At 42.3% G+C, this 121896-nt stretch overlaps 4 protein-coding genes across 4 annotated transcripts; all 4 read left to right on the plus strand.

The window, feature by feature from the left end:
- The first annotated feature begins 16037 nt into the window (after window positions 1-16037).
- Window positions 16038-37741, plus strand: pck2 (phosphoenolpyruvate carboxykinase 2 (mitochondrial)). The gene is made up of 10 exons (XM_060921001.1): window positions 16038-16784; window positions 22258-22470; window positions 23149-23333; window positions 23761-23967; window positions 29553-29740; window positions 30427-30589; window positions 30716-30931; window positions 35329-35466; window positions 35543-35638; window positions 35780-37741. Exons 1-10 carry the CDS (start codon window positions 16753-16755, stop codon window positions 36247-36249), a joined length of 1908 nt encoding a protein of 635 aa, XP_060776984.1. The 5' UTR covers window positions 16038-16752; the 3' UTR covers window positions 36250-37741.
- A 7452-nt stretch (window positions 37742-45193) lies between these two features.
- psme1 (proteasome activator subunit 1) lies at window positions 45194-54661 on the plus strand. The gene is made up of 11 exons (XM_060921002.1): window positions 45194-45467; window positions 45578-45610; window positions 45700-45762; window positions 47449-47550; window positions 49794-49842; window positions 49987-50087; window positions 51497-51565; window positions 51669-51736; window positions 52368-52422; window positions 54266-54352; window positions 54449-54661. Exons 1-11 carry the CDS (start codon window positions 45429-45431, stop codon window positions 54527-54529), a joined length of 747 nt encoding a protein of 248 aa, XP_060776985.1. The 5' UTR covers window positions 45194-45428; the 3' UTR covers window positions 54530-54661.
- An 8235-nt stretch (window positions 54662-62896) lies between these two features.
- pak1ip1 (PAK1 interacting protein 1) lies at window positions 62897-83331 on the plus strand. Its single transcript, XM_060921003.1, has 11 exons — window positions 62897-62950; window positions 63029-63134; window positions 67152-67314; window positions 67413-67533; window positions 67616-67690; window positions 67776-67828; window positions 69618-69763; window positions 73493-73590; window positions 74687-74783; window positions 82395-82515; window positions 83054-83331. The coding sequence occupies exons 2-11, from the start codon at window positions 63057-63059 to the stop codon at window positions 83179-83181; spliced, it is 1080 nt and encodes a 359-aa protein (XP_060776986.1). The 5' UTR covers window positions 62897-62950; window positions 63029-63056; the 3' UTR covers window positions 83182-83331.
- Window positions 83332-100149: 16818 nt separating this feature from the next.
- On the plus strand, window positions 100150-121421 carry tmem14cb (transmembrane protein 14Cb). The gene is made up of 4 exons (XM_060921005.1): window positions 100150-100400; window positions 112237-112338; window positions 120069-120156; window positions 120286-121421. Exons 1-4 carry the CDS (start codon window positions 100325-100327, stop codon window positions 120350-120352), a joined length of 333 nt encoding a protein of 110 aa, XP_060776988.1. The 5' UTR covers window positions 100150-100324; the 3' UTR covers window positions 120353-121421.
- The last annotated feature ends 475 nt before the right edge of the window (window positions 121422-121896 follow it).

The raw sequence follows: 121896 nt of genomic DNA on the forward strand, positions 1-121896 counted from the left end.
ACCCGACTCAGGCCGGGCGGCTGTCCGGCCTGCAGCCGACTCCCTCCCCCCCCTTGACGGGAGAGGAAGTCCGCCACGACCATCTGCGCCCCCGGCCTGTGGACCACCTTGAAATTAAAGGGTTGGAGCGCCAGATACCAACGGGTGATCCGCGTGTTGGCATCTTTCATGCGGTGGAGCCACTGGAGGGGCGCATGGTCCGAACCGAGGGTGAAAGGGCGCCCCAGCAGGTGGTACCGGAGGGCAAGAACCGCCCACTTGATGGCCAAACACTCTTTCTCTATGGTGCTGTAGCGCCCCTCACGCACCGACAGCTTCCTGCTGATATACAGGACAGGGCGGTCCTCCCCCTCCACCTCCAGGGACAAAACCGCCCTCAGCCCTCTGTCCGACGCATCGGTCTGTAACATAAAGGGGAGAGAAAAGTCAGGGGAGTGTAGAAGTGGCCCCCCACACAGTGCAGCCTTTACCTCCGAGAACGCCCGCTGGCACTGCTCCGTCCACTGGACCGGATCTGGTGCCCCCTTTTTAGTGAGATCAGTCAGCGGGCTGGTGACGTCCGAATAATTAGGTATAAACCTACGATAATAGCCAGCCAGCCCCAGGAACTGTCTCACCCCCTTTTTGGTCTTGGGCCTCGGGCAGGCCGCAATTGCTGCCGTCTTATTAATTTGGGGATGCACCTGCCCGTTGCCCAAGCGGAAGCCCAGATACCGTACTTCCACCCGCCCAATCGCACACTTCTTTGGGTTGGCTGTGAGCCCCGCTCGCCTCAGCGACCTAAGGACGGCCCTCAGATGTTCGAGGTGCCGCTGCCAGTCATTACTATAGATGATGATGTTGTCTAAATACGCGGCTGCGTAAGTGGCGTGAGGGCGGTGGACTCTGTCCATCAGCCGCTGAAACGTAGCGGGCGCCCCAAACAGCCCAAACGGAAGGGTGACGAATTGGTGTAAACCAAATGGTGTGGAAAAGGCCGTTTTTTCTCGGGATAGTGGAGTCAAGGGGATCTGCCAATATCCCTTCGTCAAATCGAGCGTCGAATAAAAGCGAGCAGTGCCGAGTCGATCGAGCAACTCATCAATACGAGGCATTGGGTACGCATCGAATTTAGACACCGCGTTGACTTTTCTATAGTCCACACAGAACCGGACCGACCCGTCAGCCTTGGGTACCAAGACCACCGGGCTGCTCCAGTCACTGTGGGACTCCTCGACGATGCCCATTTCGAGCATGGTCTGAAGTTCTTCCCGAACCACCTTTTTTTTATGTTCGGGTAGCCTGTAAGGGCGGCTACGCACTACCACCCCCGGGGGCGTCTCTATGTGGTGCTCTATGAGGTTAGTGCGACCGGGCAGGGGCGAGAACACATCCGAAAACTCGGTCTGCAACTGGGCGACCTCCGTGAGTTGGGTCGGGGAGAGGTGGTCTCCACAGGGGACCGGAGAGGTACGTGATGCCAATGTCCCTTTTTGAACCTCCGGCCCCAGCTCCGCCTTCTCCGGAACCACCGACACCAACTCCACGGGGACCTCCTCGTTCCAGAGTTTAAGCAGATTGAGGTGGTAATTCTGTAGCGCCCCACCCCTGTCCATTCGCCCCACCTCATAGTCGACGTCCCCGACTCGCCGTGTGACCTCAAAGGGTCCTTGCCACTTAGAGATCAATTTGGAGCTCGACGTGGGCAACAGTACGAGTACCTTATCTCCCGGTGTGAACTCTCTAAGGCGCGTACCCTTGTTGTACAGGCGGGCTTGCTGTTCCTGGGCCTGCCGCAAATTCTCCTGAGTTAGGTGGGTGAGCGTGTGGAGTTTTGTGCGCAGGTCCATAATGTACTGAATTTCATTCTTACTTTGTGAAGGTCCCTCCTCCCAATTTTCCCGCAGCACGTCCAGGATGCCGCGCGGCTTACGCCCATATAATAATTCGAACGGGGAGAACCCCGTGGAGGCTTGGGGGACCTCTCGCACTGAGAACAGCAAGGGTTCGAGCCACTTATCCCAATTATGTGCGTCCTCACTTACGAATTTCTTAATAATATTTTTGAGGGTGCGGTTGAACCGTTCCACTAAACCGTCCGTTTGTGGGTGATACACGCTGGTGCGGATCGGCTTAATCCCCAATAACCCATACAGTTCGCGCAGTGTTCGTGACATAAACGTAGTGCCTTGATCAGTCAGAATCTCTTTCGGGATTCCAACTCAGGAGATAATGCGGAAGAGTGCCTCTGCAATACTGCGTGCTGAGATATTGCGCAGAGGCACGGGTTCCGGGTATCGCGTTGCATAGTCCACCAGAACTAATATAAAGCGGTACCCTCGTGCTGACCGATCTAATGGCCCGACGAGATCCATCCCAATTCTCTCAAACGGGGTCTCGATTAACGGTAGAGGGCGCAAAGGCGCTTTTGGAATGGCCGCTGGATTTACTAACTGGCATTCGTGGCATGCCGTACACCACCTACGGACATCACCGCGAATCCCCGGCCAATAGAATCGGGCCATTATTCGGGCTAGTGTTTTATCCTGCCCCAAGTGTCCAGCCATGGGATTAAAGTGAGCCGCCTGGAATACCAATTCCCGGCGGCTCTTCGGAATTAAAAGCTGCGTGACTCGCTCCTTAGTTTGAGTGTCCTGCGTCACTCGGTATAATCTATCCTTCATAATCGCGAAGTAGGGGAAGGACGGGGTGGCGTTCGGCTGGAGCGTTTGACCATCGATTACTCTCACTTGGTCAAACGCATGCTGCAGAGTCTCGTCTCGCGACTGCTCTAATGGGAAATCCGCGAGGGATTCCCCGAGAGAGAGGAGGAGCCGGCGGCTCCTCACTCTGACGCGGAGATGACGTAGACGGCTCTGTGACAGCTGCTCCCGCCAAAGCGACACCGGGACTTCCCCCTGTCAAATGGCAGGACCCACTCTCTACTAGGCGTGTCATTAAACCCCGAAATCCCGGCCAATCAGTCCCCAAAATTAAAGAGTGGGTAAGGCGAGGATTAACCGCCGCCTTCACTATAAATTTTTCCCCTCTGAAAATAATGTGGACCGACACCAAAGGGTAGCTGTGAACATCCCCGTGCACACACAACACTTTCACCCCTTGTGTTCCCCCCAATGCTTCGTTTTGAACCAGGCTTTGGCGAATTGAGGTCTGATTACAACCAGAATCCACCAACGCCTGATATGTAGCCCCTTGGATACTCACCGGTATGCGATACGCTCCGGCCCGATTGAGGGCGGCCTCTGGCGCGTCGGGGATCCGAACCACCGCGCCCACTTCCATTGCTGTGCACTGCTGTTGAAGGTGGCCCGGCTCCCCGCAGCGCCAGCAAACCGGCCCGGGCTTTCCCTCTGCACTGGTGATCTGGGGCTCACTCACCTGAGGTGGGGGAGAGACAGACACAGAAGGGAGAAACGGGAGGGCACCGCGGGTGCGGCAGGCCGGCTGGGGTGGAGCCGGCCCCCGCCTCCGCGGTGGGGGAATGGGGCGAGGACGGGACACAGGAGGAGGGGGAGAGAGAGAGAGAGAAGAGGAGAAAGGAGATGATGCCATCTGCTGTCCTGCCGCCGGGACAGCCGCCAGATGATCCTCCGCCAGCTCGACTGCCTGATCCAGCGACGCCGGGCGGTGGCACTGGACCCACTCCGCGGTTCCTGCTGGTAAGCGGGCGATGAACTGTTCCAGTACCACCTGGTCGACGATTCCCTCGGCGTCGCGATCGTTGGCCCTCAACCACCGCCAGCAGGCGTCCCGGAGCTGCTGGCCGAACGCGAACGGCCGGCCGACTTCCTCCAACCGCAGCGCGCGGAAGCGCTGGCGCTGTTGATCCGGTGTGCGCCCCACGCGCTGGAGGACGGCCCGGCGGAGGTCCGTGTAGGCCAGCCGGCGGTCGGCGGGGAGCTGTAGCGCGGCCAGCTGTGCCTCTCCCGTTAGCAGGGGGAGAAGGCGCGCCGTGCGCTGCTCCATCGGCCACCCCGAGACTTCGGCGACTTGTTCAAATAACGTGAGGAATGTCTCGGGGTCGTCCTGCAGGCCCATCTTGGTGACAGTGAGGGGAAACGGGCCCGCAGTAGGAGCGCTGGTGGACCCTGCCGACGCGAGGAGGTGCCGGAACGCCTGTCGATCTTCTTGTTGGGCCAACACCAGGGCCTCGAACCGCTCTTCTTGCTCCTTTCGGAGGGTGAGTAGCGCCTGGTGCTGGCTTTGCTGGGCCGTGGCGAGGGCGTGGACCAGTTCAGCAAACGGGGAGGACTCCATGGGGCTGTGAGGCTGCTGTGCTCCAGATCCCGGGTTTCGGCAGCACTGTAGCGGTTCACTATTGGTGGGTGGAGCACAGAGGACGGCCGGACAGAGATCAGGTTCACAATAGCGTTTATTGCTCGACTTTTCAGGTTCGCAAACACACTCTCCAAGCCACACGCATACACACACACGCAAGTCATCTGGTGCGGGAGAGACTCCCCTCTGCTCTCGCTCTCCCTCCTCATATAGGGCGCGGTCACTGGGAAGACACACAAACACAGGTTAATTGCTCTCAGGTGTAGTGATTCTTGCCACTTACCTTCCCTGACTCCGCCCTCCTGTCACAGACCGGCGCTTGACCACGCCCCCGCTGCCACAACAGCAAAACAAAATGGCGGACGTATTCGGCATGTTCTCTAAAAATATTTACGTCAGAAATATACAGCAAAACAAAATGGCAGACGTATTCGGCCTGTTCTGTAAAAATATTTACGTCAGAAATATACAGCAAAACAAAATGGCGGACGTATTCGGCCTGTTCTGTAAAACATTTATTGTCAGAAATATACAGTAAAACAAAATGGCGGACGTATTCGGCCTGTTCTGTAAAAATATTTACGTCAGAAATATACAGCAAAACAAAATGGCGGACGTATTCGGCCTGTTATGTAAAAACATTTATTGTCAGAAATATACAGTAAAACAAAATGGCGGACGTATTCGGCCTGTTCTGTAAAAATATTTACGTCAGAAATATACAGCAAAACAAAATGGCGGACGTATTCGGCCTGTTCCGTAAAAACATTTATTGTCAGAAATATACAGTAAAACAAAATGGCGGACGTATTCGGCCTGTTCTGTAAAAATATTTACGTCAGAAATATACAGCAAAACAAAATGGCGGACGTATTCGGCCTGTTCCGTAAAAACATTTATTGTCAGAAATATACAGTAAAACAAAATGGCGGACGTATTCGGCCTGTTCCGTAAAAACATTTATTGTCAGAAAAATACAGTAAAACAAAATGGCGGACGTATTCGACCTGTTCCGTAAAAACATTTATTGTCAGAAATATACAGCAAAACAAAATGGCGGACGTATTCGGCCTGTTCTGTAAAAACATTTATTGTCAGAAATATACAGCAAAACAAAATGGCGGACGTATTCGGCCTGTTCTGTAAAAACATTTACATCAGAAATATACAGCAAAATAAAATGGCGGACGTATTTGGCCTGTTCTGTAAAAATATTTATTGTCAGAAATATACAGCAAAACAAAATGGCGGACGTATTCGGCCTGTTCTGTAAAAATATTTACGTCAGAAATATACAGCAAAACAAAATGGCGGACGTATTCGGCCTGTTCTGTAAAAACATTTACATCAGAAATATACAGCAAAATAAAATGGCGGACGTATTCGGCCTGTTCTGTAAAAATATTTACATCAGAAATATACAGCAAAACAAAATGGCGGACGTATTCGGCCTGTTCTGTAAAAACATTTACGTCAGAAATATACAGTAAAACAAAATGGCGGACGTATTCGGCCTGTTCTGTAAAAATGTTTACGTCAGAAATATACAGCAAATCAAAATGTTGGACGTATTCGGCCTGTTCTGTAAAAATATTTATTGTCAGAAATATACAGCAAAACAAAATGGCGGACGTATTCGGCCTGTTCTGTAAAAACATTTACGTCAGAAATATACAGTAAAACAAAATGGCGGACGTATTCGGCCTGTTCTGTAAAAATATTTATTGTCAGAAATATACAGCAAAACAAAATGGCGGACGTATTCGGCCTGTTCTGTAAAAACATTTACGTCAGAAATATACAGTAAAACAAAATGGCGGACGTATTCGGCCTGTTCTGTAAAAATATTTACTGTCAGAAATATACAGCAAAACAAAATGGCGGACGTATTCGGCCTGTTCTGTAAAAACATTTACGTCAGAAATATACAGTAAAACAAAATGGCGGACGTATTCGGCCTGTTCTGTAAAAATGTTTACGTCAGAAATATACAGCAAAACAAAATGGCGGACATATTCGGCCTGTTCTGTAGAAACATTTACGTCAGAAATATACAGTAAAACAAAATGGCGGACGTATTCGGCCTGTTCTGTAAAAATGTTTACGTCAGAAATATACAGCAAATCAAAATGGCGGACGTATTCGGCCTGTTCTGTAAAAATATTTATTGTCAGAAATATACAGCAAATCAAAATGGCGGCCGTATTTGGCCTGTTCTGTAAAAATATTTTCGTCAGAAATATGCAGCAAAACAAAATGGCGGACGTATTCGGCCTGTTCTGTAAAAACATTTATTGTCAGAAATATACAGTAAAACAAAATGGCGGACGTATTCGGCCTGTTCTGTAAAAATATTTACGTCAGAAATATGCAGCAAAACAAAATGGCGGACGTATTCGGCCTGTTCTGTAAAAATATTTACGTCAGAAATATACAGCAAATCAAAATGGCGGACGTATTCGGCCTGTTCTGTAAAAATATTTATTGTCAGAAATATACAGCAAATCAAAATGGCGGCCGTATTTGGCCTGTTCTGTAAAAATATTTACGTCAGAAATATGCAGCAAAACAAAATGGCGGACGTATTCGGCCTGTTCTGTAAAAATATTTACGTCAGAAATATACAGCAAATCAAAATGGCGGACGTATTCGGCCTGTTCTGTAAAAATACTTACGTCAGAAATATGCAGCAAAACAAAATGGCGGACGTATTCGGCCTGTTCTGTAAAAACATTTATTGTCAGAAATATACAGCAAAACAAAATGGCGGACGTATTCGGCCTGTTCTGTAAAAATATTTATTGTCAGAAATATACAGCAAAACAAAATGGCGGACGTATTCGGCCTGTTCTGTAAAAACATTTATTGTCAGAAATATACAGTAAAACAAAATGGCGGACGTATTCGGCCTGTTCTGTAAAAATATTTATTGTCAGAAATATACAGCAAAACAAAATGGCGGACGTATTCGGCCTGTTCTGTAAAAATATTTATTGTCAGAAATATACAGCAAAACAAAATGGCGGACGTATTCGGCCTGTTCTGTAAAAACATTTATTGTCAGAAATATACAGTAAAACAAAATGGCGGACGTATTCGGCCTGTTCTGTAAAAATATTTATTGTCAGAAATATACAGCAAAACAAAATGGCGGACGTATTCGGCCTGTTCTGTAAAAATCTTAATTGTCAGAAATATACAGCAAAACAAAATGGCGGACGTATTCGGCCTGTTCTGTAAAAATATTTATTGTCAGAAATATACAGCAAAACAAAATGGCGGACGTATTCGGCCTGTTCTGTAAAAATATTTATTGTCAGAAATATACAGCAAAACAAAATGGCGGACGTATTCGGCCTGTTCTGTAAAAATATTTATTGTCAGAAATATACAGCAAAACAAAATGGCGGACGTATTCGGCCTGTTCTGTAAAAATACTTATTGTCACAAATATACAGCAAAACAAAATGGCGGACGTATTCGGCCTGTTCTGTAAAAATCTTTATTGTCAGAAATATACAGCAAAACAAAATGATGGATGTATTCAGCCTGTTCTGTAAAAATATTTATTGTCAGAAATATACAGCAAAACAAAATGGCGGACGTATTCAGCCTGTTCTGTAAAAATATTTATTGTCAGAAATATACAGCAAAACAAAATGGCGGACGTATTCGGCCTGTTCTGTAAAAATATTTTCGTCAGAAATATGCAGCAAAACAAAATGGCGGACGTATTCGGCCTGTTCTGTAAAAACATTTATTGTCAGAAATATACAGTAAAACAAAATGGCGGACGTATTCGGCCTGTTCTGTAAAAATATTTACGTCAGAAATATGCAGCAAAACAAAATGGCGGACGTATTCGGCCTGTTCTGTAAAAATATTTACGTCAGAAATATACAGCAAATCAAAATGGCGGACGTATTCGGCCTGTTCTGTAAAAATATTTATTGTCAGAAATATACAGCAAATCAAAATGGCGGCCGTATTTGGCCTGTTCTGTAAAAATATTTACGTCAGAAATATGCAGCAAAACAAAATGGCGGACGTATTCGGCCTGTTCTGTAAAAATATTTACGTCAGAAATATACAGCAAATCAAAATGGCGGACGTATTCGGCCTGTTCTGTAAAAATACTTACGTCAGAAATATGCAGCAAAACAAAATGGCGGACGTATTCGGCCTGTTCTGTAAAAACATTTATTGTCAGAAATATACAGCAAAACAAAATGGCGGACGTATTCGGCCTGTTCTGTAAAAATATTTATTGTCAGAAATATACAGCAAAACAAAATGGCGGACGTATTCGGCCTGTTCTGTAAAAACATTTATTGTCAGAAATATACAGTAAAACAAAATGGCGGACGTATTCGGCCTGTTCTGTAAAAATATTTATTGTCAGAAATATACAGCAAAACAAAATGGCGGACGTATTCGGCCTGTTCTGTAAAAATATTTATTGTCAGAAATATACAGCAAAACAAAATGGCGGACGTATTCGGCCTGTTCTGTAAAAACATTTATTGTCAGAAATATACAGTAAAACAAAATGGCGGACGTATTCGGCCTGTTCTGTAAAAATATTTATTGTCAGAAATATACAGCAAAACAAAATGGCGGACGTATTCGGCCTGTTCTGTAAAAATCTTAATTGTCAGAAATATACAGCAAAACAAAATGGCGGACGTATTCGGCCTGTTCTGTAAAAATATTTATTGTCAGAAATATACAGCAAAACAAAATGGCGGACGTATTCGGCCTGTTCTGTAAAAATATTTATTGTCAGAAATATACAGCAAAACAAAATGGCGGACGTATTCAGCCTGTTCTGTAAAAATATTTATTGTCAGAAATATACAGCAAAACAAAATGGCGGACGTATTCGGCCTGTTCTGTAAAAATACTTATTGTCACAAATATACAGCAAAACAAAATGGCGGACGTATTCGGCCTGTTCTGTAAAAATCTTTATTGTCAGAAATATACAGCAAAACAAAATGATGGATGTATTCAGCCTGTTCTGTAAAAATATTTATTGTCAGAAATATACAGCAAAACAAAATGGCGGACGTATTCAGCCTGTTCTGTAAAAATATTTATTGTCAGAAATATACAGCAAAACAAAATGGCGGACGTATTCGGCCTGTTCTGTAAAAATGTTTACGTCAGAAATATACAGCAAAACAAAATGGCGGACGTATTCGGCCTGTTCCGTAAAAATATTTATTGTCAGAAATATACAGCAAAACAAAATGGCGGACGTATTCGGCCTGTTCTGTAAAAATCTTTATTGTCAGAAATATACAGCAAAACAAAATGGCGGACGTATTCGGCCTGTTCTGTAAAAACATTTATTGTCAGAAATATAGAGTAAAATAAAATGGCGGACGTATTCGGCCTGTTCTGTAAAAATATTTACGTCAGAAATATACAGCAAAACAAAATGGCGGACGTATTCGGCCTGTTGTGTAAAAATATTTATTGTCAGAAATATACAGCAAAACAAAATGGCGGACGTATTCGGCCTGTTCTGTAAAAATATTTATTGTCAGAAGTATACAGCAAAACAAAATGGGGGACGTATTCGGCCTGTTCTGTAAAAATATTTACGCCAGAAATATACAGCAAAACAAAATGGCGGACGTATTCGGCCTGTTCTGTAAAACATTTATTGTCAGAAATATACAGCAAAACAAAATGGCGGACGTATTCGGCCTGTTCCGTAAAAACATTTATTGTCAGAAATATACAGCAAAACAAAATGGCGGACGTATTCGGCCTGTTCCGTAAAAATATTTATTGTCAGAAATATACAGCAAAACAAAATGGCGGACGTATTCGGCCTGTTCCGTAAAAATATTTATTGTCAGAAATATACAGCAAAACAAAATGGCGGAGGTATTCGGCCTGTTGTGTAAAAATATTTATTGTCAGAAATATACAGTAAAACAAAATGGCGGACGTATTTGGCCTGTTCTGTAAAAATATTTATTGTCAGAAATATACAGCAAAACAAAATGGCGGACGTATTCGGCCTGTTCTGTAAAAATCTTAATTGTCAGAAATATACAGCAAAACAAAATGGCGGACGTATTCGGCCTGTTCTGTAAAAACATTTATTGTCAGAAATATACAGCAAATCAAAATGGCGGACGTATTTGGCCTGTTCTGTAAAAACATTTATTGTCAGAAATATACAGCAAAACAAAATGGCGGACGTATTCGGCCTGTTCTGTAAAAACATTTATTGTCAGAAATATACAGCAAAACAAAATGGCGGACGTATTTGGCCTGTTCTGTAAAAATATTTACGTCAGAAATATACAGCAAATCAAAATGGCGGACGTATTCGGCCTGTTCTGTAAAAATATTTACGTCAGAAATATACAGCAAAACAAAATGGCGGACATATTCGGCCTGTTCTGTAAAAATGTTTACGTCAGAAATATACAGCAAAACAAAATGGCGGACGTATTTGGCCTGTTCTGTAAAAATATTTATGTCAGAAATATACAGCAAATCAAAATGGCGGACGTATTCGGCCTGTTCTGTAAAAATATTTATTGTCAGAAATATACAGCAAATCAAAATGGCGGACGTATTCGGCCTGTTCTGTAAAAATACTTATTGTCAGAAATATACAGCAAAACAAAATGGCAGATGTATTCGGCCTGTTCTGTAAAAACATTTATTGTCAGAAATATACAGCAAAACAAAATGGCGGACGTATTCGGCCTGTTCTGTAAAAATATTTACGTCAGAAATATACAGCAAAACAAAATGGCGGACGTATTCGGCCTGTTTTGTAAAAATATTCACGTCAGAAATATACAGTAAAACAAAATGGCGGATGTATTCGGCCTGTTCTGTAAAAACATTTATTGTCAGAAATATACAGCAAAACAAAATGGCGGACGTATTCGGCCTGTTCTGTAAAAATATTTACGTCAGAAATATACAGCAAAACAAAATGGCGGACGTATTCGGCCTGTTTTATAAAAATATTCACGTCAGAAATATACAGTAAAACAAAATGGCGGACGGATTCGGCCTATTCTTTAAAAATATTCACGTCAGAAATATACAGTAAAACAAAATGGCGGATGTATTCGGCCTGTTCTGTAAAAACATTTATTGTCAGAAATATACAGCAAAACAAAATGGCGGACGTATTCGGCCTGTTCCGTAAAAATATTTATTGTCAGAAATATACAGCAAAACAAAATGGCGGACGTATTCGGCCTGTTCCGTAAAAATATTTACTGTCAGAAATATACAGCAAAACAAAATGGCGGACGTATTCGGCCTGTTCCGTAAAAATATTTATTGTCAGAAATATACAGCAAAACAAAATGGCGGACGTATTCGGCCTGTTCTGTAAAAATATTTATTGTCAGAAATATACAGCAAAACAAAATGGCGGACGTATTCGGCCTGTTCCGTAAAAATATTTATTGTCAGAAATATACAGCAAAACAAAATGGCGGACGTATTCGGCCTGTTCTGTAAAAATCTTTATTGTCAGAAATATACAGCAAAACAAAATGGCGGACATATTCGGCCTGTTCTGTAAAAACATTTATTGTCAGAAATATAGAGTAAAATAAAATGGCGGACGTATTCGGCCTGTTCTGTAAAAATATTTACGTCAGAAATATACAGCAAAACAAAATGGCGGACGTATTCGGCCTGTTGTGTAAAAATATTTATTGTCAGAAATATACAGCAAAACAAAATGGCGGACGTATTCGGCCTGTTCTGTAAAAATATTTATTGTCAGAAGTATACAGCAAAACAAAATGGCGGACGTATTCGGCCTGTTCTGTAAAAATATTTACGCCAGAAATATACAGCAAAACAAAATGGCGGACGTATTCGGCCTGTTCTGTAAAACATTTATTGTCAGAAATATACAGCAAAACAAAATGGCGGACGTATTCGGCCTGTTCCGTAAAAACATTTATTGTCAGAAATATACAGCAAAACAAAATGGCGGACGTATTCGGCCTGTTCCGTAAAAATATTTACGTCAGAAATATACAGCAAAACAAAATGGTGGACGTATTCGGCCTGTTCTGTAAAAATACTTATTGTCAGAAATATACAGTAAAACAAAATGGCGGATGTATTCAGCCTGTTCTGTAAAAATATTTATTGTCAGAAATATACAGCAAAACAAAATGGCGGACGTATTCGGCCTGTTCCGTAAAAATATTTACGTCAGAAATATACAGCAAAACAAAATGGCGGACGTATTCGGCCTGTTCCGTAAAAATATTTACGTCAGAAATATACAGCAAAACAAAATGGCGGACGTATTCGGCCTGTTCTGTAAAAACATTTATTGTCAGAAATATACAGCAAAACAAAATGGCGGACGTATTCGGCCTGTTCTGTAAAAACATTTATTGTCAGAAATATACAGCAAAACAAAATGGCGGACGTATTCGGCCTGTTCTGTAAAAACATTTATTGTCAGAAATATACAGCAAAACAAAATGGCGGACGTATTCGGCCTGTTCTGTAAAAACATTTATTGTCAGAAATATACAGCAAAACAAAATGGCGGACGTATTCGGCCTGTTCTGTAAAAATATTTACGTCAGAAATATACAGCAAAACAAAATGGCGGACGTATTCGGCCTGTTCTGTAAAAATACTTATTGTCAGAAATATACAGCAAAACAAAATGGCAGATGTATTCGGCCTGTCCTGTAGAAATACTTATTGTCAGAAATATACAGCAAAACAAAATGGCGGACGTATTCGGCCTGTTCTGTAAAAACATTTATTGTCAGAAATATACAGCAAAACAAAATGGCGGACGTATTCGGCCTGTTCTGTAAAAACATTTATTGTCAGAAATATACAGCAAAACAAAATGGCGGACGTATTCGGCCTGTTCTGTAAAAATATTTACGCCAGAAATATACAGCAAAACAAAATGGCGGACGTATTCGGCCTGTTCTGTAAAACATTTATTGTCAGAAATATACAGCAAAACAAAATGGCGGACGTATTCGGCCTGTTCCGTAAAAACATTTATTGTCAGAAATATACAGCAAAACAAAATGGCGAACGTATTTGGCCTGTTCCGTAAAAATATTTACGTCAGAAATATACAGCAAAACAAAATGGTGGACGTATTCGGCCTGTTCTGTAAAAATACTTATTGTCAGAAATATACAGTAAAACAAAATGGCGGATGTATTCAGCCTGTTCTGTAAAAATATTTATTGTCAGAAATATACAGCAAAACAAAATGGCGGACGTATTCGGCCTGTTCCGTAAAAATATTTACGTCAGAAATATACAGCAAAACAAAATGGCGGACGTATTCGGCCTGTTCCGTAAAAATATTTACGTCAGAAATATACAGCAAAACAAAATGGCGGACGTATTCGGCCTGTTCTGTAAAAACATTTATTGTCAGAAATATACAGCAAAACAAAATGGCGGACGTATTCGGCCTGTTCTGTAAAAACATTTATTGTCAGAAATATACAGCAAAACAAAATGGCGGACGTATTCGGCCTGTTCTGTAAAAACATTTATTGTCAGAAATATACAGCAAAACAAAATGGCGGACGTATTCGGCCTGTTCTGTAAAAACATTTATTGTCAGAAATATACAGCAAAACAAAATGGCGGATGTATTCGGCCTGTTCTGTAAAAATACTTATTGTCAGAAATATACAGCAAAACAAAATGGCGGACGTATTCGGCCTGTTCTGTAAAAATATTTACGTCAGAAATATACAGCAAAACAAAATGGCGGATGTATTCGGCCTGTTCTGTAAAAATACTTATTGTCAGAAATATACAGCAAAACAAAATGGCAGATGTATTCGGCCTGTCCTGTAGAAATACTTATTGTCAGAAATATACAGCAAAACAAAATGGCGGACGTATTCGGCCTGTTCTGTAAAAACATTTATTGTCAGAAATATACAGCAAAACAAAATGGCGGACGTATTCGGCCTGTTCTGTAAAAACATTTATTGTCAGAAATATACAGCAAAACAAAATGGCGGACGTATTCAGCCTGTTCTGTAAAAATATTTACATCAGAAATATACAGCAAAACAAAATGGCGGACGTATTCGGCCTGTTCTGTAAAAATATTTACATCAGAAATATACAGCAAAACAAAATGGCAGATGTATTCGGCCTGTCCTGTAGAAATACTTATTGTCAGAAATATACAGCAAAACAAAATGGCGGACGTATTCGGCCTGTTCTGTAAAAACATTTATTGTCAGAAATATACAGCAAAACAAAATGGCGGACGTATTCGGCCTGTTCTGTAAAAACATTTATTGTCAGAAATATACAGCAAAACAAAATGGCGGACGTATTCGGCCTGTTCTGTAAAAATATTTATTGTCAGAAATATACAGCAAAACAAAATGGCGGACGTATTCGGCCTGTTCTGTAAAAACATTTATTGTCAGAAATATACAGCAAAACAAAATGGCGGACGTATTCGGCCTGTTCTGTAAAAATATTTATTGTCAGAAATATACAGCAAAACAAAATGGCAGATGTATTCGGCCTGTCCTGTAGAAATACTTATTGTCAGAAATATACAGCAAAACAAAATGGCAGATGTATTCGGCCTGTCCTGTAGAAATACTTATTGTCAGAAATATACAGCAAAACAAAATGGCGGACGTATTCGGCCTGTTCTGTAAAAACATTTATTGTCAGAAATATACAGCAAAACAAAATGGCGGACGTATTCGGCCTGTTCTGTAAAAATATTTATTGTCAGAAATATACAGCAAAACAAAATGGCAGATGTATTCGGCCTGTCCTGTAGAAATACTTATTGTCAGAAATATACAGCAAAACAAAATGGCGGACGTATTCGGCCTGTTCTGTAAAAACATTTATTGTCAGAAATATACAGCAAAACAAAATGGCGGACGTATTCGGCCTGTTCTGTAAAAACATTTATTGTCAGAAATATACAGCAAAACAAAATGGCGGACGTATTCGGCCTGTTCTGTAAAAATATTTATTGTCAGAAATATACAGCAAAACAAAATGGCGGACGTATTCGGCCTGTTCTGTAAAAATATTTACATCAGAAATATACAGCAAAACAAAATGGCGGACGTATTCGGCCTGTTCTGTAAAAATATTTACATCAGAAATATACAGCAAAACAAAATGGCGGACGTATTCGGCCTGTTCTGTAAAAATATTTACATCAGAAATATACAGCAAAACAAAATGGCGGACGTATTCGGCCTGTTCTGTAAAAATATTTACATCAGAAATATACAGCAAAACAAAATGGCGGACGTATTCGGCCTGTTCTGTAAAAATATTTATTGTCAGAAATATACAGCAAAACAAAATGGCGGACGTATTCGGCCTGTTCCGTAAAAATATTTATTGTCAGAAATATACAGCAAAACAAAATGGCGGATGTATTCGGCCTGTTCCGTAAAAATACTTATTGTCAGAAATATACAGCAAAACAAAATGGCGGATGTATTTCAGTACAATGTTTTGTTTTGCGGTTTTATTTTCACAAAAACATATGATGATGATGATGATGATGTTCCACACAAATCAAAGACAGTAATTCTTTTAAAAGTGTCAGTGCTGAGTTGTTTCAGTGAGCGGTTTCCGGCTGCAGGGAGAAACAGAGCTCAGAGTGAAAGCACACGTCAGAATGAAATGCGAGATGAGCGACTCGGAGGGAAGATCAGCGCTTCGGGCGCCTCCTCCAGGAACTGCGGGATGGAGCGCTTGCGTCAGCCGGCGCGCTTCAGCCGGTTTGTCTGTGGAGGAGGAAGTGGATCCGGACTCCGCTCTGCCGCGCGCGCCTGCAGCCGCTCGCACGCGCCCGGAGAAGTGAGGAGGGAGCGCGAGCTTGTGAACTTTTGCCCGAGACCTGACAGCACGCGAGGAGGTAGTGAGTGAGTGAGGTAGTGAATCAGTGAGTGAGTGAGATAGTGAGGTAGTGAGTGAGTGAGGTAGTGAGTGAGGTAGTGAGGTAGTGAATCAGTGAGTGAGGTAGTGAGTGAGTGAGGTAGTTAGTGAGTGAGGTAGTGAATCAGTGAGTGAGTGAGATAGTGAGGTAGTGAGTGAGTGAGGTAGTGAGTGAGGTAGTGAGGTAGTGAATCAGTGAGTGAGGTAGTGAGTGAGTGAGGTAGTTAGTGAGTGAGTGAGTGAGGAAGGGGGGGAGGGAGGTAGTGAGTGAGGTAGTGAGTGAGTGGGTCAGATCCGGAGTGAGTGAGCAGCTTGGACTCGACTACGTGTGTTATTGCAGGTGTGCAGAGTGCAAGGGTCTCTCACCGTTTGGACTTGTGTCCCAGGGCACCACACACACACGCTCACACACACACACACGCTCACACACACATATGAGAGAGAAGATCAACTTCGGATCCACAGCTCGAGCTTCCAACTGTTGATGAGGTTGTGGTCGATGTGCTGGGAGAGTTTCACCCTCTGATCATGTCGTGTCTGCTGGTGGGGAGTCTGAGAAGGTGAGCTCTCACCCCAGAGTTGATCTCATTTACAGGATCTTATCAGATCATATTTCATTTCTCGAACATTGCTTTCATATTATTATTATTATTATTATTATTATTATTATATCTGAAATAAGTGTGAGACAGGATCCTAGTGGAAGTGTTGCTTCACGTCTCCGGTGTTTTCTGAGGAACTGAAGGAACAAACTGTCACATTTTTTAGAAGAAGAAACCTTTATTTGTCACATGCACACTTCAAGCACAGTGAAATTCATCCTCTGCATTTAACCCATCTGAAGCAGTGAACGCGCGCGCACACACACACACACACACACCCAGAGCAGTGGGCAGCCACACTCCAGCGCCCGGGGAGCAGTCAGGGGTTCGATACCTCGCTCAAGGGCACCTCAGCCTAACTGCATGTCTTTGGAGTTCGACATTTTGTTCGACAGTTAGACATTTTGTTTGAAGTTGACAGTTTAAATCTTTAAAATGCATTCCAGCAACATCACGATGACACCAGGGTGCATTCAAGAAAACACTTTGGAAAAAAATTTATTTTAAAAAAAGGTTTCTTCTTCTTGAAATTGCTTTAATTACTATATTTTAATGCGTCTCACAAAATGTGATTTTTTTTCTTTCAAAAAAAGTAACCTCTTTAAATGTCTATCAATTTACAAAAAACAGCTTTTCACTTTGATTTTGTTTGTTTGTTTGTTTGTTTGTTCATGAAAACATGCTTGCCTCTTTTTTTTTTGGTCAAATTTTTTTTCAAGCAATTTAAATTTGATTTCCAAAATATTTTGCATGAGGGTTGTTGTTGTTGTTGTTGTTTCAAATTAATTAATTCATATTTTTTTGGCCATTCAAAATGTATTATTTTATTTCAATGCAACAGACAGTTATTATATATATAAAAAAAACAAGCCCCATGATTTTGTGGTGGTGTTTTTTTTCTGGGTATTATTGCCCTTTTTTAATCTTGTTATTTATTTATTTATTTATTTATTTATGGGGGGGGGGGGCAATTTAAATTTGTTTCCAAAATATTTTGAGTGAGTTTTGTTAAAAATGAGTTAATTCATATTTTTTGCCCATTAAAAAAATATATATTTTATTTAAATGCAAAAGACAATCTGGAAAAATAAAATAAACCTCTCCCCATGAATGTGATCCTTTTTTGTTTGTTTTTTCCTGGGTATTTATTGTGTTGCTTTTCTGTCTTGTTTTTGTCCCTTTTTAAAAAAAAAATTATTCATTTATTGTATGGGCGGCACGGTAGTGTAGTGGTTAGCGCTGTCGCCTCACAGCAAGAAGGTCCGGGTTCGAGCCCCGTGGCCGGCGAGGGCCTTTCTGTGCGGAGTTTGCATGTTCTCCCCGTGGCCGCGTGGGTTTCCTCCGGGTGCTCCGGTTTCCCCCACAGTCCAAAGACATGCAGGTTAGGTTAATATGGGACAGCCTTGGGCTGAGGTGCCCTTGAGCAAGGCACCGAACTCCCAACTGCTCCCTGGGCACTGTTAGCATGGCTGCCCGCTGCTCTGGGTAACATGGGGCGGCCTTGGGCTGAGGTGCCCTTGAGCGAGGTACCGAACCCCTGACTGCTCCCCGGGCGCTGTAGTGTGGCTGCCCACTGCTCTGGGTGTGTGTGTGTGTGTGTGTGTGTGTGTGTGTGTTCACTGCTTCAGATGGGTTAAATGCAGAGAGGAAATTTCACAAGTGTGTGATGAATAAAGTTGTGCTTCCTTTCTTTATGAGCTTTGTTTTTTTTGTCATTTATTTACAAAATCAGTCGAGCCCTGTTAACTTTTTTTTCCTATTTTTTTTCTTCATCTGTTTATTTCAGTGTAATATACATTGATTTACAAAATCACCACCACCCCACACTCCGCTGGTTGGCTGGGGGACGAGGATTCCCCTGGCCCCTCGGAGCTCTGGGCCTCTTGGACCTGACCAATCACAGAGCTCCGTTTCTCCTTGCCTGTGTTGCATGTGAGCTTTTGCTAAGATGATGTTGTTGAGTGCTTAGGGATTGTTACACACTCCGTGTGTGTGCGTCTCCTCAAGGTTATGGTGGACTTATTCTTGCAAAATACTGTGGAAACATCATGATCATCACCACAGCAGTGTGTCAACATCCAGATATCACACACACGTACCATCCAGACATCTCAGGCATGAATCAAATAATGATTCGGTGATTCATTTTGTTGCTCGGTTGAGTCATGATACCTGATGGTGTTTATCACGGCTGGATGATAAAAAATAACTGACATTACGAGTCTCACAGGTCAGTGTGTTAAAGAGCTCCGAGTTTCAGCTCGTTCATTCAGCTGCTAAATCCTCGTCCACTTCCGTCAGTTCCTTTTATTCCACATTTTCTTGTCAGAAACAAAGTGTGCTTTCACGGTTCACCTTCACGCCTCGTTTCTCATGCTTTTGATCTTTTGCGTTAACATGTTTCGCATTTAATCTCTTCCTTTCTTCGTCCCTTTTCTATCTTTTTTTTTCCTCTGTCCTTCTTTTTTCCTCTTTCTTGATTGTTCTTGTTTTCTTTCTTGATATTTCTGTCCTTCCTTAAGTTGTTTCATTCATTCTTGATGTTTTCTTTCAAGCTTCCTTTATTTTTGTGATCTATTTTTGAAGACATATTGGATACTTTTGCGCGCGCGCGTGTGTGTGTGTGTGTGTGTGTGTGTGTTTTGTGTCTCATCCTGCCTTTGCTCTCAACAGGACAGGATAATCCATTACACATTAACTTAACCGTGTGTGTGTGAGAGAGAGAGAGAGAGACGTGCTCTCCAGACTGTTAACCTATGGAGAATGGGGCGGGGTGGGAGTCAGTGCAGTTCTGCTGACATGATTGGCTGATTCTGAAGGAGGTGTGGTTTTGGTTTCTCAGAAAGGAGAAGGAGCAAAGCTCAGGAGCTATCACTGAGAGTGAATGTGAGAGAGAGAGATAAGTAGATGAATGGATAGACAGACAGACAGAGAGAGAGACAGTGATAAAGCAGCATGATGACGGTCGTGACGCCTGCTCCCAGTGAAATCCTGGAACCTTCATGTCGTTCCACAGACTTTCAGAACGATGACTTTTGTGTCATCAGTGTGAGAAGCTTCTCTGTAAACCTTTATATCCGAAAAGCCAAAGATGATTTCATTTTCAGAGTCGACAAATAAATCCATCCGTGAGATTTTGTCGACGGTTTGTCACGTGTTTTCCCATCATCCGTCTCAGAAGTTCCACCACATCGATGCATGACTTGGCGAGGTTTACCATCATTTATCATCCGCTTTGAGTTCAGCATCCAGAACGACAAAACAAAAACGAGACTCTTTCATTCTGTCCTGCTTTCTTTCTTATTTGTGATGAATTACCCTCATACTCCGTTCTTTCTTTCTTCATTTTTGAAAAAAAAAGATGTATATAGTCCTATTTCTTTCTTTCATTCTTAATGATTTATTATTTTTCTTTACAAATTTTATTTTTGTTGGTTTTTCGCATATTAGTTCTTTCCTTTTTTCTTGTTGATTTTCTTTTTCCCCATCTACCATCTCTCTTTCTGTCTATTGATCTATCAGTCTATCTACTTGATTTGTTTTCTGGATTAATATTGCTCTTTCTTTCTTTCTTTCTTTCTTTCTTTCTTTCTTTCTTTCTTTCTTGTCATAGTTCTTTTCTTTTATCTATCTATCTATCTATCTATCTATCTATCTATCTATCTATCTATCTATCTATCTATCTATCTATCTATCTATCTATCTATCTATCTACTTGATTTGTTTTCTGGATAAACTCCTTTCTTTCTTTCTTTCTTTCTTTCTTTCTTTCTTTCTTTCTTTCTTTCTTTCTTTCTTGTCATAGTTCTTTTTTATTTTTCCCCATCAACCATCTCTCTCTCTCTTTCTCTGTCTACTTGATTTGTTTTGTTTTCTGGATTAATTCTTTCTTTCTTTCTTTCTTTCTTTCTTTCTTTCTTTCTTTCTTTCTTTCTTGTCATAGTTCTTTTCTTTTATCTATCTATCTATCTATCTATCTATCTATCTATCTATCTATCTATCTATCTATCTATCTATCTATCTATCTATCTATCTACTTGATTTGTTTTCTGGATAAACTCCTTTCTTTCTTTCTTTCTTTCTTTCTTTCTTTCTTTCTTTCTTTCTTTCTTTCTTTCTTTCTTTCTTTCTTTCTTTCTTGTCATAGTTCTTTTTTATTTTTCCCCATCAACCATCTCTCTCTCTCTCTCTCTCTGTCTACTTGATTTGTTTTGTTTTCTGGATTAATTCTTTCTTTCTTTCTTTCTTTCTTTCTTTCTTTCTTTCTTTCTTTCTTTCTTTCTTTCTTGTCATAGTTCTTTTCTTTTATTGTTTCTATCTATCTATCTATCTATCTATCTATCTATCTATCTATCTATCTATCTATCTATCTATTTGATTTGTTTTCTGGATAATCTTTCTTTCTTTCTTTCTTTCTTTCTTTCTTTCTTTCTTTCTTTCTTTCTTTCTTTCTTTCTTTCTTTCTTTCTTGTCATAGTTCTTTTCTTTTCTTGTTTCTTTTATTTTTCCCCATCGACCATCTCTCTCTCTCTGTCTCTCTGTCTACTTGATTTGTTTTGTTTTCTGGATTAATTCTTTCTTTCTTTCTTTCTTTCTTTCTTTCTTTCTTTCTTTCTTTCTTTCTTTCTTTCTTTTATTTTTCCCCATTGACCATCTCTCTCTCTCTCTCTCTCTCTCTCTCTCTCTCTCTCTCTCTCTTTCTCTCTGTCTACTTGATTTGTTTTGTTTTCTGTGTTTTCTGGATTAATTATTTCTTTCTTTCTTTTATTTTTCCCCATTGACCATCTCTCTCTCTCTCTCTCTCTGTCTACTTGATTTGTTTTGTTTTCTGTGTTTTCTGGATTAATTCTTTCTTTCTTTCTTTCTTTCTTTCTTTTTTCTTGCTGTGTCAGCCTTTCCCATGGACTGGATGTACATTTTGAACAGAAGTTGAGCAACATGGCTGTCTAAATATTTCTAGGTGTTGGGTAAGAAATGTTCTTGGAACTGAGCCAAGAAATGTCTTAAGTAAGTAAGTGTGTGTGTGTGTGTGTGTGTGTGTGTGTGTGAAAATGTGAATCCATGCTTGCATTAGCGACTGTAGTTTGACTCTTCTATGAATGCCTTGGTGTGTTGATGGTATTCCGTTAAAGGCATGCGGTTTCCTGTCAATTTTTAACTTTTACATTGATTTCAGATTATTTCTTGTGAATTAATTTGGCTTGGGTGTGTATATGTTCGTGTTTATCTCACACACACACACACACACACACACACACACACACACACACACACACACACACATTGTTGGACCCCTGATACTACGACCTTAAACCTTAAAGGTACACAAAGTGCCTATAAAACGTTAGTCGTTGACGTTGTCATGTCGTGATGCTGTGCCGATGCCGCTGCACGATTCCGCTGACGTGTCGTGTTTTGTTTGTATCTGGAGGTGGGATGTTTTGGGTGCCGCAGTCGGGGTCCGCTCACTGGCCTCCGTCCCGTCTCTCCCCAAAGCTGTGGCTGAGTTCGTGTCCGGCACTGTGGCTGAGTGCAAACCCGCGAAAGTGCATGTGGTCACCGGTACGCCTGAGGAGACCGCAGACATTCTGGCTGGCCTGGAAAAAGATGGCATGGTGAAAAAATTGCCCAAGTATTTGAACTGGTGAGTAACGCAACCTCCGTTCCTGCACTTTCAGACACTGACGATAAACGCTGATCAGCAGATTAAGGAATTGCACACAGAGCAGGAAAGCTGACTGTAGCTTGTTGCAACACCTCACGTTGAGTTTATAGGCTTCAGCTATCTTGCAGCCGCTTAATGAATGACACGAGGAACAAAACAGTAAGACCGTTCAGTATTTCCGTTTATTTTGTCGATGTTTGTTTGTTTAATCGTGTTTGCTTCAGACGTTATTTTCGTCCGTAACTCCAGACATAAATAATATGCGTTAGTTATTACACCTGGGGTGGATTTTGAGTAAAAACCCATGTCTCAGCTTTCCTTCTCGAGAAAATTCCCGCAACTCGGATTGGAACGCAGTTGATCTGAATAACCGGGATAGATTTCCGCAGCTGTGTAAGCCGATTCTGAATACATGCAACTTTCCTGAGTGAATATTGATGTCATTTTGGATTTCTTAAGCTTATTTTCTCTCTGTTTGTCGCTGCTTTTAATGTTGTGAAACATCTCCAAAACCAGTTCCTGTCATCACTGACATTACAGCCATGCAGTAGAGCAGAAATGATTTGGAATTATAATTCCTGATTTCAGGGACGAATGACTGATTAATTTTCAAGCAAACACCCAGATCGATAATGCTGCCGCTCTGTTGTTTCGCAGCTGGCTGGCTCGTACAGATCCGAAAGACGTGGCTCGTGTGGAGAGCAAGACGGTGATCGTCACTAAGCATCAGAGAGACACAATTCCCATTCCCAGCAACGGCGTGAAGAGTCAACTCGGGAGCTGGATGAGCGAGAATGACTTCCAGAAAGCCAGAGAGGATCGATTCCCTGCCAGCATGTCAGGTCCGTGTGTGTGCATGCAAGCACATGTCTCAGTCTACTGCCCAACTCCTTGAAGGATTCGTCACATGGTAGCCATTTTGTTTTGTTTTTGTTGATGTGAAATTAATATTGCTTGAAGACTAAGAACCACAAGAATGCAGCTTGCAAGAATTTCATTGCTTCAGTTCATAATTCGGTGTTCATTAATACCTGGGAAAGATCTAAGTGTTCGATCTGAATCTTTTCCAAACCACTCATTAGTTATACTGATATTATATCTGTATCATAAACACTTGGGTTCAGTCAACCACACCAACCGAATGACAGAACTTTCTGTTTCTCAGTTTGTGAATTTATTCATTGATGTGCTTGCTATTCTGAAAAAAAATCCATCAATCACGACAAATTACCATAACTCGATCTTTTTCCATTCCTTGTCTCGCCCCAGGTCGGACGATGTACGTGATCCCGTTCAGCATGGGTCCAGTGAACTCCTCTCTCGCAAAGTTTGGCGTTCAGGTGACGGATTCACCGTACGTCGTGGCCAGCATGGGAATAATGACCCGCATGGGCACGCCTGTCCTGGAGAAACTCGCAGAGGGTGCGGAGTTTGTTCGCTGCCAGCACTCATTAGGTCGACCTCTTCCGCTTAAAGGTATCGAGCGTTTATTAGTGCCGACAACATGGTTCTTAATTTGCTAGTTCTCGTTTTACATTTATGAAATAAGCTGTTTCAAAATCTTATCCATGGTAGAATTGGTTTAAATCCATAAATCATTAACTCATCTGACCATAAAGCTGATGAGCTGTTGCCATGGCGTGGCGTCCATCTTCCACAATTCAGTTAAATCAGGGATGCCAGGGTGAAATTGGTTAGGGGGCCAGATTTTTTTTAAGTGGGACCTCGGGGGCCGAATTACACCTTAGGTAACTCAACACATGGATATACTGTTTTTAAAATGATGCCAACAACACATCGAAAAGGAGTTATATTGGCACCACAATAGCCTCACAATGAGACATACAATTACATAGCAGATATTTACCCTTTGAAAATGTGACACAGACATATCCATTAGGGCTGTAACGATATGCGTATCGAAATCGCGATACAAGAAGGCAGAATCGCGGTACACCCTTTCAAACTTCTCCTCAGCCCAAAAACAGAGGCGCTTCCAAACTTCAATTTATGAATACTTTACTTTTTATTTAAATTACATTTTAAACTTACTTAAATTACTTTTATTTTTTTATATCTATTAGTAAGTCGTTTTTTCGCCGACCTGCAACAATCTTCTGCGAGTCACGCAACGTCCACACTCACCACTGGCAGAGCATTCATTTCTTTTAAGCGGTCGCCATTCTGGTTGTGACGCGGGGAGCGAATCTGTAAACAAGCAGCTCATTGGCTGGCTAGGTGTGCCACAAGCCAATCACAATCACTTGACCGGAAAGGCATGCAGTGTTGCCAGATTGGGCGGGTTTAGGTGCTTTTTGGCTGGTTTTGAACATATTTTGGGGTGGAAAACGTTAGCAATATCTGGCAACACTGAAGGCATGTCTGCTTGGGCGGAAGCCTTCTGCGGCAGTTACATTTTGACACGCGAGCAATGTTTCACCATAAAAATTCCGTAATTTCCATCTGTTTTCCGCGATCACAGAAAATCATTGGCCCTATGAGAGTGAGACAGTGAGAGAGCCACCCCCCCAAAAAAAAAAATCTTAACGGATTTACACGATTTGGAAAAATGACTTTTTCAGAACCGAAAAAAACAGAGCTTCCGGCTCAACAGTATTATTTTGAGAAATAAAACAATCTTTGGATATACATTTGTTAATTTTTGCATACATATTACTCATTCTCTGCAGTGGTCTGAATTATTTGTTATTAAATAGTTAATGTAAGTAAGTAAATGTTAATAAGTCAAATTTACTACTTTAAAAAAACATTTAAAAAAAAAATCATGGGCGTATCGAATCGTGGGTCAAAAATTGCGATACGAATCGAATCGTGAGTTGGGTGTATCGTTACAGCCCTAATATCCATGCAAGTAGTCCACATTTATAAATTAGAAATGCAACAAAATAGACTAGGTGCCAGTGCCAACACGTTTTCTACAAATAACACAAGAGTAAACTGTAAATTATTTTGATCATATTTCTTGAAGGCTTACATATAAAAGCATTGTTAGGCCAAAATTAAAAAAGTCAAGGCCAAACACTCCTAAACAAGTCACAGAAATAAGTGCCAGAACAAAGCGATCCAAAAAATAAGCAAAGTGACTTAATATTCAGTAGAAAAACGTAAGGTTCTTGAAAAAAGCCAGATATGACCTCACATTACATTGGCTCAACAACAGATGGCACGTTTCCTTTGCCAGTCATACAACTCCAACCCACATTTTCACAAACCCATGCCTATGGCATTAGCCTACTGTACAGCATACATCAGTCAAATCCAACCCATTTTATTCCCTCCCAACCATATCACACAGGAATATGATGAATGGGAAGACAAACCTACTTCAGCTACATTTTACTTGTCGAAGCTAGACACCTTTTAACTTTCGCTAGCTTGTCGACACTGGGGGACAGGTTCTGGGCCGTGGCTATTTTCATAACGTCATTGAGATGTTTGTGTGTCAGGCGATTACGCAGTTTCGATTTATTAATATTCATCACAGAAAAGGCCTGCTCACATAAATATGTTGTCCCGAACATACACAATATTTTGCCTGCAAATGCCGTCATAACTGGGTACTCTGGCGGCAAGTATTTGTAGAATGATTCGATGGCAACAGATGTGTACTTATCCTTCAATGGCGCGCAACACTGCAGTTCAATCAGTTCCATTTGCATCACCTCTGGCACCTCGGAAGCGTCCGTCGTGAATGGAGAGCGAAAAAGTGCAAAGTCCTTTTCCAGTTCAGAGAAAACCGTCTCTCCTGAAAGATGCGACCCTCAGTGTCAACCTTCTGCTTTTTAGGGCGTATTCACACCTACGTTGTTTGGCCTGGACCAAACGAACCAAATTTCCCTTGGTCTGGACCTTTTGGGTTGGTCCAAATACAAACCACCAAACTCCGGTCCGGACCAAACAAGCGGACCGAGACCGAGCTGCAAGGTCGGACTCGGTCCGGACTAAAGGAACCCTGGTGCGGATCTTTTGGAGGTGTGAAAGCAGACCGGACCTAATCCGACAGTTTTGCTTTTTTGTACCTCGGGAGCTTCCGTCGTTTGTCGAGCATTATGGGAAACAGAGTCTTGACACTCCACCGCAAAGTGCAAACACTGTTTTGGTTGTCAAGGGAACCTTACAACAGTCATTCAGACCAGTGGTAGGCTAGACTACAGAGTACAAAAAATGAGTAGGGGGCAAACGTGGGCCGAGGAAGAAACGCGTACCCTTGTGGATATATGGGCAGATGTCCACATATCTGAGCTTTTGGAGAGAACACACAAAAATGCCGACGTGTTTGCTGTATTCAGTGAGAAAATGAAGGAGAAGGGGTTCACGCGCTCCCCAGAACAATGTCGGCTAAAAGTGAAGAAACTCCGTCAGACCTACATTAAAATCAGGGACATTCTTTCAAAAAGTGGCGGTACTAGCGACGCAAAAAAGAAATTCATCTATTGCGTGAAGAGCCAGAACTGTCACAATATGATGTGCGCTCATCAGCGCTATCCTCCGTAGCCGCCTTGCCCTTTGTCGTCGTCGTTCATAAATTACTTGTACAGCAGCATAGTAATCGCACAATTGTGAAAACAGTAAAAACTGGAAAAAACATATAGCTTTGATGACATTAAAAAGAATAACAGCACGGAAAGCCTCCATGACTACTTTTGAACTTAACGCTTTGTTGACAGATTTTGGTCTGCTTATACAGTGTGAAAGCGAACCGCACCAAAATGAAAAAATAAAAAAAACATTTGGCTCGGACCAAAGCAAGTGAACTATCGAACTATCCTGGTCTGAATACACCCTTAGACAACATCTTGATATCAACTATAAAGTCTCTGCTAGTCCGTAGGCTAACATCCTGGTCAGCGCACGTGCTGCAGTGGTTGAGGCGGGCAGCAGCAAAAGACAAACTGAAATAATTCCATGAAAATTAAATAAAATTAAAACGGCAGATTGAATTTTTTAAAGGAAAAACCATTAGATGAAAGTTTATTTTATTACATTTTTTAATTAAAAAATGGCTCTCCCATATCAACCACGGGCCGGATGTGATGTCCAATCGGGCCACTTCCGGCCCGCGGGCCGTAACCATGGCATCCCTGAGTTAAATCGTATCTCCTCCGTCAGTTCTCACAGATTTCCGTTCCGATTGTTTTGTTTGAAAGAACTCGTCACGCCGCACAAAACTCGGTCGTTGTTTTGTCAGATTTTTTGCTCGCGAGTTCCTAATTCGGCCAAATTAACGAATTTTCCAGGCCTGTCACTAGAACCGTATCTCCTCTCTGATTTCTCATCCGATTTCAGTTCTTATCGATGTTTTCGGTCGATCTTCGCTCGAGGAACAAAACTTGGTCGTTTGTTTGTTGATTTTTACAACTTTTGTTTGTTAAATCTTGTCTCCTCCCTGCTTCAGTTCTCAATGGATTTCGGTTCTGATTGTTTTGTTTGAAAGAACTCGACCTTCTGTACAAAACTTGGTCGTTGTATTTTCAATTTTTTGCGAACAAATTAATAATCAGGTCAACTCAACACATTTTCTTCTCACTAGAATTGTATCTCCTCTCTCATTTATCATGCGAATTCAGTTCTGATTGATGTTTTGGGTCGATCTTCGCTCAGGTCGATCTTCGCTAACAGTTTGTCGTGGAGGTTGGTCCTCTCTTGCGTTGTCACATTTCAGTTCTGTTTGATGTTTTGGTCGTCATGGGTGTTTTTGATGACAGGCCGGATGAGCTACTACGTCCTTGATGTCCTGGTATATAAAATATTCTGATTTTTTATGATCGGCACACTCCCATAATGTAACTTTTGGTGCAAGAGTTTCATGCAAAACATATTTTTCCGGAATTTTGTCTGAAATCAGAAAAATCAAATAGCATCCCAAACCCAAGATTATCCGAAAGATTCAAAGGTGCCAATATTTACAGTTTCGCAAAGGCATTTCTGATTTGACTCTTTTCTATGGTGATCTTTTTTTTTTTTTTTTGATAGATCGCAAGTCAAACCAATTATACTTCCCCCAATGGAAAAGCTAACTCGCAGATACGATGCTGGTCATTTGCTTTTGGTTGTCGATGTGAATTTGCGTATCAAATTTTAAGCCTCGGTCTTGTGCACCAATACAAGACCACATGGCAGGCTCTAGTCTTTTTGGTCAGGAAAAAGAGAAAAGGCAAGCAAATTAGCTGTCTTGTAAACAAGCATCCACTAGTGGGTTTGTGGTCAAAGTCTGTGGTCTGAACACACCAATAAAAAAAACAAAACGAAAACCTTACATTGTTAAAGGAACAGTCCAGCGTACTTCCATAATGAAATATGCTCTTATCTGAATTGAGACGAGCTGCTCCGTACCTCTCCGAGCTTTGCGCGACCTCCCAGTCAGTCAGACACGCTGTCACTCCTGTTAGCAATGTAGCTAGGCTCAGTATGGCCAATGGTATTTTTTGGGGCTGTAGTTAGATGCGACCAAACTCTTCCACGTTTTTCCTGTTTACATAGGTTTATATGACCAGTGACATGAAACAAGTTCAGTTACACAAATTGAAACGTAGCGATTTTCTATGCTATGGAAAGTCCGCACTATAATGACAGGCGTACTAACACCTTCTGCGCGCTTCGGCAGCGCATTGATATCTGAGCTCTGTATCAATGTGCTGCCGAAGCGCGCAGAAGGTGTTAGCACGCCTGTCATTATAGTGCGGACTTTCCATAGCATAGAAAATCGCTACGTTTCAATTTGTGTAACTGAACTTGTTTCATGTCACTGGTCATATAAACCTATGTAAACAGGAAAAACGTGGAAGAGTTTGGTCGCATCTAACTACAGCCCCAAAAAATACCATTGGCCATACTGAGCCTAGCTACATTGCTAACAGGAGTGACAGCGCGTTTGACTGCGTCTGACTGACTGGGAGGTCGCGCAAAGCTCGGAGAGGTACGGAGCAGCTCGTCTCAATTCAGATAAGAGCATATTTCATTATGGAAGTACGGTGGACTGTTCCTTTAATACGTTTGGGTGAATTCTTTCTGAACCTTGTGAAAATATCCTTGATTTCCAGCTCCACTGATAAACCAGTGGCCTTGTAATCCAGACAAGGTGCTGATCTCACATCTCCCAGACAGCAGGCAGATCCTGTCTTTCGGAAGTGGTTACGGTGGGAATTCACTCCTGGGAAAGAAGTGTTTTGCGCTCCGTATTGCTTCTCGTATTGCCAAAGATGAAGGCTGGCTCGCTGAACATATGCTGGTGAGTACCTTGGGGTGGGGTATATCAGGCGGCAAGAAAGAGAACAGCTAGTTCTTGAAGTAGATGTGTTTGAAGCAGGAAAAATGGGCGAGCGTAAGGATCTGAACGACTTTGACAAATTGTGATGGCGAGATGACTGGGTCTGACTGAGCATCTCCAAAATGGCACATCTTGTGGGTTGTTCCCGATATGCAGTGGTTAGTACTGAACAAAAGCGGCCCAAGGATCCAAAGGACAACCGGTGAACCGGCGACAGGGTCATGGGTGTCGAAGGGTCATTGATTCGCATGGGGCACAAAGGCAAGCCCATATGGTCCAATCCCACAGAAGAGCTACCTACTGTAGCACAAACTGCTGAAAAAATTAATGCTGATACTGTTATGTTTTCGCCAGCATTAACTTTTTTTCTAGTTTGTGCCTTTGACACCCATGATCCTGTTGCCAGTTCACCGGTTGTCCTTTGGATCCTTGGACCACTTTTTTCGGTACGAACCACTGCATACCCCACATGATGAGCCATTTTGGAGATGCTCAGTCAGACCCAGTCATCTCGCCATCACAATTTGTCAAAGTCGCTCAGATCCTTCCTGCTTCCAACACATCAACTTCAAGAGCTGACTGTTCTCTTTCTTGCTGCCTTTTAAAAAAAAATTTGCAACACAGTTTCTCTCTCTCTCTCGCTTTAGATTCTGGGAATCACAAATCCTCAGGGTGTGAAGCGGTACATTGCAGCAGCTTTCCCAAGTGCCTGTGGGAAAACCAACCTGGCCATGATGAAACCAACACTACCAGGCTGGAAGGTGGAGTGTGTCGGAGACGATATTGCCTGGATGAAGTTCGACAGTCAGGGTGAGAGACAAACAAGCATCTGAGCTCCTGTCCCTGCTTCTATAGCGATTCTGGAATTGTATTGCTCATATTGGTAAAAAACCTCAGATCAGATGTTATGTTATGTTATGTAATGTTATTTTCCAGGTAAACTCAGAGCTATTAACCCAGAGAACGGGTTCTTCGGTGTGGCCCCTGGTACCTCTCTGAAGACAAACCCTTATGCCATGGAGACCATTTCGAGGAACACAATATTCACAAATGTGGGTGAGACGAGTGATGGTGGCATTTGGTGGGAGGGTCTCGAACCGCCGGCACCTGGCATCTCTCTGACTGACTGGCTTGGAAATTTATGGAAGCCTGGTAATATTATAAACTACAGAGTTCATTTGGAAAACAGATGTAACAGGAAATTGTCCCATTAAAGCGAGACGGCCTTTCGATTTCATAAAATCGGTGAAATTTAGTTCTGTCTGAAATGTGGTGATTGTGAGATCTGTTTATTTCTGTAATATCTCACAAAATATCAGGCCATTCTGTGGCTGGGAAGTTATTTAATTTGAGGGGATTAAAGCAAATAATGTGCATGAAATCGCTTGCTTCGCACAGTCAAGCAGACAGAGGAAGTCCGTGTGCGCATGCGCAGGTTTACCTTCATCTTCTTCTTTTGGGTTTTACGGCAGCTGGCATCCACAGTGTTGCATTACTGCCATCTACAGGTTTCCCTTTGAGCATGCACTGACAGTTCCATCATTCTGTCGCTAAACGAACAGCTGATCACACCGAGGTGTTCGCTGAGCGCCCATATTTATTAGTTTGGTCCTGCGTTTCCTTTCCTTCCCTTCGTATGTCAAGTTTTTTTTATTGCGCTTTTAACAATAGACATTGTCGCAAAGCAGCTTTACAGAATTTAAATGACTTTAAACGTGAGCTAATTTTATTCCTAATCTATCCCCAATGAGCACGCCTGTGGCGACGGTGGCAAGGAAAAACTCCCTCAGATGACACGAGGAAGAAACCTCGAGAGGAACCAGACTCAAAAGGGAACCCATCCTCATTTGGGTAATAACAGACAACGTGATTATAACATTTTTAACATGAAGTTCCAATTTTTGAATGGTCTGTTTTAAAGTGCGAGTGTCATCATTATACCAGGGTGCTAATTTTTTCTCTCTGATCATTTTCCTTTTAAGAGGAGCTACATTATCTAAAGCAGGGGTTTTCAAAGTGTAGGAGAGTCGGCCCCCCCTCAGAGAGCAAATAAACAACAGCCCCCCCCCCCCCCCCCCTTACAATTTCTGTTGTTGCTATACTTAATGTTCCATTCGTATTTAAAAAAAAATGGTTGTTGTACACATTTTAAATTTTTTCTTTTACACATTTTAAACATCTGTGCTTTTTGAAAAATATTTTTTTTTACACATTTAAAACATATGACCTTTATTAAAACATCTTTTTTTTTACACATTTTAAACATCTGTGCTTTTTAAAACATCTTTTTTACACATTTTAAACATCTGTGCTTTTTAAAACATCTTTTTTACACATTTTAAACATCTGTGCTTTTTTAAAACCTCTTTTTTACACATTTTAAACATCTGTGCTTTTTTAAAACATCTTTTTTTTTACACATTTTAAACATCTGTGCTTTTTAAAACATCTTTTTTACACATTTTAAACATCTGTGCTTTTTAAAACATCTTTTTTACACATTTTAAACATCTGTGCTTTTTTAAAACCTCTTTTTTACACATTTTAAACATCTGTGCTTTATTAAAACATCTTTTTTTTTTTACACATTTTAAACATCTGTGCTTTTTAAAACATCTTTTTTACACATTTTAAACATCTGTGCTTTTTAAAACATCTTTTTTACACATTTTAAACATCTGTGCTTTTTTAAAACCTCTTTTTTACACATTTTAAACATCTGTACTTTTTAAAACATCTTTTTTACACATTTTAAACATTTGTGCTTTTTTAAAACCTCTTTTTTACACATTTTAAACATCTGTGCTTTTTTAAAACATCTTTTTTTGCACATTTTAAACATCTGTGCTTTTTAAAACATCTTTTTTGCACATTTTAAACATCTGTGCTTTTTAAAACATCTTTTTTTACACATTTTAAACATCTCTGCTTTTTTAAAGCATCTTTTGTTATACATTTTAAACATCTGTGCTTTTTAAAACCTCTTTTTTACACATTTTAAACATCTGTGCTTTTTAAAACATCTTTTTTTACACATTTTAAACATCTGTGCTTTTTAAAACATCTTTTTTTTTACACATTTTAAACATCTGTGCTTTTTTAAAACCTCTTTTACACATTTTAAACATCTGTGCTTTTTTAAAACCTCTTTTACACATTTTAAACATCTGTGCTTTTTAAAACATCTTTTTTTACACATTTTAAACATCTGTGCTTTTTTAAAACATCTTTTTTTGCACATTTTAAACATCTGTGCTTTTTTAAAACCTCTTTTACACATTTTAAACATCTGTGCTTTTTAAAACATCTTTTTTTACACATTTTAAACATCTGTGCTTTTTAAAACATCTTTTTTGCACATTTTAAACATCTGTGCTTTTTTAAAACCTCTTTTTTTGCACATCTTAAACATCTGTGCTTTTTTAAAACCTCTTTTTTTGCACATTTTAAACATCTGTGCTTTTTTAAAACCTCTTTTTTTGCACATTTTAAACATCTGTGCTTTTTAAAACATCTTTTTTTTTACAGATTTTAAACATCTGTGCTTTTTAAAACATCTTTTTTTTTTTACAGATTTTAAACATCTGTGCTTTTTAAAACATCATTTTTTTTTACAGATTTTAAACATCTGTGCTTTTTTAAAACATCTTTTTTTGCACATTTTAAACATCTGTGCTTTTTAAAACATCTTTTTTTACACATTTTAAACATCTGTGCTTTTTAAAACATCTTTTTTTACATTTTTTAAACATCTGTGCTTTTTTAAAACATCTTTTTTTACACATTTTAAACATCTGTGCTTTTTTAAAACCTCTTTTTTTACACATTTTAAACATGTGTGCTTTTTAAAACATCTCTTTTTTTTATTTTGCACATTTTAAACATATGTGCTTTTTTTTTAAAACATCTTGTTTTACACATTTAAAACATCTCATAGCATCGTTAGCGAGCACCTCTTGGCAGAAAACACACTGTGGCAGTGGAGCATCTTCAGATCCAGTCCAGGAAAATCCAAACTTTAAATAATCGTGGTCATACTTCCTTCTTTTTTTTGTTTGGCCCAGACTCTGGCTACATCCACACAACAACGGCAACGAGATTTTTTTTTTTAGCGGGTAAAAAAAAATATCGCGTCCACATGGGCAACGGATCAGTAAAATATCAGGTACATATGGCAACGCAACGCTTGCTGAAAATGATGCAATACACATGCCACACCTCTACGTGTGCTGTAAGACGGTCCCATCGGAGACACCAGAACAATAGAAGAAGTAGGACGCATGCGCATAAACCCCTTCTTCTACCCGGCTTGATGACTTGTTCTAGTCATGTGGTTGTGATGTCATCGTAAACAAATCCGTTCTACTCATCCAGACGACTTCGCAACGGCGCCGTTGCCAGATTTTTCCACTCTGGAAACCGTTCTCAAAAAATATCGTTTTGGGGCACCCAAAACGCTGGTGCCGTGTGGACGCCAGGCCGAAACGATAAATTTTAGCGGATTCACCTGAATCCGTTGCCGTGTGGACAGGGCCTCTGTCTCCTCTCTCACTGTAGCTTTAGATACTAAAAATCGATCCATTTTGTCTCTGGCAAAGGCTAGCTGAAGTTCGCTAAATGTCCGCAATAGTAACTTATTCTGGTTTATTTTTCCTCACGTCCCCCCCCCAGAAGAACTCTGGCGCCCCCTAGGGGAGGCGCGCCCCACACTTTGAAAAGCCCTGATCTAAAGTATGGCGAAACGTTGACTCTAAGCATTCAGTTGCCTGATCAAGTTCTGCAGGGGCTGACAGTGACCCAATCAAAGTTGATAACTCTGGGAGATAAAGCTCTGTGCAGTAGTTGACGTGAATGCACGTTTAATACAGTAGCGTGGTGAGGTGCATATATTATTACTCAGACATAGTTTGAATGAGATGAGATAATGATCTGAGAGAACTTCAGACTGTGGAAATATGACTATATTTTCTATGTTTAACCCGAATGTTAGTATTAGATCGAGAGTGTGACCACCGTTATGGGTCGGTCCTATGACACGCTGTTTTCAAAGGGTCTTCTGGGTTATGGCGTTATAAAACGTCTGGGTTATATAACATAACGTCTTTTCTTCTCGCTTTCTTTCCATTACTGTAGTCGGTCTTTCATGTTTCGTTTGCACACTCACATCCTCCATTTTTCTCTCCTGTTTCAAATTTGTATCCCATAATGCTTTGTGCAAATGGGAAAAGCCCACCACGTGATGCAGGTCATAGTATCTTGAATTGAGTCATGGTGAAGCAGGAAAAAATAGCGGAGAATTGAGGGACACGTGGAGACAAATTCATTAATCGTTCCATTAAAAAACTCATAAAATTGGAAGTCTGTGATTCGACTTCATTCGCTTTCGGTCCACTCAACAAAAATAATTGGGTGTCGGGGAAAATTCTTTTTATGACCTACACTTGAAAAATCTGAAAGGCCGTCTAGCTTTAACCGATATTTCAGTCCTTGGATATCCATCATTCCTTCTTTTTTTTACTTTTATTAAGATAAAGATAAATTCTTCACAGGTGATTCGAAACCGTGTGCACACCCGAACTCGAGGTTCTGTGCCCCCGCGGCCCAGTGTCCCATCATGGACCCCATGTGGGAGAGTGACGAAGGCGTGCCAATTGACGCCATCATATTTGGCGGCCGGAGACCAGAAGGTGATTCCCATGAAAATTCATCGAATCTATGTTTTTGTCTTGCGCTGTCATAACACCGATTTGTTCTTCGTCACAGGAGTGCCCCTGGTATATGAATCATTTAACTGGCGACATGGAGTGTTCGTTGGTGCTGCCATGAGATCGGAATCGACAGCAGCTGCAGAACATAAAGGTATCTCCAACTTTAAACCAGCTAACATCGACAGTACCATCACATAAAAGAACAACACGTTGAAGGTTCTGGTCAAGCAGAATCCACACCACTGTTGTATCAATATAAATGAAATGACCAAACCATATCTTGTGTACACAGGTAAAGTCGTCATGCACGACCCCTTCGCTATGCGTCCGTTCTTCGGTTACAACTTTGGTGACTACCTGAGCCACTGGCTGAGCATGGAGACAAGGAAGGCGCCCACACAGCTCCCCAAGATCTTCCACGTCAACTGGTTCCGCAAAGATCCGCAGACCAAGTCCTTCCTGTGGCCCGGTTTTGGAGAGAATTCCCGAGTGCTCGAGTGGATCTTCCGCCGCTGCGGACGCACCAGCGAAGACGAGGCAGCCAGAAAGAGCATTATCGGATGGTTGCCTCAAGAGGGCGAAATCAACACACAAGGTCTGGGCCAGAAAGTCGATATGAAGGCGCTCTTTGATGTTCCTAAACCTTTCTGGCAAAAAGAAGCCCAAGAAATAAGAGCCTACTTTACACAGCAGGTTGGCGCTGACCTACCTGAGCAACTTGGGGCGGAGCTACGGGCGCTCGAGGAGAGAGTTCGGGATTGAAGGACATGATGTTTTAAAATACACTACTTTTTAAACGTTTGCTATATTGTGAAGGACGTTCTGAGCAGGAGTTGGGGAAATCAACAATCGTTTAAGCTACAATCTTCAGTCCTGCAATAATAATAATAATAATAATAATAATAAAGTAGTTGGTGAGAGAGGACATGAAAGTGGCAGAGAAGGATGTGGAAGACAGGGAGCAATGGAGACGAAAGATCTGCTGTGGCGACCCCTGATCAGGAGCACCCAAAATAATAATAATACACCAGCCTAATAAGCCTAAGTTAGTGACTGTAACTCCATATTGTCTTTTCGGGTTACGATAAAAATGATCAACTGAAGGCTCCTCTCGTCTGACTTGTCTTTGTGTTTCGACAAATGACTGTAAAATACATCGACGGTGTAGCTCCGTGTTTTCCCGTTCCATCGAAATTAAGCCAAAATTCCTCCGCCATGTCAAATTTCGAGCCAGACTTTGTGCATTAAGGTAATTCTGCTGCTTTCTGGAACTAACGTCTGCACAGTAGAGACGAAAGTTGAAGTCAGGAACATTTACTTATTTGCTAGGCCCGCCCCCTTCTCCCAATTCTTTGTTTGCAATAGACATCACTTCCGGTTGTGATCCACTTCATTATGGATCCAGATTTCCAGCTGACGGGCAGGCATCACATTTGTTTTCAGTCGCTTTGCAGTAGTTTCTTCAAATCAAATCGAGAAAAAGACAAAAGGTATTCGAGGATACCAAAAGAAGTCGTGCACAAGGGCGAAAGAACGAAAAGCATCTCAAAACGACGCCGTGAGAAATGGTTCGCCATCCGTTCACTGTGTTCTGTCATGGTCCTACCTGTGGGCTTCTCTCTTCAGGTAACATCTCCACTCAGCATTACCGGCCACGCCCGCACTCACTTCCTCTTATTAACTTTCAGTGACTGTCATTGGCTGTTGCCGATCACCTGCTTCCCCTTGGGTGTATTTAAGCTGCAGTTCTCCCTAGCCTCAGTGTCAGATCGTCTGCAACTCTCAGCCTGATAACCTGCTCTGTGTTCCTACTACTCTGACTCCTGAAATTGTTCTGTTCCGTTTGACTCTGTCTGCTCTCCAGCCCCGGTACCCTGACCTGCCTTCTGTTCCGTTTGACTCTCTGCTCTCCAGCCCCGGTAACCTGATCTGCCTTCTGTCCCCTATCTTGCTTCCTGATTTGTGACTGTGTTCCAGTTTGCTCTCTAACTCCTGCCTGCTGAGGGACTGCACGCTTGGAGACTGCCTGAAACCCAAGTTCTGTCAGCCTACAGCCACAGCTCTCTGACTACGCCAGATCCCGTCAGATCTCAGAAGCTAAGCAGGGTCGGGCCTGGCCAGTACTTGGATGGGAGACCTCAGACGTCACCACCAGCCATCCCTGCCTCTCAGTTCTCCTGCCTCTGGACTTCATCCACACACATTCTCCCAACTCCGTTTTCCCCTATTATTAATAAACTGTGGTTTGAGCGCATTTGATCTCCTCTCCTGTCTGTTCCGTGACATGTTCAAAAGGAATCGAGAGGCCACGTGGTCGTGTTTGCAGCGGTTGTTTTGTTAACGGGACGTACATCAAATTTATGGATCTAAAATCAAGACTTCTAAAGTTAAATGAGTTTTCTTGAGGAAACCATTGATAAAACGATGAAATTAGTTGGGAGGTCGGCCTCGATTGAAACGCGATTGTTTACGTATTTTTTCAGGTTGTCCAATCGTAAGTCTGAGCGACGTTTGAAATGTCATGACTCGACTCGAATCACAGAGGTACTACACTTCGGCTTACGTTGCTCACCCTCGCAAAAAATAAGACGATTATGGTCCTTTAGAAGTCTTATTCCTACCAACGTCATGAACCCAACCACAACCGAAAAAGTTATCGGCTTCAAGATTTTTTCAGAGCTTTCATTTGAATCTTTGTGTAAAACATGGTTTGGACGACCAGACAATCAGAAATGTCCGGAAACTGGATGTTTGGAAAGTTGTTGAAATTGGCTTTTTGAAAAGTCCGTCCATTTTAAGCCATGCAGGTCCAATCCATCGTGCAAATGGTTGTTTTTTTTTTTTTTTTTTTTGCTATCCCCATTTTGGTTCCAGTCTAGAATGTTTTCCACAAGATGATGACAGACACCTGCTTGGCTTGGACGCCATCTTTAATTGTTGCCCGTCACTTGGAAACCGGAAGTGAACCAGGAGGCAAAAAAGTCACGTGATTGCAAACAAAGAATACCAAGGTCCAGTACGTCACCAAGTCTGTCAATCACTTTCTTCCCAAGTGTGTCCATACCCTCTTATGATACAGTCGAGTAACGTTTTAAAAATTAATTATTGGGGGAAATTTAAAAATGTGCAGACATCAGCAAAGAGGAAACAAACTGCTTGAGTTAGACACTGTCGATGGAAAGACAGTTTCGATGAGAAACGTGACCTGGGAAATGGGCTGTTTTTTCACTGGAATACATGAGAATGGGTGGGGCTACATGTTATACTGTAGACAGCCAGCAGGGGCGCTAGACCTGTGGTTGCTGCGCATTTGAGAGAAGTTGCACTCTCCAGGTTTTTTACACTCATTTGTTCTTATCGGTGAACCTGCAATGACGAGAATGTAAAAGACATTAGTATGGAATCAATTTTGTGCCAAAATGTTCATACAATACTTTTGAAATATCAAACAAAAACGACAAATCAAAATACAAAAAAAAAGTAAATTTTTTTAGACTGGCAAACAAATTATTCGTGTAATCGTGCAAAATATCAGTCTATTACTCTTCAGAAACCTTTTATTTTTGTTCCGCGTCTTTCTCAGTTTTGTTTGGCGTAATTTATTTTGGTTGCGATTCCAGCTTTCTCGTTTGCGCTCCCTGACTTTTTGCTTGCAGTTTTGGCACAAACTTCACGTGTGGGTGGGCTGTCCAGGAATGCATTCCCATTGGCTAACTTGTGTTTGACTGACAGCTACGCTCAGCCATTCCCCCGGAGGCTGTTGCGGCCATTTCCTACTCGGATTCTGGCGGACTGTTTGACGAGTGACCGATCCATTGACGGTAAACAAGGGTCGAGTGGACTTGTGTACTACTACAACACATACAACACATTTGTCCCGTACTTACACTTTGTTGAATTAATTCAATATCGCAGGGATTAAAGTTCTCCGGCACCATGCCGGATTTCCGGTTTGTAGTGATTGCCCGTGGATTTAAAAAAATAATAAATCGAAAATAAATTGACGGCAATTAAAAAAAAAAAAAAAAAATGACCGTCGAAATCCCTCTTGTGTTTGTCAGCCAATGGTAGTAAAGGAGCGCTCTGAAACTGACAGTATTAGCCAATCAGAAGAAGAATGGGGCGGGTCTAAGGAAAGCCTTTACCCCCTCCTCTCATTTCTTCCTTGCTTCGATGCGGTGCAGTGCTGAAGATCGACACGGAAAGTCACCTCGCGCCGTTACGGCTCCATTCAACGGAGAGAGGGTAAAAAGTAAAAAAAATAAAATAAATGAACTTTTGTGTTGGAGAGAAGGGCGAGGGAGAGAGAGAGAAAACGGAATTGCATGGTGGCGTGGGCAAAATGCAGTTCGTGAACTCTGGGGCAGATGTGACGACCCTAGAGAAAGGTGTTAAAAATAAATGGCGCTGGGCATGGCTGGAGGAGACTGGGCGAGATTATTAAAACTTTTAATGCTCTCTAAATGCCATACTGAATTTCATCTACCTTTGTAACAGTTCACCTTGTGACTGTAGGTTAATTTATTACTTGTTAAGGACAACGCTGAGCACCAAAACTGGATATCAAAAGAAATGTGGTACATACAGGTGGTAGATATAGTAGATGCACTTTTGCCATCTTCTGGCCGTTTTTGGTATTGGATTTTCAAAAGTCAAATTTAATTTTCCATTCATGCAATCTCTGATCCCATGCCCCCACAAACCCCCTGGTATGGCTTGAAAATAAACACACAATCCAAAACACGTACACACACACACACACACACACATATATATATATATATATATATATATATATATATATATATATATATATTAGTTTCTTGCCTGTGTCGACAAAGTTCAGGCTCAGGATTTTTTTTTGCTTTAATCCCTGATATCGTAGTCGCCACTGAAGTCCACTCGATCCTTGTTTACCGTCAATGAATCGGTCACTCGTCAAACAGTCCGCCAGAATCCGAGTAGGGAATGGCTGAGCGTAGCTGTCAGTCAAACACAAGTTAGCCAATGGGAATGCATTCCTGGACAGCCCGCCCACACGTGAAGTTTGTGCCAAAACTGCAAGCAAAAAGTCAGGGAGCGCAAACGAGAAAGCTGGAATCGCAACCAAAATAAATTACGCCAAACAAAACTGAGAAAGACGCGGAACAAAAATAAAAGGTTTCTGAAGAGTAATAGACTGATATTTTGCACGATTACACGAATAATTTGTTTGCCAGTCTAAAAAAATTTGACTTTTTTTTTTGTATTTTGATTTGTCGTTTTTGTTTGATATTTCAAAAGTATTGTATGAACATTTTGGCACAAAATTGATTCCATAACATTGGACCAAAGATGTTTAGAAAGGTTAAGAAATTGTTGTTAATGTATTTACTTGACCTGACTGAATAAACAACTGAAAATCTCTTTTATCATCTGCTGTCTTGAAGTCGTTTCATGCTTTATGAAATGAAGAGATGTCCATGTGCCTTTTGTTCAAAAGGAAAATTTTAGGATATGACGTTTCAGAACATGAAAATCACAACGCACAGAGAATAAGTAACAAGTGAAACAGTCGGGGATGTGCTGAAGTTGATTATTTTCCCAAAAAAAACCCCATCCCCCAACTGTGTATTATTTATCGAATACCACAGTGATCTGCCAATACTCATGTTGTTATTAAATAACAACATGTCGTACTTTTTATCCATTTTTAGTTACGGTTAATGTTGTGGAAAATCTGCAAAACATGTTCCAGGACCGGGCGGCACGGTGGTGTAGTGGTTAGCGCTGTCGCCTCACAGCAAGAAGGTCCTGGGTTCGAGCCCCGTGGCCGGCGAGGGCCTTTCTGTGCGGAGTTTGCATGTTCTCCCCGTGTCCGCGTGGGTTTCCTCCGGGTGCTCCGGTTTCCCCCACAGTCCAAAGACATGCAGGTTAGGTTAACTGGTGACTCTAAATTGAGCGTAGGTGTGAATGTGAGTGTGAATGGTTGTCTGTGTCTATGTGTCAGCCCTGTGATGACCTGGCGACTTGTCCAGGGTGTACCCCGCCTTTCGCCCGTAGTCAGCTGGGATAGGCTCCAGCTCGCCTGCGACCCTGTAGAACAGGATAAAGCGGCTAGAGATGATGAGATGAGAAAAACACATGCCACTACTATTGGCACCCCTGCATTTAATACTTTTTATACACCCTCCCATTGCCATAAGGTTGGCGATCCAGAGCAGGGCATCTGAGCCCATTTCCTCTTTACACAATCTCTCCAGATCATCCAGGGTCCTCGGCCCTCTCTTGCGCTCTCTCTCCTCTTCAGGTTTTCACTGGGGTTCAGCTCAAGGGACTGAGATGGCCAGGGCAGAAGCTTGATTCTGTGATTCTCAGTGAACCATTTTTATGTTGACTTCGGATCATTATCCTGCTGGAAGATCCAATGACGACCCAGTTTTAGTTTCCTCTCAGATGAGCCAGATTCTGATTTAAAATGTCCTGGCATTTCGTGGTGTCCGTGATGCCGTGGACCCGAACAAGGCTTCCAGGGCCTTTGGAGGAAAAACAGCCCCCACAGAACCTCCACCATATTTTACAGTTGGGATCGGGTTCTTTTCATTATAGCCATCCTTCTTTTTACACCAAACCCACCGCATGTGTTTACTGAAAAAAAAAAGCTCCATTTTTGTTCCATCAGACCAGAGAACACGGTTCCAGTCAAAGCTGTACTCGTGTTTCACAAAGTTCAGGCGCTGACATTTGCATGGAGGTGGAGTCTGATGGTGGGTTTGGAGACTTGGAAACCCCAAGATTTTACTTTTTCTTGTAATTCACCAACAGTGATCCTTGGGGATTATTTTTTTTTTTTTGCTTCTCTTCCCCTTCTCCTCACTGTACTTACCAAAATAAACTCGGCATCTCTTCCAGACAACTTTGTAACACTTCCAGTTGGTGTCCATCTCATCTCATTATCTCTAGCCGCTTTATCCTGTTCCACGGGGTCGCAGGCAAGCTGGAGCCTATCCCAGCTGACTACGGGCGAAAGGCGGGGTACACCCTGGACAAGTCGCCAGGTCATCACAGGGCTGACACATAGACACAGACAACCATTCACACTCACATTCACACCTACGCTCAATTTAGAGTCACCAGTTAACCTAACCTGCATGTCTTTGGACTGTGGGGGAAACCGGAGCACCCGGAGGAAACCCACGCGGACACGGGGAGAACATGCAAACTCCGCACAGAAAGGCCCTCGCCGGCCACGGGGCTCGAACCCGGACCTTCTTGCTGTGAGGCGACAGCGCTAACCACTACACCACCATGCCGCCCCAGTTGGTGTCCACTTTTTTTTTTTGCCCTAACAGTAGAAATGGACATTTTCAGGCGAGTAGCTATTTTTTCTAACAATTCCCTGACTTATGAAGGTCAACACACTTCTCCCTCATTTGGTTCGTGTGTTCTCGTCTCTGACCTTTCCCTGTTGATGATGAGGGAATTTGGCCTCTGTGTCACCTCATACTGTATTTGTTCCTTAGTTAAAAAGGAAGTCATGGATGACAGCTTGAAAGTTCCTCCACACTCCAGTCGACTCAACTATCATGATCATTTCCGGATTATCTGGCACACGTGGTTGTTTTTTTTTTTAAATACTTCCATCCATCCATTATTTGTCGCCGCTTATCCTGTTCTACAGGGTCGCAGGCAAGCTGGAGCCTATCCCAGCTGACTACGGGCGAAAGGCGGGGTTCACCCTGGACAAGTCGCCAGGTCATCACAGGGCTGACACATAGACACAAACAACCTTCACAGCTACGGTTAATTTCGAGCCACCAGTTAGCCTAACCTGCATGTCTTTGGAATGTGGGGGAAATCAGAGCATCTACAGGGAGAACATGACAACTCCATACAGAAAGGCTCTCGTCGGCCGCTGGGCTTGAACCTTCTTGCTGTGACGCGACAGTGCAAACCACGACACCACCATGCTGCCTTTTTAAATATTTATTTTATTCAAAGGTTGGATTTTTCTCATTTTTTGTGTGAGATGAAGCGGTTTCACAAAAAGGTGGATTTTTTTTTAACCCTTTTTACAAATCTTGACAAGAGGTAATAATTATAATAATAACAATAATATGTTCAATTTAGGCGGTACGGTGGTGTAGTGGTTAGCGCTGTCGCCTCACAGCAAGAAGGTCCGGGTTCGAGCCCCGTGGCCGGCGAGGGTCTTTCTGTGCGGAGTTTGCATGTTCTCCCCGTGTCCGCGGGGGTTTCCTCCGGGTGCTCCGGTTTCCCCCACAGTCCAAAGACATGCAGGTTAGGTTAACTGGTGACTCTAAATTGAGCGTAGGTGTGAATGTGAGTGTGAATGGTTGTCTGTGTCTATGTGTCAGCCCTGTGATGACCTGGCGACTTGTCCAGGGTGTACCCCGCCTTTCGCCCGTAGTCAGCTGGGATAGGCTCCAGCTTGCCTGCGACCCTGTAGAAGGATAAAGCGGCTAGAGATAATGAGATGAGATTTAGCAAAATTACTCGTGTCATTTAGAAAAAGTGCTTTTTTGACCACAGGTAGCTCCAAAAGGGATGCACTTAAATCATTCTTTATACCATAAAACACATATTTGGTTCCATATCATTGGAAACATAGTTAAGTTTTAATGTTGAATGCCAGTAAGTTTTCAGACTATTTTGATCAAATTAGTATCAAAAAAAGTCCTCTCCGAGACAGCTAATTTTTCAATATAAAATCTCATCTCATTATCTCTAGCCGCTTTATCCTGTTCTACAGGGTCGCAGGCAAGCTGGAGCCTATCCCAGCTGACTACGGGCAAAAGGCGGGGTACACCCTGGACAAGTCGCCAGGTCATCACAGGGCTGACACATAGACACAGACAACCATTCACACTCACATTCACACCTACGCTCAATTTAGAGTCACCAGTTAACCTAACCTGCATGTCTTTGGACTGTGGGGGAAACCGGAGCACCCGGAGGAAACCCACGCGGACACGGGGAGAGCATGCAAACTCCGCACAGAAAGGCCCTCGCCGGCCCCGGGGTTCCTACCCAGGACCTTCTTGCTGTGAGGCGACAGCGCTAACCGCTACACCACCGTGCCGCCTCAATATAAAATAACATATCTAAAATGATTATTTTCATCCTAAAATGTGGTCAAGATATCGGGACATAAATATTAGAGACAACTAACACAAAGCTTATATTTAAAAGCACTATGGAAGTAGCGGATTCCGAATTGTCAAAAAAAAAAAAATGTCCTCTCCGAGAATCACTTCATTCGTTTCTCCCATATTATAGCAGATTACACAAAACTACCATCAAAAAATGACCTGAAATCTGTTCTTTAACTTGTCCTTCACTTAAAAACTGCTACAAGAACCAGTTTGAAAATCAATTTGAATTTTGGACCCCTGTGACACAAACTTTGTACCCTGACTGTAAAACAACCCTGAGATGAGATGGGTGCCAATAATTGTGGAGGACACTGTTGTTACTAATGTTACAGCAGCTATAAATAATGGTTCCATCACGGCCACCCCCACCACTCTGTCGTGTGAAGCAAAAAAAAACCTTCTTATGTGGCTACTCTTATTTTGAAATAACACATAGACTTTGATATGAGGAAGCATTTAAATTTGTTTTTCATTCTAATTTGTGACTGGACAACTGGAAAGTAGGTAAGTTATTTTAATGATGTCCAGGAAGTGAATCTCTCATGTTAGCCCGTCACATCTCACTGCTGTGCTGCTGCTTCCCCCCAGCGCGCGCGACTCTTTTGGGAATTCCGGATCAGACCGGATTTACTTTCACTTTCACTTTCTGCAACGAGCTCCGGCGCTTCTGGCTCTGCTTCCTCGCAAGTAACTGCGTGAATCTGTTCTGTGGCGCTTTGAAAACAATTCGAGAGGCTGTATTTCAGTGAAAGAGCTTTCATCCGAGTGAAAAACATTCCCCAGAACAAGATGACGTCATTAGACATGAGTCCTGCGTCGAAAAAACAGGCAAGTGCTGGATTTTCATTTGTCATCGTAGGCCATGAAACCAGTCCTAACCGATCTCAGCTTTTAAGGAAAGATCTGCAGGTTGACGTGTCAGTGTTTGTTTTTTCCAGGTTGATGGGTTTACAAAGAAGCTCACCAGAGAGGTAAAGTCCTGATCCTGTGTGTTTTTAAAAAAAAAAAAAAACTGACTTCTCGTTGACTGTAACTCGATCGCATTTTCTCTCACACACAGGCAGAGCAGCTCGTCTCAACTTTCTTCCCTCAGATGATTTCAGAAATGGACAACCTGCTCCAGGTGATGTGTCGCATCTTGTGGGAAACTACAACCCCGATTCCAAAAAAGTTGGGACAAAGTACAAATTGTAAATAAAAACGGAATGCAATGATGTGGAAGTTTCAAAATTCCATATTTTATTCAGAATAGAACATAGATGACATATCAAATGTTTAAACTGAGAAAATGTATCATTTAAAGAGAAAAATTAGGTGATTTTAAATTTCATGACAACAACACATCTCAAAAAAGTTGGGACAAGGCCATGTTTCCCACTGTGAGACATCCCCTTTTCTCTTTACAACAGTCTGTAAACGTCTGGGGACTGAGGAGACAAGTTGCTCAAGTTTAGGGATAGGAATGTTAACCCATTCTTGTCTAATGTAGGATTCTAGTTGCTCAACTGTCTTAGGTCTTTTTTGTCGTATCTTCCATTTTATGATGCGCCAAATGTTTTCTATGGGTGAAAGATCTGGACTGCAGGCTGGCCAGTTCAGTACCCGGACCCTTCTTCTACGCAGCCATGATGCTGTAATTGATGCAGTATGTGGTTTGGCATTGTCATGTTGGAAAACGCAAGGTCTTCCCTGAAAGAGACGTCGTCTGGATGGGAGCATATGTTGCTCTAGAACCTGGATATACCTTTCAGCATTGATGGTGTCTTTCCAGATGTGTAAGCTGCCCATGCCACACGCACTAATGCAACCCCATACCATCAGAGATGCAGGCTTCTGAACTGAGCGCTGATAACAACTTGGGTCGTCCTTCTCCTCTTTAGTCCGAATGACACAGCGTCCCTGATTTCCATAAAGAACTTCAAATTTTGATTCGTCTGACCACAGAACAGTTTTCCACTTTGCCACAGTCCATTTTAAATGAGCCTTGGCCCAGAGAAGACGTCTGTGCTTCTGGATCGTGTTTAGATACGGCTTCTTCTTTGAACTATAGAGTTTTAGCTGGCAATGGCGGATGGCACGGTGAATTGTGCTCACAGATAATGTTCTCTGGAAATATTCCTGAGCCCATTTTGTGATTTCCAATACAGAAGCATGCCTGTGTGTGATGCAGTGCCGTCTAAGGGCCCGAAGATCATGGGCACCCAGTATGGTTTTCCGGCCTTGACCCTTACGCACAGAGATTCTTCCAGATTCTCTGAATCTTTTGATATTATGCACTGTAGATGATGATATGTTCAAACTCTTTGCAATTTTACACTGTTGAACTCCTTTCTGATATTGCTCCACTATTTGTCGGCGCAGAATTAGGGGGATTGGTGATCCTTTTCCCATCTTTACTTCTGAGAGCCGCTGCCACTCCAAGATGCTCTTTTTATACCCAGTCATGTTAATGACCTATTGCCAATTGACCTAATGAGTTGCAATTTGGTCCTCCAGCTGTTCCTTTTTTGTACCTTTAACTTTTCCAGCCTCTTATTGCCCCCGTCCCAACTTTTTTGAGATGTGTTGCTGTCATGAAATTTCAAATGAGCCAATATTTGGCATGAAATTTCAAAATGTCTCAGTTTTGACATTTGATATGTTGTCTATGTTCTACTGTCGATACAATATCAGTTTTTGAGATTTGTAAATTATTGCATTCCGTTTTTATTTACAATTTGTACTTTGTCCCAACTTTTTTGGAATCGGGGTTGTATTCAAGTTATCACAGATTAACAAGTATTTATGATGATAAAATGTCTGTCTTCAGGCATCGCTGGTTTTGGAAGACCTTTCTGCTCTCAGAGCGCCGCTGGACATCCCGATACCCGACCCTGCCAAAGAGGAGCTGAAGAGAAAGAAGAAAGAAGAGGTAGTCAAGTCAAAGTCCTTCTCACGGCAGAATCTGGTCTTCCCAGGCAGTCTCCTGTCCCTGTACTAACCAACTCCTTAAGCGTACGGGTGCAGTGCCGATCTCTGTTTCGATAGCCCTCGGACTCTGGCCAGAGTGGGGGACTAGTCCTCTGGTAACCGCGAGAGCTTGACTTCCCCACACGAGTTTGTATTGCAGCGTGCCTTACCAGACGGTAATAGGTACCATTTTTATGATGGTCTTTGGTATGACCCGACTACGAGTAGAACTCACGATCTCCTGGTCGAGAGGCGGACACACTAACCGGTCAAAGAAGACGTAGTTGTGGTCATGTGGGCGAGAGGCGGGGTACACCTGGCGATGACAAGTCGCCAGGTCATCGCAGGGCTGACACATAGACACCCATTCACACCTACCAGATTAGTCTAACCTGCATGCCTTTGGGGAAAACCGAAGCACCCGGAGGAAACCCACGCAGACAGCATGCAAACTCCACACAGAAAGGCCCTCGTCGGCCGCTGGGCTCGAACCCAGGACCTTCTTGCTGTGAGGCGACAGCGCTAACCACTACACCACCGTGCCGCCTAGTTGTGGTCAATTTCAAGAAAATATTCCACCATGAGATACATTCAAGGTCTTTATGTTGAAATGTTTGTGATGACATGAGTGCTTCTGGTGCTAACGTGTTCGTTAAAGTCAGGGTAGGTGATTCTGGAGAAACCAGCCAGATTTTGAACGTGTCCAAGTGAAAATATCCCGCCACGCTCCTTCCAAAGCTACTCCTCCAAAACACATGAACACAAACTGCCTGATTAGTCGACGAAAGAGTGGGAGGAGAGTGTAGAGTGTCATTGTCATATCCAACGACCTCATGACTCATTCCCATGCCAGAAAACAACAAAACATGGCTATTGTTAGTTCTTGCAGCTGTTGACAAACTTGCTAGCTTTCATAAGAGGTTTGCGATAGGTCTGCCTGGCCTTACGGAAGAATCCAGTCACGCACAATGATGTAGGGAGGCTTCCAAACATTCATTCAGACCTGACGGACATTTTACAGCCCTGCAACTGCCACAGACGACAGATTTGTTTCTTGTCTTTTTGGTCAGAGCATTTGATTTGAGAATTTGAAAGAGAATTCCAAAAAATATTTTTTTAAAAATGCGGCGGCACGGTGGTGTAGTGGTTCGCACTGTCGCCTCACAGCAAGAAGGTTCTGGGTTTGAGCCCAGCGGCTGACGGGGGTCTTTCTGTGTGGAGTTTGCATGTTCTCCCCGTGTCTGCGTGGGTTTCCTCCGGGTGCTCCGGTTTCCCCCACAGTCCAAAGACATGCAGGTTAGGATAATTGGTGACCCGAAATTGACCGTGAGTGTGAATGGATGTTTGTCTTGATGTGTCAGCCCTGTGATGATCTGGTCATGTGTCCAGGGTGTCCCCTGCCTCTCGCCTACAGTCAGGTGGAATAGGCTCCAGCTTGCCTGCGACCTTGCACAGGAAAAGCGGTTACGGATAATGGATGGATAACAAAAGTGCTTCTCAAATAAATGCCTTTAATGTCATATTTTCTTTCTACGTGCGAAAAGTTAAATGGCGTTTAACAAGAGAAAAAATTTCCGCTAGATTTCACCGTCAGCTCAGATGCAAAGCAGTAAGAGCTTCTTTTCTCATTCGCCATCTGGTGCAAACACTACACTCTGAAGCCCTACTTGGATTGGATTAGCTTATCAGGGCAACGTCGGTAGTACATTTTTGAGATGTCTCTTCAGTGATAAAGCTCTCACAGCAATAAAATGACATCAGAAGGAGTGAGTTGTATTTTCTCACCGGTCGTCTTTTCTCCAAAGCTGGACGTTTGTGATCATATGATCGCGATCCATTCCCAGCATGGCGTCCGAGCAGTCGGAGAGTAGAGAAGAAACGCTGGGTTTTCTTTCAGCTTGGGGTGAAGTAATGTTCCAGCAACAACTTGAAAAAACAATGAAAAAAAGCACAAAGTACACGAGAAGCATCCATTTTTCATTTCGCAACATGGGAAGTGTTCAATATCTTGGGGAGGGTCACTGGTATGCACACTATCAGAATAAAAACAGCAAAAAGCATCAATCAGACATCTTTTTTTTTTTTTTCAAATGCAAGGCATCATCTTCATAGAAAATCACAGACATGTATCCAGATTAAATATCAGATGATTGCTGAGTTAAGAGAAGATAAAATAAAGTATATAAACATGTCATCTTTTTCCAGAAACAAGCAAAGGAAGGAAAGAAATCCGAAGACAAAGAGGAAGACGAAGGTAAATTCCCGAAAAGCATCTTTTACTTAATATTTTATAAAAGGCTGTTCTACATCCTTGTGAAGCTGCACTTTGTTGTTCAAGACCCAAACTAAATCCATTAAGTTATACAGTATTCGCTAAAATGAGCGTTTTGTGATGCAGCTGGTCCTCCCTGTGGTCCCATCGCCAGTAACGAGAAAGTGGACAATCTCATTAAAGAGATAAAACCCCACATTCAGATGCTGAAAGAAAAACTCAATACAGTAAGAACTCAGATTTTAACCTGGACTCAACTTTCATTTGTTGTGTACAGTGCCTTGGATAAGTCAGGATGTATCCTCTTCCTGGAAGAACCCAGAGTTTGTTCGAAAACTGAGCAAACAGAAATAACGGAGAAGTGTTTGCCCGTGTTTGAGCTCATGTATGTAGAAGAGGGCAGTCAGCGCTTTCCTTTGAATGTTTGATATTGCCCTTTGGTGCATCACCCATTCAAAGAGATGTACAACTTATCTTCATGTACACTACCGTTCAAAAGTTTGGGGTCACCCAGACAATTTTGTGTTTGTTTTCCATGAAAAGTCACACTTTTATTTCCCACCATAAGTTGTAAAATGAATAGAAAATATAGTCGAGACATTTTTCTGGCCATTTTGAGCATTTAATCGACCCCACAAATGTGATGCTCCAGAAACTCAATCTGCTCAAAGGAAGGTCAGTTTTATAGCTTCTCTAAAGAGCTCAACTGTTTTCAGCTGTGCTAACATGATTGTACAAGGGTTTTCTAATCATCCATTAGCCTTCTGAGGCAATGAGCAAACACATTGTACCATTAGAACACTGGAGTGAGAGTTGCTGGAAATGGGCCTCTATACACCTATGGAGATATTGCACCAAAAACCACACATTTGCAGCTAGAATAGTCATTTACCACATTAGCAATGTATAGAGTGGATTTCTGATTAGTTTAAAGTGATCTTCATTGAAAAGAACAGTGCTTTTCTTTCAAAAATAAGGACATTTCAAAGTGACCCCAAACTTTTGAACGGTAGTGTATCTTTTTTTTTTTTTTCACCTTTATTGGATAGGACAGTGTAGAGACAGGACAGGAAATGAGTGGGAGAGAGAGACGGGGAGGGATCGGGAAATGACCTCGGGTCGGAATCGAACCCAGGTCCCCGGATTTATGGTATGGTGCCTTAGCCACCTGAGCCACGACGCCCCCAACGGTAGTGTATCTTAGAAGAATTGAGTCTTGACCCTCAACGCTTGGTAGCTGTCATGTGACAGGTTAGGAATTGGCAACGTCCTCAAACAGTGTTCTGGTTTTGGTTTTCAAGACATCTCCCAAAATTTGAGCATCCTGCAGAGCACCGCTAATGGAAAGAATATGCCAAAAGCACAACATCTACCAAAACATAGTGACCAGGTGAAGCAGGGATTAGTCAGAGGTGCCAAAATTACCGCTGAACATGATGCTACCACCGCCATGCTTTACAGAGGGGATAGTGTTCTCAGAGTGATGAGCCGCGTTGAGTTCTGGGTTATTGGATCGACTTTGAGAACACGATTAAATCCATTTCAGTTCACGTATAGAAGGCACTGTACACTGAATTTAGCGGCTACAGTTCATATAGGAAACGATGCGTTTGATAATCCGATACTTCTGCATCAGGTGTCCATGTGGGTACAGCTGCAGATCCCCAGGATTGAGGATGGGAACAACTTTGGTGTCGCCGTGCAGGTGATTCTCAAATTCGCGACTTGTTGTTTTTTCGTATTTGATGGAAATATTTTGATTACTGACATGATGATGACTTTCAAATGAAACGGCTGTAATTCTACAGGAAAAGGTATTCGAGCTGCTGACCAACACCCGCACCAAGATCGAAGGATTCCAGACGCAGATCACAAAGTAAGTGATGCTGCTCGTGTCCAAACAAATGGCAAACAAAAAAAAGTTTGTGTAGTGTATCAGAGTCAGATACGGAGTTAGGGGCGGCACGGTGGTGTAGTGGTTAGCACTGTCGCCTCACAGCAAGAAGGTTCTGGGTTCGAGCCCAGCGGCCAACGGGGGCCTTTCTGTGTGGAGTTTGCATGTTCTCACCTGTGTCTGCGCAGGTTTCCTCCACAGTCCAAAGCCTTGCAGGTTAGGTTAATTGGTGGCTCTAAATTGGCCGTAGGTGTGAATGGTTGTTTGATGATTTGGCGACTCGTCCAGGGTGTACCCCGCCTCTCGCCCATAGTCAGCTGGGATAGGCTCCAGCTTGCCCGCGACCCTGCACAGGATAAGCGGTTACAGATAATGGATGGATGGATGGCACAGAGGTGGTTTAAAACAAGATCCAAACATGCTGAATAACCAGTCCGATGTCCTGGTTGAACTCCAGAAAATGATGAGCTCTGCTGGTGGTAATGGGTAGTGTCCTGGTTTGGTGTTACAGTGTGGAAAATACAGGATATGTTTTGTTTTCCAGCAGCTTATCTATTAGGATTTAATCCTATAACAATGTTCTGAGTTAAAGGCTGTTTTGTTTCGTGTTCAGGTATTACAGCGAGAGAGGTGATGCTGTGGCCAAGGCTGCCAAACAACCACATGTGGTGAGGATTAAGCTCATTTTTATTTCTTCAGAGAACTGTACGTGACCTTTCAGAAGGTTATATGGAAGGAATAAATCACTTGGTGTCATGCTGTAATAGAAAAATCATCAAGAACGGGGTGATGCAAGGAAGCAGAGTTACTAGTATGACTCAAAAGTGGATTACTTTCCAATAAGTGTCTCCAAGTGTTTTTTTCCACCCACTTATTCCACAGCAAATTTGTGCATTTCTTCTGATGAAAGTTACATTTAACGTTGTAGAACGCCCACAGAACAAGTTTGTTCCTGTTCTTACTTACAGAAGCTGTAAACAGTCGTTCCCTCCGTCTCTTGAAGCTAATAAGGCAACAACAACGGCAGCGTTTCATGTTTCGAAGAAACCGCAAATTTTAAACTGCTACACTACTGTTCAAAAGTTTGGGGTCACCCAGACAATTTTGTGTTTTCCATGAAAAGTCACACTTTTATTTCCCACCATAAGTTGTAAAATGAATAGAAAATATAGTCAAGACATTTTTCTGGCCATTTTGAGCATTTAATCGACCCCACAAATGTGATGCTCCAGAAACTCAATCTGCTCAAAGGAAGGTCAGTTTTATAGCTTCTCTAAAGAGCTCAACTGTTTTCAGCTGTGCTAACATGATTGTACAAGGGTTTTCTAATCATCCATTAGCCTTCTGAGGCAATGAGCAAACACATTGTACCATTAGAACACTGGAGTGAGAGTTGCTGGAAATGGGCCTCTATACACCTATGGAGATATTGCACCAAAAACCAGACATTTGCAGCTAGAATAGTCATTTACCACATTAGCAATGTATAGAGTGCATTTCTGATTAGTTTAAAGTGATCTTCATTGAAAAGAACAGTGCTTTTCTTTCAAAAATAAGGACATTTCAAAGTGACCCCAAACTTTTGAACGGTAGTGTATGTCCTGAAGTTGGAGGAAAACGTAAAGCGTTACAAAGCGCGGACACTGGAGACTCCTTCCTTAAAGGAACAGTCCACCGTACTTCCATAATGAAATATGCTCTTATCTGAATTGAGACGAGCTGCTCCGTACCTCTCCGAGCTTTGTGCGACCTCCCAGTCAGTCAGACGCGCTGTCACTCCTGTTAGCAATGTAGCTAGGCTCAGCATGGCCAATGGTATTTTTTGGGGCTGTAGTTAGATGCGACCAAACTCTTCCGCGTTTTTCCTGTTTACATAGGTTTATATGACCAGTGATATGAAACAAGTTCAGTTACACAAATTGAAACGTAGCGATTTTCTATGCTGTGGAAAGTCCGCACTATAATGACAGGCGTACTAACACCTTCTGCGCGCTTCGGCAGCGCACTGATACGGAGCTCAGATATCAATGCGCTGCCGAAGCGCGCAGAAGGTGTTAGTACGCCTGTCATTATAGTGTGACGTCAGGCGAAATACCTCAATTGTCACGGAATCCCAAGACAGTGAAGCATGGTGGTGGGAGCATCATGTAGTGGGCAGGCTTTTCATCTCCGTTTTTTATCAGGATCAAGCTGTATAAAGCTGATCGAGACAAATCCCTGAAGACCTGCAGCTGTAATTGCAGCCAAAGGTGGTTCTGCCAAGTACTGGCCCAGAGGAGTGAATACTTATGCAGGCAACAAATGTGAAGATGTTTCTGAATCTGTTTATGCGGAATGTCTGCCCTACAAGTCCACGTATGAATCGTTACAATAGAAATGATGTCCTAACCCTAACCCATTACAGCTAGGTTACTTTTTATCCATTTCTTGTTACATTTGCATTTTAAAATCAGATATTAGCTTCGGTCTACTAGACTGCATTCATGTGTCCTCACGACTGCATTACTACAGGGTGATTACAGACAGCTTGTTCACGAGTTGGATCAGCACCAGTACTGTGAGCTGCGCATCGTGGTTCTGGAGATTCGCAATACATACGTACGTTTTGACACACAATCTTCTACACTGGTGTTTGACTGTGACACGCTGCAGCGTGACTCTCGACGTGTTGATCGATTGTGGTTTTAATTCCAGGCTGTGCTGTTTGACGTCATCAGCAAGAACTATGACAAGATTAAGAAGCCCAGAGGAGATTGTAAAGCTCTTATCTACTGAGAAACAAACACCATCAACACTTGTTTAAATATTGCATATTAGATTTCGGTTTGTGATGCTTCCTCACAAAGCGGAGACAGATGTGAAATCGCCTTTGTTCATCTTTACATAATAAAGCAGTGACATTGTGTACATTCTTTGAATGCTTCAGTTTTTTTTATACTCAAGGAAACAAAAAAACTGTCATTATGTTCATTGTATATTTGAGCAAAATCTTTCAGACGCAGCATCTAGATTCAACCGAATGTTAAAATGATTATTACTATATTAATATATAAACTATATTATATTTATCGCTTTAATCTAGACGGCCTTTCAGATTTTTCAAGTGTAGGTTATAAAAAGAATTTTCCCCGACACCCAATTACTGGGCTTTCCCCGTTCGCACAAGGAGGCATTGTGGGATCCAAGTTTGAAACAGGAGAGAAAAATGGAGGACGTGAGTGTGCGAATGAAATGTGAAAGACCGACTAAAGCGAGAAGAAAAGACGTTATGTTATACCCGAAGGAAAGGAAACGCAGGACCAAGCTAATAAATATCGGCGCTCAGCGAGCACCTCGGTGTGATCAGCTGTTCGTTTAGCGACAGAATGATGGTAAACCTGCGCATGCGCATACGGACTTCCTCTGTCTGCTTGACTGCGCGATTTCATGCACATTATTTGTTTTAATCCCCTCAAATTAAATAACTTCCCAGCCACAGAATGGCCTGATATTTTGTCAGATATTACAGAAATAAACATATAATCACAATGACCACATTTCAGACGGAACTAAATTTCACCGATTTTTTTTAAATCAAAAGGGCGTCTAGCTTTAAAGTGCATATCGCGGGTAAATTCAGGAGCAAGATCAATGTAATTCTCCTATTTTAGATTAAACTTTTGTCAAATATCTGTCACATTTTGTGCAATTTTTTTACCTTGCGCAATACCAGAAAAATTCAGTTGAAATCAAGACATTTGAGGCGAATTGGGGGCGGCACGGTGGTGTAGTGGTTAGCGCTGTCGCCTCACAGCAAGAAGGTCCGGGTTCATGGCTGTCGAGGGCCTTTCTGTGCGGAGTTCGCATGTTCTCCCCGTGTCCGCGTGGGTTTCCTCCGAGTGCTCCGGTTTCCCCCACAGTCCAAAGACATGCAGGTTAGGTTAACTGGTGACTCTAAATTGAGCGTAGGTGTGAATGTGAGTGTGAATGGTTGTCTGTGTCTATGTGTCAGCCCTGTGATGACCTGGCGACTTGTCCAGGGTGTACCCCGCCTCTCGCCCGTAGTCAGCTGGGATAGGCTCCAGCTTGCCTGCGACCCTGTAGAACAGGATAAAGCGGCATGAGATGAGATGAGGCGAATTGGTCCGCCTCTGAAAAAACTTGGTATTTGGATTTCCTGGCAAACATTGATTTTCGTGACGTCGCGTGCGGGACGCCTCCTTCTGAATCCTACATCAGCGCTGGTTTGTTTATGAGAAAACGATGGTGGTTTTCTGCAGATTTCTTCAACGTTATCATGTAATTATTAAAATGGTTAACAGATGTATCATAGAAGGGTGTAGCAACACCAATCTTGATGGGATTAGTACTCATCGTTTCCCAAAAGACCGGACAATGAGAGAGAAACGGGAGCGCTTTGTGCGAGGCACCCAGAAGCAGCCGAGGACCAAAGCAGAGCCGAGAAAAAGACCAAGAAAATTGGCGAGTCGCAAGTTGACTGTTGCCAGGCTAAGAAATCAGAGATACTTTACTCTAAATTAGGTGTTCCCATGTTTGTGTGGTACACGGATAATGTTATTTATTGACGCACAAAAGTCAACAACACGAAAGCGCTGGGCAATAATACACTTACTTACCGTAGATTAGATTAGATTAGATTAGATTAGATTAGATTAGATTAGATAGAACTTTATTGATCCCTTTGGGAGGGTTCCCTCAGGGAAATTAAAAAGATTCAGTCCACAGCCTGGTAAAAAGCAGCCAAAGTAGAGTCCAAAGTCGCGTGGTTAAAGTCCCCAGAAATGATGATCAATGCCTCAGGGTGCTGTGTCTGCAGCCTTGCTGTGACAGAGTGAATCCCCCACGGGCGATTGCTGTAAGACAACGAGGGAGGCTCAGCCTCCTCTAAAAATGACGAACATCGTATAGGATGAATTGCGCTAGGCTTATGTTATAGCCGACCTTATAACATTGCTGTTTCAGATCCAGAATCATAGAAATATATGTGCTCAACCCAACTACAGTGCGAAATCATTCCGTTATAACTTTCCCCAGTTCGCCTAATGTGTGCGTGAGTTTTTCCCCCTCGTGACAGCGCGATGCAGCCCAGCCTCAGTGCACTTCAATGGCATTTGGGAGCTCTGCGCTTTCAATATCAAAATGCAAGACGGTTATTGGACAAATACTGCGAAAACGCCCGCCCACGGACTCCCACGGACTCCCAGCCTCAGTGGACTTCAATGCCATTTGGGAGCGATGTGCTTTTCAATCTCAAAATGCAAGACGGTTATTGGACAAATACTGCGAAAATGCCCGCCTACGGACTCCGAGCCTCACATGGGAGGGACATGGCAGTTTCCGCGAGGAGACTGGTGATTGGTGAAAGCGGCCGGATATTTTCTTTGATTGACAGCTCGTTTCAAATATAGACAGGCAGCGGTGAATTTCAGTTCAGTCCCATGCGGATTCGCAAGTGCTGTGGTGTATTGTAAGAGATCAGCTTACATTTCGATTTCATTCATTACATACGGTTTCTACCAGCTTTTTTAGTTTGTATATATTTTCATTGTAAATAAAGTGTAAATATAGTGTTGTCAATTTTGCTATCTTAGTTCCAGAAATGTCGTTTATTTGAGTGACTGAACTTGAACTTGAGGGGGCTAGTCAGCTAGCAAGAAAGCTGCGCACGGATGCCAAGCATTGCTGATTTAATTTTGGCGAAGCCATTTGCCAGTCTTCCTTTCGAGAAAAAAATTAAAATTAAAGAGCAGGGTAGACCAACGCCTCAAATTGACTTGGTGAAAAAGGTAGGGAATAATACTCGTTCCTTTCAGCTCTCCTGGTACGAGAAAGTGAATTGGCTAACAGCAAGTGACCCACATCAACAACAGTAAATAGGCTACTTTAGTAATATGTCATGGATGGACCAAAAATATAGAATCTATTTAAAATGTTTATGCTGAGTATATTATATTGGAATATATATTTCTCTGGATATGAATTAAACACAGCTACAATTTGGAAAACATTTTTAAACAAAAACACAGCCGAGAACATTTCACACTACAGACCTGGATTAAAAGTGAAGGGTTATCAAAATTGTCAATAAAACATTTCTCAGTCAAAATAAGTAAAATATAGGGAAAGTGTCATTGAATGAAATGTGTGGCACCCAGCTCGATGTTTGGCTCCCCAAGGTCAGTGCTTGTGCCTATTCCAGAACACTCTGCTGTTACTGCTGAGGTTCCTGACAAAGAGCTGCTTTCAATAATGATCAATTTTTAAACATGCCACAATTTTAAAATATAAAATGTTAAAATATACTGTGGCAGCGGGGGCGTGGTCTAGCATCGGTCTGTGACAGGAGGGCGGAGTCGGGGAAGTTAAGTGGCAGAATCACTACACCTGTTGTTAATTGATGTGTTTGTGTGTCTTCCCAGTGACCGCGCCCTTCTTAAGGAGAGAGAGTGAGAGCAGAGGGTCTCTCTCCACAACCAGATGGCTGATGTGTGTGCGTGTGTTTGCAACTGAAAAGTGCAAATAAAAGAGAGTTTTGTTAAAACAGTTCTGTCCTGCCGTCCTTCTGTGCTCGAGTCCCGGGTTTTCGGCACCACTGTAGCAGTCCATGTAGGTGGGTGGAGCACAGAAGGACGGCAGGACAGAACTGTTTTAACAAAACTCTCTTTTATTTGCACTTTTCAGTTGCAAACACACGCACACACATCAGCCATCTGGTTGTGGAGAGAGACCCTCTGCTCTCACTCTCTCTCCTTAAGAAGGGCGCGGTCACTGGGAAGACACACAAACACATCAATTAACAACAGGTGTAGTGATTCTGCCACTTAACTTCCCTGACTCCGCCCTCCTGTCACAGACCGATGCTAGACCACGCCCCCGCTGCCACATATACCCCTCCCCCCCAACACCACCATCATGTATATTGGACAGTAGGCTAATGGGCCAACAGAACCTGTTATTGCACAGTTTGTGACCCTGCCAACAATCAGCCAGATCAGAGGCAAGAGTATGGGCAAAATTGATGTGTTTTTTCTTTTTTCTTTTAAAATCTGGAAATATCGTAACCGACCAGCCTCCCTTGTTTGAAAGACTACCAGCCGCCACTGGAATCCCCTCACGTGCTGCGTCTGCCCTCGGAGGGATGGAAACACAGATGGTGATGCTAGCAGCTCCAAGTCCGGGCAACATAAAGGCCAATTTATGCTGACAACCCAGTCCTCGCAGACAGCGCCGCAGATAGCGTCTGCGTAGCCCCCCCACCTTCGCAGATGCTCTGCGCGCACCTCCCAAAAATTGTGACCACCGCAGAAGCCTCGCAGACAGCGTCGTAGACAAGAGGGCTCTGATTGGTCCACTCTACATCCGCTGTACACGCACTTCCGCTTCCCTACTTTCCCGGTTTGTTTTGTTTTCACAACCGCCATTTTTAAAAACACGAGCGAAGATGGAGCAGCACGAAGAGCGGCTGATCGAGGAAGTGAGGAAGTACGTACATCTATACGACTCCAGTTCTAGTCATTATAAGTAACCGGAGGATAAACACTCCACTAACCACACCCACCAACTACTCCTAGCGACTTCGCGCCCCCTTGCGTTGTGGCGGTGAATAACATCGCGCACGCCTATTACTCCCCGCTCAACGATAAATTACAACTGTCTGCGAAAAGCTATCTGCGAAAGCCTTGTCGCAAGAGCATGCAGAGGCCTTTAGACTGTCTTTACGGAGAAATGTCCCGGGTTACACCAGCGGTTGTTCACATAAATGATGAGTCCCCCACCTTTGCCTTTCCCGCATGCTTTAGTGTCTCTGTCGGCTCTCACAGCAGTGAATCCCCGCAGGTCCACGTTAGCATCCGGAACAAGGTGCGTTAGCCATGTCTCCGTAAAAATAAATAAGCTGCTCTCCTGGTAACTCCGCTGCTTGTTCAGTGCGGATAGCTCGTTGACCTTATTCGGCAGCGAGTTCACATTCCCCATGATAACAGAGGGAACGGATGGTTTGTAGCGCCACCGGTTGTCCGCTAGCCTAGCCTTTAGCTTAGCCCCGGCTTTGCAGTCCCTGGGTTTCCTCCTCAGCTCGGCTGGGATGGGGTGTCGTGTCGTATCCCGGCTCGTCCCATTGTTTTCAGGGCCAGCAGCTCCTCTCTCAAATAAGCAAGAAAACTGGCTCCTGGTTGTGTGTTAAAGTTAAAAATATCCATGGGATATGAAGAAAAACACACTATGTCTTCGTAAGAAGGGCAGGAAAGTAAAAAGGTGGAAAAAAAGAGGTTTAAAGAGCTAAAAACTACAGAGCTACCGGAGAGGCAGCCGTCTCCCACAGCGCCCAAGGTCACATTTTCTTTACATTTTACTTCACATGCATCAAGGCGTGTCAGGGCTTGAGACCTCGGGACCTGTCAAACACATTAAATGTATATACAACCCTGCTTAGCCGATTCCATGTGTGTAGCTTCTGAAATTTTTCTCCTACAGTAGCCAGTACTCTTCTAAATGAAGAAATATATAAATGCATAATAGTGATTAGAAAAAATATGATTTATGTAACAATAGATAGATGAACATTGATACATGAATCCATGGGTTTAGAAGCTGAAGCTGAAGGTGACAATTCCATAATTTCAATGCAAAATCGCTAGCTGCTAAACTTGGTCGTGGTCTACACAGGCTGTGCACTGAAACCGTGCAAGCTCGTGCAGCCTGCTGTGGGTTCCGCAGGTGACGTCATGAATCTGGCTCCAGACTCCCTTGGGATTTTTCCAGACGCGTTTTATTTTATTTTTTTCTGCTGTAGACAGATGGCCTTGTGCAAAATTACCCTTCTGGATGAGTGTGTAAAGGGACATACTTTCATATAAAAAAAACATTTATATCAACATACTGATTAGGGGTGTGCAAAATAATCGTCATGACAATGCATTGCGATATTAACTTTCACGATATACTGCATCGATTTTTGATGCCAAATATCGATTATTAATTTTAAAAAATGAATGAATAAAATTGTATGAATGGGTGACGAACATCAGCCAAAAACAAGTAGAATACAACTTCCAGTCCTGTAGATGTCGCTGTGGAGTTTTTGACGCCCGCTGCCTTCATGCCAGTGGCATTTCCGGCGGCGGGCTACTGCGACCTAGACATTCTGCATAGACATCATATGCGACTGCGACTCTGTTTACAAATCCCAACATGGAAGAAACCGAAAAGATTCGTCCGCCTCCGTCAAATTTTAAAGCTGATGTTTGGGCACATTTCGGCTTCAAAAACAAAGAGGGTAAAAATGAAATTGACATGACAAACGCAATTTGCAGATACTGTAACACGATGATGAAGTATTGTGGGAACACAACAAACTTAAGAGCACACGTGCAGAGGCGCCATCCAGAAAAACTGCAACAGCAGCAAGCACCGCAACCCATGACAAGACAAATGACCATTGATAGCAAACTTGCACCTTCATCTGCACGTGCCAAAAAAATCACGGAGTCGATTGCCAAGTTTATTTGCCAGGATTTACGGCCGTACAGCGTGGTTGAGAACAGTGGGTTCAGAAAATATGATAAACATACTCAAGCCTTGCTATGTGATCCCGAGCCGAAAACAATTTACAGAGGTAATGGTCCCAGACATGTATGAAGAGGTAAAGCTACAAGTTAAAAAATCCCTTGCCTCCGCAGAAAGCGTTGCCCTCACATGCGATGGGTGGACTTCGCGAGCCACGGAGCCATACCTCACCATAACATCGCACCACATTGACGAGAGCTGGGAGTTAGTTTCCCACGTGTTACAGACTAGGGCTATGTTTGAGTCCCACACCGGCACCAACATTGCCCAGGTGCTGAGAACGGCACTGGAAGAATGGGAGTTGATTAACAAAGACCCTGCAATAGTAACAGACAATGCTTCGAATATGACCATCGCTGCACAGCTGGCAGAAATGCCACATTTCAAGTGTTTTGCTCACACCCTGAATTTGGCATCCCAGCGCGCCCTGAAGCTCCCCACTGTCACTAGATTGCTAGGGAGAGTAAGACGGGTGACGGCTTTTTTCAGACGCAGTACTGTTGCGTCCCACGTTTGTGAAAGGGTATTGTTTGTTATAATGGCAGCTACCTCCGAAATGGGATATGTCAGACGTTTGAATGTTTTCAATTCACTGGTTTAAAGGACCACTGAGGCCAATTAACAGCACTGATCAGCCTTATTTTATTAGTTTTCTTTTATTATTTTTAGTTTTATAAATCCTATGCACTTTTTGACATTAGTGTGTCCACTTGTTAAGTATGGAAACAGTAATATTTGCTTTAATGGCAACTACCTCCAAAGTCGTTTCAATAAATTCTGTTATGAACTGAGTTGCTCTGAGTTATGCATCAGTTGGAGACACTATCCAGATCGTACACAGCCACTGGTAATTATGCTCTATTTTTTTTTTTTTTTACATTTTCACTGAAGTATGTTGAATATATCGCAGTAATTCAAGAATCGTGATGCATCGTGATAGTATCACATCGTGGCATGTGAATCGTGATTCGAATTGAATCGTGACTTCTTTGCCAATACCCACCCCTAATACTGATAGCAATCAGTGAAATAAGACCTGAGCCAGGAGAAGGCCGTTCCTTTAAGTCACACCTGGAGGACGCTCTGGACTCTTACAGTAATGCTTTTATGGCTGAGGACTACAGTTGTCTTGCTAACTTTAGGCTGCGGTTGTCATGAACAGTTTTGCACTCAAGTTTCCATCAGTGAAGAGTTTATAACATCAACGAAACTGACTTCATGTTAAAACTGTTAATGTTATAGTCATGCTGTCTGTTGTTGCCCAAATGAGGATGGGTTCCCTTTTGAGTCTGGTTCCTCTCGAGGTTTCTTCCTCATGTTGTCTGAGGGAGTTTTTCCTTGCCACCGTCGCCATTGGGGATAGATTAGGGATAAAATTAGCTCATGTTTAAAGTCGTTCAAATTCTGTAAAGCTGCTTTGCGACAATGTTTATTGTTAAAAGCGCTATACAAATAAACCTGACTTGACTTGATATCAAAAAAACGAAATTACTTTAGTTTAAGTGACTGAATCTAACACTGGGAAAATGACCTCAAAGATTTTTTTTTTAATGGGACTTTTATTTTGACATGTGTATAGGACGACCCGGAAATAAACTCAGGACCATTTCCTGATTCAACATCACGCACATGGTTTGGAAAGTTGTTGTTTTGCCATTTTAAAAAGTGATATTTTGAACTATTTTACAACACTGGTCTTTTTCTGAGCAGACTCTAATGAGGAGAACACTTTGCTGAAATGGGAGATGAAGTGGAACTGGTTGTTGGAAGTTATGAGCAGATAGTGTTTGGGTACAGAGTGTGTCCTGGAGAAGAGGTAACACTTTTTCATCTAACAGTCTTTTAATTGGCAATTATTATTTTTAACTTTATCACTATGACATTGCTGAGTGAAGAATAGAACACTCAGTGTTGTGCTGTTGGAGGAAAATAATCAACAGCATCATGTATCCAAGTGTTTTTATGTTCCTACATCAGCCTCTCTCTCTCTCTCTCTCTCTCTCTCTCTCTCACACACACACACACACTCTCACACACACAAGTTAAAGCTTGTCACGTTACAAAAAATGTCTAAACTTCTCTGCTGACACTGGAGACTCCTTCCATAAATCTCATCTCATTATCTCTAAAGGCGGGGTACACCCTGGACAAGTCGCCAGGTCATCACAGGGCTGACACATAGACACAGACAACCATTCACACTCACATTCACACCTACGGTCAATTTAGAGTCACCAGTTAACCTAACCTGCATGTCTTTGGACTGTGGGGGAAACCGGAGCACCCGGAGGAAACCCACGCGGACACGGGGAGAACATGCAAACTCCGCACAGAAAGGCCCTCGCCGGCCACGGGGCTCGAACCCAGGACCTTCTTGCTGTGAGGCGACAGCGCTAACCACTACACCACCGTGCCGCCATGACTATATCATTTTAAATATTGGTGAGTGCTGGGTTGCGAGATCGTTTTTAAAAATTGCTTCGTTCTTTTTTGATCAAGGTCTTTTTTTATTTTTCAAATATAACAAACAAAAAATACAATTCACACATGAGACAATCAAATCTAGTTCCTGTCCTTACAAACAAACCTCCCAGTGCCCCCCACCCACATGTACTGGACCCAAGCAAATTTCAATACATCCAGACATCGACACATATACAAAATAGGTAAATAAAAAAAGACCATAACGGAGAGAGTGGAGTTAAAAAAAAAACAAAAAAAACCCAGGTACAAATATACATTTGGGTTACACTATTACCCTGTCCACACTAGGGATTTTGTACCGATATGAAACTACTTTCGTACCGCAACACCTGTCCACACTAGCGACTATACCGGTACTGTAGCGCTTCGCTGTAGTGTGGACAGATGAAGCGATTCTGTATCGATACAAATATAATGCGCATGCGCAATGAACCATTCCTACGTCTTCTGGGTTATTCATACAATACAATACGCCTGTGCTTTCCAGCTGTAAATAAAACGTCAAAATGGCTCAAAACGACCGTGGAGCTACATGGAGCAAAGAAGGGGGGGAGGAAGAGGGGAAGAGAAGTAAAGAGGGAGAAAGTGAGGGGGGAGAAAGGGAGATTCGATTTCTTTGTTTCTTTCTCAACTGCCTCGCGCGTTTTATACGATTCGACTGAATAAATGACCACCAGAAATACAGACTGTACACTGACAACAAAAAGCACACACACGTTGTTTCATCCGCCATATATTCTCAGAAGGAAGTTACTCGGTAACCACGGAAACATTTCGCGCACGCGCATTTCAACTTCCGTGAAAGAAAACTGCAAACATTTCTCGCTAGTGTCAGGGATCCCAGCAGTAATTGAAAAAAATAGAGGAATGTAAGAAACTATCACAGGGCGGCACGGTGGTGTAGTGGTTAGCGCTGTCGCCTCACAGCAAGAAGGTCCGGGTTCGAGCCCCGTGGCCGGCGAGGGCCTTTCTGTGCGGAGTTTGCATGTTCTCCCCGTGTCCGCGTGGGTTTCCTCCGGGTGCTCCGGTTTCCCCCACAGTCCAAAGACATGCAGGTTAGGTTAACTGGTGACTCTAAATTGAGCGTAGGTGTGAATGTGAGTGTGAATGGTTGTCTGTGTCTATGTGTCAGCCCTGTGATGACCTGGCGACTTGTCCAGGGTGTACCCCGCCTTTAGAGATAATGAGATGAGATTTATGGAAGGAGTCTCCAGTGTCAGCAGAGAAGTTTAGACATTTTTTGTAACGTGACAAGCTTTAACTTGTGTGTGTGAGAGTGTGTGTGTGTGTGTGAGAGAGAGAGAGAGGCTGATGTAGGAACATAAAAACACTTTATTTGGCTGCCAAATGACATCGAATTTCCTGGTGGTCCGTCTTACAGTCTATCTAATTTTTTCTACAACCCCGATTCCAAAAAAGTTGGGACAAAGTACAAATTGTAAATAAAAACGGAATGCAATAATTTACAAATCTCAGAAACTGATATTGTATTCACAATAGAACATAGACAACATATCAAATGTCGAAAGTGAGACATTTTGAAATTTCATGCCAAATATTGACTCATTTGAAATTTCATGACAGCAACACATCTCAAAAAAGTTGGGACAGGGGCAATAAGAGGCTGGAAAAGTTAAAGGTACAAAAAAGGAACAGCTGGAGGACCAAATTGCAACTCATTAGGTCAACTGGCAATAGGTCATTAACATGACTGGGTATAAAAAGAGCATCTTGGAGTGGCAGCGGCTCTCAGAAGTAAAGATGGGAAGAGGATCACCAATCCCCCTAATTCTGCGCCGACAAATAGTGGAGCAATATCAGAAAGGAGTTCGACAGTGTAAAATTGCAAAGAGTTTGAACATATCATCATCTACAGTGCATAATATCATCAAAAGATTCAGAGAATCTGGAAGAATCTCTGTGCGTAAGGGTCAAGGCCGGAAAACCATACTGGGTGCCTGTGATCTTTGGGCCCTTAGACGGCACTGCATCACATACAGGCATGCTTCTGTATTGGAAATCACAAAATGGGCTCAGGAATATTTCCAGACAACATTATCTGTGAACGCAATTCACCGTGCCATCCACCGTTGCCAGCTAAAACTCTATAGTTCAAAGAAGAAGCCGTATCTAAACATGATCCAGAAGCGCAGACGTCTTCTCTGGGCCAAGGCTCATTTAAAATGGACTGTGGCAAAGTGGAAAACTGTTCTGTGGTCAGACGAATCAAAATTTGAAGTTCTTTATGGAAATCAGGGACGCCTTGTCATTGGGACTAAAGAGGAGAAGGACGACCCAAGTTATTGTCAGCGCTCAGTTCAGAAGCCTGCATCTCTGATGGTATGGGGTTGCATTAGTGCGTGTGGCATGGGCAGCTTACACATCTGGAAAGACACCATCAATGCTGAAAGGTATATCCAGGTTCTAGAGCAACATATGCTCCCATCCAGACGACGTCTCTTTCAGGGAAGACCTTGCATTTTCCAACATGACAATGCCAAACCACATACTGCATCAATTACAGCATCATGGCTGCGTAGAAGAAGGGTCCGGGTACTGAACTGGCCAGCCTGCAGTCCAGATCTTTCACCCATAGAAAACATTTGGCGCATCATAAAACGGAAGATACGACAAAAAAGACCTAAGACAGTTGAGCAACTAGAATCCTACATTAGACAAGAATGGGTTAACATTCCTATCCCTAAACTTGAGCAACTTGTCTCCTCAGTCCCCAGACGTTTACAGACTGTTGTAAAGAGAAAAGGGGATGTCTCACAGTGGGAAACATGGCCTTGTCCCAACTTTTTTGAGATGTGTTGTTGTCTTGAAATTTAAAATCACCTAATTTTTCTCTTTAAATGATACATTTTCTCAGTTTAAACATTTCATATGTCATCTATGTTTCATTCTGAATAAAATATGGAATTTTGAAACTTCCACATAATTGCATTCCGTTTTTATTTACAATTTGTACTTTGTCCCAACTTTTTTGGAATCGGGGTTGTAAATGAACATGACTCATGACCTCCCTAATCCACTGGCCATATGTTGAAGGGAAAGCATCTTTCCATTTAAACAGGATAAGTCTCCTGGCCAACAAAGAGCAGAAGGCCACCATGCCTAGGTGGTTCCCAGAAAAAGAGGCCCCCACTGGGGCCACACCGAATAGTGAAATCCGAGGGGATGGGTGCACTGTTTTCCCACATATTCTGGAGAATGCCTCAAAGATAGAATGCCAAAAACTGTATAGCATAGGGCGCGACCGAAACTAAAAATTGCTTTGTTCTGTGCGGTTTTCTGCAATCCCTGTCTTGGGGTAGTTTTCAAATTCTTCTGTTTCGTCCGATAGGAATGGAGATTAGAGTCAGTGTTCACAAACCACGCTCACACAGCGAGCCTGACCACAGTGGCGGCCAACGAGCAGTTCGTCGCGACAGGGAGCAAAGATGAAACCATCCAACTGTACAACATGAAGACAAGAACTGAGCTTGGATCGTTATTACACCACAGTGGTGAGGAGGACGAGGAGGAAAAAAACCCCAGATCCAGTAATAATTGCATCTGTGATCATGAATTGGTTTCTTCCTGATGGAATTGTGTGTGCGTGTAGGTACGATCTCGTGTCTGCAGTTTGGTTCTTCAGCTCACTTACTGAGCGCCGGGGAAGACGGCCTGCTGTGCGTGTGGAGCACGAAGACGTGGGAGTGTTTGAAATCCTTCAACGCGCACGTGTAAGCGGAGCTGACTTGCGGATGTTTGCGCGTTCCTGTGTCCTTGGCTGAAATGAGCGTTAACTTGTTGAATTGTTTCCAGGGGTCATGTGACTTCTCTCTCATTGCATCCTTCTGGAAAACTTGCGCTGTCTGTTGGAACGGACAAGAAGCTCAGGTAACGTCACGAGTGAGCGACATGAAACCCATAATTGTGGCTTTGTTTTGCATGACATGTGATGTGGATTTAATCCTGCTGACAGAACGTGGAATCTTCTCGAAGGAAGGGCAGCTTTCACCAAGAATATTAAACAAAGTAAGTTTTTAAAACCTCAAATGCTTTTTTTTGTTGTTGTTGTTGTGATGAACGTGCTTCTATTGTACAGTCTCTTGTAGGGCTGCGTACCTAAACGTAACATCAGGTACAGGTACCGGTACAGAGGTTTAGGTACAGGTCCGGACCTGTACCTGAACAATTTGACAAATTCTTCTGAACTTCTTCAATAGAGATCTTGCAGTCACGTGACCGGAAAGTACACAGCCGCCATCTTGTCGGTCAAAAACACCGCTGAATACTGCTGCACTCGTGTACAGAATGGATCAATTTCAACCGACGGACTACACGGCTCATTTTTCTAATGAACAGATAACTAGATATATGTCTAAAATAAACGATCTACAGATTTGTGACCCTTATGGCTTACCGGACGGAGTTTTCACGACCGGATTTTGAACTGCCAGCGGAATACCCGGACGTGTATAATTACCTCATCAACTTTCCCTCGCTGTTCAGTGGTGAAGCACTGCGTGCTTATAAATCTCTGGACAGTTATCTCTACAGAAATTCAGGATTTGTCAGCGACTCAGATGTGGCATCTTGTAAACAAGAATCCTCATTGGATGGGTAAGTCACTTAAGTATTGAGTATAGCACTGACCAGCCGATTATAGAATAAGGTAATTCCAAATCGTCCGTGTTGTTTACATGGATCTGGCGTTGGAGATTTGAGTGGCTGTTTCCTGAGCTTAGTCAACAGGCCGGCTCTGCAGCCTCGCTTTGGCTCCCGGCGCCACCTCCTTCGCTTTGCTTCCGATAACAATCCACGGAGACCCCGCTGGTCTCGCTATCTCATCCGGAATGTTTTTCTTTTTTTTTTTTCTCGTCCGGAATGTTGTGCATGCGATGGAAATCGCTACAAACTGTCATTTTCTGCTGGAAACCAATGTCCAGTAAGTCCATACGGTTGTAGTGGATATTGAAGTCCGGTACAGACGAACAAAACGCAAAAATACACACAAAAAACATAAAAAACGTGCACAGGTAGGGAGAGCTTGTAGCTGCAGCCATCGTAGTAGAATTGTATATAGTAGGGTTTTCCAGAAGAAAAGGTAGAAGTAAAAGCAGAAGTAGAACCAGAAGTAGAAGGCGGAATATGGCGTTTGACCGACACGATGGCGTCTGTCACAATCTGGATCGGCTGTGACGTCACATGCAAGTGCTCCATAATGACAGAAACATTAATAAACTGTTGACAACTTGTCAGTATCTTTATTCAATTAAAACGAACATAACGAGGTTTCCTACCTCACTTCTCAGTCACCCTATAGTTAACTTGGGACAAAAAGTCGTAAGTTGTCTCACAGCGAGAAGTGACTACACTAGAGTACTACAGACTACGCGCAGTCCGCGGCCTTTAACTTACACGGCAAAATTACACAAAGCAACAAAGGCCGCCAATGCCAGCAAAGGAAAAATGGCTGACCTGCTTTTGAGTCTTTTTGACCAATCAGAACGCTGGATCAGCCAAGCTCTCGCAATGTCTCGTGAGACTGTGGCGAGAGGATCTCAAATCAAAGATGGCTCCGATTTCAAGTTTCAGCGCGGCATTTTACGTCTTTTCCAGTGCGAAATTTTCGTCTTTGTGGTAGGATTTACGCATCTTCAATCACAAAATAAGCAGGTACTTGGTACAAATTTATATCGGTACAGTACCGGTACTTCATGATCAGGTATTTTGGACCTGTACCGAATCGATTTTCACGGTACAGTACCGGTACGCAGCCCTAGTCTCTTGAAATGATTTTATCTTCTTGTCATGAATAAAGATGCCCAGATCGTGCAGTGGTCACCAGCAGGAGATAAGTACATCGTTGTTGTAAATGATAAATTGGACGTCTACGACCTGGCGTCTGCCAGCATCATCGGCACCTTCAGCTTCAGGAAGAGGATTTCATCTGTCAGATTTCTGAAGGTTTGTTTTAGATTTCTATTATTTGTCTTATTGTCGTTATTGTTACATACGTACGACCTTAGTTTACTTACTTTGCTTAACTTGCTTCAAACGTTACTTGCCTTAGTTCATGACTTTGCCGATACGCTTTATTAAATTTTAGTTACTTCGTGTCTTAGCTTACTTGACTGACAACCTCGATTCCAAAAAAGTTGGGACGTTGTGTAAAACATATAAATAAAACCAATGTAAAGATTTGCAAATCATGGAAACCCTGAGCCTGGGCCCACCCATCCTAAGCGTGACGCAACACGAGGGCCTGTTGCAAGCTTAGTCTGGCCAGGCAAGCTATCTACAGCTCTTCCAAGCTCCCGAAAAATCAGGAGCCAATCAACTTTGAGCATCTCCAACGGCCCTGGGTAGAGGCGTGTTCAAGGCAGTGACGTAGTAGAACTGCGACCGGAAGCCATAGATTGTTTACAGAATCTATACCGGAAGCACTTCATTCACTAGAAACATTACGAACATGGAGCAAGTTCTCATTGAAAACGGAGCAAAGAGCAGCCCTGGAGGTATTTATTGAAAGGAAGGACGTTTTCGCCTTGCTCCCGACCGGCTTCGGTAAGAGTTTAATCTACCAGTTAGCCCCGTCGCGTCACATACGTCAGAGGAAAGAGTGATGTGATTGGTTTAAGCTTCGTCACAGCCTTTTCTGGCTTCGACCAGTAGCAAACTGAGGCATTTCAGGGAGGCGGGTCAACCACGCGCTTTGGGAAACGGTTGGGCTTAATATCTTTGCCAGACCAATGCTCGCAGAGCTTTGAAGTCACGTTAGCCAGACTAGGAAACACTATATTTCACTGAAAATAGTACAAAGACAGCATATCAAATGTTGACACTGAGAAATTTTATTGTTTTTTGAGAAATATATACTCATTTTGAATTTGATCTCAGCAACACATTTCAAAAAAGTTGGGACAGGGCAGAAAATGTTGTGTGATACGGGGGGGAACAAAATTGGTTAATTGTCAGCAGGTCAGTAAGATGATTGGGTATAAAAAGAGCATCCCAGACAGGCGGAGTCTCTCAGAAGTAAAGATGGGGCGGGGTTCAGCGCTCTGTGAAAGACTGCGTGGGCGAACAGTGCAACAATTTTTAAGAATAACGTTCCTCAATGTAAAACTGCAAAGAATTTCGGGATCGCATCATCGATGGTCCATAATATCATTAAAAGGTTCAGAGAATCTGGAGAAATCTCTGTATGCAAGAGACAAGGCTGAAAACTGACATTGGATGCCTGTGATCTTCAGGCCCTCGGTAGACGCTGCATTAAAAGCAGACACGTGTCTGTAGTGGAAATCACTGTATGGGCTCAGGAACACTTCAGAAAACCATCGTCTGTGAAAACACTTCATTACTGCATCCACAAATGCAAGTGAAAACCAGATATAAACAATATCCAGAAACCCCGCCTCCTTCTCTGGGCCCGAGCTCTTTTACGATGGACTGAGGTGAAGTGGAAAACTGTCCCGAGGTCTGACGAATCAAAAGTAGAAAGAGGAGCGGGACCATCCGGTTTGTTATCGGTGCACAGTTCAAAAGCAGCGTCTGTGACGGTATGAGGGGGCATTAGTGCACATGACATGGGTTGCTTGTACACCTGGGAAGGCATCATTAATGCTGAATGATGTAAACACGTTTCAGAGCAATATGCCGCCATCCAGACAAAATCTTTCTCAGGGAAGGCCTTCCTTCTTTCAGGGAAACAACGCCAAACCGCTTTCAGCACATATTAAAACTGCATGGCTCCGTAGTAAAAGAGTCCGGGTGCTAAACTGGCCTGCTGCACTCCAGACCGGTCTCTCATTTAAAACATTTGGTGCATTTTGAAGCGCAAAATACGACAATGTTGTGAGACATCAAACTGCTGAGCAACTGAAATTGTGTATCAGGTAAAAATGGGACAACATTTCTCTTTCAAAACGACAGCAGTTGGTCTGCTCAGTTCCCAAACGTTTACAGAGCGTTGTTAAAAGTAGAGGCGATGCAACACAGTGGTAAACACGCCCCATACCGACTTTTCTGAGATGTATCGCTTTACTTACTTGCTACCTTGCTTCACGTACAACTTATGCTGTGTTCACACTTATACCGGTACGACAGTGGTATAACTGTATTGATACAAAGTATACCGGTACAGTTTAGTGCATCTGTCCACACTAGCGAGAAATGTTTGCGGTTTTCTTTCACAGTAGTTGAAATGCGCGTGCACGGAATGTTTCCGTGGTTACCGAGTAACTTCCTTCCGAGAATATATGGCGGGTGAAACAACATGTGCGCTTTTTGTTGTCAGTGTACAGTCTGTATTTCTGGTGGTCATTTATTCAGTCGAATCGTATAAAACGCGCGAGGCAGTTGAGAAAGAAACAAACGAATCTCCGTTCTTCACTATTTTATTCAGCAAAGACATCGATTGAGGTGTGTGACTTTGCGCATTATATTTGTATCGATACAGAACCGCTTCATCTGTCCACACTACAGCGAAGCGCTACAGTACCGATACTGTACCGGTACGAAACCCATACATTTGTGGGTTTCGTACCGATACAGTTATACCGCTACAGTACCGGTATAGCTGCTAGTGTGGACAGGTGTGAAGCGGTTAGCTGCACAGCTAATGTAGCCATTGCTAGGCTAACGCACCGATTTTAAAACACGGCAAAACGACTTAACAGTTATACACTTACTTGTTCGGTGTTTGTGGCTGATGCGGCAGGGATGCTTGGTACGGACCCAGGCTTCAGTGACAGTTGATGTGCAAAACCTGCCCTGTACTGTCCCAAGTTGTGGAAACATTCATCAGGAAAATGCTTCCGACAAACGTACACCGTCTTAGGTAGACTCGACGGCGTATTATTGGAGTAAATAAAATTAAGCCACTGCGTCTTCAGGGGCTCTCCCGTCGGCAGTAAAAACAGACTCCTTTCTGTGTTGTCACATCCATGTACAGCGCAATTTCCATGTTTCGCTCGCTTAGGTGATGTTGTTGTGTCCTCTATGGTCTCCTCACTACAACTGGGTGGGGCAGTCCATACAGTGGGTGGGAATCCAGAGGGGGGGCGTAGGGATCATCTCCCTTGCTGACGTAGTAAAGGGAAGAGCTTATCAACGCGCCGTTTTGACGCGCCATTCTCAAATGTTGGGCATAGTTTGGTTTACACATGAAATTTCTAGCCACTGGGGTGACTTAAGAAGGTCAGAGGAACTCATTTTAACGTTAAAAAACCTCAGAAAGTGAAAATTTCATGCCATGGGACCTTTAATGACTGCACGATTTTCTGTTTTCTCCATTTTTCACTAAATCGTTGGCCCTCGCTTATTCAAAAATCTGCAGAAAAAATAAGAAACGTTAGAATCTCAAAAATTGGCAGGAATACTTACAAAGGTCTGTACTTTCAAAAAATCATAGGTTTGATCATGCACCAACGTTTCTTCTACGCAATGCTTAAAACTTTTCATACACCCCTCGTACAGCTGGTATATAGGGCGGGGGATATAGATGACCCTTGTTTCGAATAAAACGACATGTGCGAGAACTAGGATCGAACATAATTGCCTTGTGTACCAAAAATCTTGCTCCCTTCATATTTGCGGTAATATGCAAGTTTCAGAGAAAACTGTTTGTCGAATGCGATATTTTGTTAAAGCGTCCCGGGTAACAACATGGATGATAATCTCCTCCTGTTGCAGAACACGCTGCTGGCTGTGGGAGGAGATGATGAACATGTCCAGGTGTATGATCTCGCCTCTGAAAAGTGCGTCTGTGAGTTCAAAGCTCACGAAAACAGGTGTGTTTTTTTTGCTCTTTTTGCCTTACAGGAGAATTTTTAGATGAAATGTCAAGTTTCGCATCCACTGTGAGAGGAATAATAATAATAACAATAATAATAACGCACTTTGGGATGTGCTGTTCAAGGAAATGAATCACTGACAAAGTAGCATGATGAAGTAGCATTGATTTTAGTTGATGATTTTCCTCCATCAGTACGTCCAAAGCGTGTTATTTCTCTTTTCCCACGGCAATTTGCCAACGATTACAATTAAGGAAAAAGTATGCTGGACTTTTTATCCATTTATAGCTCAATGTCTTTTCTTTAATCAGGTTAGTCCAGTGACGATACAGCAGCTCTTCTAGGAAAAGCGATGTCCTCTTTCTTAAAGTGCATATCACGGGTAAATTCAGGAGCAAGATCAATGTAATTCTCCTCTTTTAGATTAAACTTTGGTCAAATATGTGTCACGTTTTGTGCAATACCAGAAAAATTCAGTTGAAATCGAGCCATTTGAGGCGAACTGGTCCGCCTCTGAAAAAACTTGGCGTTTGTATTCCCTGGCAAACATTGATTTTCGTGACGTCGCGTGCGGGACGCCTCATTCTTAATCCTACGTCAGCACTGGTTTGTTTATGAGAAAACGACCTGGTGGTTTTCTGCAAATTTCTTCAACGTTATCGGGTAATTATTAAAATGGTGAACAGATGTATCGTAGGAGGGTGTAGCAACACCAATCTTGATGGGATTAGTACTCATAGTACTGAAACCGTGCAAAGCTCGCGCAACCTGCTGGCGCTTCCGCACGTGACGTCATGATTCTGGCTCCGACTCCCTTGGGATTTTTCCAGACGCGTTTTGTTATTTTATTTTTTTCTGCTGTAGACAGATGACCTTGTGCAAAATTACCCTTCTGGATGAGTGTGTAAAGGGACATACTTTCATGTTTAAAAAAAAAAACAAAACACGAAATTGGTCCGGAATATGCCCTTTAAAGTTCAAAACTTGGCTAGACCTTTATTTCTGACTCCTCACACTGGAGGCTCATTCTGTAATTCCAGCTTTAATTTGACGATATAATGATATCCATTGCTGCTGGTTTGTATATTTGTAGAGTAAAAGCACTGGACAGCTTTGAGATGAACGACTTGTGTGTGTTGGTCACTGCGTCTAACGATGGATTCATCAAGCTGTGGGACTTCAGTACAGAGGTACGAGAGCATCTCTGCAAACGTCACCTCGGACACACAGTTCTGGAAAAATCAACTCCTTTTTTACTAAACGACCCGACTTGCCTTCCTGACCCAGTTTAGTTACAGTGGGGCAAAAAAGTATTTAGTCAGTCACCAATTGTGCAAGTTCTCCCACTTAAAAAGATGAGAGAGGCCTGTAATTTTCATCATAGGTACACTTCAACTATGAGAGACAGAATGAGAAAAAAAATCCAGAAAATCACATTGTCTGATTTTTAAAGAATTTATTTGCAAATTATGGTGGAAAATAAGTATTTGGTCAATAACAAAAGTTCATCTCAGTACTTTGTTATATACCCTTTGTTGGCAATGACAGAGGTCAAACGTTTTCTGTAAGTCTTCACAAGGTTTTCACACACTGTTGCTGGTATTTTGGCCCATTCCTCCATGCAGATCTCCTCTAGAGCAGTGATGTTTTGGGGCTGTCGCTGGGCAACACGGACTTTCAACTCCCTCCAAAGATTTTCTATGGGGTTGAGATCTGGAGACTGGCTAGGCCACTCCAGGACCTTGAAATGCTTCTTACGAAGCCACTCCTTCGTTGCCCGGGCGGTGTGTTTGGGATCATTGTCATGCTGAAAGACCCAGCCACGTTTCATCTTCAATGCCCTTGCTGATGGAAGGAGGTTTTCACTCAAACTCTCACGATACATGGCCCCATTCATTCTTTCCTTTACACAGATCAGTTGTCCTGGTCCCTTTGCAGAAAAACAGCCCCAAAGCATGATGTTTCCACCCCCATGCTTCACAGTAGGTATGGTGTTCTTTGGATGCAACTCAGCATTCTTTCTCCTCCAAACACGACAAGTTGAGTTTTTACCAAAAAGTTCTATTTTGGTTTCATCTGACCATATGACATTCTCCCAATCCTCTTCTGGATCATCCAAATGCTCTCTAGCAAACTTCAGACGGGCCTGGACATGTACTGGCTTAAGCAGGGGGACACGTCTGGCACTGCAGGATTTGAGTCCCTGGCGGCGTAGTGTATTACTGATGGTAGCCTTTGTTACTTTGGTCCCAGCTCTCTGCAGGTCATTCACTAGGTCCCCCCGTGTGGTTCTGGGATTTTTGCTCACCGTTCTTGTGATCATTTTGACCCCACGGGGTGAGATCTTGCATGGAGCCCCAGATCGAGGGAGATTATCAGTGGTCTTCTATGTCTTCCATTTTCTAATAATTGCTCCCACAGTTGATTTCTTCACACCAAGCTGCTTAGCTATTGCAGATTCAGTCTTCCCAGCCTGGTGCAGGTCTACAATTTTGTTCCTGGTGTCCTTTGACAGCTCTTTGGTCTTGGCCACAATGGAGTTTGGAGTGTGACTGTTTGAGGTTGTGGACAGGTGTCTTTTATACTGATAACGAGTTCAAGCAGGTGCCATTAATACAGGTAACAAGTGGAGGACAGAGGAGCCTCTTAAAGAAGTTGTTACAGGTCTGTGAGAGCCAGAAATCTTGCTTGTTTGTAGGTGACCAAATACTTATTTTACCGAGGAATTTACCAATTAATTCATTAAAAATCCTATAATGTGATTTCCTGGATTCTTTCCCCCCATTCTGTCTCTCATAGTTGAAGTGTACCTATGATGAAAATTACAGGCCTCTCTCATCTTTTTAAGTGGGAGAACTTGCACAATTGGTGGCTGACTAAATACTTTTTTGCCCCACTGTACTTACCTTATTTATGTACTGAACTAATTTACTCCCTTACTTCACTTCCATCTGCTGTATTTTACTTGTATTGCTTGCTTACTTTCCTGAATTATTACCTGACCTTACTTTACCTTACTTATGAAGTGTTATTTACTTACTTCTGCCTTACTTTACTTCCATTAGTTGACATTACTGACTTATTTTACTTCCTTGATTTAATGACCGTATTTATTCATTACCTTACTTGTTACCGAAATCAACTTAATTTCTATATTTACTTCTGACCTTTATTTAATTACTTGATTTTACTTATTACTTTAATTGATTTAATTACTTTACTTGCACTGTTATATTGTTTTACTTGACTTACTTATTAACTCAACTTAATGACTGTATTTATTACTTCACTTACACTGTTACTTTGCTTTCTTATGACCTTATTCTGCTTAATGACTTTATTTAATTATTCCCTTAATTTACTTTACTTCGACTATAACCTTCCCCGACTTAATTACTTTCTTTATTTGATGAACTTACTTTTCTTAATTCTTACTTAATTTTTATCTTGGCTTAATTTGCTTACATCCTAACAACCATACTTGGATATAATTTTTTTTCATATTTACTCCCTTATCTTACTTTCTACCTGACTTCTACAACTTACTTTACGTTACTTATTTACTACCTGACCTTCCTTATTTTACTTATTTCCTATCTTAAATGACTTACTTGGCTGAATTATTTACCTTACTTTAATTATTTGACTTGTATGCCACCTTATCTTACTTAGTTTACTTATTTATCAACTACCTTACTTTAAAAGTGGACGGCCTTTCGATTTCATAAAATCGGTGAAATGTAGTTCTGTCTGAAATGTGGTGATTGTGATACATGTTTATTTCTGTAATATCTCACAAAATTTCAGGCCATTCTGTCATTCTGTGGCTGGGAAGTTATTTAATTTGAGGGGATTAAAGCAAATAATGTGCATGAAATCGCTCGCTTCGCGCAGTCAAGCAGACAGAGGAAGTCCGTGTGCGCATGCGCAGGTTTACCTTCATTCTGTCACTAAACGAACAGCTGATCACACCGAGGTGCTCGCTGAGCGCCAGTAATTAATAGTTTGGTCCTGCGTTTCCTTTCTTTCGTATATACAGTGGTAGACAAAAGTTTGGGCGCCCCTGGTCAAAATTGCTGTTCCTGTGAACAGTTAAGCAAGTTGAAGATGAAATGATCTCCAAAAGGCATAAAGTTAAAGACGACTCATTCCCTTTATGTTTTAAGCAAAAACAATTTTTATTTTCATCTTTTACATTTTCAAAATGACAAAAAAGGAAAAGGGACCGAAGCAAAAGTTTGGGCACCCTGCATGGTTAGTGCCTAGTAACACCCCCTTTGGCAAGTATCACAGCTTGTAAACACTTTTTGTAGCCAGCTAATAATCTTTCAGTTCTTACCTGGGGGATTTTCACACATTCGTCCTTGCAAAAGGCTTCCAGTTCTACAAGTTTCTTGGGCTGTCTTGCATGCACTGCTCTTTTGAGATCTATCCACAGATTTTCAATGATGTTTAGGTCGGGACTGTGAGGGCCCGGGCAAAACCTTCAGCTTGGGCCTCTTGAGGTTTTCCATTGTAGATTTTGAGGTGTGTTTTGGATCATCGTCTTATTGTAGGACCCGTCCTCTTCTTTTTAACTTCAACTTTTTTTACAGACAGTGTGATGTTTGCTTCCAGAATTTGCTGGTATTTATTCGAATCCATGCTTCCCTCGACCAATGAAATGTGCCCTGTGCCACTGGCTGCAACACAACCCCAAAGCATGATCGATCCACACCCATGCTTCAGAGTTGGAGAGGTGTTCTTTTCCTGGAATTTGGCACCCTTTTTCTCCAAACATGCCTTTGCACATTGTGGCCAAAAAGTTCTATTTTGATTTCATCAGTCTACAGGACTTGTTTCCAAAATGCATCAGGCTTATTTAGATGTTTGTTTGCAAACTTCAGACGCTGAATTTTGTGGCTAGGACGCAGGAAAGGTTTTCTTCTGATGACTCTCTCATGAAGGTCATATTTGTTCAGGTGTCGCTGCATAGTAGAACAGTGCACCACCACTCCAGGGTCTGCTAAATCTTTCTGAAGGTCTTTTGCAGTCAAACAGGGGTTTTTATTTGCCTTTCTAGCAATCCAACGAGCAGTTCTTTCAGAAAGTTTTCTTCATCTTCCAGACCTCACCTTGATCTCCACTGTTTCTGTTAACTGCCATTTCTTAATAACATTACGATCTGAGGAAACAGCTACCTGAAAACACTTTGCTATGTTCTTGTAGCCTTCTCCTGCTTTGTGAGCGTCAATTATTTTATTATTCAGAATGCGAGGGAGTTGCTTAGAGGAGCCCATGGCTGTTGATTTTTAGGGACAAGTTTGAGGAGTCAGAGAATTTATACAGCTTTGAAATCTGCATCATCTGACCTTTCCTAACGAAGAATTTGAACAAGCCACAGCTCAATAAGCTAATTAAGGTCTGGAACCTTGGTAAAAGTTACCTAAGAACTCAAATGTATTGGGGTGCCCAAACTTTCGCATGGTGTTCCTTTTCTTTTTTCACTCTCCGATTGTACAAAACAAAAATAATACACAAACCTTGCAGAAAACGCTGAAAAGAAATGTGTCGTCTTTACCTTTATGCCTTTTGGTGATCAGTTCATCTTCTGCTCACTTAACTATTCACAGTAACAGACATTTTCAGACAGGGTGCCCAAACTTTTGCATGCCAATGTGACATAACGTCTTTACTTCTCACTTTCCGTGACTGTAGTCGCTCTTTCACGTTTCACTCGCACACCCGCGTCCTCCATTTTTCTCTCCTGTTTCAAATTTGTATCCCACAATGCCTTGCGTGAACGGGATGCATGACGTAGTATCATGTATTGGGTCATGGTGAAGCAGGAAAAAATTGCAAAGAATTTAGGGCCACATGGAGATAAATTCATTAATTACTCTATTAAAAAATCCTAATCAAGTTGGAAGTCTGTGATTCGACTTCAGTCGCTTTCGATTCACTAAAAAATATTTGGGTGTCGGGGAAAATTATTTTTATGACCTCGACCTGAAAAGTCTGAAAATAAGTATACCTTTTAAATATATTACTTCCTTCCTTACTGATTTATTTTTCTTCAAATCAGTTTTATTTGTCAAGCACTTTTCATAATATACATCATCACACAGCAGCTTTACAGAAATATAGAAATTCTGCCGATAAATTTGACAAATATCTCATCTCATTATCTGTAGCCGCTTTATCCTGTTCTACAGGGTCGCAGGCGAGCTGGAGCCTATCCCAGCTGACTACGGGCGAAAGGCGGGGTACACCCTGGACAAGTCGCCAGGTCATCACAGGGCTGACACAGAGACACAGACAACCATTCACACTCACATTCACACCTACGCTCAATTTAGAGTCACCAGTTAACCTAACCTGCATGTCTTTGGACTGTGGGGGAAACCGGAGCACCCGGAGGAAACCCACACGGACACGGGGAGAACATGCAAACTCCGCACAGAAAGGCCCTCGCCGGCCACGGGGCTCGAACCCGGACCTTCTTGCTGTGAGGCGACAGTGCTAACCACTACACCACCGTGCCGCCCAATTTGACGAATATGAATCGAGAAACGTATCCCTGATGAGTAAGCCAGAGGCGACGGTGGCAAAGAACAACTTGAGAGGAATCAGACTCATTCTTCATTACGAGCTTACCTAACTTATTTTGCTTTACTGAATTACAATATCACTTTACCTCACGACTTGCTCACCGACGAAATTAATTTCCTTACTTGTATTAAAAAAACAAAAATTGTCAATGTTTACTTATTTACTTTACTTGCTGACTTAAAGCTCCTCTTGAACGAAACCATCCTGTTTACTATCAATTTGTAATTAAAGCTCGACTGCCTTTCAGATTTTTCAAGTGTAGGTCATAAAAAGAATTTTCCCGACACCCAATTATTTTTGTTGAGTGGACCGAAAGCTACTGAATTCAAATTGCAGACTTCCAACTTGATTCGTTTTTTTTTTTTAAATAGAACGATGAATGAATTTATCTCCACATGGCTGTAAATTCTCTGCTATTTTTTCCTGCTTCACCATGACCCAATACAAGATCCTACGTCATGCATCACATCTCGTGGTGGGCTTTCCTCGTTCACACAAGGCATTGTGGGATACAAATTTGAAACGGGAGAAAAATGGAGGACGTGAGTGTGCGAATGAAACGTGAAAGAGCGACTACAGTAACGGAAAGAAAGCGAGAAGAAAAGACGTTATGTTCTATACGAAGGAAAGGAAACGCAGGACCAAACTAATAAATATGGGCGCTCAGCGAGCACCTCGGTGTGATCAGCTGTTCGTTTAGCGACAGAATGATGGAACTGTCAGTGCACGCTCAAAGGGAAACCTGTAGATGGCAGTAATGCAACACTGTGGATGCCAGCTGCCGTAAAACCCAAAAGAAGAAGAAGAAGGTAAACCTGCGCATGCGCACACGGACTTCCTCTGTCTGCTTGACTGCGCCAAGCAAGCGATTTCATGCACATTATTTGTTTTAATCCCCTCAAATTAAATAACTTCCCAGCCACAGAATGGCCTGAAATTTTAAGAGATATTACAGAAATAAACATATCACAATGACCACATTTCAGACGGAACTAAATTTCACTGATTTTATGAAATCGAAAGGCCGTCTCGCTTTAATCCTAGATTAATAATACCACGCTTTAGTGTCACCTTAAAGGAGAACTGAAGTCATTTTTAAACTTGCTTTATTTCTTAATTAACGTGTTATTCAACTACGGTTTCGGTTTTAGTAACCTTATATCGTGACTCGTATTGGCCACTAATTACAATTAAATATTATACTTATCGGTCTATTCATTTTTTAGCCGTGTCGAATTTAGTTCGTTTGGTCCACGGCAGGCGTCGCTTATCCGGGCGATCTTCACGAGACTTGTGCGAGACTTCGAAACGTGAAGCATCAGTCAGGTGTCAGTGCCGCCATTTTGAAAACTGTTTTCCAAACAAAATATTGCACAAAAACAAGTTTAAATGACGATTACTGCCGACTTTTTTTCAAACTTTCCTGATTGCTATCAAAACAAACAAAACTTCCGGCTTGATTACGTCAGCATTCGAAAGAGGGCGCGCGTGGCTTTTGACGATGTTGGCAGATATCGGTCACTTTGATTTCCGCTGTACGTTTTACTTCCATCCTCCGATGTCTCGCGCAGGTCTCAACGAATCTCGTTTACGGCCATCGCTTTGACATACGGACTGATATATTACAGAGCAAATTTCAAACACTCATAACTCGCTATAGCAGCGACAAAATAGCGATCAAACATGCATTCCGGTATTTAATAAAATGAGAAATAGAATTTTGATCATAAAAAAAATTTGCTTTCGGTTTTCCTTTAATGTGATGATATCTGGAGGAGGAAGTGTAATGTCAGCGAACGCAAAGAAAAGAATTTGAGAATCAGGTTTCACTTAAATTTTTCATTTGGATTTTCAAAATGACTTTGAACTTTTGGAAAGCTTGTGTAAGACGAGGTTTGCATAGAAGGCTGTGAGTTTTTAAATGTTTTCCATTCGAGACTGTGCTGACTTCCAGGTTCCAGAGCAGCAATCGTAAAAGGGCCGTATGGGCCGAATTTAAAAAAAAAAAAAAGATTGGAAATTCAGCTGTTTTTTTTAATAAATTATCATTTCTATCGTAACGGCTCATTTTACATTTTATATCAAAAAATGCGATTGAAACTTCCTGAATGCTTTGTGCTTTCCGTAACACTGTACATAATATTGTAGCAAAATATGAAACATTTCTTGCGATATGTTTTTATCAACGTCCTTCATGATGATCCTCACAGAGGCAGGAGGCAGTGCGTCTGCTCGGACAGGTGAACAACACGGCCCGACTCACCTGTCTGTCTGTGTGGAGAAGCGGCGCAAAGGAAGGAAAGTTGGACACCCAGCCTGCGACGTCTCAATGTACGTTCAAACGTCCAAAACGGACAACATCTGGAATGCAAAACAGCTCCGATACATACGATAGTTTCATGTCTCTCTGTTGTTCTGCGAATGATTTACACTACCGTTCAAAAGTTTGGGGTCACCCAGACAATTTTGTGTTTGTTTTCCATGAAAAGTCACACTTTTATTTCCCACCATAAGTTGTAAAATGAATAGAAAATATAGTCGAGACATTTTTCTGGCCATTTTGAGCATTTGAGGCCATTTGCTCATTGAGGCAATGAGCAAACACATTGTACCATTAGAACACTGGAGTGAGAGTTGCTGGAAATGGGCCTCTATACACCTATGGAGATATTGCACCAAAAACCAGACATTTGCAGCTAGAATAGTCATTTACCACATTAGCAATGTATAGAGTGGATTTCTGATTAGTTTAAAGTCATCTTCGTTGAAAAGAACAGTGCTTTTCTTTCAAAAATAAGGACATTTCAAAGTGACCCCAAACTTTTGAACGGTAGTGAACGTTAATAAGTATATATATTTTTTTTTCCAGCCGAGATGAAAACTCTGCTGCCACCCAAAACCAAGCGAGTGAGGATTAATACGCTGGAGGTGGTTGTGGAAGAAGATGCTTCGTCAAAAAAACAAGGCAAAAAGAAGAAAAAACAGAAAGTGCAATGAACAGTGTTATTTCACGTGTCTTGTTTGTTTATTTTAGTGAACGTACGTGTCAGGACTCCTCATGATGTCGTGTCTTTTCCCCTTTCAGTATTGAATTGCTCATGAGGGAAGCGTTCTAATAAACCCCATCTCTTCTTCTTCTTCAGTGGACACTTTGCCTCAAGTGTGTTTCTGAATAACTCTTTATTTTGCCATTTCCACCAAACAAGGATCAGCTACGTAACATGAAATATAGAACTTATAACCTGTAATTGTCATCATTATTTCATAATATGCCTCTATGTCCTTGTTTGAGGAAAGGAATCATTTTCACACAGACTGAAAAATGATGGAAAAGTACACTATATTGCCAAAACTATTTGCTCACCCATCCAAATGATCGGAATCAGGTGTTCCAATCACTTCCATGGCCACAGGTGGATAAAATCTAGCACCTAGGCATGCAGACTGTTTTTACAAACATTTGTGAAAGAATGGGTCGCTCTCAGGAGCTCAGTGAATTCCAGCGTGGAACTGTGATAGGATGCCACCTGTGCAACAAATCCAGTCGTGAAATTTCCTCGCTCCTAAATATTCCACAGTCAACTGTCAGCTGTATTATAAGAAAATGGAAGTGTTTGGGAACGACAGCAACTCAGCCACGAAGTGGTAGGCCACGTAAACTGACGGAGTGGGTCAGCGGATGCTGATGTGCGTAGTGCGAAGAGGTCACCAACTTTCTGCAGAGTCAATCACTACAGACCTCCATACTTCATGTGGCCTTCAGATTAGCTCGTGCAGAGAGCTTCATGGAATGGGTTTCCATGGTCGAGCAGCTGCATCCAAGCCATACATCACCAAGTGCAATGCAAAGCGTCGGATGCAGTGGTGTAAAGCACGCCGCCACTGGACTCTAGACCAGTGGAGACGCGTTCTCTGGAGTGACGAATCCCGCTTCTCCATCTGGCAATCTGATGGACGAGTCTGGGTTTGGCGGTTGCCAGGAGAACGGTACTTGTCTGACTGCATTGTGCCAAGTGTAAAGTTTTTGGTGGAGGGGAGATTATGGTGTGGGGTTGTTTTTCAGGAGCTGGGCTTGGCCCCTTAGTTCCAGTGAAAGGAACTCTGAATGCTTCAGCATACCAAGACATTTTGGACAATTCCATGCTCCCAACTTTGTGGGAACAGTTTGGAGCTGGCCCCTTCCTCTTCCAACATGACTGTGCACCAGTGCACAAAGCAAGGTCCATAAAGACATGGAGTCTGGTGTGGATGAACTTGACTGGCCTGCACAGAGTCCTGACCTCAACCCGATAGAACACCTTTGGGATGAATTAGAGCGGAGACTGAGAGCCGGGCCTTCTCGTCCAACATCAGTGTGTGACCTCACAAATGCGCTTCTGAAAGAATGGTCAAAAATTCCCATAAACACACTCCTAAACCTTGTGGACAGCCTTCCCAGAAGAGTTGAAGCTGTTCTAGCTGCAAAGGGTGGACGGACGTCATATTGAACCCTGTGGATTAGGAATGGGATGTCACTTGAGCTCATATGTGAGTCAAGGCAGGTGAGCGAATACTTTTGGCAATATAGTGCATGTCGTTTCACCTGACACATTTATAAACGAATGACAGAAAAATATATCATGTAAATCTCTCAGAAGTTGCAGACGATGATCCTATATCGAGGCTGTTTCCTGATGCTGGGGTCCCATGACTGGAAGATTGCGGTGTGTAATTAATTGTGAAACCGGTCACAGATCCCGTCACCTCACTGACTCGTATAAAAAGCTTGAATCTGAATCGCAAATGAAACAAGTGTTGCCAGGCAAAACAAACCTCGCCCGGTAGCACTTACGATGAATATGAAGGAAAATATCGCGAAAAAAAAAAAAATCGGTCGCCTCTGGGCCCATGCGGCTACTGCTTATAAATAAAATAGTTTTCTGATCCCATGTCCATACAGTAAATATACATGGGTGCAAGTTTTCCGGCATGTGCCGGAAGCTCCGGGTTTTTTTTTTTTTTGGTTCTGAAAAAGTCATTTTTCCAAATCGTGTAAATCTGTTGAGATTTTTTTTTTGGGGGGGGTATAGGGGTGGCCCTCTCACTGTCTCACTCTGTGTATTACCGGGTTACCGCGGTACAGTCTCTGCATCTCGTCTTCGCCACAAACCTCATTCAATTTATACGCCGCTCACCGACGAGCGGTCCTGACTAGCCCGTTGTTTCACGGTGTTATACATGTGTGATATCATGTTTCGCGTACGTAGCACGTTGTTCGACCAAATCAACACAGCTATTCCCATGAGTCGCCGTTGCTTTTGGCACAAGTTAGAACGGTGCTTTTGATTGGCTCACTGTTAACTGCCGTCCAATGAAACTTCAGCTTTTATAATGAGCCTCATTTCACTTCCCTCCCTTGCGACAGATCCACGTGCTTCGCCTCTGGTTGCTGATCAAAATATGTCAAAATGAAGTTTTTATCGGAAGGCTCCAATACAAAAGAATTAGAAAAGACATCTAGAAATAAATGGAGATGGGAGTGGTTAAGCGAGTGTGACAAAAACGGTGACAAATGGGGAACATGGCTGAGAAAACCGGACGTCCCGGGAGTTGCATATTGTGACTGCTGTTCAAACACTATCGAGTACGGCTCCAGCGGGAAGAAGGGACTTAAAAGTCACGCCGATGAGACGAATCACTTGTCTGATTTTTGTGCTATGTAGTAATAAGTGAATTCAAAACATTTATTGGTGATTTAAATTGTCATCTGATATTGTGTGATGTGCAAATGCAATGTGCTTTCTTCTAGAATTGAAATTATTCATCACAAGTATCTGCTTTTATAAACTTTTTTTGACATTTGATTACCTTTCAATTATTAAATAAAAGTAAGGTCGGTCTTGAAATAAGTTTGTTAGCTTTTTTTATCATCTTTTCTAATGTGGTTGTTGGGTTGAAAACTCATTTGTAGTCAGTAATGGATTATAAAATATAGATATTTTTGTATCTGGAAAAAGCTGAATCTTGTTATTTGCTAAAATCCAGGAGTTTCTGACGACATCAAGACATGCGGCCCCTTATTTTAACTCAAACTGTGTATATATTGTAAAAAAGGTATCACAGCAAAAGCAGATTAAAAATGGTGGTTTCAGCATTTAAATTAGTAGTTGTGAGATGTTGTGAAATATCAAGCCTTGTACAACCCTGATTCCAAAAAAGTTGGGACAAAGTACAAATTGTAAATAAAAACGGAATGCAATGATGTGGAAGTTTCAAAATTCCATATTTTATTCAGAATAGAACATAGATGACATATCAAATGTTTAAACTGAGAAAATGTATCATTTAAAGAGAAAAATTAGGTGATTTTTAAATTTCATGACAACAACACATCTCAAAAAAGTTGGGACAAGGCCATGTTTCCCACTGTGAGACATCCCCTTTTCTCTTTACAACAGTCTGTAAACGTCTGGGGACTGAGGAGACAAGTTGCTCAAGTTTAGGGATAGGAATGTTAACCCATTCTTGTCTAATGTAGGATTCTAGTTGCTTAACTGTCTTAGGTCTTTTTTGTCGTATCTTCCGTTTTATGATGCGCCAAATGTTTTCTATGGGTGAAATAATCTGGACTGCAGGCTGGCCAGTTCAGTACCCGGACCCTTCTTCTACGCAGCCATGATGCTGTAATTGATGCAGTATGTGGTTTGGCCTTGTCATGTTGGGAAATGCAAGGTCTTCCCTGAAAGAGACGTCGTCTGGATGGGAGCATATGTTGCTCTAGAACCTGGATATACCTTTCAGCATTGATGGTGTCTTTCCAGATGTGTAAGCTGCCCATGCCACACGCACTAATGCAACCCCATACCATCAGAGATGCAGGCTTCTGAACTGAGCGCTGATAACAACTTGGGTCGTCCTTCTCCTCTTTAGTCTGAATGACACGGCGTCCCTGATTTCCATAAAGAACTTCCAATTTTGATTCGTCTGACCACAGAACAGTTTTCCACTTTGCCACAGTCCATTTTAAATGAGCCTTGGCCCAGAGAAGACGTCTGCGCTTCTGGATCGTGTTTAGATGCGGCTTCTTCTTTGAACTATAGAGTTTTAGCTGGCAACGGCGGATGGCACGGTGAATTGTGTTCACAGATAATGTTCTCTGGAAATATTCCTGAGCCCATTTTGTGATTTCCAATACAGAAGCATGCCTGTATGTGATGCAGTGCCGTCTAAGGGCCCGAAGATCACGGGCACCCAGTATGGTTTTCCGGCCTTGACCCTTACGCACAGAGATTCTTCCAGATTCTCTGAATCTTTTGATATTATGCACTGTAGATGATATGTTCAAACTCTTTGCAGTTTTACACTGTCGAACTCCTTTCTGATATTGCTCCACTATTTGTTGGCGCAGAATTAGGGGGATTGGTGATCCTCTTCCCAGCTTTACTTCTGAGAGCCGCTGCCACTCCAAGATGCTCTTTTTATACCCAGTCATGTTAATGACCTATTGCCAGCTGACCTAATGAGTTGCAATTTGGTCCTCCAGCTGTTCCTTTTTTGTACCTTTAACTTTTCCAGCCTCTTATTGCCCCTGTCCCAACTTTTTTGAGATGTGTTGCTGTCATGAAATTTCAAATGAGCCAATATTTGGCATGAAATTTCAAAATGTCTCACTTTCGACATTTGATGTATTGTCTATGTTCTATTGTGAATACAATATCAGTTTTTGAGATTTGTAAATTATTGCATTCCGTTTTTATTGACAATTTGTACTTTGTCCCAACTTTTTTGGAATCGGGGTTGTACTTGAAATAGTTATTTCAGATGAATTGATGAAATGTATTAAATATTTGATGTGAATATGCAAATCATATAACTATTAAGATTATAAATATTTGCATGAGATTACATGAGAGACAACCATTTTAACTTGTAATTTAAATTTTTTTTGAGCCCTAAGGGGGGCTCACCCCCCTTTGTAAGCCCCCCTACATGGCTGTGCCATGCATGTCTGACTTTGTCAGACTTTTCAGGTTTTTGAAAATTTTATACTTGCACCCATGAATATATATATTTACTCTATGAGGCAGTAGCCACAAAAATGAAGCATAATCCAAAAATGAACAATTTAAAAATCACAGAAGTAAAATATACCAAGTATCTGTACTTTTATATTATTCTACTCTTCCAGTTTTCGAAACCGAAACCTCCAAACCGAGGCTGACACACACACGCGCGCTGTCGCCATGACCCGAACTCTTATTTCCCGGAAATGGCTCAGCGCTAGAGCTCAGTGGAACGCACTTTCCCTCTATAATAAGCATGAACATGTCTGAAAGCGATTTCTTTAGTCCGTTTATTTCGAATGGTGAACTGAATTGTATACACTCACTGGCCATTTTAATCGGAACACGTGTATGTGCAGTGTGCGATCGTTACACTCTTACAGCACGATGACGTAGTGGCTAGCGCCTCTACATGAGGCAGCAGACATAACAAAAATGATTTTGACCTTTTTGGTGACCTCGACCAGATGACCCTCAAAATGTTGGAGGTTCTATTTGAGACCAATGACCATCTAGCCTGAAAGTTTCATGAAGATTGATCCCATACAAAAACCCCAAAGAAACCCAACCGAAAACAATACCTTGCCCCCTGGTGGACTCCATCCTGAGTGAGGTAATGGCTAATTTCACTTGTGAACACCTCCGAATTATACCACGTATGAAGTTATTAAAGTAAAAATGATGCAAACAGTAAGGTATGGAGGCAAATCAAAATTGACTGAAGTATGACAAAAAGCTGACCCTGAAGACTCCTGAAATAAATGTTCAATGATATTCGTCCTTCGGGGTCGAAGATGGACCTTATTTTCAGTTTGGTGGGTGGTGGTTGTGGGTCCGGAGGTGACTGATGAGGCCAATCCGGGCTTTGAAGGTATGCCCACATGTTGACGTTTCACATACCAAGGTTGTATCTTATTTGTTGTATTTCGGTTGCGAAGTGGGCTATCTTTGGCAGGCTATGTTTGGGTACCTTTGCTAGCCCCTTCCTGCATGGAGGTGAGCAGAGCAAATCCTAAACAGGGCTGCTCGGACACTCGGGGCTGCCGAACTCTGCTGCTGTTTCCTTCCAGCAGAGAATGACCCTATGCCCTGGGCCACCTGTGTGCAGGTTCGTGATGACAGGTTCCAGTGTTTCCACACCCGCTGCTTCACCACTTGCCCGTCGCCACAGGACTTGAATTTGAAGTCATGACTTGCGCGTGACTTGGATTAGAGTGAGGGAGAGTTGTACAGCAGTCAGCCTCACCCTCTCTCGTCCCGACCTAACTGGGTCCAGGGGCAAGACAGAATCAAGATGGCTGGAGCTCGGTCGGGATGCAGTGGATGGCCAACGGTGTTCTACGTGTTGCACTGTGCCCTGATCGCGCTCCACAAATGCCTTGCTGGGTCCGCCTTCCTGCCCGTTGAACCACCAGGTGGTGGTGGTCTCTACGCAGTCAGCTGAGTCCAGTCTTCGGTCATAACCCTGACCAGGGGGAGCGAGAGGTTAGTGCTAGTGCTTGCTCAAGGCACCACCCCAAGCTAGTGGAAGGAAGGAGATGCCTTACTACTCCAGTGCATGGCGGTCAAGGACAGTACAAGGCCTGCTGCCCTAATACAGATTCTACTCACTACTAAATGTTCAATAAACATGTCCATACAAAAAAGGTCACCATATCAACACTAATCCTTTCCCACAAAGTCCCTGTGAACAAGTTGTTACGAAAGAATAAGAGCATTAAAGGTGCCATAAGTCAGATTTCTCAAAATTTGTCAAGTTCTTTTTTTGGTTGCGGATAGGTGAAGCTGAAGAAGATCTGAATGATGGATCTGTTTTGCTCTTTGGGTGGATGTGTCGAGATGAGTCTCGATCAGCATCTAGACTGGTTTCATCTTCCTTGACAACCGTTGTCAAGGACGAACTCAGAGGACAAACACTTGTGAACAATCGAGAGTTGAAGTGTTTGACACGAAGATATGGTTCATTTTTGTGCGGTTTATGGGCGTTCCAATCGAGATAAAAAAAAGGTACCATCAGAAATGACATGATTTGTAAAACAAAATGGTGAGAAACGTGGCGATGTCGTAAACAACATCTCTGAGAGTGATGATTGTGCGAAAAACTTGAACTTGGAAAACCATTTTTATTTACATTTACAAATCAAGACTATTTGGATCGGTTTTGCACGTCAAGTGAGAACAACTTTGTGTCATGTAACGCCACATTTACCTTCGCGATCAGCAATTTTTTTTCACCAAAAACTTTGTGAATGACTTCTCTTACCCGTCCATCTGCAAACTTTTCATTGCATTTTAAGCTTTTTGTCGATCATGAGGCAGTCTTGTGTATAACTATTGTATTTAAAAAGGAAATACGTTCCAACGTGGATGGAAATCACGCTCAGCCATGTGTCGACATTACCTTGGAATTCATTCCTTGGTATTTTGGATGGATCCTGTCCAGAAATAAACAATAATTTCTCCAAATATCGCTCTTTTGATTCTATTTTCTTAAAATATCCTGGGAATAAACCCTCATTAACCATTTGGCTTCAGAAAACAAACAAACAAACATAGAAGTCAGACACTTGGTAAACAGAAGGACAGTGAACAACACACTGATCCTCTGAGTTCGTCCTTGACGACGGTTGTCAAGGAGGGTGAAACTGATCTATACTTGAAAATGAGCCTGGTTTCATAGACTCCCAGGTTTAGAGGTTAGCGTTTACGTTCCTCTTTTTTTTTTTTGTCAATAAAAATGTCAGGATGTCGAGAAATCGACTCATTGAAACACTGACTCTACGCCAGCATCGGCCTTGAAAGGTTCAGGATAGGATGTTTTAAACCAGCATTTAAAGTGACACAGGTGCACGTGCTGGTTCAGGAATCATTTCATCCACTCCCCTCTTACCCCTTTTCCACCAAATCGGTTCCAGGGCTGGTTCGGGGCCAGTGCTGGTGCTGGTTCACAACTCGTTTAACTTGCGAGCCAACTGAGAACCAGTTTGCTTTTCCATAGCTCGCGGTGCTAAGAGAAGACACGTCATTACGTCGCTGTATACGTCAGTTACGTCGTTGTATATGTCGTTACGTCGCTGTATACGTCAGTTACGTCGCTACGTTTGCATAAACCTTGGCGCGAATATCGAAGCAAAAACAACGCGGAAGAAGCAGCAGCAGCAACAACAATAATAATGGATGACTTCGCGTTTGTACAGCTGCTGCTTCTCGTCGCTTAAAAATGGCGATCTTTCGCGGTCTTATTGTTGTCGGTCTTAACAACTCCGCCCCCCCGCTGATGTAAGCGATTCTTTCCTCTGGCCAAGCAGAGAGTTGGTGCTAGCCTGGAACCGTTTTTTCTGGCCCCAGAGCCAGTTCTTTGTCAGTGGAAACAGAAAACCCAGTTCCAAACTAAGCACTGGGCCCGAACCAGCCCTGGAACTGCTTTGGTGGAAAAGGGGCATCTCTGAATTGTTTGAGCCGATACCCATCCCCATAACTGGCGTGCGCCATCTTGTTTCAATACATTTTACTTCCTAACGCGTGGCGTCCTCACCACGTGTTAGTCTGTTTACAAACCGCTTGCTCAGCAGCCAGTGTGGAAAAGTAACGTGAGGTCGCGACCGTGGAGCCACAGCAAACGTGACGGATCGCCCAGATTGAACGAAAACTTTGAAATCGAGACAAAACATGACTATTTTAAGGAAGTATCTGACATTGTCTGAGGCAAAACGCGCCAGAAAAGAGAGGGAAAAAACACAGCAGACAAGCTGAGGAAATATTGCTCGCTCTCGAGGGCTCGCTTCTGTGTCAGAGGCCGCTGGTTCGGCCATGTTTGTTGCGACCTCACTCATTATAATATTATAATGAGGATAAACTTTGACCGTTTCTGTACACAAGTGTACACATTAGCGCACTGTGTTTTTCCAGCTCGTTCTCCTTCACAGGCATGAGGCAGCGGGTAATACGGCATGTGATTCGGGTACCTTGGGGTTATTTTAGCTCCACAGGCTACCGTTCGTCTTTTGAATACGTCAACCTGTGTCACTTTAAACCGATCTTCTTTTTCTTTCGGCTGCTCCCGATTAGGGGTCGCCACAGCGGATCTTTCGTCTCCATTGCTCCCTGTCTTCTGCATCCTTCTCTACCACTTTCATGTCCTCCCTCACCACCTCCATGCATCTCCTCTTTGGCCTTCCTTGTTTTCGTTTGCCTGGCAGCTCCATCCTCAACATTCTCCTTCCCACATGCTCTGCATCTCTTCTCAGGATGTGCCCATACCATCTCAGTCTCATCTCTCTTAGCTTCATTCCCAAGCTCTCCACATGTGTTGTCCCTCTGATGTGCTCGTTCCTTATCCTGTCCAACCTCCCATCGCAAACCTGAACATCCTCAACTCCGCCACCTCCAACTTTGCCTCCTGTCTCTTCGTTAAGGGTACGGTCTCCAATCCATACATCACAGCTGGTCTCACTACTGTCTTATACATCTTACCTTTCACTTTTGCTGGGACTTTCCTATCACAAATGACTCCCGAAATCCTTCTCCAACTGCTCCACCCTGCCTGCACTCTCTTTCTCACCTCACTATCGCAGCCCCCATTTTCCTGCGCAGTTGACCCTAGGTACTTGAATTCACCAAGTCTACTCCTTGCATCTTCACTACACTCTCATCCCCATTCTCATTGATGCACATGTATTCTGTTTTGCTCCTGCTCACCTTCATTCCTCTTCATTCCAATGCATCCCTCCATCTCTCCAAACCCAGCTCGACCTCCTTAACACTTTCACCACATATCACAATATCATCTGCAAACATCATGTTCCATGGTGACTCTTGCCTCACTTCGTCCGTCAAGCTATCCATCACGATGGCAAACAAAAAAGGACTCAAACTGATGTCACTTTAAACTGATGTTTTATAAAAATGGAAATTTTGTCAGTGTCAACACCAAAGTTGATGTGTTTCATCACAGTACATTCATGTCTTTTGGTTTACAGCAAACATCTTGAAGTGTCAGGACTTCTTTCATTTCAACCTGCTGTCAGCATGGCCATAGCCAGCTATGAGGCCACTGAGGTCCGGACCTCGGTCATTTTTAAGAGCTGAAAATACATTTGTACGCTAAATATGCAACTGGATAAAAAAATAAAGAATAACATTAAAACATCTCCATAAAAAGTGCATTGCTAATTATGTTAAACGTTGATTCTGTCTTCTGTGTCTGTTTCGTGCGGCTCTGAGACCAAGAACACAAAAACGAATGAGCGTGCGACTCGGGGGAGGAACGCAGTGCAGTAGACACGTTTTTTTTCATGGTAACCATCAGCGCACTTTCATGAAGCTGTTAAATTTACATATTCGAAGCAGTGCAGTTGTAGCCTACCTTGTTTGTGATTTTAAAAATAAATCATTTGATAAGCCAAAGCAATTGAGTGGAAAGTTTCAACTTATGTTTGCCTTGGATAACTTTGCCTTGTGATATTAGAGAGGGTAAGAGGATCTTGGTGGGATTGGGTCCTCTGCTTCTGTATCTTGCGTGCATGGGAGAGCAATAACAGAAAAAAACAACAAGAAGATAGGGCAGGCTATGAGAGTGTGCGACCCCCAAAGGAACGCAGTTCTAGACACTGCGAGCGCTCATTGTAGAGCGTGTGCATGGTAACCATCAGCGCACTTCCATAAAGCTGTTAAAATTTAGCCTACAGGTTTTTGAAGCAGTACAGCTTTGTTTGTGAACTTTAATAAATCATTCGGTAAGTCAAAGCAATATTTGTAAGAAGGGTTCTGACTTGGGCGGCATGGTGGTGTAGTGGTTAGCACTGTCGCCTCACAGCAAGAAGATCCGGGTTCGAGCCCCGTGGCCGGCGAGGGCCTTTCTGTGTGGAGTTTGCATGTTCTCCCTGTGTCCGCGTGGGTTTCCTCCGGGTGCTCCGGTTTCCCCCACAGTCCAAAGACATGCAGGTTAGGTTAACTGGTGACTCTAAATTGACCGTAGGTGTGAATGTGAGTATGAATGGTTGTCTGTGTCTATGTGTCAGCCCTGTGATGACCTGGCGACTTGTCCAGGGTGTACCCCACCTTTCGCCCGTAGTCAGCTGGGATAGGCTCCAGCTTGCCTGCGACCCTGTAGAATAGGATAAAGCAGCTAGAGATGATGAGATGGGTTCTGACTTGATTTTGCTGTGGTGTAAAGATAAAAAGCTGACAGCGACACATGTAGAAATGATCTGGACATGGCTCTGGCCTTGTAGTAAAGGTTAAGGTTTTTATTTAAATAGGCTATAGGCCTATGGGCTTCGGGGCTCTTTGCTAAGGGCTGTCCGTTCCCTGTACGAATGGAGCAGGGGTCTGGTTCGCATTGCCGGCAGTAAGTCAGACCTGTTCCCAGTGCATGTTGGACTCCGGCAGGGCTGCCCTTTGTCACCGGTTCTGTTCATAATTTTTATGGACAGAATTTCTAGGCGCAGCCAGGGGCTGGAAGGAATCCTGTTTGGGAACCACAGGATTTCATCTCTGCTTTTTGCGGATGATGTTGTCCTGTGGTTGTCTGTGTTTATGTGTCAGCCCTGTGATGACCTGGCGACTTGTCCAGGGTGTACCCCGCCTTTTGCCCGTAGTCAGCTGGGATAGGCTCCAGCTTGCCTGCGACCCTGGAGGACAGGATAAAGTGGCTAGAGATGATGAGATGAGATGTCCTGGTGGCTTCTTCAAATCAGGACCTTCATGCACTGGGGCGGTTTGCAGTCGAGTGTGAAGCGGCTGGGATGAGAATCAGCACCTCCAAGTCCGAGGCCATGGTTCTCGACCGGAAAAGGGTGGCTTGCCCTCTCCAGGTTGGTGGAGAAGTCCTGCCTCAAGTGGAGGAGTTTAAGTATCTCAGGATCTTGTTCACGAGTGAGGGAAGGATAGAGCGTGAGATCGACAGGCGGATCGGTGCAGCCTCCGCAGTGATGCGGTATCTTTACCGGTCCGTCGTGGTGAAGAAGGAGCTGAGCCAAAAGGCGAAGCTCTCGATTTACCGGTCGATCTACGTTCCGACTCTCACCTATGGTCATGAGCTTTGGGTAATGACCAAAAGAACAAGATCGCGGATACAAGCGGCCGAAATGAGTTTCCTTCGCAGGGTGGCTGGGCGCTCCCTTAGAGATAGGGTGAGAAGCACAGTTACTCGGGAGGAGCTCGGAGTAGAGCTACTGCTCCTCCACATCGAGAGGAATCAGCTGAGGTGGCTCAGGCATCTCTTTCGGATGCTTCCTGGACGCCTCCCTGGGGAGGTGTTCCAGGCATGTCCCCCCGGGAGGAGGCCCTGGGGAAGACCCAGGACACGCTGGAGGGACTATGTCTCTCGGCTGGCCTGGGAACGCCTCGGTGTTCTTCCCGAGGAACTGGCTGAGATGGCTGGGGAGAGGGAAGTTTGGGCTTCCATGCTCAGACTGCTGCCTCCGTGACCCGGCCCCGGATAAGCGGATGAAGACGAGACGAGACAAGACGAGGCTATAGGCCTCGACTTGGATAACTAGTGTTTTACAAAGCTAGCCTACACAACGTCAGACAGCACTGACTGAATTAAAGATTATTAGATGGTCATTAAAAATAGTGTCCAAACATTTCAAAGGATAATTTACATTGGTTATTAATAAAGATATAGCCAAGTGTCTTTGCTTGTTATATCAAACATATCTCTTATGTTTGTATTTGTTTATTTGCATTGGGTTAAAAACTTAAAATACATGCTTCATACTCCTATTAATGCTCTGTTCATCTGGCAAGATTTCAGCTCATTAATAATAATTCTAATATAATATTACGGCGGCACGGTGGTGTAGTGGTTTGCGCTGTCGCCTCACAGCAAGAAGGTCCGGGTTCGAGCCCCGTGGCCGGCGAGGGCCTTTCTGTGCGGAGTTTGCATGTTCTCCCCGTGTCCGCGTGGGTTTCCTCCGGGTGCTCCGGTTTCCCCCACAGTCCAAAGACATGCAGGTTAGGTTAACTGGTGACTCTAAATTGAGCGTAGGTGTGAATGTGAGTGTGAATGGTTGTCTGTGTCTATGTGTCAGCCCTGTGATGACCTGGCGACTTGTCCAGGGTGTACCCCGCCTTTCACCCGTAGTCAGCTGGGATAGGCTCCAGCTTGCCTGCGACCCTGTAGAAGGATAAAGTGGCGACAGATAATGAGATGAGATGAGATTTTGTCATTTCAGTATGCTGAGCTGAAGAAACCAGGAATCTGACACACACACACACACGCACAGAGTTGATAAGGCAAACTGTTCAACAAGTTTAAAGTTACCCCTACTCTTTATTCAGACTTAGTGGTGTATACTGATTTTTTTTCCCAGAATTTTTTTTTGTGTGTAGGTGTAACAGATGCCAGATTGTTAATGTATCTCAGTTCCATAGGCTACATGGTTTGGGTATCTTTTGTCCTCATTGCTTGGGCCAGATCAAACCATTAAACAAGCTTAAATTATTCTTACTCTTGCCACATTATTTTTTTTTTATAACTGATGATATTCAGTTCAAACACCATTAAAAGTAATTTCAGGAATAGATCTCTTGTGTGACGTGTAATTCACCCCTCTTATTTAAATATGTCGAAAATTTTTCAGCGCGCTTTGCGCATCACGGACCTCTGTGATTTTAAAATGCTGCCTGCGGCCCTGGCTGTCAGTGCAACTGTTATTGAAAATAATCAACAACCAAACACCTTCTGACCAACTGAGAATTCAGCAGGATTGTGGTGTAACGTCATTTACTGTGTTTGTTAAGAAATGAGAGTCTCATCTCATTATCTCAAGCCGCTTTATCCTGTTCTACAGGGTCGCAGGCAAGCTGGAGCCTATCCCAGCTGACTACGGGCGAAAGGCGGGGTACACCCTGGACAAGTCGCCAGGTCATCACAGGGCTGACACATAGACACAGACAACCATTCACACTCACATTCACACCTACGCTCAATTTAGAGTCACCAGTTAACCTAACCTGCATGTCTTTGGACTGTGGGGGAAACCGGAGCACCCGGAGGAAACATGCAAACTCCACACAGAAAGGCCCTCGCTGGCCGCTGAGCTCAAACCCATAAACTTCTTGATGTGAGGTGACAGTGCTAATCACTACACCATTGGTCTGCCTCAGTTAATATATACATCTCATCTCATTATCTGTAGCCGCTTTATCCTGTTCTACAGGGTCGGAGGAAATCTGGAGCCTATCCCAGCTGACTACGGGCGAAAGGCGGGGTACACCCTGGACAAGTCACCAGGTCATCACAGGGCTGACACATAGAGACACAGCAATTTTCCACCAAAGCAGTTCCAGGGCTGGTTCGGGGCCAGTGCTTAGTTTGGAACCGGGTTTTCTGTTTCCACTGACAAAGAACTGGCTCTGGGCCAGAAAAACCAGTTCCAGGGTAGCACCAGCTTTTTGCTAGCCTGGGAAATCCCATGCTGCTTTGCACAATCGTTCTGATCTGAAAAGACAGCATGGAAACTATGGTCTAAAGGCTCGCCTGAGTTAGGGAGCCAGTCAGAGAGTGGGGAGGGGTGTAAAGACGGTGACGCGTACTACTCGACAAACGGAAGCTTGTAGTTTATTTGGGACTGTTTATGGATCACATTTAACATGGCGGCGAGCGATACGAACCAAACTTTCGATCAAGCTTTAGACACTGTTCTGAATAGTTTAGAGCGAAAGTTTGTTTTAAAAAAAGAACAGCGTTTGGCGTTACAGTCTTTCTTCGCTTCTTCGTCGCTCTAACTACGTCACCGGGTACAACTGCCATGATTGGCCATGGGCTACGTATACGCCAAATGATAGACATTCGCAACGTCCAATAAATGGCTGTTGACAATCGTAAACCACACCTCCCCTACGAGAAATTCAATAGGCGGATTCCAGACCATATTTCACTTGTGATATGGTCTGGTGTTAACCAGACTAGCTCTTTGCTGGGCCAGAGGAAAGAACTGCTTATGTCAGCGGGGGGGCGGAGTTGTTAAGACCAACAACAATAGCAAGACCGCGAGAGGGCGCCATTTTTAAATAAGCGACGAGATATCATGAATGCAGTAAAGCAGCAGTCATCCATTATTATTTTTGTTATTGTTGTTGCTGCTTCTTTTTCTTCTTTTCCGTGTTGTTGTTGCTTCGATGTTCGCGCCAAAGTTTATGCAAACGCAGCAACGTAACTGATGTATACAGTGGCGTAATGATGTGGCTCCCCAAAGCACCCCGAGCTATGGAAAAGCAAACTGGTTCTCAAGTTGAACGAGTTGTGAACCAGCACCAAACCAGCCCTGGAACTGATTTGGTGGAAAGACAACCATTCACACTCACGGTCAATTTAGAGTCACCTGCATGTCTTTGGGGGAAACCGGAGCACCTGGAGGAAACCCACGCGGACAACATGCAAACTCCGCACAGAAAGGCCCTCGCCGGCCACGGGGCTCAATCCCGGACCTTCTTGCTGTGAGGCGACAGCGCTAACCACTACACCACCGCGCCGCCTGAAATGATAGTCATGTCCAGAAAAATAAAAAATCTAGCCAGATAACTAAGGTGCTGTAAATTCAACGTGACAATATCGCGACTTTTAGAGTGGTGTAGTGGAGATTTTTAAAGTGGGGGTACGCGATTCATGACGTCATCGATTTGATATCATGTCAGTAGCGGTAGCCTTTGTTTGGTCGCCTATGTTTGGTATGAATGATTTGTATAAATGTTACGTTCTTTTAACAACACAAGAGAGCACAAGAAGACACTTTTTTTCAGACATTTTTATGTGTGCAATTTTCATTCGTGTTTGTCAGTACAGCCCAACTGTTATGGCGAAAAGCCGCGGTTTATTTTGTCTCCAATAAATATGCCGAAATGGCTAAAGAGGAACAAATTCGCCTTCTCCTTCCGAATGCATCGTCGTAGACAGCACCGCTCTGCTGCTGGAACTCAACATAAACCTTGCATAGGTTTAACATGGACTATCAGGCGTGAAGCCAAAATACTGGAAATTATGATACACAAACACCTTTGTTCATGTTCGATTCATGTTCATTTGAGCCGAGCTGCATTCGGAATTCGATATTTTTACTAGCCTACTTACTGCCGTGGCAACAGCTACAGCATGTGTCCAGAAGTTCAAAAAAAGTCACGTCACTCACTCACATCGCATACAAACCAGCAATGGGCTGAAATTTATTATAAAAGGCACCAATCGAATAAATCAAGCATTTAGTCTGGCGCGATTGAGGCACCTGCGTATACAAAATACATGACATGCAGCCATTGGGTTAAGCCCTACCATGCACTCCTTCTTAAAGACTTGAGTATTTCTTTAAATTTATTGTCATTTCACATTTTTGGATGTACAACAAAACATTAAACAGGAAGGCCACAAAGATTATGAATTTCAAATCATATATATAATACAGTGGTGAAATTATCCGCGTAAGGATGACCAGGCAGGCGATTATATCAGTTCTGTTGCCCTCTCGGTGCTGCTACCATGAACGCCCGGAAATCACACACACAGAGAGAGAGAGAGAGAGAGAGAGAGAGAGACCCTACTGTTATTATTAGGCTATTCAAAATCATAGGCCTATACTGAGCAAAAATCCCATTAGAACTTCAAAGATCATAAAGCATTAAACCGACAGATGGCGGAGTCAACCGTTTACATAATTCTAATATCTCGGCTGCGTTTAGAATGCATTCTACTTTGCGTCGCTATGTTTTACGTAACGTTCAATTGTGGGGGGGCATTGATGATGAGCACAAAGGCACGTGTCACTTACTGTAGAGCGTTTAAACTCAGGCCATTGAATGACAGTTTTTTTTTTTTTTTTTTTGAATCTCACCTCGGGAGAAGTGGGTGGACGGCGTACCCCCGCGTACCACGCCCACTACACCCCTGGACTTTTATTTTGAAATGTCTTCGCTGCATCTTATAATGGCGGACAGCGCGGCTCTTGCTGAAGAGCAGCTCATCCGGGGACTTTTAGCGGTTACCTCAGGAGTTTGCAGGGTTTAAGGTGGAATGCGGTGGTGTTAGCCTGATGTATTGTGCGATTTCGAGCTTAAAGACTGTTTAATTTGTTTTATAATTCAGGTTTTTGCACTGAGGCATGGCTGTAGATTGGCTCGGATATGTTTTCGCTGCACTCACAGCAGTAGGAGGCGTCTTTGGGTTTATAAAAGCAGGTAATGCTCAGTTAAATCACTCGCTCATTGTTCATGAGCCGCCATTATTATTATTATTATTAACTCTGTTTACTTTGGGAATTATTTTTGAATAGTAAGCTTTCAGAGCTGTTGCAAACTGTTTTCAGGGGAAAGTCGCTCACAGGCTCAAACAGGGTCCTGAAATCACCACATGACACCATCGGCTAATTTGCATATTCATCGAGTTGGAATGCACATTTGCATGTGTGCGAGTTTTCCGGTGTGTGCCGGAAGCTCCGGTTTTTTTCAGTTCTGAAAAAGTCATTTTTCCAAATCGTGTAAATCCGTTGAGATTTTTTTTTGGGGGGGGTGGCTCTCGCTGTCTCACTCTCAGCGTGTTCCCGCGGTACAGTCTCTGCATCTTACGAAAGCCGCGAGAGGCCCTTCATATAATCTTTTTTTATTCACCTTGTTATTCCCGAGATAACATAATTAATTCAGGATCTCGAGAAAACAACACAACTAATTTGAGATCTCGAGAAAACAAAACCGTTATTCCGAGATAACGACATAAGGCCATCGTTAAAAAAAAAATCTGTTTCCTGTCCACCGGGTGAGCAAAAAAATTTTCAGTCGGGATGGAGGGATTTTTTTATATATATATATATATATATATATATATATATATATATATACACACACACACACACACACACACACACACAGTGGGGCAAAAAAGTATTTAGTCAGCCACCAATTGTGCAAGTTCTCCCACTTAAAAAGATGAGAGAGGCCTGTAATTTTCATCAGAGGTACACTTCAACTATGAGAGACAGAATGGGGGAAAGAATCCAGGAAATCACATTGTAGGATTTTTAATGAATTAATTGATAAATTCCTCGGTAAAATAAGTATTTGGTCACCTACAAACAAGCAAGATTTCTGGCTCTCACAGACCTGTAACTTCTTCTTTAAGAGGCTTCTCTGTCCTCCACTCGTTAGCTGTATTAATGGCACCTGTTTGAACTCGTTATCAGTATAAAAGACACCTGTCCACAACCTCAAACAGTCACACTCCAAATTCCACTATGGCCAAGACCAAAGAGCTGTCAAAGGACACCACAAACAAAATTGTAGACCTGCACCAGGCTGGGAAGACTGAATCTGCAATAGGTAAGCAGCTTGGTGTGAAGAAATCAACTGTGGGAGCAATTATTAGAAAATGGAAGACATAGAAGACCACTGATAATCTCCCTCGATCTGGGGCTCCACGCAAGGTCTCACCCCGTGGGGTCAAAATGATCACAAGAACGGTGAGCAAAAATCCCAGAACCACACGGGGGGACCTAGTGAATGACCTGCAGAGAGCTGGGACCAAAGTAACAAAGGCTACCATCAGTAACACACTACGCCGCCAGGGACTCAAATCCTGCAGCGCCAGACGTGTCCCCCTGCTTAAGCCAGTACATGTCCAGGCCCGTCTGAAGTTTGCTAGAGAGCATTTGGATGATCCAGAAGAGGATTGGGAGAATGTCATATGGTCTGATGAAACCAAAATAGAACTTTTTGGTAAAAACTCAACTTGTCGTGTTTGGAGGAGAAAGAATGCTGAGTTGCATCCAAAGAACACCATACCTACTGTGAAGCATGGGGGTGGAAACATCATGCTTTGGGGCTGTTTTTCTGCAAAGGGACCAGGACGACTGATCCGTGTAAAGGAAAGAATGAATGGCGCCATGTATCGTGAGATTTTGAGTGAAAACCTCCTTCCATCAGCAAGGGCATTGAAGATGAAACGTGGCTGGGTCTTTCAGCATGACAATGATCCCAAACACACCGCCCGGGCAACGAAGGAGTGGCTTTGTAAGAAGCATTTCAAGGTCCTGGAGTGGCCTAGCCAGTCTCCAGATCTCAACCCCATAGAAAATCTTTGGAGGGAGTTGAAAGTCCGTGTTGCCCAGCGACAGCCCCAAAACATCACTGCTCTAGAGGAGATCTGCATGGGGGAATGGGCCAAAATACCAGCAACAGTGTGTGAAAAACTTGTGAAGACTTAAGGCCCGGTCCCACTGCACTTACGGATGCAAAGAGGATGTAAAACGTAAAAAAAATCTTTGCCATCCGTTGGAAAACGCTATGCATCCGTTGTGTACTCATTGCATACATGCTTCATACGCTCTATCCATCGAGCATCCGTCCACTGTGATTTCATCCACGCAAAAAGTTTTGAGCTGCACAAAACTTTTAGAACGGATGAACTTTCCGCCGTGTACGATGTAAATCTGCGACATATACGAGCAACAAACGTTCTATGTCCGTTATCATCCGTTAAACGTCTGCTGTATCCTCTCTGCATCCTCTGGGCATCCTCGCAACTCACATCCGCTGCAGCTGAAAACGGAAAGAGGGAGGAAAGATAAGGTACATGAAACGTCTATTCATCGTTAGTAGCACGGAAATAGAAAGGATGTAAGCGTATGCATCTCGTATATAAAGTATTCAAAACGGACAAAGCGTTTATATCTGGGATGTATCTCGTATATTTAGGATGTCTGGAGTATGTCTAGAGTATGTAGAAGGACACCTAGCGGACAATCGATATTTTGTATAAAAAGGGGGAGAAAATCATCTGGATCTCTCGATGTAGCCGCCAGCACGTCTTTCCGCTTTATGCTGACGGCGTGCGTGCTGCATCCCTTTATATCCGCGGAGCAGACGTAATTCATACCCCCCGCATGCGCAGTGAACGGTCTGCATCCGATATACATCCGCGCAACATCCCCTTTGTTTCCGTTAGGCGTACGTGATGCATCCCCTTCATCCGCTATGCATCCGCTCTTTCTGCTATGCGTCCGCTTCTCAGTTATCACCGGTAACCCCTTCGGAGCTGTCATCCACTTCCATCCGCTTTCACCCGCTAGGCTTCCTATGAACATGCGTTTAACATCCCCGCTATATACTACCCACGTCCGTTCTTTTCCGTTCTGTTTTCGCAAATTTTCGCCAATTTTGTCCATTTCTGGAGCGGATGAAAACGGATAGAGCCACCCCCGAAATTTTGCTCGTCCACTGTGTCCTTTATGCATACGTTTTGTGTCCATCGGCCAGTGGGACCGGGCCTTTACAGAAAACGTTTGACCTGTCATTGCCAACAAAGGGTATATAACAAAGTATTGAGATGAACTTTTGTTATTGACCAAATACTTATTTTCCACCATAATTTGCAAATAAATTCTTTAAAAATCAGACAATGTGATTTTCTGGATTTTTTTTCTCATTCTGTCTCTCATAGTTGAAGTGTACCTATGATGAAAATTACAGGCCTCTCTCATCTTTTTAAGTGGGAGAACTTGCACAATTGGTGGCTGACTAAATACTTTTTTGCCCTACTGTATGGATGGATGGATAAGAAATCGCAATGCTGTGTTTGCTTTTTCTTTCAGTACTTTTTTATTACAAAAGCAGACACATTTAATAAAATGACAGTTTAATCAACTGAAACTTGTACAAAAACTTTAAGTTAGCATTTTAAATGCTGACTGCAACATTTGCAAAACTTTTACAAAGGTACTTAAAATGTCCGACACACGGACTTTTTGTAGTTCTAAATCGAGCGTTAGGCCGAGTTCGGATGAAATTACACTATTAAAATGATCACTGAATGATTTGTTTTTCTGAATCTTTACTTTTTTGTTGTTCGCTAGAATACCATTTTGCGATTTCACACTTAAGCAAATGTTTGAAAACTCCGGATCTCCTTCCTTCATGGTGGCTGCCATTTTATTGTGCCGCACGGCGCATGCGCAGAGCTGATTCAGTTCAGAGTGCGCGCGCTCGGCGGAGGCAGTAGTGTGTCGGAGGGGACAGAAGCAGAGATAACGCTTATTTTGTCTCTGGTAAACCAGTCTTCTCTCGTTCAATTACGTGCTGGCATCAAAAGACACCGTTGGTTGTAAATGAACCCAAACTGAGTGGTTGGAGTGTATTTTCATACACAAATGGAGAAATGTTCGCTGAGTGTGTAATTGTGTCGCCCCACTGCAGACCGTTGTCGTGAGATGTCGTCCAATGTATCTATATACTTCCGTTTGCTTGATTTTGCCGACATTGATCTTTATTTTAGAAAACTGACTATATAACTTCATAAATTCGTCCGAGATAACGTAGCCGGTAGTGGCGATGGTCCATTTTATTTGCCCCACAAGATGGCGGCTGGAGGGGGTTCCCCGGAATGCCGTGATGTCAGTGAAAACTATCTATTAATACACTTTACAATAGTTTAGGGGTGTTCACATGGCAACTTTTACTCCGGTGTAGCACCGGGGCTGCCCCGGTAGAGCGTTCACACGGTACAAAGTTATACCGGTGTCGCCCCTGAAAGCTGCTTAAACCGGTGCAAATCTAACCCTGCTCGGGAGGTGGTTTAAGAAATTTACTCCGGAGTAAATGCTAGTTTGCGGGGCAGCACCGATATAAAATGGGACGTCTGAACGCTACGGGGTAGACTCGCTACGCGTGAGGAGAGTTGATTACATACGGGCATTACATAATTTGCATCCTGGTATTTTGCGCTTCCAAAATGGCGAATATCAACAACAGAACTGCGTGTCTTCCAGTGTTGCCAGATTGGGCAGTTTTAAGTGCATTTTGGCGGATTTTAACATATTTTGGGCTGGAAAACGTCAGCAGTATCTGGCAACACTGGTGTCTTCATCCACGTTGTTTTCCCGGCGCTTGGTGATGCCATGACAACCGGGAAAAGGAAGTACATTTTCACGCATGCGCATATTTAATTTCCGCATTACTACTATCATATAGCACGGTCGCAAAAACTGCCGTGTGAACGCAAGTGGGGCTGCACCGGTGCTAACACGCTTCTCTCTAGTAAGCAGGTTTGTGACGTGTGAACCAGGCCCGGCGCCAGGAACAGTTTACTAAGGGGGCAATTAGAAATCGCAAGGGGGCAAATATTTTTCATATAGTGTGTAGTAGTGATGGCGGTCTGACAACGTGTTTCAAACAATTAACTGCGCCAACCACAAAACCACGGCCCCGAAGGTTGCTTTAGTACCGGAAAATCATGTGACATTTGCAGGGCAGTTGCGCTTTATCAACCCCCGTGCCCACCTGTTAACCCTCCCCTCCAATTTTCTCACAGACACGCGTTACAACCGGAAAGATGCCAAACATAAAACAACGCACACAAACCTACAGGCAAGTCCTTTAAATTTAAAATACATACAAATAGCTCCGCGGCATGAAAACAAAACGTCAATGCAAGTCCAAGGTACTTGGCTCGGCGGCCAAAATCATAATTTAAAAAAATCAACAGACCCCGCGGCTGCACCAGTAATAGCCTTCCTGACTCGCACCGAGTCAACGCGAACCACTTAATCCGCGACCCCAGTTTAGGTGTGTAGGGGACTAAACACTCTGAAGTGATGAATTTTCACCCCCGCTGCATGGGGGGTGACGTCAATGACACACATTCTTACGCTATTTGCGCACAAAGCGGACCATATATGAACACGTACACCAACATAAACGGAGATAAACTTAGCCTACAAAGAAAGAAAATGGATTCACAATATTGTGATTGAATTGGTTTAATTCGGAAGGGGAAAGACTACTCCCGTAAACTGACTGCATATTACAGGATATTGCAGAGACCGTGCACTTGTCATAACAACCAATCAGATTTGTTCTACCGTGCCAGTTTTAGTAGTGATTTATGTGAAATGTATTTTTGTGCAATGCGCAACCACTTAATATTTCGTATTTGAAAATGCAAATTATTAATACGTCTATAATACATAATTGTTTTCTTATGAAAATATAAAGTGATCTGAGTCTCCGTTGAGGGGGCGGGGCTGTAGCCACGAGGGGGCGACGCCCCCCCCCCCCCCCCCCCCCCATGGCGCTGGGTCCGGTGTGAACGCGCCGCAAAATTTACACCGGTGTAAGATATATCGCAACAAAATACATCGGTGCAGCATCGATGCAAATATGTGCCGTGTGGACACCCCTACTGAGATTCTAATAGAATAGATGAGCCAAAATAATTGTGGATCTTTTTCAATGGGACGTGACTCGGTACAAGAATGAATAGGTGAGCCTTAAAGCAGAAAAGGTCGAGAAACCCTGCTCTACAGGGCCCGGATCTTGATGCATATAATGCTGAGAGGGCAGTCCACCTGTGGTGAACGGAGGACAGCGTGAACGGCGCCCACAATTTGCAGAGGCTGCACAGGAAGATGAGGAGGACAGGTTGTTTAATTTCCTCCTAAACGCAACGGCAAACTGGATGATCAGACAGTACTGCAGGACAGACTCCTGTTCTGTAATGTGTTTAGTTTTATAATTCATCTTTGCAATATTGCTAGTCATTGTTATCGGCAAAACAAAGTGCGTTTTGTGTCCTCAACTCTGTATAAAAAGACGCATTTTGTACTCGTACTGTACGGAAGGCTTACACATGATGTTGATTGATGTTGCAGGTTTTCAGGACTTGTTCTGTTGCAGAAATAAATGTTTTAAAAGATATATATATTTTTTAAAAAGCATGTACTTTTGTCTAAATAACTCACTCATACCCCAAGAAAACGTCAGTATAGAGATCTTGCAGTCACGTGACCGGAAAGTACACAACACCCATCTTGTCGGTCAAAAACACCGCTGAATCCTGCTGCACTCGTGTACAGAATGGATCAATTTCAACCGATGGACTACACGGCTCATTTTTCTAATGAACAGATAACTAGATATATGTCTAAAATAAATGACCTACAGATTAGTGACCCTTATGGCTTTCCGGACGGAGTTTTCACGACCGGATTTTGAACTGCCAGCGGAATACCCGGATGTGTATGATTACCTCATTAACTTTCCCTCGCTGTTCAGTGGTGAAGCACTGCGTGCTTATAAATCTCTGCACAGTTATCTTTACAGAAATTCAGGATGTCAGCGACTCAGATGTGGCATCTTGTAAACAAGAAAATAATCCTCATTGGATGGGTAAGTCACTTAAGTATTGAGTATAGCACTGACCAGCCGATTATAGAATAGAATAAGGTAATTCCAAATTGTCCGTCTTGTTTACATGGATCTGGCGTTGGAGAGGTGGAGGTTTGAGTAGCTGTTTTCTGAGCTTAGTCAACAGGCCGGCTCTGCCTGTAGCCTCGCTTCTGCTCCCGGCGCCGCCTCCTTCGCTTTGCTTCCAATAACAATCCACGGAGACCCCGCTGGTCTCGCTGTCTCGTCCGGAATGTTTTTTTTTTTTTCTCGTCTGGAATGTTGTGCATGCGATGGAAATCGCTACAAACCGTCATTTTCTGCTGGAAACCAATGTCCAGTAAGTCCATACGGTTGTAGTGGATATTGAAGTCCGGTACAGACGAACAACACGCAAAAATACACACAAAAAACATAAAAACCGTGCACAGGTAGGGAGAGCTTGTAGCCGCAGCCGTTGTAGTAGAATTGTATATAGTAGGGTTTTCCAGAAGAAAAGGTAGAAGTAAAAGCAGAAGTAGAACCAGAAGTAGAAGGCGGAATATGGCGTTTGACCGACACGATGGCGTCTGTCACAATCTGGATTGGCTGTGACGTCACATGCAAGATCTCTATTGCCTTGATGCGTGCACTTGAAGACTTGCCGAAATACCACAAAAATTTAGGGCAAAAGGAAATTTAAGGGGGGCAAGAAAACTTTTGATGCCTGAAATGGCCTCAAAAAATGAATGTTGAGGCCTGATAGTGTGTGTTCAGTTTTCAGGTCTGTCCCACATCAACTTCCTGTTTACCGACAATGTATTTATGAAACATGTTGCATGGATTCACAAAATTTTCGTAACACTTGTCTCAGCAACTACAAACCACAACTGCTTGAGCTTCGGTACCGAGCTTCACCTCGGGGTTCTATACTGTGTGCAGTGGTGCTTGAAAGTTTGTGAACCCTTTTTAGAATTTTCTATATTTCTGCATAAATATGACCTAAAACATCATCAGATTTTCACACAAGTCCTAAAAGTAGATAAAGAGAACCCAGTTAAACAAATGAGACAAAAATATTATACAACCCCGATTCCAAAAAAGTTGGTACAAAGTACAAATTGTAAATAAAACTGGAATGCAATAATTTACAAATCTCAAAAACTGATATTGTATTCACAATAGAACATAGACAACATATTTTCACCTCGACCGTCACTGTCTTTTACTTCCATTCAAACCTAAATTTATTTTTAATATTTAAAAATTTTTAGAAATTTTTTTTAAATTTCTTGTTTTCTTTCTTTTGTATGTACAAATAGTTACATACATTTTTTATACATGTTTGAAATAAAAATAAATTCATTCATTCATTCGGAGACAGAAAACAAAGCGCAAATATAAATCTGTTTAAAAAAGGTACAAAAAATATTTTTAAACAAGTACGGTATATAGAAGAGGAAGTATGTTAACGGAGGATGATGAGGGATAAATAGAATAGGGTTGATTGTTATATTAAAACTAACTTAGTATATGGTATATATTTATTTATGGGGATAGTTTATATATTCATATTTACAGGGATAGGTATGTCGTAGATATTTACTTTTGTAATTATATATTTATATAGATATTTATGAAGTGTGTGTATATATGGTATGTAGTATATATTTATTTTTGTAATTAAATACAACCCCGATTCCAAAAAAGTTGGGACAAAGTACAAATTGTAAATAAAAACGGAATGCAATAATTTACAAATCTCAAAAACTGATATTGTATTCACAATAGAGCATAGACAACATATCAAATGTCGAAAGTGAGATTTTGAAATTTCATGCCAAATATTGGCTCATTTGAAATTTCATGACAGCAACACATCTCAAAAAAGTTGGGACAGGGGCAATAAGAGGCTGGAAAAGTTAAAGGTACAAAAAAGGAACAGCTGGAGGACCAGATTGCAACTCATTAGGTCAATTGGCAATAGGTCATTAACATGACTGGGTATAAAAAGAGCATCTTGGAGTGGCAGCGGCTCTCAGAAGTAAAGACGGGAAGAGGATCACCAATCCCCCTAATTCTGCGCCGACAAATAGTGGAGCAATATCAGAAAGGAGTTCGACAGTGTACAATTGCAAAGAGTTTGAACACATCATCATCTACAGTGCATAATATCATCAAAAGAGTCAGAGACTCTGGAAGAATCTCTGTGCGTAAGGGTCAAGGCCGGAAAACCATACTGGGTGCCCGTGATCTTCGGGCCCTTAGACGGCACTGCATCACATACAGGCATGCTTCTGTATTGGAAATCACAAAATGGGCTCAGGAATATTTCCAGAGAACATTATCTGTGAACACAATTCACCGTGCCATCCGCCGTTGCCAGCTAAAACTCTATAGTTCAAAGAAGAAGCCGTATCTAAACATGATCCAGAAGCGCAGATGTCTTCTCTGGGCCAAGGCTCATTTAAAATGGACTGTGGCAAAGTGGAAAACTGTTCTGTGGTCAGACGAATCAAAATTTGAAGTTCTTTATGGAAATCAGGGACGCCGTGTCATTCGGACTAAAGAGGAGAAGGACGACCCAAGTTGTTATCGGCGCTCAGTTCAGAAGCCTGCATCTCTGATGGTATGGGGTTGCATTAGTGCGTGTGGCATGGGCAGCTTACACATCTGGAAAGACACCATCAATGCTGAAAGGTATATCCAGGTTCTAGAGCAACATATGCTCCCATCCAGACGACGTCTCTTTCAGGGAAGACCTTGCATTTTCCGACATGACAATGCCAAACCACATACTGCATCAATTACAGCATCATGGCTGCGTAGAAGAAGGGTCCGGGTACTGAACTGGCCAGCCTGCAGTCCAGATCTTTCACCCACAGAAAACATTTGGCGCATCATAAAACGGAAGATACGACAAAAAAGACCTAAGACAGTTGAGCAACTAGAATCCTACATTAGACAAGAATGGGTTAACATTCCTATCCCTAAACTTGAGCAACTTGTCTCCTCAGTCCCCAGACGTTTACAGACTGTTGTAAAGAGAAAAGGGGATGTCTCACAGTGGGAAACATGGCCTTGTCCCAACTTTTTTGAGATGTGGTGTTGTCATGAAATTTAAAATCACCTAATTTTTCTCTTTAAACGATACATTTTCTCAGTTTAAACATTTGATATGTCAACTATGTTCTATTCTGAATAAAATATGGAATTTTGAAACTTCCACATCATTGCATTCCGTTTTTATTTACAATTTGTACTTTGTCCCAACTTTTTTGGAATCGGGGTTGTATTTAAAGAACAGGGATCTATCAAAGTCTGATCTTCACAACACGTTTGTGGAAGTGTATCATGGCATGAACAAAGGAGATTTCTGAGGACCTCAGAAAAAGCGTTGCTGATGCTCATCAGGCTGGAAAAGGTTACAAAACCATCTCTAAAGAGTTTGGACTCCACTAATCCACAGTCAGACTGATTGTGTACAAATGGAGGAAATTCAGGACCATTGTTACCCTCCCCAGGAGTGGTCGACCAACAAAGATCACTCCAAGAACAAGGCGTGTAATAGTCAGCGAGGTCACAAAGGACCCCAGGGTAACTTCTAAGCAACTGAAGGCCTCTCTCACATTGGACTCATGAACATTAACATTAGCCACCATCAGGAGAACACTGAACAGCAATGGTGTGCATGGCAGGGTTACAAGGAGAAAGCCACTGCTCTCCAAAAAGAACATTGCTGCTTGTCTGCAGTTTGCTAAAGATCATGTGGACAAGCCAGAAGGCTATTGGAAAAATGTTTTATGGATGGATGAGACCAAAATAGAACTTTTTGGTTTAAATGAGAAGCATTATGGTTGGAGAAAGGAAAACGCTGCATTCCAGTATAAGACCCTTATCCCATCTGTGAAACATGGTGGTGGTAGTATCATGATTTGGGCCTGTTTTGCTGCATCTGGGCCAGGACGGCTTGCCATCATTGATGGAACAACGAATTCTGAATTATACCAGCGAATTCTAAAGGAAAATGTCAGGCCATCTGTCCATGAACTGAATCTCAAGAGAAGGTGGGTCATGCAGCAAGACAATGACCCTAAGCACACAAGTCGTTCTACCAAAGAATGGTTAAAGAAGAATAAAGTGAATGTTTTGGAATGGCCAAGTCAAAGTCCTGACCTTAATCCAATGGAAATGTTGTGGAAGGACCTGAAGCAAGCAGTTCATGTGAGGAAACCCACCAACATCCCAGAGTTGAAGCTGTTCTGTACAGAGGAACGGGCTAAAATTCCTCCAAGCCGGTGTGCAGGACTGATCAACAGTTACCGCAAACGTTTAGTTGCAGTTATTGCTGCACAAGGGGGTCACACCAGATACTGAAAGCAAAGGTTCACATACTTTTGCCACTCACAGATATGTAATATTGGATCGTTTTCCTCAATAAATAAATGACCAAGTATAATATTTTTGTCTCATTTGTTTAACTGGGTTCTCTTTATCTACTTTTAGGACTTGTGTGAAAATCTGTTGTTGTTTTAGGTCATTTATGCAGAAATATAGAAAATTCTAATAGAGTTCACAAACTTTTCAGCACCACTGTGTACCATTTTCAGGTCTGTCGCACATCGACTTCCTGTTTACTGACAATCTATTTACAAACCGTGTAACATGGAATTTTGATGCTGTTTCAAAATGACAGTTTGCCAGGACGCTATGTGAAATCCCTGGGGAGAGACGCTGCTCTTTACTTACTTGTTTCAGGGTTCATTATTTGTTGAAGTCAACATTCATAATCAGTGTCCTGTTCCTTCGTATGTAAGGGAACAGTAGCTCATAGTTGATCTTGTTTATTTTAAATCTAACGCATTGTACGTTTTCTTTCTCCAAGGCAGTATCTCCTCATTGGTAGGTGGACTCATCTTTGGGCTTTTGTCAGCACTCGGCTCGTTCCAGGTGTCTCAGAATCCGAAAAACTTCTGGCTTTCATTTGGTAAGTTCCAGCAGAAATGATCAACACACCTGTCGTAGCTTATCGTATCTTGATCGTGCACCACGGCGCTGTCGAATTCTCGACTCCGATTGGTCACAAGGTGTTGATTGATTTTTTTTTTTTTCAGCATCATGTCACGTGTTCACATGAACACGCGACTGTTTCTATAGTAACCGTTCATTCTGAAGGACTTGTCTTGCGGACGCTCAAGAAACGCGCGTTCCGTTCTTTCTGTGGTGAAGTTCTCTTCTGTTAGATGCTTAACGTTTTATGGAAGGAGTCTCCAGTGTGAGTGATTGATTTTTTTGGAAAGGTTTCACAGTCACATGACAAGCTGTTTTTTGGGTTTTTTTTGTCTTGTTGACTTCAAGGCAACTGACTTGTTTCATCAACATTTCGCAACATACACTGACCAGCCACTTTATTAGGAACACCCCCGTCCATCCACGTGCAGTTCTCTCATCAGCCAATCCAAATCCAGAGCTTCAGTTAACGTTCACACATCAGAACGGGAAAAATCGTGATCTCACAGTGGAGTGTGACTCACTTTCTTTCCACTGTGTTCTGGGTGTTGGTTTGAGTGTTTGAGAAACTGCTGATCTCCTTCCTGGGGTTTTCTCACACAAACAACAGTCTCAAGAGTTTACACAGAGTGGTGCGGAAAACAAAAATCATGGATCGATCGAGTGAGTGAGCGAGCGAGCAACAGTTATGTGGGTGGAAAGTAAACAACTGCCTTGTTGATAAGGGAAGTCGGAGGAAAATGGACAGATTTGAGGTGGTTCGAGCTTTTTGGCCAGGAAGGATATACAGGGAGGACGATTTTCCGTGGATCCGCAGATTTCCGCGGTTTTGTGAGCCAAATGGGTCATTCCTGTGAATCGTCCAAATCCATGGAGAATGGTGTGGTGTGTTTTTTTTTTTTTTTTTTTTTGGGGTGGGGTGGGGTGGGGTGGATGGGTTGGTTCAATTTGTGCCGAGTCCCTCTCAGCATAGAAGTGAGCCGCGGAACATTCGGAGCAAATCGCTTCTTTTCGTAACCGGAAAACCTCTTGAAAGCCATAAATTTTGCAAAACGTATCACGATTGGCTGACCCAAACTATCTTTTGATCTTTGAACCAATCAGCAGTCTCGATACATAGATATCACGATTGCAAATGGCGGCTCGATAGACCGTGCTTTCAGCTGAAATCGAAAGACGAAAATGGTGGAAAATGTTCTTGAAATTGACACACAAGTTAAAAATTAATTTATTAATTAATTTATTTTTATTTCGAACGTGTATAAAAAATGTATGTAACTATTTGTACATACAAAAGAAAGAAAACAAGAAAAAAAAAAAAATTTAATAAAATAACATAAAGAGCTAAGACATTACAAAACACCGCACATTGTTCGAAAAACAAGTGGGAAGAAGTACGATACTTTTTTTAATTTCCCACCCCTTTTTAACTACCCCGAAATCCAAACTACATTAATACACCTATAAAAATATATACCATATATACACTTCATGAATATCTATATAAATATATAATTACAAAAATATATACTACATATACCATGTATATGCACTTCATAAATATCTGTATAAATATAATTACAAAAATAAATATATACTACATACCATATATACACTTCATAAATATCTATATAAATATATAATTACAAAAAATATATATACTATATACCATATATACACTTCATAAATATCTATATAAATATATAATTACAAAAAATATATATACTACATAAATATCTATATAAATATATAATTACAAAAAATATATATACTATATACCATATATACACTTCATAAATATCTATATAAATATATAATTACAAAAAATATATATACTATATACCATATATACACTTCATAAATATCTATATAAATATATAATTACAAAAAATATATATACTACATAAATATCTATATAAATATATAATTACAAAAAATATATATACTATATACCATATATACACTTCATAAATATCTATATAAATATATAATTACAAAAAATATATATACTATATACCATATATACACTTCATAAATATCTATATAAATATATAATTACAAAAAAATACTATACTGTATACCATATATACACTTCATAAATATCTATATAAATATATAATTACAAAAAATATATATACTATATACCATATATACACTTCATAAATATCTATATAAATATATAATTACAAAAAATATATATACTACATAAATATCTATATAAATATATAATTACAAAAAATATATATACTATATACCATATATACACTTCATAAATATCTATATAAATATATAATTACAAAAAATATATATACTATATACCATATATACACTTCATAAATATCTATATAAATATATAATTACAAAAAAATACTATACTGTATACCATATATACACTTCATAAATATCTATATAAATATATAATTACAAAAAATATATATACTATATACCATATATACACTTCATAAATATCTATATAAATATATAATTACAAAAATATATATCTACTACATACCTATCCCTGTAAATATGAAGATATAAACTATCCCCATAAATAAATACTGTATATACCATATATACCATATACTAAGTTAGTTCTAATATAACAATCAACCCTATTCTATTTATCCCTCATCATCCTCCGTTAACATACTTCCTCTTCTATATACCGTACTTGTTTAAAAATATTTTTTGTACCTTTTTTAAACAGATTTATATTTGCACTTTGTTTTATTTCTGTCTCCAAATGAATGAATGAATTTATTTTTATTTCGAACATGTATAAAAAAATGTATGTAACTATTTGTACATACAAAAGAAAGAAAACAAGAAATTTAAAAAAAATTCTAAAAATTTTTAAATATTAAAAATAAATTTAGGTTTGAATGGAAGTAAAAGACAGTGACGGTCAAGGTGAAAATCGGTAGTAAGGAAGAGACGATCGATTCCGGAGAAATTTGAAAGTTTTGTCAAGAAATCAGATTGTCCCAGCAGGGTTTTACACACGTACTGCGATGACTTGATGATAAATTATAGGAGTCGAGGATGTGTTGCGATCACGGAATGTGTGAAAACGAAGAAGCGCGCCGAGAAACTTGCTCTCAGACGAACAAACTTCTCTTGGATCGTCGTTTTTCAAAACGAAGACTGCCGCTCGTAATGAGGAACGCTTGCGAAATCAACAGTGATGGATGACACAGGATCAGCGCCCCTCACGCCAACGGCAGATAGACGAGCTCATTCAGAAGGAATTGTGAATTTATATCGTCTCGTCAGCTGATAACGCTTCAAAATTTACTCTTTGAAAAATATATATTTTTTTCTTTAAATGTAATCAAAATATTAATGATAGAGGGCCAGAAATACTCAAACTATTACCAAGTAAACGATGAAAATATAAAATATATGTAAGTTACGTAGTGTACAATAGTAAACTGAACTGAAACTATATATCTAATATAAGATTCTGTGCGAGAATCCTAGGGCGTAATTTTGGGCAGGGACGCTAGGGACGTGTCCCTGTCGATATTCAGCCGCTACTGTGTAATCACGATCAATAAAACCGATGTCCTAACCTGAGCAATGATTATATGGCACGCAAAGGGTTAAATGTATGACACTGCTAATAATCCCCCCTCTAACGTAGATATCATTCTGTGATTAGCTGCCTGTTTCTTGCTAACTTACATGGTTGGCTATCCCAGCTGTCACTCCATCTGCTGTAAAAGCAGCACACTTCCCACAGCAGCCGTGACTACCCGCCCATCAACCCCCCACCCCGTATCTCACACGTACACACCTGACCTACCCCATGCATGGACGACGGCCCCCCTCCCAAGAAACGAGACATTCGTTCGTTCTTCTTCAAAGTCAAGAATGTAAGTGCAGGGTTTCCGTCGAGCTTTAAAAACTCAACAAAATCCTTTTGATGTATGGAAACCCTTCATAAAAGTATTGCTGCGGCTCCTTAGGCAGGTTTAGCAACGTGACAGGACGCATCAGAGCTAGGCTACTGCATAGCTGCAGAGAAAAGGAATGCTGGAGCAATGTAACTTGGTGTTAGATAATATCCTCGATGAATGAATGTTAAATTTATAGACCTAACGGTTTTACAGAATGTAAGTAGTCAGTAGAATGTAGGCTACTGCATGGCCATGCAGATGTGTGACTTGCATTTCAGAATCAACAGCGTGACAGCCGCTGAGTCTGCCGCGTTCACCGTTTTACAGAGACCTCTTTCTACTACTACTAGGCTAGGCTAGATACAACAAATCCATGGTCCTTTACTGCCACCTACAGACGAATATTGGTAACTGCCTTGGATCACTTTTGTGTCCCCACCAATGTCAAAATCAAAGTTACTCACTTGCGAGAATCTTTTTATGAAAATCTGATTGCATGAAATATTACATTTTTATTCAGATTTTGAAAGCCCTTAAAATTTGCTCCTCCTCTCCTTGCCCCCCCCCCCCCCCCACCAAGGCGCTGCCTTGGAACCCAGCTCGCTTTCGGCTGAAATCAGAATTTGCCGTTGTCATGCCTGGATATCGTAACTCATCGCAACTCTTTTCACCCGCAGGGCTGTGAAAGATCCGCGGAATTCCGCGAATTTGGCCGCCAAAAATATAATTTTAGTAAATCATCTAATTTTGCAATAACAAATTGGAGGGGTTGTTGTCTACCGACCGCTAGTAGTCTCGTACAGCGAGTGTCACCGAGCCGGCGAGTCTGGGAACGAGCCTACCGCAAATTGTTCTTTCTGTAACGACATCGTAATTTTTTTGGTATCTTTTTTTTCTTTTCCGACAATGACAGACCAGTTTACGGCATTTGTGCCATGCTTACAAACCACGGCGCGAATCTTGTGCTCTTTAAACACGCTTTCGATATCAACGGTTTTGAAAAGGAGAATTTCGCGGTATGTCTGCGTCACGGAGGGACGTCGTTCAGAGGGAGGACGGTGAGACCGACGATGTCAAAAACATTGACAAGGAAAACGGCATCAAAAATCCATGGAATTGGCGATGGCTGGAGTTTAAAGCCGGTAGTGAATATCTCCATGAGCACATACGGAAGATAAAAGAACCGGGGAAAGCTTACTGCATCTTGTGCCATCAGGATGTGAAGTACGGTTCTGGTGGAAGAACACGTTTGGTTGACCATGTTAAAGGAAAAAAACATGCGGAATTGGTGAAATTGAAGCTGTCGAACTATAGATTACCAGGTAGACCATCTTATTCACATTTATTATTTATGTAGTTTTAACTTATGTTATTGTTCATAATGTTCATTGTTATCATGAATATGTAATGAAAGAGAGACCAAAAGAGCGAGGAAAAACCGTATAGAAAGTCAGAAAGAAAAGAGTAGGCTTTCTAAGCTGAAGAAACTGCTAACAAAGAAAAGGAAATAAATATAAATATTGACTTGTAAATACAACCCCGATTCCAAAAAAGTTGGGACAAAGTACGAACTGTAAATAAAAACGGAATGCAATGATGTGGAAGTTTCAAAATTCCATATTTTATTCAGAATAGAACATAGATGACATATCAAATGTTTAAACTGAGAAAATGTATCATTTAAAGAGAAAAATTAGGTGATTTTAAATTTCATGGCAACAACACATCTCAAAAAAGTTGGGACAAGGCCATGTTTCCCACTGTGAGACATCCCCTTTTCTCTTTACAACAGTCTGTAAACGTCTGGGGACTGAGGAGACAAGTTGCTCAAGTTTAGGGATAGGAATGTTAACCCATTCTCGTCTAATGTAGGATTCTAGTTGCTCAACTGTCTTAGGTCTTTTTTGTCGTATCTTCCGTTTTATGATGCGCCAAATGTTTTCTATGGGTGAAAGATCTGGACTGCAGGCTGGCCAGTTCAGTACCCGGACCCTTCTTCTACGCAGCCATGATGCTGTAATTGATGCAGTATGTGGTTTGGCATTGTCATGTCGGAAAATGCAAGGTCTTCCCTGAAAGAGACGTCGTCTGGATGGGAGCATATGTTGCTCTAGAACCTGGATATACCTTTCAGCATTGATGGTGTCTTTCCAGATGTGTAAGCTGCCCATGCCACACGCACTAATGCAACCCCATACCATCAGAGATGCAGGCTTCTGAACCGAGCGCCGATAACAACTCGGGTCGTCCTTCTCCTCTTTAGTCCGAATGACACGGCGTCCCTGATTTCCATAAAGAACTTCCAATTTTGATTCGTCTGACCACAGAACAGTTTTCCACTTTGCCACAGTCCATTTTAAATGAGCCTTGGCCCAAAGAAGACGTCTGCGCTTCTGGATCATGTTTAGATACGGCTTCTTCTTTGAACTATAGAGTTTTAGCTGGCAACGGCGGATGGCACGGTGAATTGTGTTCACAGATAATGTTCTCTGGAAATATTCCTGAGCCCATTTTGTGATTTCCAATACAGAAGCATGCCTGTATGTGATGCAGTGCCGTCTAAGGGCCCGAAGATCACGGGCACCCAGTATGGTTTTCCGACCTTGACCCTTACGCACAGAGATTCTTCCAGATTCTCTGAATCTTTTGATGATATTATGCACTGTAGATGATGATATGTTCAAACTCTTTGCAATTTTACACTGTCGAACTCCTTTCTGATATTGCTCCACTATTTGTCGGCGCAGAATTAGGGGGATTGGTGATCCTCTTCCCATCTTTACTTCTGAGAGCCGCTGCCACTCCAAGATGCTCTTTTTATACCCAGTCATGTTAATGACCTATTGCCAATTGACCTAATGAGTTGCAATTTGGTCCTCCAGCTGTTCCTTTTTTGTACCTTTAACTTTTCCAGCCTCTTATTGCCCCTGTCCCAACTTTTTTGAGATGTGTTGCTGTCATGAAATTTCAAATGAGCCAATATTTGGCATGAAATTTAAAAATGTCTCACTTTCGACATTTGATATGTTGTCTATGTTCTATTGTGAATACAATATCAGTTTTTGAGATTTGTAAATTATTGCATTCCAGTTTTATTTACAATTTGTACTTTGTCCCAACTTTTTTGGAATCGGGGTTGTACTTGTATATAGTTTTTGACTAGAATCTGTCTAACATGAACAAGAAAGACATTTTGGTATTGAATCAGTTCAAAAACAAGAACATTAGTGACTATTATTTAATAGTCAGTCTAGAATTTCCCCCTGGAAAAGACATTATGGTACCCAATGAATTGATACGAATCGACACAAGAATATGAGTGAATTTACAATATGAGGTATGTTATTGATATCATTCTTCAAGTGAACCCTTATCAGTTAAAAGGTAAATCAGTTCATATTGTATTATTTCAACATAATAATAACAGTTCAAATGAAATGGCATGGTTGAGAAAATCTTTGCTTTCAGGAGATGCTTCAAATCTATCAATATACACAAAATCTGTTCAGCTTCTGGGGCCCTGCGGCCCCCAGGCCCACGGCTAAAATTGTTTCCTCGGATTTTGTCATTTCTATTTCACAGTCCTGCACCCGTGGTGAGCAGAAAAGCATCTCAGCACATACTAAGCGTATACGTAACGAAAAGGATGAAAAGTCCAACATGATGACGTTGGATAATAATTAAAAGCTGACCGATCGCTGTGGGTAAAAAGAATAAAACATTTTGATCACACCTCTGTGTTTGTTTTATTCCTCGCTTAGCGACGTGTTCATGTTGAATATCACGTCCTGCATTTTATTCCCACTAGGGACGCACGGAACGCTGGCAGCTGTGATGGGAGTGAGATTCCTGAGCTCATGGAAACTCATGCCAGCTGGGCTGATGACAGCAGCAAGGTAATTTACAGTTACGCTGCTAATCCTCCGTGAAGAATCAAAGAGCGGACAGGAGCACGGTCATGACACCATCGTGGAAATAAATAAGTGTTTTGATTTTTGATCTGTTTTTCTTCTCCCTCTCGACAGTTTATTCATGGTTTTGAGATTAGGACTGGGATTCCTGTGGCCACGCAAGAAAAACAACATGGACTGATGAAATACGTTTTTTTTTTCTATCGAGAACGTGTTTGTTTGCAAGGACTGAGAAATGTGATGATAAATTATGCCATTTTATGAACATTGTGGGGTTTTTTTTAAAGGGCTGATGACACGAACATGACTCTATGCAATTTCTTAAATAAACTATACAACATGTTAGATTTCTGTTATAATGACGTGAAAAGAAGCTGTTACGCGAATATCCAACTTTTAATTGCACAGCGCAAGAAAACTGGGTCCGTGGCTCGCGGCCATGCTGTGATGTCAGCGGGAGAACACGCTGCGGTTCACTGGCTGTTCTACTCTGGTTCTACTCAATGGAAATGGCGCATGAAAACGCCGGTGAACTCTCTAGTGCTAGCTCTTCCTCTTCTGGGAGTCTAGAATTGTGTTGATCTCTTCCGAATAGAATCTATGATAGCCTGCCCTCTTTACCCTTTGCCTCTCGTTGCTAGGCGGCAGTTACATGAAAGCCGCAAGCTTTCACAAGCAAATACATGACTGATATCACGCCGACTTTATGATTACATTTATGATTATCATGTAGAATCTATAGCTCTACGTACCTTTATCTTATGTCGTTTCACAACACATGTTCTGACAGGAGGACTGTCTTTGGATCCGGCATAGCTACTAGTAGACCCCCTCCGGAATACTGGCAGTGTTGCCAGATTGGGAGGAATCCCGCCCGGTTGGGCGGTTTCAAGTGCATTTTGGTGGGTTTTGAACATATTTTGGGCTGGAAAACTTCAGCAGTATCTGCAGCCCCGTCAAATTTGCCCAAATAGCCGCGTTTATCATCATAACTTGTAAAATAGGCGCCTTCGTGAATTAATATATGGATCATCGGGAATTACTTTTTATGTTATAAAACATCGCCAAAGATGTCAAAAACGTGTCATCAGCCCTTTAAATGATTTTTAAAACTAATTACAAACTGATTTGATGCAGCTGAATTTATAATAATTTTGTATTAAACCTATCCTTTTTTTCTCTTTATTCCTTTATCAGTGATTTTTCCACTGTTCATTCCTGTATTATTTTACACGTTAAATAAAAATAGCATTAAAACACACTTTACTTTTCCTTAAGTGTGGTTTGTTTGTTTTGGGCTGGATGTTTCATGTATTATGGTTTTCTTTTAAACTGATCATTGTTGTTAGTGTTTATTATTATTATTACTAGAAAATGGTTAGTGTTGGCAGATTGCTGTGGTATAACAGGAATAAAGCATTTCAGGACATCCTGTTATTGGCAAATAATCTTTCTTGTTGCCAGTGTTGGAGTCGAGTCACTAAACCTCAAGTCCGTGTCCAGTCTCGAGTCCCCAGGGTTCAAATCCGAGTTGAGTCCGAGTCCAAGACTCCACCTGCACCATGTGACGGTGTCTGTTTTAGCGCCGTTAACATGAGTTTGTCCTGAACATGGCGTATGAACAGGTGAATGCGTTTCTCTGTCAGAGATGGTTGGGAGACGGATGGAAGTGCAGAAGGTGTGTTTATTAATACAAGTGAAGACAACTAAACAATCCAGAACGGC

This window comes from Neoarius graeffei, chromosome 5 (assembly GCF_027579695.1).
Source record: "Neoarius graeffei isolate fNeoGra1 chromosome 5, fNeoGra1.pri, whole genome shotgun sequence".
Classification (NCBI taxonomy): domain Eukaryota; kingdom Metazoa; phylum Chordata; class Actinopteri; order Siluriformes; family Ariidae; genus Neoarius; species Neoarius graeffei.

What these genes read in the sequence shown, in the direction of transcription:
- tmem14cb (XM_060921005.1), top strand. Translation starts at nt 100,325, where the DNA reads ATGGCTGTAGATTGGCTCGGATATGTTTTCGCTGCACTCACAGCAGTA. An exon ending in CTTTGGGTTTATAAAAGCAG is followed by an intron (nt 100,401 to 112,236) that starts GTAATGCTCAGT and finishes TCTTTCTCCAAG; the next exon opens with GCAGTATCTCCTCATTGGTA. An exon ending in GGGCTGATGACAGCAGCAAG is followed by an intron (nt 120,157 to 120,285) that starts GTAATTTACAGT and finishes CCCTCTCGACAG; the next exon opens with TTTATTCATGGTTTTGAGAT.
- pck2 (XM_060921001.1), top strand. Translation starts at nt 16,753, where the DNA reads ATGTCGTGTCTGCTGGTGGGGAGTCTGAGAAG. An exon ending in GGCTCGCTGAACATATGCTG is followed by an intron (nt 29,741 to 30,426) that starts GTGAGTACCTTG and finishes CTCTCGCTTTAG; the next exon opens with ATTCTGGGAATCACAAATCC. An exon ending in AGCAGCTGCAGAACATAAAG is followed by an intron (nt 35,639 to 35,779) that starts GTATCTCCAACT and finishes TTGTGTACACAG; the next exon opens with GTAAAGTCGTCATGCACGAC.
- pak1ip1 (XM_060921003.1), top strand. Translation starts at nt 63,057, where the DNA reads ATGGGAGATGAAGTGGAACTGGTTGTTGGAAGTTATGAGCAGATAGTG. An exon ending in GAGTGTGTCCTGGAGAAGAG is followed by an intron (nt 63,135 to 67,151) that starts GTAACACTTTTT and finishes TTCGTCCGATAG; the next exon opens with GAATGGAGATTAGAGTCAGT. An exon ending in CACCAAGAATATTAAACAAA is followed by an intron (nt 67,829 to 69,617) that starts GTAAGTTTTTAA and finishes TCATGAATAAAG; the next exon opens with ATGCCCAGATCGTGCAGTGG.
- psme1 (XM_060921002.1), top strand. Translation starts at nt 45,429, where the DNA reads ATGACGTCATTAGACATGAGTCCTGCGTCGAAAAAACAG. An exon ending in AAATGGACAACCTGCTCCAG is followed by an intron (nt 45,763 to 47,448) that starts GTGATGTGTCGC and finishes GTCTGTCTTCAG; the next exon opens with GCATCGCTGGTTTTGGAAGA. An exon ending in AGACAAAGAGGAAGACGAAG is followed by an intron (nt 49,843 to 49,986) that starts GTAAATTCCCGA and finishes TTTGTGATGCAG; the next exon opens with CTGGTCCTCCCTGTGGTCCC.